Source organism: Ixodes scapularis, unplaced genomic scaffold (genome assembly GCF_016920785.2).
Source record: "Ixodes scapularis isolate PalLabHiFi unplaced genomic scaffold, ASM1692078v2 PGA_scaffold2__306_contigs__length_199485367, whole genome shotgun sequence".
NCBI lineage: Eukaryota > Metazoa > Arthropoda > Arachnida > Ixodida > Ixodidae > Ixodes > Ixodes scapularis.
The window spans coordinates 105,965,473-106,109,651 of NW_024609857.1; the positions used below are offsets into that span (position 1 = coordinate 105,965,473).

General features: G+C 45.9%; 1 protein-coding gene across 1 annotated transcript; it reads left to right on the top strand.

The window, feature by feature from the left end:
• The first annotated feature begins 15,346 nt into the window (after positions 1-15,346).
• LOC8041186 (nuclear migration protein nudC) lies at positions 15,347-70,985 on the top strand. Its single transcript, XM_029974823.4, has 10 exons — positions 15,347-15,547; positions 16,017-16,094; positions 17,780-17,968; positions 20,182-20,244; positions 31,585-31,695; positions 38,088-38,156; positions 50,716-50,841; positions 50,963-51,046; positions 65,159-65,277; positions 70,869-70,985. Exons 1-10 carry the CDS (start codon positions 15,470-15,472, stop codon positions 70,918-70,920), a joined length of 969 nt encoding a protein of 322 aa, XP_029830683.1. The 5' UTR covers positions 15,347-15,469; the 3' UTR covers positions 70,921-70,985.
• The last annotated feature ends 73,194 nt before the right edge of the window (positions 70,986-144,179 follow it).

The window sequence follows — 144,179 nt, forward strand, 5'->3', positions numbered from 1 at the left end:
CTTCGCGCTTTTTTCGGCGACGTCCAATCGGCGCGCTCCGCGAACTTTCTGTTCTAACTTTCTGTTTGACGAGTTTGAGGCAGTGACCCAGCGCCCGGTGTGCAACCACTATTGGCCCTCTCCTCCCCCCCCCCCCCCCCCCCCCCACCATCTTTCACAACGCTTAGAAGAGAAGAAGAAGTTTGACGAGTTTAGGGCTCAGGCATTTAGCATTGAGGTCTACCCACTATCCTTTCAATCAAAGTCAATCAGAACTCGGCGTCGTTCTGACGTCACCCGCTGCAAGAAGCAGACGACTTGCTCCCCGCATTGCTCCGGGACGGTTCACCGATCCGAAGAGGCCTTCCTCTGACACTTGGGCGACTTTTTTCTCTAGCCCGCGGCGCAAACGCGTAAACGTGAAGCCGGTGTATACGCGTCCTTTCTCAATTGGGAAGTGTGCGTACGAGCACATACCAGCCGTCGTGGCCGCGAAAGCTTATCGGGCTTCGATGCGGGAATCGAGGCGGCGATGTTCACGAAGGCTCGCAACGGCATCGCGACCGCACGAGCGTGTCCTCCATCGTCGCCATCGTCTCCTTCGTCTGCGCCTCTGGCGTTCGAGCGATCGGTTTCCTAACTTCGTATCGAGCAAATAGAAGTTTGCGATAGGAGGCCATACACGTTCAGGCTTGAAGAGTTGGGTGGTCGGCAGAAAGGAGGAGTTCCCATCCAGGAAGATCATACTCTCCGCTCATGTCGAAGACGGATGTTTATAAATAATTGAACACAATTATACGTCGTTAGCTGAGTTCCGTCGTTTTCGTTATTTTTTTTTTCAGGTCCAGGAACGTTAGAAAGAAAAATGCGTACTAATGAACAGACAGGAACAAGAAAACTCGAGAACGATTATTGCGGCTCATTACAACAATAAAGATTAATCGCTGCATTTTTAAAACCGATAATATCAGCAATTCCATGCACTGCAGCGTATGAATAGAATTCTAATTGAAAGATGCGTGGTGAATAAAATAATGACAATGTATCACTGCTACGCGACAAAGGGCAATCTTTTGCCTTTGCAATCTTTGCCCGAGAAATAAATTGCATATCAGCCTTTCGTGAAACAAGCAAGCGCAGGATAGTTTTCTTCGCTGGTAGAGGTCAAGTAATGACCGGCAGGTTGTTTTCCATTGCTGATACGCTGACGGTGCGGGGTTAATTTTAAGGAATGTACAGGGTGTCACAAAATAAAATTTACAGTTTTTTTTTTCTTTTTTTTACCGCAAAAATAAACTAGGTATCGCCGAACGCTCATTCTCCGCCCGAGGGTAGCTCTAGAGGCCACAACCAGATGCCAAAGTTTCAGCGCGATTCGATAACTTAATCAAAAGTTATAAGATCTTTTCTGAAAATTTCAATGGGAAAATGGAGTCCATTTTCGGTTTCTGGTGCCATAGAGCCCCATGTATTTGAAAACACCGTCGGCCGCCATTTTCCCATTGAAATTTTCAGAAAATCACGCATAACTTTTGAATAAGGTATCGATCGGGCTGAAACTTTGGCATCTGGTTGTGACCTCTAGCGCTACCTTTGGGCGGAGAATGAGCGTTCGGCGACGCCTAGTTTATTTTTGCGGTAAAAAAAAAAAACACAAAAAAAACCTGTAAATTTGCTTTTGTGGCACCCTGTATAAAGCGTGGTGAACGATTACGAACAACTTCTAATTGTGCAATGAGTGGTTTAAGACCGGGTTACCCAGCTAGATGACGCATATTGCAGTCTTTGCTGCGAACTAAGGATTTTGTAAAGGGGTGATTTCAATGACGAGGAACCGAAAATACATTTCTTTTGAGGTAACCAAGCATTCGGTAAGAATTGTTAGCAGTTCTTAAGTTTTCGAAAGAGTTACTGGTTTCATCGAAACCCAGACATCAATGCAAAAAGAAAACTTCAAGGAAATGTTCGCTTTTTGTTGTTGTTTTTGTTGTTGTTGTTTAGTTTGAGATAACGGACTAAAAATGAGTTGTCTTATCACTTACAAATCACCTGTACGCACGGTTCAGCTATAGTCAGCAAGTTTGACATTACCCGCACGAGAGGGATTTCTTTTATAACTATTCTTTCTGTGTACTTAAATTCTTTTACTTGAAGAAGCAAACTTATCTTGCAACCTCGGCTAAACCAAAGCTGCAGTAATGCATCACCATACAAACAAAGGACTCGTCCCCGCACTAGCTGCAAGCCCGTTCCGTAAAATGGGTACTACAAAGCGCCATCAAGTTTTTACATTGTTGCTATATCGTATATTGCCATCTCCTGAAGTCGCCTGCCGTTTACCACACAAAGTTACAGGTTGTGAGGCCGCAAAGTAAACCCGTAGAGATCGTGAGATCAAATTTTCCGAGTCGTTGACTTAGTAACGCCATTCACGACAAAGCAGCGAAACAAATCTCCCGCGTCGTCGGCATAGTAACGCCACTCAGGACAGAGAAACCCGGAACAAATTGTCCGAAGAAGGATTCTGCACGGTCGCCTCTCAGACCTACGGCTAGCGAACGAACTTTTAAAGCATTCTAAGGCACTGCACACTCACTCAATCTTACACTTACACAAGATAGTTTGGCGTCAACCGCTCCACACGCGCTGTATATAAGTTGCAGTCCAGCGCGCCTTGGAGAGCGCCGTTCGTCGGCTTAATTCTGCAAGGCTGGCATACATTTGCGTTTGAATATGTTTGAGTGAGCGGCGTGGCACTCGTAACCGTTGAACACACTAGCGGCATCTATTGTGTATCCCTGGAACACTTCTGATTTGCGTATGTTTTGTTTCTATAAATTTTACGAGTCCATTTTTTTTTTTTTTACTGTAGATTTGAAATAATTTTTACAATGATATAAGCGACTATCTGTCATAGATATAGCCTGCGGATTTGATCCCGCAAATACTGGAAAGGCAGTATAGTTATACACAGGTTGGGAGCGTTTCAGGTCTCTACCCGACAGGTGGTGCCAGTGTGCAAATGTATATCAAGCGGTTACGAGGCAGTCGAGTGTGCAGTCAAGCGCGAATGTGTAAACGCAGCCTTGAGACGTTTCCAGAGGCCTGAAATCAGTGTGAGGGGTGTGGCCTTATCTTGAAACCCCACCCCTTACTTTACGTCGCCGCACGCAGGTACAAAAAAAAAATAACTAGGTAAAAAAAAAAAATTACTGGAATCACCGATACAAAGCATCCGACAATAAATCCCCGAACAACTACCCCCAGTACAAAAAAGAACACACACTCACACAAGAGAAAAATGTGCACTATCTCCAGGTGCAGTCGACGCTACAAGGTAATGGAGCCAACTAGGGTGATTTTAAGACCAGCCAAGCAGCGTTAAAAGTGCAGTTCAATATACCTTTTCCGGTCATAATTGGGTAAGCGATGATAAAACACGTAAACAGAAACATGAGGAACACCATGATGGTGCGCTTTGGACGCTGTCTGATTGGTCCCACCAGCTTGTAGCGTCACGCACGCCATCCGTGGCTCCAGTTTTTTACATTGAGTAATTTTTTTTCAATTCGCTATTAAACACCATTCAATGGAGGGGTAGTTCATAAAAATGTTCCACGCGTCCAATTTTGAAATGAGGGGTTAAGATAAACGTGAAGATTTCCCTTTTTTTATATGATCTTTTGGGCTAGTTGTGACTTCGTGATCCACATTCATTCATACCAGTGCAGCATGTAGGGTTTCCGCTGACGTATAAAGTTCCAAACGCATTTAAAGTGATAAATATTGCCAAAAGTGTGAGCGTAGAATTTGCCAAGTATGAGTCAAAATATAAAAATTGAAATTAAAATTGCAATTTAAGATTTCTATGCGCAAGGAATCGCTGAGTGGATATGACACATGAGGAAGTCAGCTATATATGAAGCTGAGTGCTTAAAACCATTCCCATAATACTTGTACCTCAATGTACGCATTTGCTTGGCATATTGCTCGCGCAAAAAAATTAATTGTACGCTTGTATTAGTTAGAATGTATGTTACAATAAGAGACCGATGCTTCCAGTTATAAAACTAGGAGACTATAGCTGGACCCCCTAACCAGACATCAAAAGCATCACCTGGTGGATGTTATATCGCCGAGACAGTCTTCATCAAAGTACGGATAATCTCAACGTATGCAATAACTTCCTTCAGAGTTCATAATTCTCAAAATTACACCAACAGCGCTTCATTCCGGCGCCCCCAAGATTCCAGGTATGGATGTCGCGAACCTTTGGCGAACCTCGATGTTCGACTGGCTGGGCGAAGCTTCAAACTTTTGGCAGAAGTTTTGACTAAGTTCGACTTCTGAACAGAGTTGCCCAACTTCTACATAAAAATTGCGACTACTAGTAGTCGCAATTTTTATTGGTTAGTTTATAATTCACACAATATAAAGCTACCACACACATTTTTAAATATTTAGTTAGTTAACTAATACTTAAAAACAGCACGCCATAAACATTGCACCTCTGCTCCGCTAGGTGCCGACAGCCCGTTTTCAATTTTCGCGCATGTACATAGTACTTGAACTTCAGTCGAAATTGTGTCGAAATTCGATTCGAAATTACGAAAAAGTTTAACCTGGTTGAACTGGATCTCCGATAGGATCGACATCCTTAATTCCAGAAATCTACGAGATTCGCAACACTCTTCATGCTGGGATCCTTTAATGTCCAATGCCATATGAATATATAGCTCTTATGCATCTGCAATTTACGAGTTCACTCATGGTTTCACATTTGAACTCTTGGCCGCACTTAGTACCGAAAAAAGAAATTAAGCACATACTTAATCGCATAACACTCTCTAGTGCGCCTGGATTAATTACCACACAGGAAGAGGTAAAGAAAACTTTTTCAATCGTGGTCATTACTCAAGGGTTCATCAGACTACGAAATATAAATCTGCTACGAACTTTGGCTTTTGAGTTGTTGCATGGGAAAATAAATCCAGCTTGCCGCTATACCTGCCTTTAATGTCACTGTTAAACTCCTGGTAACAAAGCAGCATATCTGTCATTAAAAAATTGACCAATCAAAATAAAATTATATTTAAAAATGACCGCATCTCCACGTGGTGAATGATGTTGATTGGGGCGAAGCTCTGGTGGTGCTGATGATACTGATTTTATTGTACATAGGTAGTGCTAATGATGCTGATTTTTTTTTTATTGCTCATAGATAGTGCTGAGTTCCGGGTTGCGTTTCGACTTCATTATTACTGCTTTATGGTCGGTGAAATGCAGAGCCAGTGGTTCTTCTAGCGGATCAGCTTGGATCCGCTAGAAGCCGTGGGAACGCATCTCCACCGCTTAAGTCAACGGTCCATGTCAGAAAGAGAATGTGTGGTATGGGACGTGGGTATATACGCATTTGAGCATTTGACCGCAGCGCCCTCTCGTCTATAAACTTTGAGCCAATGCATGCAAAGTTTAAGGCGATTATATACGTATTTGACCGCAGCGCCCTCTCCTGTATAGACGTTGAGTGGACATGCAACGTTTCATCTACGACAGAAACCCCAGCTCTTCAGTTACTACCACATCTCAGAACCCCCTACTCGTCCCGCAGTCATGGCCGAGCGGTTAAGGCGATGGACTAGAAATTCATTAGGGCCTCTTCGCACAGGTTCGAATCCTGTCGACTGCGCAAAATTGTTTTTTTCTTATGTGAGCACGGACGTCGGCCAGCCAGACGGACGGACAAGGCTATGCCCTAAGGAGCTTCGACCCTAATAAACATTTTCCGAAAAAAGAAATAGTGCGGTGTTTACATTGCGAGACTTATATTAAATTAGTATAGACTCCGAAAAACGCTTCTTTTTGGGGTCGACGTCTGGAAACAAAAGAAAATTGTCATAATCGTTTCTAACCCATAATCTGTCTCGCAATTTTAATAACGCGCGCCAAAAAAAGTTCTTTTTTTTTTTTTCAAAAAAAAAAAAAAAAAAGGGGGGGGGGGAGGGGAGGGGGCAAGGCTCATTTTGTGAAACATGCCTTCCAAATGCAATTATTATTTTTTTTTTTTTTTATGGTACTCGGTTAGTATTATCTCGCTAAGACAACATCATCCTGGCACCATTTGCTCATTTGCTTTCATGCGTTAGCGTTAGAACTCTCGTTTTGACAAAAACACGGTGTCTTTCTCTTGTCAGCGCCGGGGAAAGAGGGAGGAGGAGGGGAAGAGGGTGACGCGTGCGACGCTTCCATGGGTCTGAAACGCTGACCTCAGTACGCGGCAACCTCTCCCTCTCTCCCCGGCGCTGGCAAACTGACAGACACCACCGGGTTTTCGTACACACACACACGCATATATATATACAGGGTGTCACAAAAGAACATTTACACGGTCTTCTTTACCGCAGAAACAAACTAGGCATCGCGAAACGCTCTTTCCGCCCAAAGGTAGAGCTAGAGGTCACAACCAGATGCCAAAATTTCAGCCTGATCCGATAACTTAATCAGAAGTAATAAGTGATTTTCTGAAAATTTCAATGGGAAAACGAAGCCCACTTTTGGCCGTTTTCGGTTTCTGGTGCCATAGAGCCCCATGTGTTTGAAAACTCCGTCGGCCGCCATTTTCCCATTGAAATTTTTAGGAAATCACTTATAACTTTTGATTACGTTATCGGATCGGGCTGAAACTTTGGCATCTGGTTGTGACCTCTAGCTCTACCTTTGGGCGGAGAATGAGCGTTCGGCGATGCCTACTTTATTTTTGCGGTGAAAAAGACTGTGTAAATTTTCTTTTGTGACACCCTGTATATATACATATATACACCAACTCATGTTTACAAACAAACCGGAGCGCCCGGAGCGCCCCTAGCGGACGCCACCGACGCCGCGCATGCGCGATGGGGGTGTGGGCAAAAAGCTCGCCGTCGCCCATAAACAAACCATTGAAATGCGATGTTGTCGGCCTCGGTGTGAGTCCCCGCGCTCTTTTTCGCGTTGGAATTGTTGATTCTACGTCCTCTTAACGATGTCTGACTACTTGAGCGGCGTCAGCGAAATTAACGAGGCTCGTTACACCGCAAAACTTCGCTTGAATAATCTGACTTGCGGCGATTCATTCCGCGTGGACGCCGCAGAATGTACGCTAAACCCTGATTCACATGATGAGATTTCGCTCGCAATTTTCAGTAGCGACGTCGCTCGGACTGCAAAAGCGCGAACCGTAGCTGAGATGGTCGACGTCGATACTGAAAATCGCAAGCAGAATCTAACCAAGTGAATCAGGCATGATGGCCACTGGTAACAATGATCAACATCTCCTTGTATCTACTGTTTACGTCGAGCCAAGTCTTTTGAGGCCTGCACTTACTTCTTATCGCAAGTGCCGGGCCCACGCTTGGTCTGCGGGCCGGTGTCCTCTAAAAGAGCAGACGACAAGCAGAAACGTTTGAAAGAGCAGACGACAGTTCGAACGATCAGGCGACCGTTTGAACTTCAAGACGCACTGAACGTAGCCCGCAGGTGGTCCGTACAACTTGAAGGTTTTCCGGCGTTCATTTTGGAACAAAACAAATATATCTGATGGCCAGAAGTATCCGTGAATTCAACCCAAAATGCTTCCCGTCCAAGCAATCGTGGTCCGATGGCGTCTGGTTTTCCCTTTTCACGGCACATATCCACGTTCTCGGACGAACCGAGCGCATGAAAACTTACCTTCAAACCTTTCTCAACCCTTTTGGTACAGCCCCAGTCGCAGCATTTTGACAAGAAGGCAGGTTTTTGTCTGGTTCCTTTCAAAACAACGCCAGGTGGGCACTTCCGCCCACAGCCCCGGACCGGAAGTGCGTCCGACGCGCCACCACCGCACCGTGACGTAACCATAGAGTTATTATAATGTACGCTAGAGGTTCAACTGGCGCTAGTGTCTATGCGACTTCCGGGAGGCAAATTGAAGCAGACAGCAACCAGTCTACTTTTGCGGTGCTCCCGTGCATTCCTATGGGAAAACGCGCGTGAAATTTGTCTCTTCGCCGGAAAATAACATGAATAACTTTTATTATTTCGGTTGTACTGGATAGTATGCACATTTATTAATAATGTAAAAGTATAATTGCTTTAATTACAGCATTTTTCTTTACCACTGAGCGATGTTAAGCTTCGCTATATTTCAGGCCCAAACCTATGTTCCATGGCAGGTATGTAAAAACGAGCGACGATTTTAAGCAAACTAACGATCGAAAAGAATGTAGAGTGTGTTCAAGGTTCGCTAGCATTGCGGTGGCGCTTATATATATTGCTAATATGCCCGTTCTGTCATTCTATGAAAATGACTCCGTCGTGCATCTTTGCGATCGTTTAAAAAACATTTGAATGTAAGAAATAAAGTGCGTAGACTACGAAAGGTGCGCCTTTTTATTATTTCCTATGTCGGGCAGTTCTTATCGGGCACCTGTTCTCTGACTTCTCCCTATTTGAAAAGATTTGGAGCGTGCGGTTGATGATTTGAACCGAGAACATGCATCTTAGCACATATTCATGAGCAGAAAGAATAAAGCAGTACTTATTTATTGCAGATCGGATTATATTACGTGGCTTTCAATTTATTTTGATCGCCTGCATGCACAAGGAGTTACTTATCCAGTGTTAATGCGTAGTTTTTGCCGTCTCTCTTGGTTTTCCACATCTCCTTCGTTCGCTTGACACGTATATCCCCCATCGTGGAAAGCGCCGATGCCGTGTTCGCGCTAACAGTGTCCGACAGTGCACATAAATACATGTACGAAGCGGTTTTAGCACCGTTTTTCATGCTACGAATTTCAAAGAAAAACGCCGTAACTGACCAATTATTTCGTCTGAGTGACTGAGAAATGTTCCAATGTGCCAGTACGTACGAAATATTCGTGATATTTGCTCTTATAATCGAGCGCAGCGAGAAAATGTACTCGCTTTTCCCCATAGAAATGCATTACCGGAAGTCAATTTCCGACTGGTTGCTGTCTGCTTCAATTTGCAGCAGCACACTAGCGCCACTTGAACCTCTAGCGTACATTATAATAACTCTATGGACGTAACAGAGATGAGTTAATGTATATATACAATTTGGCCATCAATTGTCTATCAAAGGAAGCAGAATAATGAGCGGAAGCTGTTTCCATGAACTCTTCGCATAGACTATAATTTCAAAATGGCATTTGTTTCGATTTGCTGAAGTAGTACAGCAATAGACCTTTTAAAATCAGGCTGTATTTGTTCTAGTGTAGCGTGGTTTAAATCAAGAACAAAAAGTTCTGAAATAAACTGTACTTTACGATGTTAACTGGCCAGCCAATTTCTGCTCCGCGTTCAACGAGGTTGTCCGCGCTGCTCTCAGTCATTGGGTAGATTGAAGAATCAATCTGCCGGCCATGTTTAAAGGGGTAGTGAAACGAAATTTTAGCGCCGATCTTGTTGCATAAATATGGGCTAGGGACAGGCACCACCTCGGAAATATAAATATTGCGCTGTAAAACACAGGAGAACTAATTTTAAACATAATTAAACGATTTCAAATTCTCATCTGGTGGATGGGGGGAAGTTCTCGTGACATCACTTGTGCCAAAATAGCAGCGCCGTTCTGCGGCAATACGGCGTGCCGGCAGAATTCGCCTAGGCCTGAACGCGTTTGCAAAGCCTTGGCGGAGAAAGCCAAAGCGTAGTTGGCCACAGTGAGCTCGTTCTCGTTGCGGCTCTTTGCACGACACGGCCCGAGCATGCTTCTGGCACGGCCGGTATTAGTTGCTGCGAGTCGCGAGCTGCAAGCCGACGTTAAAAAGGATATGTTTGAACTACGAGGGTGTCAGCAAGAGCCACGCAAATGCCAAATACCTGTTCACACTCGGAGCGGACACGCGCGTTTGATCGAAGTGCTGGATTCGCTCTGTTAGACCGCGTTTCGGTAAGCGCTTCTGGACCGATCTTTTACGATTGCAACTCGATACTGACATGACACTCGGCAAAGAAAGGTTAGACCGACATCGCGTAGCTCCCACGAACTGCTATAGCTCGACACTGACGTAGCGTCGAGTCAGAATAAAAATGGCATACTAATAACAGAGTGTACATGCCGAGTTGCCAAGGTAATCCGTATGGCGTTTATTTGAGTTCTATATCACACAAAAGGGGTTTACTACGGTTGATAGAACGCCATTTCGTCGAAGCACGTTTTAGAGAATGGGCACGTTTTATCGAAGCACAGTTTAGAGAAAGGAGAGCCTCAGTTTAGAGAATTTCCGTTTATCGAAAAAGGGACTCTATCTAAAGAAAGGTTTTCTACTTCGCGCGTGTATCACTGGTGCGCGTGTTGACCCAAGCCCCCCGCTGCGCTCCCGCCGCTTCGCGGCGGCAGTCTGCGGCGGCTCATTACAAAAAAATTAACCCATCTGACTTATCCTCACACGCCGCTTCGCGGCGGCCGAATTCGCTAAAAGGAGGCTCATCGCCATTTTCTCTAAACTGGGTTTCTCTATAAAGGAATTCGATAAACTGGGGTCGGTAAAACGGCTTTCGCTAAAACGAGCTTCTCTAAACCGCATGACTCCGACACAAAAGAAGGAGATAGAATCAATGAGAGTCCCTTTTCGACGACAGCGTTCGTCACCGCTGTCTCGGAAAACAAGGAGATCGAGATGACAAGGGGAAAATATTGACCTCTGAAATTTAGTTCAGGGATCAAACTACTCATCCGGTAAGGGTCCACAAGGGTCGCGCGGGCATATTCCATTCAGCAGGCCAGCCGGTCATGGACAGACGGTCTTGGCCAAGGACCGCCGGTGCAACGGTGCGCCGAGTTGATGTTGCTGGTAGGCCTACTATATTCTGCCGAGCTCGCTCGGTCGGCAGAATCGTGGCTGTTGTAGCTCTTCTCGTGTGTTTGTGGATCCTGCGTTCTTGATCGTCGTGGTCTGTTTTAAGTACTCCTTCCTTTTTTCTTGCTGGTTGAAGTCGGGACGCACGAGAAGAGCACGAAGAAAAATAAATGTCCGTTGGTGGCCGATACCAAGTAACTGAGCGACGCTGTCGGCCTTGTTGATTTGATCGTAAAAAGTGCGTAAGACAGCTTCGGAGCTGTCGTAGGATTCTGTCGTAACCTGCGCAAAGGTTACGACAATTTCGTTTCGAGAGCACGGGTTTTCACTCAAATTTGTCGTACGCACTTTTTTCGTCGTGAATTCGCTTTGAGAATTCGGCCTCAGAGCTGGTTTTGTCAGTGCTGCCGTGGTCCCGTGGTGCAGCGTGCGTGCAGCCCTTGCACATCTCAAACGGCCACGTTGTCACAGGTCGTAAATCGTCGACGCGCCACCAAGTGGCAACGCTCGTAACCACAACATTCACGCCGTAGCCTTTCCCGACCGGCACAAGTGACGTCACGAATGCGCCCAATATCCCAAGACGCATCGCGCTCTCCGATGGCCGATTTTTGAGCGCGCGCCCAATCGGGCCCATCAGAGTGAAAAATATAGCCATCCGTTCAAAATACAAACGCGCGATTATGATTTATGAATATCATTGATCATATTGAACCTATTTCTGACCATAATAGGTGTATTTCAAGTTTCGCTTCAGTATCCCTTTAAAAAATGTGGTGAGAAAAGAAAAACACTTTCATAGTCAGGGGGATTTAAATCATCTAATAAATCTTATTTAAATAAAATAAATGCGATTTATATCTTTCTTTTTTTTTTAAATCGTGATGTTTATTCACTTTAGTTTAACGAAGATAGCAAGTGCCTTCATCTCGCTGAAAATGTTTTGGGTTAGCCACAGGATATCCTTTTGAACTAAAAAATCGTACTGCCGAGGTTAATGTCATATCCAATATCCGCATTTCATTGGGTGAAATAATAGTGAATGAATGTCAGTGATGTTAACCTGGACGCATCAACGCGCTACTCTGCATGAAAAGAAAGGAGTAAACAAATAAAAGCTTAAGTTCAAAGGTTGAGACTATAAGCATTCGAAGAAGAAAAAAGGAAAATCCATAGGTGGATTTTTTTTAGGGAATGCGTTAGCAAGACCCTTGAGAAACGCCACGCACGTCCCCCTTCGGGGAACGCTAACGCTGACCTTTTCACGTTTCTGTTTTGGCTTTCACTTTTGCTTCCTCTGTTTTTTCCTACCTTTTTGGCCTCGTGACAGGGTCAGCGTTAGCGTTTCCCAAAGGGGGACGCGTGTGGCGTTTTTCAAGGGTCATGATAACGTATTTCCTTAAAAATCGAGTGGCGTACAAACTTGATTTTTAAGGGGGGGGGGGGGGCAAACCAGACCCCCCCAGTGTTGGGGGCGGTGCCCTTGGTATCCCTTGGGCGTCGCTGGCCAGTGTTTTCCCTGCCCAGGGGCGGCTGTTTCAGACTGGGAGGGGGTAGGTACGCCCATGTAAGAATCCACCAATCGATCTTCCTGTAACTTTTTCCACACGTTTTCTATAGGAAGCGAGCAATTAAGCCGGCCGTGTCGCGGCGGTCGCCTATTGTTCGCCGCGACCTGGCGGTAGCCGCCGCAGGAGCGTCGGGCAGCAATGGCGACGAACAGCACGGCGGACAGTGTCCCCGTCGTGATTACGACGGAATTTAAGGCAGTTACGAGTTCGGAAAGTTCCTTCGGAAGCCGGTGCCGCCGGCTCAGAATCATCGCGAAGTAATAGCAACGAACAGCACAGAGGACAGTGGGCGACTAAGAATCCGGAATGCTTCTTCGGTAGCCGGTGCAGAATCATCGGGGGGAAGCAGTGACGATTAGCAGAACAGCGGACAGTGTTCCCGGGGTGATTACGACGGGGTTTAAGGCGGTTACGAATCCAGAAAGCTTCTTCCGTGGTGGCAATATGACGAAGAGAAAACTCTTTCATGAATCTGGCCGCGTGTGCGACGTGAAGGAGGTCCGTTTCGACGGATAAGTGGATGTTACGGAGCGCCGTACTCTGCAAACAAAATTAAGCGCGCCCGCATAAAAAAAAATTGTTGGCGTTGAGTGGACTGCGGCAATTATGTACGTTTATTTCTGAATCAGCTTGACAATAACTGGGCGATTTCTTTTCGCGCCGTTCCGCGATTCTCTTTACTATCTTCCTGTCGGCTGATGGAAACATCCAACGGTAGGCTTGGGAGGGCGACCGCATTCCGCTTCTGATTCCGGTGAAGTATTTGCTGCATACTTTAGAGTTTGCCGTCGGTGTCGATGCTGTTCCATCGTCGCTAGAAGAGAAAAAAAGTTAATTGTATTATTCATCAGCAGCTTAAACAAAGCGCGAACTGGAAGGTAAGAAACACCACTAACCTGTATGGACGCACAAGTCGTACCCAGGTCGCGCAGCACTCCGCCTCGTACGGCTTCGAAGGAACGATGTAATACTTCGTGCCGTGCGCGATCTTGCCGACCACGCAGCAATTGTTGCGGCTTTCTTGGTGCGGAATAGCCATCTCAGAAATTACAGCGCTAACCCACTACAACGCACAACCAACGCAGCGACGGGCAGAAGATGCCCGATGCAACGGACCCGTTTGCCGCTAGGGGCGCCCTGGTCGGGGCTTGAATTAGATCCGCACGGTTCCTATACTCCGTGTGGCAGAGGAAGTCGACGCCCTTGGATACGGTCACCCATATCACTCGTGGGAACAACCACATCCTTACCACTCATGGAAGGAGCCGCATCCATATCACTCGTGGAGGGAACTGCATTCATATTTTAACTACACACACACATCACAGCCCACGCACCGCTACTATGGAAACCAACAGGGAAGTACAACCGGCGACGGCAGAGCGGTAACTGAGCACGTTCGCATTCCACCGCGCCGCAGCGCCTTCTCCTCTCCCGATCCGCGCCAGCTGTGCGGCACTTTTTTGACAAAAACGAAAGGGCTCCGTTTGACGAAAACCCGGCGGTGTCTCTCAGTTTGCCAGCACCCGGGAGAGAGGGAGAGGTTGACGCGGGATGACGTCAGCGTTTCAGACCAGTGGCGTAGCCAGACATTTTTTTCGGGCGGGGGGGGGGGGGGGGGGGGGAGGGGAGCTGAGGGTGTTGGCTGAGGTGGCTGAGATGTCCATGACTTGGGATGCGGAGAGGGGGAGGGGTGGTCAAAATGCATGTGTATATTATAGGGTCGGCTGGATTTCGGAGGAGGGGGGGGGGGGGGGGCTGAAGCACCTTAAGCAACTCCCCTGGCTACGCCCCTGTTTCAGACTAATGGGAACGTCACACGCGTCACCCTCTCCCCCTCCTCCTCCCTCTTTCCCCGGCATTGAAAAGAGAAAAACACCGTGTTTTCGTCAAAACGAGAGTTCTAATGGCCGTGTCCAGTGGCGTACCAACTTCTTTTTGAGTGGGGGGGGGGGGAAACGAGAACCCCCCCCCCCCACCCCCCCCATGGCCGGGGCGGTCCCCTGGTATGCCTGTGGCACCGCCGGCTAGTGTTTGCCGTGCCCAGTGGCAGCTTTTTGAGGGGGGCAAAACGCATGCCTTGCCCCCCCCCCCCCCCCCACACACACACACACACACTCTGAGAACTGGGGGGCAAGCGCCCCCCTTGCTCCCCCCCGTCCCCCGGTTGGCACGCCCATGCCCGTGTCCCACACTAGAGCGACAGACAGAAACAAAAGACAGCGACAAGCCGCGAACCCATGCAGCATGCTCGCTATGGTACCTTTGGCAGGCGTTTAGTCGTTCGGTGCTCGCAAGGTAAGCACGAGCAATTGCAAGCCTGCCAAAGTTACGCTCGCGTGCATGATACTCATGTTTGAGCATAGCCTCCTTTATTCTACAAAATCTGTCAAAACGCGAAAGACTCTGGTTTGAGGCTTGTCGCTGTCATTTGTTTGTGTCTGTCGCTCTAGTGGGACACGGGCATTATGCTAACACAAGAAAACAAATGAGTAGATGGTGCCAGGGCGATGTTGTCTTAGCGATATAATATTAACCGAGTACCATTGAACAACACTGAAATTAAAATTAAAAAAATTAACCGCCTTGGGAGGCATGTTTCACAAACCCCCTTTTAATTAAAAAAAAAATGAATTTTTTTTGCGCGCGTTATTTAACTTATAAGACACATTATGGGTTAGAAACGATTCTGAAAATTTGCTTTTATTTCGAGACGTCGACCCCTAACTAATTTTCGCCCGAGTTTGCCGACTCGTTTGCAAAATGATTTTTCAAAAAGCCCGCTGCAACACGAAAGAACCATAGTGCTCAACAAAACCCGAAATTTAAACTTCGCAATTTTTATTGTTCATATTGACAAATAAAATACATATTATTACCAAAATATATATGAAAAATATAGAAACATATTTGTATAAGTTCCAGAAAGCGATGCGCAGGATGCATGCCTTCAAGCCCAGTAAAACCTGGTGATCCTGCAGAAACACGCGCATCGCTTGGCAACGCCGGCGTCGCCTACGCGCAGCACCGGGAGCACGTTGGTTTTCCTTCTGTTTGTTGTCGAAACAGAAAATTAATATCATGCCAGAGTCTGACGTCGACAAGTTCGACGGAATGCTACTTGCCTTAGCTCAACAGCACGAAGGCGGAGTTCAGCAAGTAAGTAGTCACAATCTTCATTTTCCTTGCAGCCTCGCGAGACACGAACCTCCTAAGCCTAGCCAAGCGATCGCACCGTCGCACCGATTTCCTAACGCAAACGTTGCCCTTTTGGGAGCAGATTTTCACGGCTCGTCTACAATTATTGAGGATAAGGGCAGGTTTCTTCTGCATATCCACAAAACTGGCCCGGTCTCCCGGTTTACAAAACGCTAACCTTATCACTACACGAAGCATCGAGAATGTTCTCTCGCTAAAGTAAGCAACTGAAACTCTAATCGTTGATTTATCGCGTGTAACGTGCGGCTCTGGGGCTTTGAAGCCGCGTAAAATCGCCTAGATCTTTTTGAAACGCCTAACAGACAATTGTTTTTACGAAGAGCGTGAGTGTAATTATCCACAATTCAAATACAGTGACGGCGCAGGTGAGCTGGTGGAAGTTTACCATTCTTTCTGCGCGATATTGCAGTTACTGGACACCTTCTTCAGTTTCCTCGCAAGAAAAACAGATTTCTACACGGGGGGTGGACCCGGCTCCGCTAAAAAGGTACGTACAGGTTGGTGTTGACATAATCGATGGTGTGGCATTGCATTCCACAGAACAGGACTGGTACAGATCATGAATAAATAGAGCACCACCGAGATATTAGATCAGAGAAATAGCAGGATAAACAAGCAGCCAAAATCACAGTACCCAGCTGAAGATTAGTCTCTGCTATGGACGAGATAAACGTTTCAAGTGTTGTTGATAGAGGATGGCATGTAAGATGTAGTTGCACGCATGTGGCAGTTTTTTTAAGTGTGATCTGGTGTACATTTCGGCAAAATGTATGCATGTGTAGGGATAGCAGGGGATTTGAAGAGGGGCCGACATTGCACAATGTGATCATGAATCTCTTGAGTACTGTTTAATTTTTTCTCGCGATGATGTTCAAGATTTGTTTTAGTCACATGTCGGCAAAGCAACGTTGGCCCAAGCTTACTCTTGGTAGTGTGGACCAGGCACGTAGCCAGGATTTTGTTTCGGGGGGGGGGGGGGGGGCCCGCCCATGACAAAATGCTGTATGAGGGGGAGGGGGGAGAGGAGGCCCCAGTAAAATGGAAGATTTTTTTTGGGGGGGGGGGGGGGGGGGGGGGCCGGGCCCCATGGGCCTCCCCCCTGGCTACATGCCTAGTGTGGACCTTGTGGCGGCTTTCATGCCCAAGTGTAAATATGCATCTTTTCATCTAGAGATACTGTTCCACACAATTTCCTTGCTTAATTTCCTTCCCAAGCTTGAATTGGGGAGACAGAGCGATCATTGTGAAACAACTGCAGCAGAGCCATGAAGGTTATTTCCGACCTCGTCGCCAATGGTAGATTCGAGTCGATGTCCACACTGTTCCAGAGCTTTATTTCGTCTGCTCATGGTGTGCTGACGAACACCACAGTAGTGCTATTTTCGCTTGTTGAATTGTTTCTGCACAATAGGACGGAAATGGTTAGACACCAGAGAACTGTCATTTTATAAATGATAGTTTAACTCACCATCTTCTGTGTTATGAAATGTCGTTGGTTTAGAGCCAACGACAAGAGGCCAACCGGAATGGTTGGCCTCTTGGGTATAGTAGTACCATTAACAGTATGAGAGGGAATGCCTAAAGATGTGCTGCCACCTACGCTAAATATTGCACAGTGTGCTAAAAGTCTCCACTGCTGTTATGAATCTGGCTGCCATGCACTACATCTGACGCCTGTCATCTACTAGAGAAGGTGATGGCCAGTTGTGACGAAACTTGCCATTAAAACATTGTATGTGTTCCTCAACGGAACTTCCCAGATGGTAATTCAATTTTATTTATCGTTCTAGATCAACAAAAATATGTTTGACTGCTTACCATGTGATTGAGGCAGGCATTGAATTGTCCAGAAAAAGAAAGCCTAGATTGCACTTCTTGGCTTGGGAGTGTTGATTAGGATGGTGAAACACCAATGAATTCAAATTTTTCTCTTGGCATGCAGGGCAGAGTGTACTTTAATTGCCAACTAGCTGCCATAAAGTTTTATTTGAAGACAAATTATGAAAAGGGCCATATATATCATGCAAAATAGTTGCTCCGAGCTAAATACGAGCTACGAGGTAATGTTCTCCTGTTCCAAAATGTTAGTCTGGCATGGGAAATTTTGCTTTCGTCCTCGTGTGGTTGCGTTACTTGCCGCTAATGAGCCCGCTGTCCCTACCGTTGTTGCAGCTGATTCTGGAGAAGTTCTCCAAGCACGAGGGACTGGCCCTGTCAGAGAAAGCCGCCAAGGAACAGAAGTCGAAGGAGGCCGAGGAGCGGCGCAAGGCCAAGAAAGCGGAGAGCAAGGAGAAGGAGGAGTGCACCGTGCAGGAGCTTACCGAGGAAGAGGCAGCGGCTCTGCAGAGGGAGTTGGACAGGGTAATGCTGGCCACTTCTTTCTTAAGCACAGTTTCTGAATGAACGGTGTGGCTCGTGCACTTGACAAGTTGTACTCTGCTATTGCATTCAGCACTCGAGAAACGTAAACCTTTTTTGTGTGTACGTGTTTGATCCACCAGGTAATGTCCAACATACCTTACTTATTCAAAGTAAGTCAACCTCTTTTTTTTAAAGCCTGCACATCTACTTTCGTGTAGTGTACAGACAGCGTCAAAAAGAGGAACTGAAATTTAGGATGTTGAGACTGCAAGAGGTCGGTTGGCCTTTTCGTTATGGTGACGTTGGTTTGCAGTGTCATTGAGAAATTGAGCCTGTGCAGTATTGCCACTAACCTGGGAGCTTTCAGTGTGCATCATGCTGTAGTAATTATGCAATGATACGTCGGCACGATGCTCATCTAGATCGGAAAAGGTAGGGGTGGGGAGTGAACCCACAAACAATCACCGGGGTCTGCAACGCGAGCTCTTGTCTCATGAGCTCCGAGCTGCGATGCACTGCACGCACTTGGCTGGCCTATCTTCCTGCAATTGGCCTGAGCAGTCCAAAGGAACTCCGAGCTCTTGATGGGAAGGGGATAACATTGCACCCTTAAGCGTGATCTGCACTGGGACACTAAGCACATTAGAATCCTATCCTAGATTGTATTTTACAATTTCCAGCCGTTAAGGGTAGGTCGACACGACAAACTGATTCGCGGACGGATTCATCAGATGGCGACAAGTCCACATGTTATCTGTCCCTCAAGAGCATTCGCACGGAGGAAGAGATGAGCAGACGACGGCAAGGATGGTCGAACCAATTTGTGGCCCCACGGAGGAAGAGATGAGCAGACGACAGTAAAGATGGGCTGAACCAATTTTCAACCCCACAGTGCGGCAAAATACCAACAGCATGCCTAATCACTATTGTCCAACCACCAAGCTTTTGAGCTTTAATATGCTAAGGCGTCTCATGAGCTTCGAGTGCGCATGCGCAGGCAAAGTACAGTGGAAAGCAACAAGCGCGTGCTAGGGGCCGTGCTTACGAAAAAGATTCCTCCTTCCAGTGGCTATACCACATTTTCTCTTGTATTACTGCCTCAAAATTTGGATTAATTCATGAGCAAAGTAGTGTTGCGGGTTACTTGTGAATTTCGGCTGGGCAGTTCGGTTTCATGGGAGTGCATGCAAAACCCTAGGGATAGATTTGAGGGTGTTTCTTCTCCTCCTTTTTTTGGGCAACCATTTTTACATTGTTTCTGGGCTGAGCCTAGCCGTCAGCTGCCGATCCATGCTGACCTTAGCAGATCCACTCGGATCATGCCGACCTCGCCACCTTGCCTGCCTGTGTTTGTTTGCCACAAGCTGCCCTTGGTGGCGGCCATCGGAAACTGAAAGGCAGGCCGAAACTATGACGTTAAGGAGTCGTGCGTGCTAGAATGGAGGAAGGGAGAGCCTGCAAACTGCTGCCGTAGATCATTCCGCGGTCCGAAGACTTCTGCATACTCCGAGCATGACGAAGTGATTGCAGAGTTCATCGAGGCGAGAAGAGCCTGTGATCACGCCTTATTGACAAGAGGTTTAGGGTGACCGCGACCTTTACGGGCGAGATAATGCGGAATAGTTTTAAAAAGTACAGCGTCGACGATCGCTTTGATGGCATGATTGATGACTATCTTTGACAGTGGGGGTGCTTCTGATGAGAACTTAAGTGGCTCCCGCGATGAGTGAATAGTGTTCAAAAGTAAAGGTATGGTTTCTAGCAAAATCTGGACATCGCTTTGAGTAACTAATGCAAAAAATGTGCAAGGATTTTTTTTTTTTTTTAGTGTAGTAATTTGCGGTGTGGGTTATAAAATGGTAGGTATCTTGAGTGACAGCCATAGAAACCATGTTCTTTGTTGACACCTTAAGGTAAAATAGTGGAGAGGCATGCAAATTTCAGTGAATAATAAAACACTCAAAGGAAAAATGTGGGACCGTTTGGCTCATGGTCAGTTATCGAAGAAAGACTAAACTAGGCCTAAATGTCAATTGACCCAAAAATACACATTATTAAGGGGTTGAGAAGGATTAGAGAATTTAGGGATTCCAAGAGAATTTTGGCAATTCAAAAACCCTTGAAGGCACGACACTTTGGAAAACTTTCTGTTCCTGAGGAATTCAGCTTGAGAACCCATGCATGACAAAATATTGTGCTGGTTTTCTTTTCAGGAAAAGGAGAAGGCAAATAAATCTACCTCACAAGAAAAAGAGGAAAGCTCAGAGAAAAGCAAGGTATGTTCTACTTTGGATCTTTTATCAACCGGCGGACTCTTCCTATAGACCCTTTCAGGCAACATTTCATGGGCGCCGCCATCTTGACGTCACGTGACCCCGCCGCCATAGCCGCCCTTCAGTTTCTCGCCGTTCCTCCGCGTTGTGTGCTGCACCGGCCACTACCGGAGCTTTGTTTTCGCGTTCTTTTACGTTCCGCGTTGAAATCGTGTGGTTTTTTTAGGTCTTTTCGATATTTCGGGCTTTCATTTAATCATTTGATATCTATATTTGAACAAAGCTCTTGTATTTTATTATTTATGAAATGGAATCGGACAGCGAATGGATCGACGATACAAGATTATGGTTTCAGAGACCATGTAAGTTCCTCCCATTCTAACGTTTTTCTCGCTAATAAAGGGCAGTCAACGACATTGCGACATATGCAAATTTCAACTGACGCAGTAAGGCTATCCAGTCGTGCTTCTCGCTGCGTGTGCGTGCTCGTTTCCGTAAAGCCGACCCGCATGTAAGCGACTTAGCGCGCGGCGAGACGAGCGACGGCGACAATGACGAGAGTCAGCGACGAAGATTTCTCACTGTCGCCTTTTGCATCACTCGGTTTTTTTGGGATTTCTAGAAAACGTCGCTCACCGCCTTGGTCGCTTGCTCCCGTCGCTTCCATGCGGTTTGCCTCGTCGTGCGACTGCCCGAGCGACAGCGAAGCTGGTCACCGTCGCTTGTCTCGTTGCTGGCCGATTCGCTTGCATGCGGTTTATACTTAATATCGAGGCGCCAATGGTTCAATTCTGTGTGCATGGAAATTAATTGAGTATAAACCGCATGTAAGCGATTTGGCGAGCGACCAGATAAGCGACGGCGACCCGCTTTGCTGTCGCTCAGTCAGTCGCGTGACGAGGCAAACCGCATGGAAGCGACGAAGCAAGCGACCAAGACGGTGAGCGACATTTTCCAGAATAAAAAAAACCGAACGATGCGACGGGCGACAGTGAGAAATCTCCGTCGCTCGTCTCGTCGCATGCTAAATAGCTTACACGCGGGTCGGCTTTACGGAAACGAGCGCGCATATGCAGCGAGAAGCACGAGCTGTGATAGCCTTACTGCGTCAGTTGCAATTTACATATGCCGCAATAGTGTTGACTGGCTTTATTAGCGACAAAAACGTAAGAATGGGATGAACTTACATGGACATTGAAGCCTCATAATCTTGTGTCGTCGACCCATTCGCTGTCCGATTCCATAAATAAGAAAATACAAGAGCTATATCGAAATATAAATTTCAAATGATTAAATGAAAATCCTAAATATCGAAAAGACCTAAGGGAAATACAAGATATCAACGCGGAACGTAAAAGAACACGAAAACGAAGCTCCGATAGTGGCCTGTGCAGCACACAACGCGTAGCAACGGCGGGGAACTGAAGGTCGGCTATGGCGGCCCGGAAAGCGCGCGAAGGGCGCGCCGACTGGTGGCAACTCGAGTAACTGACTCGCTGAAAGCGTCTATACCTCCCATTGGGACTCCAATTGCAGACAGCAGCGCGAAATCTCCCCTAACGGGCATTGGGTTTCTCCAAAAGCAATAAGAAACAGACAAAACAATATGTGCCGTCGTCATGGCAACCGCTTGGTTATGAGAGAGGGTGTGAGAAGTGTGGTCCCTCTTCTCCCTCTCTCTCACCCTTGGCAACAAAAGGATGCGAGTTTGTTCGGAGTTCGGAGCAGCCTCCGAACTCCGAACGAATTTGCTTCCTATTGTCGCTGATGTTGAGAGAAGAGGGAACTGCTCCGATTGCCGCCGTCTCGTTCTTCTACAATACAATGTAATCTTTTTGAGAAAAAAAAAAGTGTGTTTACCTTTTTTTGCGAATGTCCGACGCTTCCGAAACGATTGCACTTGACTTTGCGTCGTTCGATTGAGATCAGCTTGGCAACAGTGCATGTTCAGTGACAGCCAGTTCTCATAAAATCGTCAATCAATGAATGCAAAGTACGCCCAGCCGCTGCTGTTTAGTGGCTTAAGATGGGCGCACATCGCCTGTCTGAGCACAAGTCCAAACTTCTTTTGCAAGTTCTCTTTTTATTAGGCACGCTCTTTATACAAAGAAAAAAAAAAAAAAATGTTCACTGCACGGCACAACAAAGTAACAAAGTCTACACAAAACTACTATTCAAATATTCACAGACCTGCAATCACACATTTAATTTTGCGGTAGTTAGCGACAGTGATTCGATCGCCACGGTCTCTCGCAGGTTCCTTCTGCAGCGAGCTGCTCCACGCATGAGCTACCGAGCTGCGGTGGTCTAACACCGATACCGCCCACACTGCTCATTTTAAAATACATGCGCTGTCCCTTGTGAGTTTCTACAATAACTCTACCATAAAGAAACATGCACCAGCAAGTTTTCGGCAATCCGAAACTGTAGAACCAAAAGTATAGCAGCCCGTCTTTACCTTTCGTCACTTGATCGGGAACCCAAAGAACTTAGCAGAGCTGTTGCCACTGGAATTGGAGCACCACTGAGTCGAGCAATAGACAAGGTTTCGTTTGCTCCGTGCAGTGGTAGAAGAAATAGACCGATAACCAATAGGTCAACGCCACTGCCCGCTGCTGCAAGCGAAAACCACCACCGCACCGCTGGCACAGGCGCCGTCGAGCAGCCGACGCATCCGTGAGCGCAGCAGCTGACGCGCAACTGTTCTCAACGGTCAAAATACAAAAAACAACCAGCCAATGAGAGCAAAGTATGAGGGCGAAACTTTAGCTCACCAAAAGATTTCTTTCATCTTACCAGGATAATTTTTGAAATCTGTAAGCAGCAACAATAATATGTATCTCATTCTATTAAATAAACTTTCCGGCGTAAATCGGAAAGACCTAATAGAATACCAACAAATAAGAGATGGCGCTCGAATTGCTAACCGGAAGTCACTCTAAGTGTCCGCCGGTTGCTTTTATGGCAGAGCTTAGCGTATGTTTGTAAACTTGGTGTGGTTTTTATTTAGGCATCTTTTCTTGCGTAAAAACCCAATTTTAGAACAGATATGAATATGCCTAGTGGCCGTCGTTGCTGTAAACTTTTGCTCTGAACTGTTTAGACTCAATAAACTATGTGTACTTTGTAACTTTCTTGTGGCTGCCACTATTTGATATCCCAAAGAGAAATCTGAAAACTTCCAGATCTACGAAGAAAGATCTAGAGGTTGAACTTCTTAATTTCTGAGCACTTTCCTTGAGACCCCCAAACTCTTTTTTCCTTTCCAATTTTTTTTTATGGCAGTGCTGCAGTTGAAGAAGCTTTGCTTACTCCAAGCATGAACGTTTATGTTGAGAGAAAAAACTCAATGGGCGCGTTAAGTTAACGTGCTCGAACGCGCTCCAGCGGTCAGAGTGCACTCGAGCTAAACTAAACGACATCGTCTCACTTCCGGTACACGGTGGCGGAGCAAGCTCCGTCGTCGGGGATGGTGCGCGAGAGCTCGAACAGGTCGCTTTCCGGTGAGATGACGGCGTTTCCGCTCTCGCGGCCATTCTCGCGGTTACTCGCGGTGGTTTCACACGGTGGTCGGTGGTCTCGCACGAGACGGAAGAAACATCAAAACCCAAGCGTTTTGGGCTCCCGGCCAGGCCGCCGGGCCACTCTGGACCAGAGGCGTCGGGTGTGCGCAATCCCTGACGAGCGAGTTCGTTTCCGAACGCTCCGAGGATGCGCTCGCCTCGCCAAACCTCGCTGACCGCGACCGCACCAACCGAACCCCGCGGCCGAAAGGCTCCGGCCTAGCCGGGAACGGCACCCAGGTAGGCCGGTCGTGGGTAGGAGCTGCTTGTTCTGCGCTACCATGCAGTGCTCGGAGCTCTTGACGTCGTTTGTGCTTGCGCCGAAGCCTTTAGGGACTTCCTGGGACGCGCAAGTCGCGCCTGCTTGGATGCGTGGATACTTCGACGGCGATCGCTTGGCAGCTCGTGCAATTGTTCCGTCATCGTGGAAAATAAAAAACTAAAAAAGCATGGTGCTGGTGTAGAAAGGTATGCATACATTCTTCAAATGCTTGTCGAAGTTCTTCATGTACCTTACGGCAATTTCAGGATCAGGCGAGCCAATAAATTCGGCCATTCAGCCGTCATTCTTTAAGGCTTTTGGGAATTCAGAAGGCGTTCGGCGTACCTTTAATCGCCGCACCAACAGCGTGCAGCAAAAATACAAGCTCTTGTTGTTGGCGCCGTGCAATTATTTTATCGAAGTCATCGTCGAACAAACACTTTTTGGACGTTTCGACGAGACGAGAACCATATTTAATTAAGAGCGCGGCAAAAAGCCGGAACGGGAAACATTAAAAAAAATAGGCGTCAGTTGGCGCTTCGGTACCAAAGTGTGCCGTTAAGCTACGCTCCGAACCCGCGCGCTCGAGTGCAGATGTCCGGAGTCTGGAGGTCACTAACTTAAAGGAGCTGTGCAACGATTTTAACGTTGAAAGAATTGGCATTTTCTGCTTTTGATATTGTTCACTGTGTCACAAATGGCAGAAAACACACCTCCTTTCATCGAAATGTTGCGATTCCGCCGCGTAATAGCGAGGCAAAACTTAGAATATTTCCCGACCTGTAGCCACGAGCGGCGGCCATGAGAAACAAGCGGCGTGACGTCGCTTGGGTAGTTTTAAAAAAGATAGCAAGTTGTGTGAATACCTGCTCGATAAAAGGTAACTTTTCTATAAATCTCGTCGTTCCAACATATATATAAATGCGTCAAAACCCTGGTATCATCGACAAAACTTATATTATACGGAGTTTTAGTGGCGCCATCTATCCTAACCACAAAACCGCGAATAGCCGCCAGAAGCCGGAGGGGGAGGGGGACAGCGCCGGACGGGCAAGGACGGGTATGGCCGGACCCGGATGAGACTTTCCTCCTTTCACCGTATATTTCGCGGGGTGCCCGCTGGCACGTGCTCACGCGGTCGCGAGCGGATGAGTTCTCGCTGCTCGCTGATGGCTCTAAAGAGAGAACTTTTCCGGAACCCCGCGCCTTCTCAAGTGACGTCACTGCGCACGGGACCCGGAAGACGATGTACGAGTTGAGAGGCGACAAAAACCTGGATCTTTTTAATTTTTTAAAATAAAAACTAGGGTATCCAGGCAAAATCTGTTTTCTGTAGTACACTACAGAAGTGTCAGGCATCAACTTCCACAATTATTTAAGCAAAGCCCTGAAATTGTTGCACAGCTCCTTTAACGCGCCCATTGTTAGTACTATAACTAGGGTATTTATTTTTGACTACAGTTTTCTCATGTCTCTCTTTTACTTATTTACTGAAACAACCAGCACTTAGAGGGACACTGTACTGTTTCCAAATATTTTTTTTAAGTGCCTCAGCAGGACTCGTATGTCACAATAAAACTTCTCCGGAAATAACATATATATCTAGCGCAGTATTTATGTTGTGAAACTCACTTGAGTGATTGTGAAACATGGTTCTATTTTGGAGTCGACCGACCTCTAGAGGTTTCGTAACTGTTCCGAACCTCAAAGTCTTGCAACAAAAATATTCTGCAAAACTCTCTTTTAAGTGTATTTTTTAAATTTTTTAGTGTATTGGATGGAGGTTGACCAACTAATCCAACTATTAATCAAAGTGGTACTTCATTGATGCCAGTCCCAATAATGCCGATGGGGTGTTCAGTGGGACCAATCTTTGTGTTGATTTTCCGTTTGTTGCATTTGCCTTGCTGGCTGTTGCCTCCAAAAACAGCGGTCTGACATGGCCGGCAGCTTTCACCTTTTCACCGTTGCACTGCTTTTCTTTAGCTTTCTTGTCTGGGCAAGCATGATCTTAGAACTAGACTAGGCAGAGACTCTTAACCGTCATCTTTGTTTCTTTTCCTGTGTGTGTGCATGCTTCTGCCATGCTTTGTGGCTTGGCTTCCTTTGGTTTCATTAGTCTCACTTTGCGTGAAGTTCAAAGTTCATGAGCGTGCACCATGCACGCATCAAGCTTCATGGTTTCACACCGGCTTGTGCTTCGAGCTTCTCCACTTTTTAAAGGCTCGGTGCGTTTTTGCTCGCTCTTTAGCTGGGCTTCCTTTGGTTGTGAATATAGATCGACCCCTAATTTTAAGTAACATTTAAGAAAGAAAAAAATTCCACCTATATATGAATAAATATTGTAGTACCCCATGGCCATGAAAGTTCACATAAAATAAATTGCTGCATGAGAGTTGCGTTTTAATGCGCTAGCATTAGAACACTCATTTTGACGAAAACCAGGTGGTGTCTTTCGTTTGTCAGCGCCGAGGAGAGGATGACACATGTGACGCTTCCATTGGTCCGAAGCGCTGACGTCAGCACACACCTCTCTCGCTCTCTGGTGCTGACAAACTGACAGACACTGCCGAGTTTTCGTCAAAACGAGCCCTTTTGTTTTCGTCAATGTAACGCGCATAGCTGGTGCGGAGCCAGGGAGGAGGACGTGCTGTGGTACAATTGAATGCGGGCGTGCTCAGTTGCCACTTTGCCGTCGCCGGTTGTTCTTCGCTCTGGGTTTCCTTAGTAGCGGTGCCTGGGCTGTGATGTGTGTAGCAGTGATGTGATTGCTGTGCCAATTGTGCCAAACTGTGCCAAGGGGCTAACCCTGCTACATCCTGCTATATTTTGCCATAATAGGGGTAATCTGCGCCAAGCCTGCGCCAAAGGATCAATTTTGGTCACCTTTTGAAACTAAACGAGACTAAACTGAGTACTGTACACGTTAGCTAGGTGGCGCAAGCGGCCGCCCGACAAAAAGTACTCTGCATTGTTCATCTGGTCTTGCATGGTTTTTCCCGCCGTCTCTTGTCTCGCACTCTCGTTGTCTCGCATCCTTTTAAAAAGTTTTCAACGATAAACACGGGCGTGTGCAGACGCTCCGACGCTATTGTGCTGGGTGCCAGCCATGCCGTCATGCTGTGAAACGAAACCTCGTTTTTGCGTGGCGGGAGTTACTTTGTAAGCTGAAGCACTCGCTCCTGAAAGGAACGGCTGTGGGCAAACTCTATTTGGTCACTGCCTGTCAGTCACCGTGGTCGTGCGACATCGGGTGTTGCAGTCCCCACGTCGCTGCAGATATGGTGCTTCCTAAACTGATATGTAAGGACCGCCGCATGTGCATCAACATTCCTGTTCTTGTTTAATACGCTGCTACAAAAATCCCTCTAGCTCAAAGCTGTGTCGAAGTATTGATTACCTTGGTTTCTCTCGGTAGGCTTTCTTTCGAGAGGGACCCCGGTACGTGAAAAATCTGCCGCGAAAGAAAGTTTGTGAAGAGAAGTGAGCTATAGCAAAGGCAATGTCTGCACGCTGAACCCGCACAGTGCGCTTGGATCTTTTTCATTTTTTTAAATAAAAACTAGGGTATCCAGACAAAATCTGTATTCTGTAGTTCACTTCAGAAGTGTCAGGCATCAACTTCAACAATTATTTAAGCAAAGCTCTGAAATTGTTGCACAGCTCCTTAAGGACGTCTTTGTCATTATGGGCTAACCACCTCCATGGTGTTAAGGCTCTGCAGCCTCTACAATGCAAGGTGTCGATTTTGAACCAAGAATCTTGTGCGTCGCTGATGGCCTCTGCCCTGCGATGTCGGTCCCCAATATGTGTTCCGTGCCAGTCTGTACTCGGCACTCATATTTTTATTGCTATTTTAGTATGTAAGCTGCATGTCTGAAATGGAATACAATGGAGAACCTTTAGACACCTTGTTTCTGAAAAAATGCATGTCTTACATCTGGAATTTTGCAATGGAGGTTTGCTGCTGTGCACTTGAATTATTTGCAAGATTACGACAATAAAATGTGGCAGTTTACTGAGGGAATAATTTTAAGCTTTCGTTGATTTAGGAACTATACAAGTCGGCCTCTTTAACTTGTGCATCGTAATTCTCTATGAACTCGCGCGGCTATGTGGTTGATGGAGTTCTGTTTACCATGTAGTTGAAAATAAAATGAGCCAGATTTCTGTGTAGTGAGAGTTGAGAAGACAGTGCAGGGGTCTGCTGCGTTATTTATATTTTGACGAAACAAGAGTAATGGTCCTAATTCAATCGGTCTTTGAACTGGCTGGTGGTTCTTGGTAAAATGAGGATGTTTACGTTTTCCTTTAATTTCCAGAATACCATTGACTTGGCAAAACTCTCAAAATACTAATGGTTTTATTTTAACCATGTACTTGGACAACGACACATGGAAAACTTCTAAGAATATGTCCACAAAACCATTAATTGTCATTGCCAAAAAAAAAAAAAAATTGCTTAATATAATTTTTATGCGTTCTACCTCTTAAAATTCTAAGCTATGTCCACTCGTATGTGCATTAACTTGTAGTCTTGCTAGTGTTGAACCACAAATTTTTCACCTACATGGGTGTCATATGTGAGTGAGCATATTTCACTTCACTAGTATCTTAGAACAGCCTTCAAAACATTGGAAAAATCTGGAGATGCTAGGCATTGCAGGCTACTAATTATGCTATAGTTATAGACGTTTTTCGTTTCTTTTCGTTGTCAGTCACGTGGGTTTCGTACCTAAGATGCCAGCCAAAAAAAAGGAAAAATTCTATTTGAATTATGTGACAAAATTATAGGTGAGGCAAAACAAGAATGTGTGACAATCGGACACTTTTCGTGAGCACCTAGCAACGTGGAGAGATCAAAACAATGTTTTAACGCATATGTACCAGAAGTGACGGCGTTCCAGAAGGCTGGGCCCTTGTGGGAAAAGGTGTATACACCTCTCCAAGAAATGCTCCTAGGCCGCCGCCTGTTGCTGATGATGATGCAGCTGGTGCGACTCTCGTGCCCCTTGTCAGCCAGAAATTTTCTGCTACTTTCCTAGACTGTTGCGATGTGCTTAGTGCAGTTCTACACCTATGTTTTGTGGTTTTGCATTCTCAGTTTTCCGGCCTCTCTTGAAAGTGTCCACTTTATTTTTCTTACGCTTGCTGCATACATTTTTTGTGTTATCTTCCACTGTGAGAAATGGGGCTGGTAAGTGCATGGGGCTATTCGAGCATTTCTGCTCATCATTCACAAGAAACGAAGGAGGGGAAGAACATTGAATGGCCCTTGACACGATTTTGCTAACAATGACAACTATTCTCCACATTCTCAGGAATCATCCACATAGAGTCCTTCTCAGTCATTGCCAAAAATAGTTGTTCGGGTTGGAGCCAGGAACTGATCAGTCATGCCTGTTCCTTTGCCTTGGTGCTGGTATTGTGAAAAAGGAAGTTCTCCCCAAAGCATGCCCCTCTTGTTTCCTGTCCGATTGTCGAGATCGGACAGGATACAAGAGGGGCATGTCGTTGACACTGTAGTGCTGCGTTGTTTGAGATCTTCCTCTAATAAATTATTTTCAGATAACACTGCACCGTGTGGTACATACAACGTATTGTTCTAATGTTAACACTTGCTAAACTTTATGTCAGAGTCCTGTCGTGCACATCGGTGAACACATTATTTGTGCCAGTGAAATACAGTGCAATCCACATATAATGATGTACCACATATAAGCCATGTTGAAATAACCTGAGACTGGGGTAGAGAAGAAGCATCAAATCGTAGAAGGGACAGAAAATAGACAGGACGACGTCTCAAATATAAGGTCATATAAGGACATATAAGGTCAGTTTATAGAGGACCATGCGTTTTTTGCGTGGGTTATCCATTCCCGGTGTGTCTAGCGACCGGGAATTGTCAGGGAAATTTTATTTACCTAGAAAAATCAGGGAATTGTCAGGGATATTGTCAAAAAGCGAGCCCAGTCAGGGAAAACGAGCTGGAAACGCCATTGAGTGCCCTGAGCAGAGACTTGAGGACTTGGGGGCAGAATAATAGGCAATAAATTCTGCTTAGAGCGGAGCGCGGGCTCTGCTCACCCGATGTAGAGTGCTACCCGACGCAAAGAGAACAGCCGACAAATCCAGTCCAAGCCTTCGATTGGATTGGGAGCGTGACACTAGTTAGAGCTAGTAGATCTAGTATCAAATGGGGAAAGCCGCAGACCTCAATCCAGTCCAAGCCTTAAGCCGAAAGTATTCGAAAGTGTGTACCTGGCGGCCGTGTGGCCATGTTGCCATTCAGTTCTTGGCGTGTGTGGGTGAGTGTCGTGTTTCCATCGTGTTTCCGGAAGTTGCCTCTTCACTGACAATGTCGGCGGCAAAAAAGTGCTCGTTTAATCCGGACTGGACAAACCCGAATATTTCGGAATATGCAAGTTGGATTAAGCCCATGCAAAATGATGCTTGAGTGCTCAATGCTCAATGCCTTGTTAATGATCTTTTATATTTAACCTCATCTACAGTGGTCAGGGAATTTCACCTGAAATTGTCAGGGAAGACCGGGAAAAGTCAGGGAATTTCAAAATAATAATTTGCTAGACACCCTGATTCCAGATACAATGTTAATCGGTTATAACAATTGCATTTTTAGGTTTCCTCGTTATTGTTATAGTTGGATTGCACTGTATGCATACCTTTTGGCTATCTTCTGTTGTAAATTATTTTCAACAGCTAAGCGCTTTGTCGATTGACATGGCTGAGCGGGCGGCGCCGTCAAAACTTGCTGTATAATAAAACAAACTTTCCAGTCGCATTCATTCTGTCGTGAGCATACCCAACAACTACAGTTCACGGTATGTTTGCTTTTTGTTTCAAATGTAGTACAATGCTTTCTCAATGTCCTAAGGAAAATACATACACTATGAAAAGCAAAAGAACAGTCGGAAAAACCGAGAATTTAGCCACCGACAGGCTGCTCCTGTCGCAAGTAATATTGCACTGGCTGCGCCTATCGAAATCAAGTCCACTCGGTTAGGTTAGAAGGGAGCCAATGAGAAACTAGCTCCAAACCCAATGAGATGGCTCAAAAAAGGTTCTCTCATCCCTGGGGGCCAAGTGTTTCTTGCAAAGGTGTATAGTATGCAGAGATATTGAACTGCAGACATCAAAAAAAAAAAAAAAAAAAAGAAACGGCACAACAATTCATTGGAGTGAGGCACACTTTTTTTAGTCCCATTTCTTAGCATTGTTTTTTTATAAAAAATGTTTACCAAATTGTCTAATATAACAGCTTATTGCAGCCTCCATCGTTTCGTCAGATGCAACTCCTGCGGATGTTTATTTTCCCGGCATCTCTATGCAACCACATACATGAATTTCGCTTTCGCCCCTTCCCTTTCTCTGCATTCATATTACTTTCCTTTTATTGTTATTTGTTAAAAGCGTTTTTACAAACGTTGCTGATCTGCTGCAGGAATGAGTTCTTCGTTCCACGATTACTAACTTGGCTTGTTTTGTGTCTTATGACAGGAGGACTCGGATGACGAAGACGAAAAGAACAAGGGAAAACTAAAGCCAAATGCGGGAAATGGTTGTGACCTGGAGAACTACAGGTGGACCCAGACTCTCTCCGAGATTGAGGTAGGTCATCCCGCTGCTCTTTAGCAAAACGTGTGGGGGGGGAATTGTTTTTGCATTCTGCAACTGCTCTGGGGAAGATTCTATAGATCAGCGGTCTCAAACTGATTTGAATGGGGGGGCCAAATAGCCCACACTGGAAAGTTTGAGGGCCAATGTCAGGGGGAAGGGGGTGGGGCTCAAATGACTTTAAAAAGAATGGACCTCGTGCTCTATGCTGTCTGTAAACTCTCAGTTTTGCCAGTGACATCTTTAGATTTGATTTGTTTATATGACTACTTTGGGCCCTCACCTGATGTGAAAACAAAAACTTAAATGACACCGCACCGCCGCCATGCTGGCATTTTTAATAAAACAAGAGAGCAAGTTCACTGTTGTTCCCGTTGGCCAATTCACGCAGGAATTAACCATGCTCAAGATGTCTCTCAAAACAGTCAGTTAATTTGACAGCTGTTGCTTTCCTGAAGATTTTTATTACGACACTTAGAACAAATACTTGTATTTTAATGGGGATTTTTTTTTAAGGTGATAATCCCGAGCTCGTAGCTTTATCTTTGGCAGTTGCTCCTGCTGATCGAGAGTTTGCGCAGTTGAGATGCACCCATCAACAAATAGCACACGCTTGCAGCCTAGTAGCAGAGTCGTACATTACAAAAAAAAGCTGGGAAGCAAAAAAATAAAGCGAAACAAAGGGCAAATGAACACATATAAGTATAAAATATGTGAATACGTTAAAAGAGCACAGCTACTTTTTGAGCGAAAATGAATCGGCGAGATGAGATCACTATGGCGCACACTATTTCTAGCACTCGAGACATGGGAACCTTGACTCGTAGCCGGTTGGTTGCCTGCGGGCCGCGTCCCAGTGAGTTGCGGGCCGCGCGTTTGAGACCCCTGCTATACAGTAAAACCTCGTTATAACGAAGTTAAAGGAGCGGTCGTAATTATTTTGTTATAACCATTAGTTTGTTATAGCCAATGTCCATTTCTTCCCACTATTAGCAAGCAAGGGGAATTATGATTGCTTTGTTATATCCATTAGTTTGTTATATCCCATTTTGTTATAACGAAGTTTTACTGTAGATGGTGTCCGCTATGCCATGAGCAATTGAGTGCCCTCTGGAGCCACAACTGTGGGGTGAAAAGGGGAAGCACAGACATCGCCTCTTAAAGCTAAGGGGGAGAGGACTCTATTTTTCATTTTCTTATGCTTGTACTGAAGAGCGGCAGTGTATAGACGTTTGTAAGTACGGCCTCTGAACGCTAGCATCTTTGCTGCTAGTGTGGTTAGATTGTCTGATAGTCGAGCATTGCTGAGGCGTGACACGGTTTCCAGACTGGCACCAAAACAAAGCATTTTCCATCCACGGTGGCCAGGCTAGCCCTCAAAGCATGGCTGCTTTGAGGGCTAGCCTGTTTATGTGTAGCAGATTTGCAATGAACCTCTGAATGGGAACTTTATCTTAAATCACATCCCTGCTCAGTCCTGGGCTAACTGCTGAGTGAATATAAATGGTGACACAGAGGGTTTGAAGCATTTGTGACCTAGGCAAGACGCAGATAAAATGACGATTTTTTAAGACAGGTTGGACCAGGGTCATTTGACTAAACTCGTCGAAAGTCTTTTGTAATTGAAGCAAAAACAGTAGCAGCGGGTGCCTCTTCGAGGCGGACAAGGCAATAGCGGAAGAGGCCCATGCGAGTAGTACCTAGACTACCTTCTTGCTTCCACGGGCAATTTAGCCCTGAACGACCCACTTAGATTGGTCCAGCAGCTCATCATTCCTAGTGCAGCTTCAAGGGACACGGTTGAAGCCAATGCTCTTAGTGCAAGGATCTGGACGAGTCCTCATGAAACCAGGAAACAGTCTTTTTTTACGTTTGCTAGCTAGTGTTGGGAATAACCACTTCATGTTAATGGAGCATGGAATAGGAACCACTTTTTGTTCTGTTCCTAGCAAAAAAGTGCATTTATGAGGCTCACATTCCTTTTCTTGCTGAACTCGTTGTCTTTCTTCGAGCAGAGTGGCCCACCCGTAGGAAACATACACCAGGGGAGAACTTTTTTTTAATATTTCCGATAGCTGAATTAAATTTTTAGTTCATAGTGCTTGATCTCCTTTTTATAAATCTGGTGTTAGTTTTGATATACTAGCTTGTTTTTTTATGTTCTGGATGCAATGCACATGCAAAAAACAACGAACTCTTGCACACATGTGGGGCATCGTGACTCACTTAAAAGACACATGCAATGGAAAAAAACATTTTTTTTTAAACAGCCTGGTTGGGAAAACGAAATCATAAAATGAATTTACAATGAAAAAGAAAAATTTTGAGAGCTATATTTATGGCGCGATACAAATATTTAGTTGGCGCCCGTGGGCGCCGCAAAAAAGTGGCTGCTATTTGTCACTTGACTGGCCTCTTACTTGTCACATGGCTCTTGCGGAGGGCTGCCAACCTGAGGGAAATTTCCCAAATTAAGGTAACATTCAGGTCTATGGGGTAATAAGAGAAATCTTGCTTGTTTGAGGGAAATTTTGGGCATTGTATATACTGTAAACGATTTAATTTTCGTGAATCGGGCCAAAGCTGAAAATTTGAAATTATTTGCGGGTTCTAATTTTCGCAAATCAAGTGTAGCTTTTGTTGCGTTCACATATTGCCCAAATTGTTTGCGGTACATATTTTTCGCAAATTGTAGGCGATTCGAGAAAATTAGGTCCTCGCGAAAATTAAGTCGTTTACGGTATCTGGAAGTTTTTAGGTCAATTATAATTTTATTTCAAAATACCATCGAATTTTAGCAGCTTTTGCTACATTTAGGCTATTTTTTCCAGCTGTTTGGCGGTTTGTTGTGCAACCATCTGGAAACACCGCACTCAACCGTCGGCAAAATTAATTTTCATTCGTTTTCATCGCCCCCGTGAAAGCTATGGAGGAAGAGATCAACCAAGTAGAAGCTTCTGAGAGCGCCGTTATGGCTTGTCAAAAAAGAAGGCCTGAGTACAGGAAGAAATACTGCGATATCTGGAGATATACAGACCTACCATGACTAATAATATTTCGTGAAGTGCCATGCACGAAATTGTAGTTACTGTGTGTTGTGTTTTCTGTGTTCAAGAACTCTTGCTTGTTTTGCTTGCTTGCTTTGCTTGCTTTTGTTTTGGACTGACTATTATAAAAAGCGCTATTGGCGTTATGAAGCAGTACAATGTTCTAATGGCGTGCATGACATCTAAGGTGAAGATAGGTTGTCGCCACAGTGTGACAGGGCGTTTAGAACAGAGGCTCTTCAACGTCCGGGTCGAAGCTAGACCTCAGACTTTTTCGGTCAATCTTGACGGTGTTGTTTGCTAGCAGTCTTCAATCTTCTTCCTTGCACTCAAAATGGTAGATATCGTGCTTGGTTCAAGCTCGAAATCCACAGTGATGTCTTTTTTCTTCCGGCTGCTGTCCACCGCCCTCAAAAACCTCCCTTTTTGTCTCAGAGAGCTTTCCGCTTCATCGCCATTTGTAGCTCCGCTATGAGTGGCGTGGTTGGCGGTTGGCTTTAGTCGGCACTGTTTCTTGATGCCTCGCATAGAGGCCAGCGACGATGCCCCCGCCGTTATCCGCTCGGTTCATAGGTGGCGCTACCTCCCAAAACGTCCATTTTTGCATATCAGACGATCTAAACTTTCAGAATTTTCCATTTTAAAATTAGTTTTTGTATTTTTTCTACTTAATAACTTTCATAGTTTTTTTGTGATGCAAAAAAAGTAGGAACTGCTTCACTATAACCGGTAGCGCGTCAGATTTCACGGTTATGGTTTCGTTATATAACTAGAACTCTCATCCAAATAAAGCATGACCAACCAAATTTCTTGATTAGTTTGGTATATCCGATAATACGCTATATCAGTGTTCATTTTAAAGAGGTTCAACTGTACTTAGCCGTGACGGGAGATAAGCAAACATTGCTGACAGGGATGGGCAGTAGTCTTTGGTTCCATCGTCCCTTCCTGCACAAAATTCCAAAACTACCATTGATTTATCATTTTTGGATTGTACATCAAAAGATAACCCACCCTTATTTTTACCTGATTTGCTTTCGTTCTTGAGTGAGCTCTCTCTCAGGATGTTACGTTAAGCTACGGAAGATTGTGATGGGTAGGAAATTGCTAGGCTCACCTTTCAACGTAATTGTGATGGCGAGTGACGTCCCAATTTAAAGAACTGTGCCCACAAGCATGGCTCTTATTTATAAAGGCGAAAGCCTTGTATGGCCCATTGTCAGTCCACCCTCAAAGTCCTTGAGCAAAGGAAAGGTACAAAAATGTTTACATGACCACTCAGGAAGGCGATTGATGACTAAGCGAATTAAGATGATGACTCGGCACATTGAGAAGGGTGACTTAGCACTGGGAGAAGGATGACTCAGCACATTAAGAGGGGTGTCTGTTTTTAATGCATGGTGGGGTGCGTGGGCTTTCTCAAGTCCTCTTAGGGATAACATAAGAGACCCTGTGTTTTTCCTTTCTGGTTTCCCTGGAGGTCTTCAAATGCGAATTTGACTAATTTTGCAACCATATTCGTTCCCTATTTTTTTATACATAAAATATCAAGAGATAAAGATAATAAAATAAATCCCGAAATCACATTTTTTGCTAAATATTGCTGTTTTTCAACCTGCATCTCCCCTTAATGAAAGAATGGGTAGGCTGTGTATACGACAAGGCCGAAACTTTAGGCATGACAACGTTTATGTGCCGAGTCCAGTGAATTGAAACGCATGTATGCAATGTAACAAATTTATTTGTAAGTACATGAGAACAATTGCTTTCTGGTTTATAGTCACAGAGCAGTAGGCTGTTATAGTGAGTTCTGTTTTTGATGCACATTGTTTCTATATACGTTGGATATAAAAATGACCTCAGGAATGCATCATATGTGATAAATGATGTTATCCTGATAAGGTAATTGCTTATGGGAAAATTTTATAATGCTGCCCCCCACCAGCTGGTTCAGTTTCATGCCACTTCAACCTTTAAAGGGCAACTCCGCTTAATTTCAAAAATTTTGAGATAGTGGCCGATTTTGCTTTTTGAAGCACTCAAAAACAATCCCCGATCCTTTGTTTCGCGAAAAATAAAATATTTTTGTGTAATTTTACTGCAGCCATGATCACAAACCGAAACCGAAACGGTGGCAAAGCCGGACAACATTGTATATTCTGCATCACTAAGCATGTACACCCACGTGATATACAATGGGAAGAAGGAGCTCCCCTCTTATCAGGATCCTCCTTTGTGCCTCCTGGATTAGCAGAGGCGTCGCTATTTTCCCCCCAGAAGATTATAGAAGATTAACCTGTCACTCAAAATTCTTACAAAAGCAGCTTCCCTCTCCGGGGAGAGCACGGCGCTGGCGCCACCCGTGCTCTCCCCGGGAAAGAAAACAAAATTGAAAAAAAAAAAGAAACTGTACATGCTTGATGACGTCACGGACGTGCCGGTAGAAGGAATTTGGAGGAAGCGGAAATGCAGCCGGGCAGTGTTGTCTGGCCCACACGTCTCATCCAAAACCAGTGGATTCGTGCTTGTCAAACTTTGACAGCGATTTTAATGAACTTCTAGGCGGAATTCCGTCGTAATATTTGCCATGGGGGTTTTGTAGATGATAACAAAGAGAACTGTATAGTTTTTCACTACTGAAAAAGAAGCGGAGTTGCCCTTTAAGGCTTGTGCATGGTTGAGCTACATGCCAGTTTCATCTAAGGTTCTTTCTGTTTTCTGCCTTACGGTGTAAAGACCCCAGCATAGGTGTTGTAACAAAACAGTGAAGCAAGACTATAAACAAATGTTAAACATGGAAGCACAGCTATGCCCTTACACTAAATAATGTGTACTTTGCAAAGATTAAGAAACAACGGCGGGCAAAGAGGCCCAAAGCATCAGCACCCCACCTGGGGTTCATGCGTGGCAATGTATCCTTGCCGTGTTCTGCACCTAACATTACAAATAAAAGAAGTTGAGGCATCTGTTTTAGCTTGCAGAAAAAACAATTCACTTGCTGATGTCTTTTGGTGGGTCTGTTTATTACTGAAGGCTTTGAGGCCTCTGCAGACCTTTTGACTTACATCAGATGAAAAAGATTAGCTATAAATACTGTATGGCCACTGTTGGTTCCAGCTGGTTGCATCATTCAACGAGAGTATTAGGATAATGAAAGACCTGATATTCCGTCATGTCATAGATGTTTGCAGCTTCATCTTTCTGCTGCATTTCCACCATTTAAAATTGCAATACCATGTGCTTGTTCAGCGTGATATCATGTTGAACTTTGATAGTTTGTGTTTGTTGTGCTTCTATCTATATCCTGTGTTAAGTTGCTATTCCTGGTTTTTTCTGCAGCTCAGAGTACCCATTCCAAGGAATTTGAAGATCAAGGCACGAGATGTTGTCATCGATTTTGAAAAGAAGGTAATCTCTCTTGTGTAATAGCCTTATCATTGAAGAGGTTTGCTGCATCAAAAATCTGTGAAGTGTGTGTGTTTAGTTATCTCTCTGTGTATGGTTTGAGGTAAAAGTGGTGAGATCGGCAAGAAAACCATGGCAAAGGAAATCATAGGACTGACGGAAGTTCTGTTCACTTTGACGACAAGGTTTGACATTACCCAAACAATGCATGATGCAAGCTGACAAGTCAAGGAGTCTGCGCCATCCGCTTGGTCTTTTCTAAGCACTGCGGCACAGGCGATGATGATGATAATAGCTGGAGAAGCGTTCCCTGTGGTTTGCACACACTGCCAATATAGTTTGTCTCACTTATAACTAGAACTCCGTGTTTTCGGATAAATCCGAAAAACTCAGAAAAATACCTGCCGGGTAAAATTTTGGCCAATTCGGATTTATCCAATAAACTCAGATTATTTATGTGTCATGCCACCCCCCCTCCCCCCCCGGCAAAAAAAAAAATAAAGTAAAAGACTTTTTTTTTTTTATAGTTTGATCAGCACAGAGCCAATAGTCGTGGGAAAATTCCAGCATAATTATCTTTCAAATCTGGGACGGTTGTCAAAAGGGGTCTTGCCGCTTGTCTCTTCGAGGTTGATTCGGGGCAACAGGTCGTTCGTTGTACATTTGGGTCACGACAAAAGCCACTCTTTTGGTTTCCAGTTTGGGCCATGCGATTTGTGATTTAGAGAAAGGAAAGGGTATGTTTTAGTAACAATGAAAGCTATGGACCATAGGGATTGTATAAACTTGGGGAGAGGCGCAGTCCACACTCTCTATTACCTCCTTAACCACTCCTCGTCGCGCGGCCTCGGGCTAGATTGACGTAATAGGATGAGATGACTACGAGCTGGCTAGCGACTACCTCCGGGAGTTTATTGATTTTAAGGTATCGGCGTTTATCGAAGCGCCACTTGTGTGTAACTTTTGTCGTGGATAAATTAGTAGTGCCAATGGCAATGACACCGACGCCAAATTTGACTGCAGATATTTCAATTGATACAAGCGCGTTTTATTTTTTATCTGGCATACGTTTACATCCGGTTATTATTTATTTATTTATTTTTGATAGGAAACACAGCAAAATTAGACTCCGAATTTCGAGAATTGGGATTGAAAAAGATAGAAACTCCGATAAACTCAGAATCTTCGGCAAAAATTGAACTTCGAAAAACACTCCGATAAACTCCGAATCTTCGGCGAAAAATAAACTCCGAAAACACGGAGCCCTACTTATAACAAACCCAGCAATATTGAAATCTACGATATAATGAACTAATCGTGGCTTCCTGCTTCTTGTTCTATGTTTGCAATGTGCTTTGAACTCACTTTTAATGGTAAAGCTAGAACTAGGGCCTTGGATATAGAAAAGCATTTTGTAAAGGTCCGGAAAGCTTTTGCTGGAAATAGTTGAGAATAGAAGTGCCAGAATTTTAGCAAAAAAGATATGCTGTTGTTGCCTGATAGTGCAACTACGGGTTGCACCATGCATCTGTCTCCAGGAAAATTCCTGATCTTCTGTGCCTAACTGGTTGGGCTTTATCGCATCTCACGTGGACCTAGTTGAAGGGGGACATGGGCCTAAGTTTCAAAACTTTTTTACAAAATTAATTTTTCAATTTTGAGGTTTTCGGTTTTAGAAACTAATTATACACCCTTAAGCTAAATTTCATAACCATGCGCCAAATAGTTACGTTGATATAAAATATTTTCAACACATTGTGAGGCACTAACAAAGTAAAAGAGTTCAATGTTTGAAAGCATTTTTCTCAGTTCCACTTTTTGCTGCAAATTTTATACGAAGGAATCTTTTATTTGAGGGTAAAATTATTCTGATACAGTTGAACCTCGATGTAACGAAGTCGGTAAAATTCGCAATTTACTTCGTTACATTGAAATTTCGCTAAATCGAAATTTGGGTTTAGCATGCGCTAAAAAAAAATTCCGAAACATTTTACGGGTATGAAAACTCACCGAAAATGACATTTATTTAGGGGCAAAGTAGTCCGCGAGTTTTGCTTGCGCCTTGTCCGACAGTAGCAGCGGCGTCGGCGGCGTCATACGGCGTTCGAGCGCCCAGAGCGCTTGCACGGCATCTTGCTGCCCACGCGACGCCGTGTACCTCCTCAGTACGTCCATTGCGTCGAGCACTTCCCGAGTGCTCGTGATCTCGGCAGTTTCTTCAGGATGGCGTCCAAAACGTTTGCTTTCTCATCCAAAGAGAGAACTTTACGTTTCCTTATGGCAGCAAGCACGTAAGTGAACCGCCCGGTTAAAAAATAAAGCTGTTTAGTTTAGGCGGTGCCAATGTTTCCAACCTACACAGCACTCTTGACCGCACAGTTTACTTGCCCCCTTGCGCCCACAGTGTGCTTGCGCCTTTGCTTTACATCACGCTCGCAAGACGATAATCGGTCTTTTCGGTCTTCTCCTAGATGGCACTGCCCGTGCGGTCGCGCGGTAGGGAGGCTCAAGTGAGGGTGGGTGCAACTGCTAGATCGGCGATCACGGGACATGGACGCCATTTAGTTGCTAAATTTTGCTGGGAGTCTATGGGGCAAAGGGTCGTTTTCTTTCCTAACTCGGGCCATAAAAGCCCATTAAGGTGCTTGAATAATTTACACAAGGTATAAATGATTACTTTTCCATAGCCACCAGTTTTGTTGCGATAGGTTAAGTATTTTTTTAACGCGAAAAATGGTAAATTCCGCCATCTTGGACGTTGCTGCTTGTCTGGCAACTTTGCTTTCTCCGCTCGACGTTTGCAATTCTCGGAGCGAGAAGGAAGCGAGAGAGGCTGCGCCAAGGCGCTCGTTGCTTGCTATGGGAGGCGAGAGGAGGAAAGGCGCATGGAGCAACAGAGTTGCAACAGAGCGGGCGCCTGCTCTCGTGCAGGCAACACTGGCGCATATCCTTTCCCGAATCCTCTCCCTCTGGCGCCGCCATTAAATTGCAAACGCTCTCCAGGTTTTGAGTTGCGCCCACCCTCACTACAGCCTTCCTACAGTGTTGCCAATTTAGCGGTTTTTCCGCTAAACTTAGCGGTTTTTGGTTCTGTTTAGCGGGATAAATTATTGTTTTGCGGGCGGCGGGATTTTTAGCGGGTTTTATGTAATCTTGACGGTTTTTTAGGGATATATAAGTTTTATATAGATTTACTGTCGACTATCGTCTTCACTAACTCTCAGTGATGTTCTGGTTTGTGAGAGTAACGCATGTGACGAAATTAAAACATTAAGACGTCGAATATCGGAACAAGCCTCCCCGTTTTCTGCGCGCACGTTTGAACAGCATGAATATCCTAATTTTCCTTTGACGTTTTTGTCACTGTTTCGTGAAATGGTCGCAGTGACGTACGCTCAAAACTTTAGAAAAGACTGGCTATAAGACCCCAAACTTAAAGACTAACTACTGGAGGTTCCTGGTGATAGCAGACGAGCCAGGTGCCGCTACTTCAAAACGGAACTATCTGCGAAGAATGTGGATTTGGTCATGCACGCTGCAACGAAGAAGCATGTTTCGGCCGCTGCACCTTTCTCCTCTGGTAGCAGACGACTCTACAAGTTGAACGGGTCTGACTAATCACGCTCTGCTGAAGTGTCCCTTGCATGTTCGTATGCGCTCACTCTGCAATTTTGGCTTCGGATCACCTGGGTGAACTGTGGCGTGGCGTGAGAGATTTCTAGTCACACCAAAAAGGAAAGCTTCCTTTCAGATGGCATATATATGATCTATACTGTTATTATACCTTTGTCAAGAAATAAAGCAAAAAAATAAAAAGTTGTTTTTCGCTGTGTTTTGGATTTAGCGGTTTTTTAGCGGCTTTTGGGATTCCGAATGCGGGTTTTCAATTTTTTAGTTGGCAACACTGCCTTCCTATCGCGCGGTCGCGCCATCACGTCGCTCCCCCGCTGAAGTTGGCTCCCGCGGTAGAGTGGACTATGATGATCAGTGAATGTCAGTGGTGATGCTGTTATGCCGTGTTAACTTTTTGCTCGGCATTTTCTGGCCAGCCTCGCGGAATCCGCTTTGCCGCATGCCTCGCCGGCGCTACCGGCGCCGCATCCTCGGGCAGCCTAGGAACGTTGGAAGGCCTGTCCCCGCGAAGTAACCTATCAAGCGCTCGCGTTTGCGCATAATTTTTTTTTTTTTAACCACAATTTTTTTTGCAAAGTTGTTTTTTAGAGTTGATTTATTTATTGCCTTCTATGGCAATGGCGCTTCGTTATATTGAAATAGCAGCAATATAGACTTCGTTATATAGGGACTAAAAATACATGGGGTCTATGGGCAAGAAATTATGAAAAATAAAATACTTCGTTAAATCGAGGATTTCGTTACATTGAAGTTCGTTATATCGAGGTTCGACTGTACCACAATCAAGATGTTTCTGAACTGAAATTTACTGGGAAATCGGGCTATCTACTTTATTTTGTTTTAAGTTAAAGTTCTCATTGAGAAAAAGCTATATTTTCAAAAATTGACTTAAAACAGTTATGCGTCTCATATTCTGAGGTAGTCACTCTTCCTAAAATATCTACATTTGAGTTCTAAAAACTAGATAGCCCGAAGTCCCACATCCCCCACTTTATATTCAAGCAGTTAAAATGATGCTTAATAGCTTCATTTGCATATCATAGATTTCTTAATAAAGAGTGACACATCTTATGCAGGTATGTAAAGTTGTCCTAGAGAGCTGAAAGTTCGCATAGTACCCCTTCATTTGAAGTTAAATCTCCCCTGCAAATTTCATTCCGATCACTTGAGTAGTTCAGAAGTTCAACCTCTAGCCAGTGTCCCCCCTTAACAGCTGTCTCGTTTTCCTCTGCTATATATCTCTGCAAGTTTCTCAACCAGTACAATGAACCATTTTCGAGTAATGAGTGCCGTCTAAAAGGGGGGGCTTGTCTGCAAACTACGAACAAAGGGGAAGCCAACGTGCCTCCGCCTGTCAAAACAGATTGGAGTGATGCTGTTCTATCGGTTTTCATTGTTTTTTTATGCCCCATACTACCAACACACAAAAAAGAATCGTCAAAAAAGACAAAATATGCGCTAAGATCGGGGCTGACAGTGTTCGTGGTGTGGGACAATGCCCTTTGCAAATAGCGAAAGCGGGAAGCAAGGCCAGGGGAAAGGGTAGGGTGAAAGCTTACTAAAAAATGGTCCATTTGGGTCCTGGAATTTTATAATCGACCTTCTCCTTGACGTGCATCATGACCAACAGCGATGACCATGCCCAGTCTTCATCTCGGCCCTCCTTCGTCATGGTCCTGGCCCTGAAACTAGCACCATATTGGCTTCTAGCCTGGCACTGCGTTTAGCACAAATTGAGGCCCAATCCACCACCTGGCTGATTACGGCACAGGTTACGAAGTTTCACCACGTCATGGCTGTGCCGTCACCTACAGAACCAGCCATTTGGCAAACACAAACTCGAACCGCTACAGTGGGCTTTGGCATTGGAACAAAAGTGTTCGTAACGACCTCTGGTGGCAGAAGATCTGGGAGACTGGAAGCCATTGCAGATGCTTCAACGCACAACACAGGTGCTGGCGAAACTAGGCAGGCAACATGAGCGACGACTCTCCTGCATCAACTGTTCCTGCAGCAGCTCTCCACCAATGTGCACATGGTTTTGGTAGCGGCTGGCAACATGCCACCTCGCAGCTCTTGCGGGCAAGGTGCTCAAGGTGGCATTGCTAACTGTTTCTAGCATTGAGGTTTCTCTCCAGGAACAGCGGGCAATGGCCGTGGCTGCGCTCAAAACCAAGGGCGCTATACCCTGCACACTTGTTTCCACTTCTGCAGTCAATCCCGCTCCAGGTGATCTGCCAACAACACCTTCTGGTAGGATCATGCCTTCGGTGACCAAACCAAAAAGTGCTGACCACCCTGCACGGCTGTGACGGGAAATGTGACGCCCCAGCACTGAAGTCGGCAAGCAGTGTGCAACAGATGAAGTGTCTGCTTGTGCTTGTGTGAGACTAGCCTCCAGCTGCTGGTCGACGCCGGGGGTGAAGTGAGCATTCTTCCTGCACCCCCCTGTTGGGACCGGGTTCTCCAGGCAGCATCAGGCAGGTCCAGGCCAGGAAAGGAACCGCAGGACGACTTTAGGCAGGAACATCAGGAGATGGAAAGGTCTCTCACGATAAACTCTGTTTAATACATATTTACAGAGGTATATGCAGTAATCCCTCGTTATAACGAAGTCAATGGGATAGCGAAAAAATTCAATAAAAGCGTTAATTCGATAAAAACGCGGGAGCCATAAAAAGACTAACAGTAACCTTGAAAGTACACAGGAACAGTGTGGAAGGCTTTCACAAATATATATTCATGAAACAAACCTTGCTTATTATCCAGGCTTACTGAACATGAAAAAAGACGGGCGATCAGTTTGCCGGGCGTTTTTGCCAGGCATTAAAAAAACCTCCTCCAACTGCCTCAAGCACCGCATGAGGCTGTCATCGCCGCTGCCGCACTTTACCATGTTGCGAAGAAGACGAAGCATGTTTCGTGTTTCTCCAGTCGTGGGTACCTCTCGGAGTTCCTCATCCAACGGCTCTTCGTCTTTGCCCTGACCACACACGAGGCCCACGATCTCGGCATCCGTGACGGGAACGACAACCAAGATGTCTGCATCCACAAGCGCAAACAAGTCGAAGTCGTGTTAGGGAGTTGCTTTGAAGATCTCGTGCACGGTTCTGTAAAGGTCGTCGCAGATCTCGGTGTCATCCGCTGGCGCACCAAGCACGTGCGTGCGGGAAAAGCTGTCGACAGCGTCGATGCCGGGATGTTGAATTCTTTCGCAATTTCTAACTTCTTCAGTTGACCACCTTTCTCCAGTTCTTCTGTTCCAGGGTCAAACACTTCCGCGCAGGCTTCAGTGAAGCAGGTTGCACGCAGCTACTGTACACGCGGCAGATGGGCTGAGGTGCCTTCGCAACGCAGAACACGATACCAAAGACGCTGCCTCGACGCGCACGCGACCTGTAAATGCAGCGTCGACAAGCTGGCAAACGCGTGCATCGCGACGACCAAGTACAGCCAAAGCTACAGAGGAGAAAAGAGCATACGCTCTCCCCTGCACCTTTGGCCGTACTAAACTGTTTTAGTGAGACGGAGTTTTTCTTTTTTATTTCTATAGATAACTTGGGACGGTGCTTCTAAAGAGGTGGGCGCCGGCAGTGGATGCGCTACCCTGACTTGATTCCGACGAGCGCCGGGCCGCGGGCACCACGGGCACCCTGTGAAGTGTCGGAACTGTCGCTCAACACGCTGCCGACGCTTCCTCATTCCTCTGCGTGCACAGAGCTCCCGAAGTGACGATCTCCCACCTTCTTTGCTCCCTTGACTTGACAAGTCGGAGTCAAGGGGCAGGTGCGTCGGGGCTCCAAAGAGGTGGGCGCGACAGACACTTTGCAAGCAAGGCACGTGCTCCACTCCCCTCGCGCATCTATAGCGGCAAAAGACAATATACATTTCGCAGCTAATGGCTTTTTGCGCACATCTTGGAAGGCTGGCAACAAAAAGAATAAAACAAACTGCGGACAAGGGACAACAAACATTTCTTTTTCTTGCGTTGGCTTACATACTGTACTTTCGGAGGATCATCCTTCGTATCAAGCATGTCCAGCCGTCGATACACTTTGAATAATCCGGTTCAAAAACTATGTGTTGCGATCGGGACCGCGTCAAACTTTGAAATATGCGATAATTCGTAAGAAGCGATTTCGTTATAACGAGGGATTACTGCACATCGTCTGAAAGCACGTTCATAACCTGTGGTTCGCTTCTTTTATAAGGTCGCTGTTCTGTACTCCAGCGGTTGGCAGCCAATGGTGGCCGAGCTGCCAACGAACGTCACACGTCCTGGCTCCGCCCTATTCATCCCTTTGAGTTGCACAGCCACCCACACAATGTCGCGGAAGACTAATTTCTCATTGTGGCGCCGAGGCACCCTCGCACTTGCGAAGCCAAGGCGAGGAGGCGACGATAATGGGTCTGTTGTCAGCCCGTGAGACATTCATTGTGATGGCTCCCCTCCATTAGGCGGCGTCATGGCTCAGGAAGGGGATTGGCCAGATAATCTGCGGGTGGTGTGAGATGATAAACTGAACTGAAGGCCCCTGTTAGAGGAAAGGTTGACCTTCACGGAAGTCCACATCGGGAGCTTGCCCCGTCCATTGTGACTCAGGTCTGATCTCAGCAATCGGCGCTGTCGCTTGGAATCCTCACCCGGTAAACTGCCGTGGTGGTCTCCGCTCACCCTCCTGTGAATAGGCGGCTTAACTTCTCGCCCAGGTATTGTGACGTCAACATGGCACCGGGCGAGGTAGCCAGTATTCGACGGCCCAGGACGGCACACCGCTGCTGGGGGGCAAGAAGTGGGGGACGAAGAAGAAGGTGTGACCTTGATGAAGGCCCATCGCAACACCCCCCTGCGAGTGTCGCCAAACACCTCGCGGAATTTTGCGAGCAGCAAACTGTACCCTTCTCCCAGTTTTCTGAGAATGGTTCCTGACCTTCAACCTTGAACTCCAACATAGCGTTCGTTGGATTGCCTTGGTCGCTGGAATGCAGTACGCCATCCTCGGCACCAATTTTCTCTAGAGCTTTAGATTATTGGTGGATGTTTTGCACAAATGCTTTTAGGATGCAACAGTGCATCTCTCAGTTTAGGGGACAGCATTCAGAATGCCGTCACTCTGCCTCGTGCATGTTTTAGAGAATGATACCTACTGTTTTTCTAGCATTCCCAAGGTGGTCCTTGACCTTGCTCACCCTTTCAACACCAAGGCTCGTGTGACACCTTGTTGCACATCACATGAAAACCTCGGGACCTGCTGTGCACGCATGATGACGACTCTCCCCGGACAAACTGTAGATCGCTCGCCAACAGTTCTAGCATATGCTTAACCTCAGAATCATCTGTCCATCTGAGTGTGCATGGTCATCGATGTTGTGCATGGTTCTGAAAGCAATCCCTGGGGAATGGCAATTATGTGAGGACCGCCAAGCTTTGAATTGGATCGCGACAGCCGATCACTGTCTGGTGCCTCGCATCTGTGGCTTCACAGCTTCTCTCAATGGCACCACTATATGTTTGAAGAGTGATTTGTTTGGCCAAATTCCAGTTGAACCAGCTGACATTGTAGAGACCTTAATCGCTACACTATTTGGCCTCTTTAGATTTGTCAGAATGGAATTTGGAGTCTAAAAGACTGCACAAACATTTCAGCCTTTCATTGATCAGGTGCTGCGCAGTCTGCCATTCTGTTGTGCCTACCTTGACAACATCCTCGTGCAAGTGGTTCTGCCGAAGATCACGCATAACGTCCATGTATGCTTTTCGCTTCCCTCGCGTACCATGGGATCATTGTCATTGCAGGCAAGTGTGTGTCACCAGGGATGAATTGGAGTTCCTTGGACACAAAATCAGCACACTGGGCATTCCTTCCCTTGAAACCAAATTCCAAGTTATCCAGGAGTTCCCCTAGCCAATTCACAGAAAGCGGCTACTTGAGTTTTGTGTACGATCAGTTTCTACGGTGGCTTTCTGTCTAACTGCGCCAAGGAATTTAAACCACTCACCAGCAAGTTGAGAAAAGCGGAATCCAGCGACAAAACTTCAGGGGGACGATCGTTTCAGCCAGGCATTTCACCGCGCAAGGGGGCTCCGACCATGATGGTGGTCTCCCCTCGGGAAAAACACGTCGCTTGCCTAGGGGATCGACGCCACTGCAGTGTGGCTGCAGGCGGTGAACAAATACCCTCAGCTTTTGTTGTTTTTCTCTCACAAACTCAGTTGGGAATCGCTGGTAGTGTATTTGATGGTAAGGTATTTCTGCCATTTTGTAGTAGGTTGTAACTTCGCTGCAGTGATTGATCACAAACCACTTGTGCATGCCTTCCGTAGCTTACCAACGGATTTTGGACCTCATTCTCAACGGGAGCTGCAACAAAAAAATGTTCCACATTGTTGAATTTACACCTAATATTTGCCACATTCAAGCTTGCAACAATGTCACCACCGACGTGCTCTCCAAAGCAAACATTTGCAAGCTGGGATCCTCTGGAATTGAATTTCGTTGCTATGGCACATGCTCAGCAAACGGGCAGCGAGCTGCTGTACCTGCGTGATGTACCAGATGTGCTAGAGTTCTGAATGATCGAACTACCAGTGTGTAATTCGGAGCTTCTTTGCACCTCCCTACATGCTTGAACCTTATTTGCCACTCCAACTAATTATAGGTGGCGCCACTCATTTTCCAAAGTGGCGGTTATAGTGAGGGTAGGAGATGCGTGCCGCTGTTAAGCCTGTCTAGTGTGCTGGCTTCACTGAGCGACACAAATTATTTCTGGTAGTACGAGGGTGTTAGCAGCGCATGTCACCTCTTTATCCTGAAAACAAAAGCGGTGTTTAGCATAATATTTACGCAAGGATGAACATTTTAATTCTGGAGCGAAACCGAAACTAACCTGTATTTCGGATTTAATTTCTTGGTATAGGTCTTAATTTCGGATTCTTTCATAACTCAAGATGTGTCTCACATCGTAATTATTTAGTTAGAGAAGTTTCGTGGAAACTTTATTTTGTGACATACATGTTTGATCCAGGCTGATATTTGTATTGACTGATACTTCTTCAGCTGAATTGGGCATTTGCACCCTTGTCTTTGGTAATGCTACCTATTCGACAACAAAACTTTCAAACAAATGTTGCTTTAATGAATGTTGATACTTCAAAATCACTGAAATCATCGATCCTTACCCCTCCCCACCCCATCCTGCACCTGCGCAGGGTGAGGTGTAGAGAGAGAACCTTTAGCTGCCCCTCCCTTCCTCTTGTGATCATAGCTTTTCTTATAAAAACACAACCTTGCCCTCCTCTAAGAACTGAAAACTTGAACAGTGGCTTTTGTCGTAATTCAAAATTACAATGGCCCGTTGTCCTGCACAAAACTTGACAAGATAAACAGTGTATCCCCCTTTGTCAGTAGACTGAAATTTAAAAAGAAACTGGAGATGCCTCGCCTCAGGACCTCTGACCCTGTGCTCTGGCCAAGCTTATTTGTAAAGTACCATGGTTTTTTTGTTTTTTTTTTATGCCTTTGTGACATCGAAATTTTTAAGTTTTTTGATAAATCCGAATAGACGAAAATTGTACAGGCAAGTGCTTTTCAGATTTTATCAGATTTTTCCGACAACATGAAATCCTAGGCATAACTTATGAATGGGGTAATTTGATATTTTGTTTATACTGATTTTGTTACAAATGGGTTAGACCGCATTTAAAAGATACAAAGATCCTTGAGTAGTAGTTTAGTTGTGTGCTTTAAGGGAACACACCCCCTAGAAGGGTCAACTTTTGGACCCGTGGCTTAACATTAATGACATTTACAGGGTAGGCTGGTGGTCATGCTAGAGGGTGCATAACAAAATTTCATGTCTGTCAGTTCAGTGGGAAGGAAATTAGGGCAGCTTTTATCAGCGACACGCCTACATTGTTTAGTTAATCTATCGTCAGAAAACTATCACGATATTCAAGATTTTCATTCGCTAGATATGTAGCAGAATGCCTAGAAGGTGCGGCTATGGAAAGCTTTTTGTAAAAAGTCTTTTATTTCTTTCAATTTTTTGTTCTGCAAAATTGGTCAACTTTTTGGTGTTCTGTGTCTTTAACAAACTGTCAACATTTTTTTATAAAAGACATCTGTAAAGTGACAAAAGCATTCCATATTAATTTTCAGTCAGGAAAAGTGACGAACGAGCCTTCCCTGTATTGCCATTATCAAACGATAGATTGACTAAAATGGAATTTATACCAAAAAGTGGAAGGGGGAAAAATGTGTTTAAAGTGCTCCAAACCCTACCTTTTCTTTAGCTTCGATGCACAGAAAATAATTTATAACAAATTAACTATGCAGTGTAAACTAGTGAAAATTTCTGGGAATACTCTCTGGATGTAGATGGATGTAAATATGTAATTTTTCAAAGTCAATGTTTTTTGCTGAATGTTTTTTTTCTGGGTAGTGTCCCCCCTTAAACCTGTTGGCTCCTAAAATAGCACAAATCTCCACTAGCAAAGGAATGCTTTTATGGCAAGCCAGATTGGAAAAGCAGTTTTTGGCTATTGCTTTTCCCACAAATGAAGATCAAAATCTTGCTGTAAATGGCGGTATATTTCCTTTACTTGTCAAAGAGTCACTTTTTCGAGTGTTTCCTGAGCTACGATATGAGCTAAACTGCTTCATAGACTACAGATATTACTTAATATTAGGAATATGCCTCTGCAGTAAATATTTCATAATTACTTTCTTAGTCGTGAAATTCGCACAAATTAAGTCGCAGTAATAAGTAGTATTCTTTAAAGATTACTGCATGTATACCACTTTACCCTTGCAGTTGCCATACCACCATTGTTTTCTCGGTAGATTCAGCAAGTGTTGTGGCACTCTGAACACTCTCCACTCGAGCTGCACAGAAGGTTGCCTTTGCAAGTCTCTCGTCTTTCACGCAGCACCTGAAATTGGGCCTGAAAGGCTTCCCGCTGATCATCGACGGCGAGCTCTACAACAACATCAAGGTGGAAGAGAGCTGTTGGATCCTGGAAGACACAAAAACCATCCTAGTCACAATGGAAAAGGTAATTCGAGCTGGCCCCTGGTTTTTGATAGCTTTCTTTTGTCTAGCCCTGTAAACAGAGGGCTCCCTGCATGAATGGACATACCACCTCACATTCGCATATCGTTGTCTTGTTTTTGCAGGTCAACAAGATGGAGTGGTGGAACCGTCTGGTCATGACAGACCCCGAGCTGAACACCCAGAAAGTGAATCCTGAGCCCTCAAAGGTATGAATTTGATTCCTGTTATATACTAGTTCGAATAAACCTGTATTATATGACTTAGAAAAGCCCTTCACAGTTTTAACTGAAGTGTTCAAGCTCCAGTACTTGCGAAGCACAAAAAAAAACAAAAAAACACACATTTCTTTTGCAGCAGTGATGAGGCTGGCTGTTGCAATTTTGCGAAAGATGAGTGCGAGTAGAGATCCTGAGCATTGTACAGATGAGTCAGCCATAGATGAGACAAAATAGGAAAAGGGATCACATTCAAAGAATAGTGATCTTGCGACAATGGAAAGACAGTGCCTTGTCATTCCTGTCACTCGAACATAGTTGCAGGTATGAGGCTCAAAAGGAGGCATTATTTTGGGGCACGCAAAGGTGTGGCTAAATGCTCTGGTTCCTACAGAATATATAGAAAACATAATTGTTTGACCCTTAATTAGCATGTTTTATTTGTCACAAGCTTTTAACATTAGCTGATGGGATGAAAGCATGGTGTGTCCTGCTCTTCGATTTCCTACGTTAGCAGGTGAAAGGAATTCCACACTTGCCTTGATTACTTCGCATTATTTTTGCATTGGTGAGTGCAACAAAAATGCTTGCTTCGACAGATTTGAGCAAGCCCTTTGGCTGTGGACTTGGGGGGGGGGGGGGGGGGGGTGATGCACGAAGAGTGCCGTTAGCAGAGAAACATCTGTTAGCTTGTGCATCTGTGGTATGAGCATGTACAGTCGCCAACTGATTTTTGCGGATGCCGATAATTCAATCTTGTTTGTTTTTTCACACCTAAGGGTGGAACCGTAGCCTACCTAATAGAAATAGCGCATATTGTCACGAATGACAATTGGTGAGGCGACGAAGACTAAAGCAAACTAAATGTTTAATGGGGCAAACTTGGGCCCAAAACAAACTAAAACAAGGTTAGCATTGCAGTCATCGATGGTGGCAAAACAGCAGGATCGAATGCTGGGGCGTGACTGACTCCGGCCCGCCATATGGAGCCCCTTTTGTACAGCTGTGGGCTTCTGGAACAATCGGCGTAGAAGATTCATTGCATAGAACAATCTGTCCTCGAACAGAAGACAAGGTTCTCGAACTTATGAGAATGCTAAATTGAAAAAATAAATAAAAGACGCACCATTTCCAGGAATCAAACCCGGGGCCTCCGCACGAAAGCCAAGCACTGTAACCACTTGGCGACGCACGCACCCGCTCGCTCGGCGAGGCGCGTGACATTACTTCCTCTTTAAACTCGTTACCGCGGAAAAATGACTGATTTTCAGTGCTTCCAGTAAATATATTTTTCTCTAGAATTACTAGCTGCATTAAGCATTGCTATTTATCAAACTGTAGGTTATTAGCTGGGCATCATATTCAAACAAACGGCACTGTTATGAATGCAAACAGTTTCGAGAATTTATTTGTCAAATGAACAAGAAGTTGACAAAAACAACACAAACAGAAAACAAATGAGTGGCTGTACTGAGCCAGGAAATTGTTTTCGAAATTCTGAAATATACAAACTGTTGCAAGTGGCCCTAGCTATCATTTTAATATCTTTCAGTCCTGTACGCCATGTTTTGTATTTTTCGTGGCCAGCCAAGTTAGTGGCCTTGACGGTGTGCCACTAGAAAAGCAGTCACGCGAAGGCAGGAAGCAAAGATAATCTTTGCATGTGGCGCAGAAGACGTTTGTTCTGGACTGTGATTTTGTCTTTTGATAGCAGAGCTTGCAGTTTCTTCTCTTCTCCATTCTTTTTGGTTGGCGGCGAGCAGGGACCTGGGCTTCATCATACTCGAAGATCTGCTAAATTAGCTCTTTTCTAAATGCCAGCTGGTCAAAGTAGGCACTTCAGGAGAGTTCTAGGACGTTTGGGTTCTCTTTCTGGTGTTCTTGGAAGTGTATGAAACTTTTTAGCCATTCAGTGTCCACACAATGAAAAAACAATGTCTTCCTCCAACGCACTCGTCTCCTCAGGAGGTTGTATGTTCCAATAATTTGGTCTGACTTGTTGACTCCCAACATTCCAGTGTTGTATTCAGTGACCAGGAGTGGCTTTTTGATAGTCCTCAAAGTCCACTTGTCCCCTCTTTTCTCCCTTCATTGGGCTGGAACATGCTCGTTTGCTGTATGCATCGTGCTCATTAGGTTTACCGCACGCCTGTCTTTCCACTGCATGTAGAGGATGTTCCCTTCAAGAATCCATCTAACGTCTCCAAGCTGAGCCCTACTTTCCCATTTAGCATCTTTCAACTCGACTGGAAAACACCGACGATCTTTGGGAGTTGTGCCGCATGCAAATGTCTTGCGTGGAAGGAGGGGGTCTAAAAGTTTCGTTGATGTATAGAAGTTGTCCAAGTAAATCTTGTACCCCTGATCAAGGTACTCCGTGCAGAGCCTGGTGACTACGTCAAAAGCTAGACCGTGGGGTCCTGGTGTCTCACGCTTGCCTGTGCACACAAGGAATTAAGAGTGTACCCTGTTCTTGAATCTGCCACCACTTTGTCACTTTGTCTCGAATGTATTGCATTATTCCTTATCGGGCTTTAAATTTTACCATGTGTTCATCAACGGAGAGATCACGCCGTGGTTGGAAAAATTTTGCTGATCTTTGATTGATGTGCTTCAAAAGCCAGTATACCTTCCAGGTTTTGCCAGCAGATGCTGCAGCTCCGAAGTCCTCCGGGTCTGATACGTGTGAGAACGCCAGCAGTGCAGAGAAGCGCTTTCTTGGCATAATATTTGGTGGGAGAAGGCCTCTGAATATTCAGTGAAGGTTCGTTTTCTTCTTAGGATTGCGTCAGGGACCCGATGACTGGGAACGCCGATGGTGTGCGGACGTTTATGGTCTAAAAAAATGACTGAAAGGACTCCATCAGTGAGAGAGAAATAAAAAGAAACGTCTATTTACAGTACAGATTGAAAGGTGGCCCGACCGACGTTCTTCCCGGCCCTCGCGCGTCTGTCTTCTTCTTCCTTCTCTTCGAGCCACAGCCGCGCCGCTCACTTTAAAGTCATTACTCAGAGAAAAGAAAGACGAAACCGAAACTACAGCCACTGTACCGAAACCCTGCGCACGTCGCGCCTCTGGATTTGTGGCCGTCATTTACGTTGACCTTCACACCTCCCCAACAAGTATAATTTTGGGGCCTCAATGTCACAAAATTATCACACACAAAAACAAAATGTCCGCCCGTCATACACTGGTCGCTCCTGTAAGGTGATTTTGAATGTGCCCGCCAAGGCTCTAAACACCCCGTTACTACCATAAGTGCCTTAAGGCTTGCATAATATGAACTAAAACCTGCATCTAAAAAATCTGCAAAGGCGTATGCGGAAAATATGCTCTCTCTAAACCAGGCTATTTTCCCGAAACCCGCAACTGCCCGTTCAGTCACACCAACAACAAAAATATCTCACCAACTTAAAGTATACAATCCATTTAAAAAGACACCCCAAAACTTCGGTTCGCGCATGCGCCGAACCAAAAACCATTGCTTGACAAAGCAGTCGCTCCTTCTCTATGCGGTCCGTGTGGACCATGTGGACCTCGTACTCCACCAGCTGGTCCATCTCGAAGGCTCTCAGCTGCGGCCCCCCGCCCCCAACCGGGAGCTCTGTGGCCTTGGCTTGTTTCTCTTTTGGGCTGGGCCAATCCTCCTCCTTGACAGGTTAGCCCTCGTCCACTTTGTCGGGGTCTCCACCCTGGGTCGGGGGTGCCTCTTCGCCAGTAGCCGCCCCAGCCACCGCTAGGTAGCCATCGTTTGCACGCCCAGCACTTGCCTGTCGACCGTCGGGCTTGCGGTCCACGGCCGAGGCGGACACCACCGAGAACGTGCCCCGCAGGTTTTGACGCACTTTCTCCTTGATCCCGAACGCCTCGCCCCCGGCCGCGGAGACAACCTTGTTCACCGTGAAGCTGCCCGGCTGCAGGTGCGCGTGGGGCACCGCCGCCTCCTGCAGGTACTTGGCCTCGAGGTTGAAAGGCTTGTTCCGGTAGAAGGTGAGCATCCTGCCGAGGGGCAGCTGGTGCCAACGGTGAAACACCTCTGCCCGGTTGTCCTATCCCTTGCCCGGGTCGTGGCACAGCTCGATGGAGTAAAGCTGGGCGTCCACCACCGCAAAGTCTCGCATCTTGAAGATGGGTGACAGCAAGACACACTGCAGGGCGCAGCCCCGGGCCATAACCTCGTCCTGGTGCGGTGTCGTCGAGGGCTTCCGTAGGAACACCTTGCAAACCAGCTGCTTGACCGCCGGCACCCAGGTACCGCCCCCGACTAGCTCCACCGACTCCACGTTTGTCGGCCGCAGCCCGGCCACCATCAGCGCCCACGCCATGGTACGCTCGGCACGCGCTAGCAGCTCGGTGGACATGGTCTCGAAGGTCTCCCGTTTCAGCTTGCCCGCAACGTCCCAGTCGTTCTTGTAGCACTCGATGTTGAGCGTCAAGTCGTGAGGGTTGGCACTCATCTGCTCCGGAATCGATAATCGCCTGCACCATCCTCGGGCCGCATTTCATCTCCGCTCTCCGCAAATCAGCGCGCGTACCATTCTGATTGACATTTATGTCCTGGGATATACTCTGCTGGGATGGTGTTAAATTTGTTGAGGTGTAACCCACCATGGAGTTATTCTTCAAGTCTCGGTCCCGCGCTTGTTTACTAGGACAGTCGCGGGAAAAATGTCCCATACCCTTGCAATTGAAACATTTCACCCTGGATCGGTTCGAAATTGAGCCCGGCCCTATCTTATCATGCTTTTTCCCGACAGGACTGGACCCTCTTTTCTTTTCAGACTCGCGGTTTTTCGCATATGCAGAGTTGTTGCGTTGTTTGCATCGTTCTCCCTCTTCAAAACGGTCAGCCAGCGCAGCCACCTCTGCTGGTTTAAGCCATTTTCCGGTCTCATTTAGCGTTACATAGGTCTGCATGTCGACAGGCAAGGAATCTCTAATGCGGTCAGAAACCATTAATGCTAGCAAGTCCTCAAGAGAGTCGATCGAGCGACTTCGAGCATAATACTCAAAGCAGCTCTCAACCCGTGTCGCAAACTGAGTCCAGGATTCTTTTTCCATTCTAGTGGCTTTGAGAAAAAGCCTCCTGTACTCAGCCGGCGACAGTTTGAGTTCCAAGAGAACTCGCTCCTTAACCGCACCGTAATCACTCGCTTCGCCGACAGGCAGCCTATTCACCAGCGCCCGCATGCCCTCCGTAAAATAAGGTCGCACGAGCGAACCCCTCAGGCGCTCAGGCACCTCATATGTCGCAAAGACATTTTCGACACCGTCGAACCAGCTTGGTACGAGCAGTTCGGACGACGGCATTTGTGTCAACACACCCTTCATGAGCCTGGAAAAGCTAAGCACCTCTTCCCTCAGGTTGAGTTCTGCGCCGCCTCCACTGGTTCTGGGTCTGTTTTCCGCACGAACTCGCTCTAGTTCAAGCTCTAGACGCACTAGCCGTTCTTCTTCTCTTACTAGCTCAATCTTTCTTTCAATTAGTGAGCTACTCGATCGGCCACCACGGTCCCCGTCCTCGTGCGTCCCCACGGTCGCCGCTGGTCTACTCTGAGGTGACGGTTCACCTCGCTCGTCGACATCGTTATCATTAGCTCCCTCCCGATCCAACGAGGTAACCGGCCTAAGCCATTCCCCACTACGTAGCTCCATGGCGGGCACTAGTCAAAATAATCACCTTACCCTTAAAGGTTGACAAGTCCCTATGGCAAGCACACGCAATCTGTCGATCGGAACAGTCCGGCCCGATAACGGTGTCCGAGTCGTGTAGACACTTCGCAGGGCTGTGGGTCTGCAGCACTTCTCGAAGCCGCGTCGAAGCGAAGTCTCGGCGATCCAAGTCTTCTTCGTTAAACACGGCTGCTGAGGCCCAGGAACTTGCCGCCTCTCTTCTTGTTGAATGGAGTCGCTGTCCGCTGAACCTGCTGAGTCGTTCCAGCCGGCGGGGCCCGCTGACGCAATCCTGTCGACTGCGCCAGTGAAGGTTCGTTTTCTTCTTAGGATTGCGTCAGGGACCCGATGACTGGGAACGCCGATGGTGTGCGGACGTTTATGGTCTAAAAAAATGACTGAAAGGACTCCATCAGTGAGAGAGAAATAAAAAGAAACGTCTATTTACAGTACAGATTGAAAGGTGGCCCGACCGACGTTCTTCCTGGCCCTCGCGCGTCTGTCTTCTTCTTCCTTCTCTTCGAGCCACAGCCGCGCCGCTCACTTTAAAGTCATTACTCAGAGAAAAGAAAGACGAAACCGAAACTACAGCCACTGTACCGAAACCCTGCGCACGTCGCGCCTCTGGATTTGTGGCCGTCATTTACGTTGACCTTCACATATTCCTGTTGTTTTCCAGTATAAGTGCAGTCGCGGAACTTCAACCATCCCCATGCAGATAATAATCCCAATAAATTGCAGCATCTCTAGCAGAGTGACTTTCTCCCAGGAACCGTCGCGCCAAGTGTACGTCTGCCGGTCCAAAATGTGCATCCAAGCATATTTGTTTGTGTTCTCACACAAAGTTCTTACCACCTGGGCAGTGAAAAACAAAAGAAAAAAATCCAGTGCTCTTGAGAATCACTGTGAGTCGCTCCGCAGTGTTGCGCCGACATGGACACCGGGCTGTCTCTTGGGTGAAAACTGGATATGGCGCGATGCAGTCAGAAATATATCCTTGCCGTTTGTTGTGGAGAGTCTAAGCATGCAAGAAACAGTGTTGTCAAATATGAAGTGTGTGTTTGTTTAAATACAACATGCAAGCTAAAACAAAACGTCTGCAAGCTCCTTTTGACATTCCAAGACCTTGGGCTGGAGTGTCGATGTCAGAATCATAATCTGACGGCCCCGCATCGTTACTCGAGTCATCAGTACTACTTGAGTCGTAAAAATCAGCAGCAGAAGTGGCCGAAGTGCTTGCTACAGCCTTCCGCTTTTGCAGTGCACGCGGTGAACTTGATGCCATGGCTCCCGACTATGTGGTTACTTTCAGTTAAAGTTCCGTTCTTCACAGCGCCGTCTCACGTCAGAAGATGAAAAACTAAACCAAAACTGAAAGAGGAGATTTCTATAAGCAAACTAGGTGGCGCTGCCCGCCTTGACTCGCCAATTGTGATTTTTCAAGACGCTTTGGAAGTCATTGTAACTCCGTGTCCGATTTCCTATGACGCGGTACTGAAAAAGTTAAAAGGGGCATCGTCTCGATGCAACTTGCTGGGAAATGAAGCAGCAAAACAAAGATAATGGCAAACTATGGAGACTTGTAAAACACAGTCCTATCAAGCGTTGTACAAAAATGTAGTTCGCAGTCCTATTAGTGGTAGTACGGTTTAATGCGCACAATGTGGACGACTTCTGGTCGTGGAAGGCAGCACGATGAAGTCAGTGTTCCGTCGGGCATTACCTTGTAGTTCCCGAGTCTACTAAGCACTCCGTAGGGTCCGAAGTAGCGCTTCTGGAGTTTCTCGCTTAGACGGCGTCACCATACCGGGGTCCAGGCCCAAACACTGTCTCTGGGCTTGAAGCGAACGTCGATCTGACGAAGGTTGTACCGGGTGGTGTCGAGACGTTGTTGATCTTCAATCCGGAGTCGGGCAAGCTGGCGAACTTCCTCAGCTCATTGAGCCACCACCTGGGCGTCGTGGTTGCCGTCGTCAGCTGGTTTGTGGGGCAGCATCGTGTCGAGAATGGGGGTTACTTTTCGGCCATGCGCCAGCTGAAACGGTGTTATCCTGTGGTGTCTTCCGCCACCTTGTTGTAAGCTAATGTGACGTAGAGTAACAACTCGTCCCACATCTTGTGCTCTATGTTGACATATATGGAGATCATGTCGGCAATTGTTTTGTTTAGTCTTTCCGTTAGTCCATTTGTCTGCGGATGCCGTATTTATGCGTGTAATGGCCGCACTGGTGTAATAGCCGCACCCCTAACTTTAAACAAATATTTGAAGGAGGAGTGCAACGACTTCCGGACTTGGGTAAAAAATTTGTGGAAGTTGCCCTCTGACACTTCTGAAGTAAAGAACAGACAACCGATTCCAGTCTTTGGGTCACACCTGGTCGCACTCCTGGTTACGTAACTTGTGGTGCCGTTTAGGTCCCCGTGTACTCTCTCGGAAGACGCTTCCTCTCCCCCTCTCTGCTGACATTAGCGGGCGTTATGCTGCAGCTTAGAGTCGAGCGAGGTAACATGAGCTTCTCGCCGTAGTTCCTTCGGCTGCCACTCGTGGCTGCAGGGGGGGGAAAAAGCTAGACTTTTGCTTTGCGACTATGCAACGAATTGCATAATTTTTTAATGAAGGAGATGTTTTCTCTATCCTCCGGGACACGATGAACAACATAAAAATGACGAGATGCAAATTCTTTTTATCTTAAAATCGTTGTACCCCCCTTTAAAAATGACCAGTGTATGGCCGCACCTACGATTTTAGAATGGCGCCCACCTGGCTGCGGCAGCAAACAACATTGAGGCACTATCCTGTCTTGTTTGTGCCTTGCTTTATTTCGAACCAGACTCAGTGCGTCTCTTTGTGTTTGCGAGTACCCTCGGTTTCCTGCGGTCATCCACTTCAGGCTTTTGGATGGGCAATTACGCGAGTTACGCGGCTGGCTTTAAACTCAAAGTTGTTGCTTTTGCTCAAGACAACAGCAGATGAGCGGCCGGGTGAAAGTTCTGCCGCTCTTTTGCCAACGACCATCCACCAGAAAACACCGACTGGTCGGCTGAAGAGGGCGTCCCTTGTAGAGGCGTGTGACTAGATTCTCGAAGCATGGGCTGCGGTTTCCTTCAATATCGTGGAGAAAAAGCTTCAAAGTAACTGGAATTTTCAACGAGCTGGATGGCACGGAAGATGACCTCATCTGGGACTGAGACGTTGAGACGAGTTCTGAAGATGAGTGTTCTACTACGGACAAGTGAAAAGGACTTCGCATGCCAGTCTGTGCAATACCGATAAATATATTCTTGTTCTACCAAGACGTGCGAGTACTTCCATCTCATGAAGACAAGTAGGGAAATTTTAACAAACAAGAAGGAATTCCAAAAAAACAATTTTGTGTTTCTCCGTGTATTGGTTGCACCCCTAGTTCTTGCCCGAAATTATAAAAAAAATACCTGCGGCCATTAGATGCATATATACGGTAATACACAGTGGCTTGACGGTGGCTGGTGCTGCCGAGACAAAGGTTTTTGCGTCAGCTGAGCCTGAACAATGATCCACGTACCGTAATAAGGACTTCGTGGGGGCCGTGCCGGAGAACAATGGACTCAATGAAAAAAAACTTGGCGACTTCAGCAGCCATACCTGATGGAAGGGCTTTCATCTGGGCGTACTGTGTGAGATAATCAGTCGCGACGATTATCCATCTGCTTACTTGCAGTGGGGGAGGGAAACGGTCAATGTAAATTCATTCCATTGCAATAGGCTGAAGAAGTCCTGCTTTTCTCGTTAGTGGTTTCTTCCGTCGTTGACACTCGTGGCAAGATCGGATGCAGTAATGGACTCTTTTTGCAAGTTTGGGCCAGTAGTACTTTTCGCACATCCTGGCAAAAGTCCTGGTGTAGCCAAGGTGTCACGCCAAGCCACGCCACGCCATGCCACGTGGCAGGCCTGAAATATTTCTTCTTGAAGATTGGAAGCTATCACGAACAGCCATGCCGTGTTGTTGCTGAAGCTCTCGTTGTAGAGCACACCTTGTCAGATTGAAAAGTTTGGCAGTGTTCGTATGAAAACAATTGAGAACAGCGTTTCCTTGTCCTTCTAGGTGCTCGATGAGTGCTCGCAGTTCAGGGTCGCCTCGGAGTGCTGCCATGTCGCTTACATCCAGAGCTCCGAGGAAACATGCATCGTCGTCGTCTTCGGGGTAGGCAGGACCAGACTCGAGAGGGGCTTTTGACAGGCAGTCGGCGTCATTGTGCTTCTGGCCAGACTTGTATACCACAGACGTGTCGAACTCCTGCAGTCGTAGGCTCCACTGGGCAAGGTGTCCGGAGGACTCCTTCAGATTTGTGAGCCAGCAGAGCGAGTGGTTGTCTGTGACCACGCGAAAGGGACTTCCATACAAATATGGGTGGAACTTTGTCATTGCCCAGACAATAGATTGCAAGGCACTCCTTTTCAGTCGTTGGGTTTGCTCTCTGCATTAGACAGCGTCCGACTTGCGTATGCGATGACGCGCTCTGCCCTGTCCTGCATTTGAACTAGTACCACGCCCCGTTCGGTGTTACTGGCGTCAGTGTGGATCTGTTTCAGTGAACTGGTCGAAATTGTCAAGGAATCGGGGGCGTCTGGAGTCTTTGTTCGAGCTCGTAGAATAACCGCTGGTGTTCTTCTCTCCACTCTAACTTTACGGCGTCCTTCGTGAGGTGCATTAGCGGTGTGGACAGTTTGGCGAAGTCTCAAACAAAGCGCCTGTAGTAGGCATAGTCCTAGAAATCTTCTCACGGCTTTCTTGTCAGATGGCAGCGTAAATGTAGATACGGCGCAGGTCTTCTCGGGGTCAGAAAGAACACCTTTGTTGTTCACAAAGTGGCCAAGGAACTTAGTTCTCCATAGGCGAACTGACACTTGGTTGGCTTGAGTGACAGGCCGGCGGTCTTAATGGCTTGAAGAACGGCTCGAAGTCGTCTCAAGTGTTTGTTGAAGTTCCGTGAAAAGACTGCGACATCGTCCAAGTAGATGAGGAAGCTCTGCCATTTCAGACCTGCCTGCACGGTGTCCATGACACGCTGAAAGGTGGCTGGAGCTCTACAAAGTCCGAACGGCATCACTTTGAACTCGTACAGTCTGTCGGGAGTGACGAAAGCCGTTTTCTTGCGGTCGCATTTTTCAACTTCGATCTGCCAGTAGCCACTCATCAGGTCCATCGACGAAAAATATCGGGAGTGGTGCAGTCCGTCTAACGTAAAGTCGATGCGAGGGAGCAGATGGACATCCTTCTTAGTCACAGCAATCAGTCGACGATAGTCTACGTAGAAACTCAGGGTTCCGTCCTTCTTTACAAGGACGACTGGGGACGCCCACAAACTTCTTGAGGGTTGAACAATGTCGTCGTCGTCGTCGAGCATCTCCTGGACTTGCTCTTAAATCACCTTCTTTCCTTTCCCCGAAAAAACAATTTCTGCAAACAAATTTGATTTTGAAAAATGTCATATTTACATCCACCAACATCTTGAGAGTAACCCCAGAAAGTTTCGTTACTTTCACTTTATAATTCATTTTTATAAATTATTTTCGGTCCACCGATGTTAAATAAAAGGTAGAGGTTGGTGCATTTTGAATGCATTTTTCTCCATTACACTTTTTGGCATAAATTTCACTTTAGGAAAACTATCGTTTTGATCTTGCGTAACTTGGATTCACTTTAGCTATGAGCTTGTATTTTTATTTTTGTAATTTTTCATGCTCAAGAACTAACATTTTGGACAAAGGATGCAAATCTGAAAAAACAGGATTTGTATTTATGTGGCTTTTTTGTCATGAAAGATGGTATAATATTGAAATAAAGCACCATAGCTATCTGTTCTGAACTGTCCTAAAGCAATATAACACACAAAAACGACAAATTTGTAAGTAATTTCAAAACAATAGTTTTCCTACGCAGACATGCCCACTTTCATCTTTGAACATTTACGATTTTTTTTGTACTTCACCTAGGTTAACAAAAACTGGCAGAAATGTTCTCAACATTAACAGAAACAAGCCTTGTAAATGTCATTTAAATCAGACACGTGGTTCAGATATTCACTTTTGTGGGTAGTGTCTCCCCTTAGGGAGAGTCTGTATGGTGACTAGTGGACAGGTAGTGCGTCATCGTCATTAATGATGCAGTGCTTCGCTACCGTGGTTTGTCGGACCCTTGATGTTGTGGCGAAACATTTGCCAATTTTGCTCAAAAGGTCAAGCAGACGTCCTCGTTCAGTAGCTGGAAGCTTCGGGTCAATGTCAAGTTCTGGGGGCGGCGTTCTCTTGTGCTGCGATAAAGTCGGATCTTCCAGAAGTACAGTGATTGCGGTTGAGTTCTGGAGCTCATCGATGTGGCCCACAGCAATTACCTTTTGTAATGTGCTGTGGCTTTTCTTGGAAATTTGTATCCAGGACTATTGCACGCCCGTTTTGAAGTTCTGTTTCTTGTACGATACCGATTCCTCTTTCTGAAAGCAACTGGAGGCTTCCCTCGAGCAGAACTTCGCCGCAGAAAGCTTCAGTGATCCCAACGGGTACAAAAGCGCTTGACCGCGGTGGTAATTTCACCTAGCTTGCGAGGACTCGGACCGCGGTTGACGTCGTTTTGGGTTTCTCCGGTGGTGGAACAGGTTTTTGTAGCATTAGCCGGTTTGCTCTGAGGTCGATGACGGCGTCATACTCGCAAAGAAAGTTCATTCCAAGGATAACGTCCCTCGCACAGTCTTGCAGAACAACGAACTTCACAGGGCACATCTTACCGTGGATCTCGACGTGAGCAGTGCATCTTCCGATGGGTGCGATGAGGTGCCCACCGGCGGTTCATATCTGCGGCCCATCCCACGGCGTTGTCACATTTCGCAGGCGGCGAGAGAGCTTCCCACTCAAGACTGAGTAGTCTGCTCCGGTGTCCACGAGCGCCGATGCGTCGTGGCCGTTGATAACAACATTTACCGTAGAGTACCGCGGATCCGCCCATTCCAGATTAAGAGCCCATTACCAAATTTGTAAGACCTGAGACAATATGCACGGTAGATTTATGTGTAAAATTCATGACTGGACAAGTGCCCATCCCCTATTTTTTCGCGATTATCTCCAAAGTTTGAGGGGGCGCTCGCCCAGTATTTTACGGTAGGTTGTTGGGCGCCATTGCAGGGGTGTCGTTGTGATGCGGGAGAGTGGAGCACTCCTCCGTTCTTGAAGGCTCTTTACCTCTGTCGTCTTCGGCAACGTCACCTCCAGGCATTGCTGCACTCAGTTTTCCCTCCGAGATAGGGGGGGCAGGCTTTCCCGCCGGTAGCTGCGGAAGGCTGAAAGCGCACGTCGAGGCGAAGGCGAACGGGAATCTTGTGGTAAGATCGGCACAGTGGGCAGAGGTCGTTGGAGAAACTCCTTAATGTCCCTTGGTCGCTCCCCAAAACAGTGTTGCGGGTCGCTTGGTGCAAAACCTCGCAGGCCCATTTGTCGGTATGGGCACCTCCGGTAGATATGGTCGACCTCTCCGCAGTGATAACACAGCGGTCGTCGATCGGCCGGGCACCACACATCTGTCTTCCTAGGTGCTAGTTGTTCGATGCGGATGAGCTGGGGTTGCCCTTCGCGACGTCAGAAAGTCTGCGGCGCTGGTAGGTCACGTTGAGGCGACGTCGAATACTGTTGGGCAGCTGGCGCTGGTCTCCAGGCTACTGCTACGTAGGTAGGAGAGGGCTCCTCGGGTGCTGCTATGCTGGCAGGAGCCTCTGGTTGGAATGCCTGCTGAACTTTGTCGCGGACAACTTCAGCTATCGCCAGCGAAGCAGGCTGGTTGGCATTGGGCAGGAGCTTCTTGATTTCCTCCCGTACGACATCCTAGATGATCTCGTGGATGTCTGGGGTGTTGCTGCTGTATGGTGAGAGGGCAGCGAAGCCGGGAAGTCTCTGGTAGTGGGAGGCCCGTGCTTAAAGGGCATGTTTGATGTTTTGTTGCCTCAGTGATGAAGCCTTTGACGGTGGTAGGCGGGCTCTGCACGAGGCCTCCGAGGATGTTTTCTTTCACTCCCCGCATCAGGACCCGCAGCTTTTTCTCTTCGGGAGTGTTTGGGTTGGCGCGGTTCATGAGGCAAAGAATGTCTTCGACGAAACTTGTGACACTCTCATTTGGAGCTTGACTTCTTGCTTGGAGAAGTTCTTCGGCCCGATGATGTCGCTGCTGGCTGGCAAAGGTGCTTCAATGCTCTGCCTAGAAGTCTTCCCACCATGAAATCGACGCTTCATAGTTTTGGTGGCTCTGCAGAAGCTGACATTATAGAGATTTTTCGTATTTTATTTGACTCCTGCTTTGGGAGTGTTGCAGCAAGAAATCAAATTCAACTGTGACGTTTTGTGACCCTTAGGCTATCTGATGCATTGGGTGTCCATAGCTGTATCATGCAAACTGTCTTTTCCGCAGTTGTCTGATCTTGACGGAGAGACAAGAGGCATGGTGGAGAAGATGATGTATGACCAAAGGCAACGAGAGATGGGCCTACCTACTTCTGAGGAGCAGAAGAAGCAAGATGTCCTCAAGAAGTGAGTATCTAAACCAATTCAGCTTGGCCGGTAGGCTCTGTAAGTGTGGTAAGGTTGGATAATATTGGGATATGTTAACTGTTACGAACTCAATGTATCTCTAGCCATGTAAAGTGGATATACCGTATTTACTCGCATAATCCTCGCACTATTTTTTGCGGAAAATCAATGGAAAGTTGGGGGTGCGAGAATTACGCGGGGAAAATTTTCCGTAAAAACAAAGAGCTCTAATAAAAAAAAAAAAAAAAAAGAAACGAGGCGGTTGCAAATTGAGGTTCTCGCGCTGGCAGCTACCTACAAAGTTTGAGAACTAGGTACCAATACAGGACTTACCTTTAGAATAAAACCACAGGTTCAACACAAAGCAAGATTTATTTACAAACGCAGTCTGAGTTAAGGCTGACCTACGTTGCCGATAACGACCTCAGTTCGAATTAGTCCTAGCATCGCTGGTCGTTGCCTCGTCGTCACCTCCCGATTCCTCGACGACCGCGGGCTGCGCGAACGCCGTCTAGTTGCGCGCCCGCAAAACCGGCTCAACTTTTGCCGCTGCAATACTGGGGGTGCAAGGATTACGCGAGGAAAAGGAAAATCCAATTTTAGGTGGCTCACATTAGGGGTGCGAGGATTACGCGAGTGCGAGGATTACGCGAGTGCGAGGATTACGCAAGTAAATACGGTATATTTGAAGAAAGTTACTTGAATTGTCTTCCTTTGGCTTCCACAATTCTTAAAAACAAAAATATATTTTAAGTTGATGTTTAGGGTAGTTATAAAAGTACTTTCAAAATCACTTTCAAAACTCCTGCCTGGTGCAGTCGGTGCTAGGGGAGAAGGAGTATGAGGTCTGTGAACGTCTTCTCCAGAATTCTGCGAGGCTTCCCAGGGTTTCTCCAAACCACCATCGGGCGATTGGTGACTTCGCAGCACATTTCCGTATCACTTCATGCGACTGTTGTTACTTGCCTGTTGGTCTACTTTTTTCGTTTTTGCAGTTTGTTTGTTTACATGTATATGGCATTTATGGCCTTGCATGCTTCTCATTGTGCTTGGTGGTGCTATTTCAGAGTGTGATGTGGCCGGCAACTGTTCAAAACATGTCTCATAGTGGTTTATTAATAAATATGTTTAATTCAGGGACTAATTATCCCCTTAACACAAAATTTTAGTTTCGACAAACGGTAAACCTGCATTAAACGAAAGTCAACAAGACAGCAAAAGAATTAGACGAAAGTGAGAGTACCATTAAAATGGTGACAGTAGCAGACTAGAGGTGCACAGGGACATGGTGGAAGCCTTAAAACATATTTATAATCAAAGAAACCTTGGTGGCGAGCAACTTGATAGCATATTTATTGAGATGCAGACAAGGAAGTGAGTCAAGCTTGCCGAGCGTTTTTTGCCAGGCTTCAGCTGTGGCTTTTGTGCAAGAGCCAGTAGATGAATGTCACCTCACTGAGGTTATTAATTTTCTCGATAAAGTTCACTAGCCCCTGCCTTCGCCATATTACTACGACACCCTGTTCTACAGCCCCACTTTCAGCCATGGCCATCTTAAAGGGACACTGACAGGGTATTTATGCTCGCCGAAGTTTTTAGTTGTACATGACATATGAGAGCCCAACTACCCAGAACACAATTTGCGGCTCGAAATTCGGTTTCTTTCCGCCCGAAAACCGCCGATCAAGAACTGGCCGGTTCAAGTCTCGCTCACTCTTTTTTGCGTGGTCACGGGCCATTTTCTAAGGTTTCGACATGACCACCAAATTTAATCAAAGTCGTTGGTCACTGAAGGGACACAATCAATATTAAAAGTAGAAAAAAAAAATACGAAAACAATTTTTTGTGGCTTCTATAAAGCTGCAAATATGTTGATTGAAAAAAAAAAAAAAAAAAAAATGTTGCACAGAGAACCGGAAGTATTCTGTGCATGCGTCGTTTCGCGCATTGTGGGACTCGGGGGGACGGCGATGGCAGCGGACAACGAGCGTGGGACCTCTTCTTCAGAACTGTCGTTCGCGGTACCGGCGAATCGTGTCTGCCTTTAAAAGAGAAATTTGGGACTGATCAAAAGAATTGGTATTCATCCCGTACGACTCGCCCGACCACCAAGCCGATTTGCACAAAGACGTCGCCGAGCCGTCGCTCCCCTCTCGTGGCTGAAGACATCGCTCGCGCAAACGTCAAGCACCGCACGAAGTGTGTACTTCGAGTTGAATATGCACGTGTACGATTTCTTCACTAGGTGCGAATGTCGCCAATGCGTGGTGCTTCGACTTCGACCCAGGAGTGCTTGTGCTGGAGGAAAACCGACAATAAACTTTCTAATTTACAGTTTATCGGCTGTATTATAACTCGGGGGGGAGTTCCCCCAGTGGCTCAGTGGAAAGACGTCCGCTTCACACACGGCAGGACCGGGTTAGATCCGCAGTGAAACCGTGTTGTTTTTTTTTTAGACATTTTGCGATGTTTACTTTTCTTTTTTTTACAATTATCATTGAAGAAAGAAACAAAAAAAATAACAAACAAATGCTGTGGACGAAACGTCTCTGAATTAAATGGTATGGGATTTCCTTTTTGACACCTCCAAACTCGATGTAATCCCTTTCCACAAAATGCAAGGAGCATATAAATCAGGTAGCGTCCGCTTCCCGAGGTGCCCGTAAATGTTCTACAGGAATTGCAGCCAGCCATTGGTCCCGATCCCGTTGATCTTTCGGAAACTCTGTCGCAGAATGCCACTTTTTGGATGCAGGGCATGTGAGCCAGCTATTCAAGCAACATCTTGGGTGTGTTATTTTCGGAGTCAATCACGGAAATTCACCACGGGCACTGACTACTCATCTTCTACTCCTGAATATACAAAACAACTCACTCTTGAAGTACAGAACAGCGAGCGGAACAAACATAACTGCAAAAGAATCGCACGGCAAATAGTTCCCGCTATGCCGCCTCGCATGTCGTCTTGTAAACAAAGGGAAAAAAAAAAAAGTGCACGGTTGGGTGTAGTTATTTGTCTCCACCACTCACTCTCTCCGCTCCACTTCTCCGACCTCTGTGCGCAGGTTTCAGTTTCGTTTTCGAGCAGTTGCATCTTTCAGCTTTATTAAAAATATACACTACTCTGCTGCCAAATATTAATTGGATAGTTCTCCGACAACTATAATGAAGCGCCTGGCACAAAATTAGAAACATTTTTTGGGGGGTGTCAGTGTCCCTTTAAAAGGCATGCCATGCCTCTTACTAAATTGCTCAAGCCGACTGTTGCCACTCTTGAACTCTGGCTTGTTTATTTGCAAGGCCAATGCCTCTGCTTTAGCAATCTATGCAGGTTTATGGGCAGGCAGTTCAGAAGCTGCGGCATTCGTCAACAACTTGAGACCTGCAGCTCGGGGTGCTTTGAATCACAAAAGCAAAATTTTCTTGCCTGAGAAAATTCTCAAACCCACCCAGCACATCGCTTATTCTTCACGGAGATCAGCAGTGCCGACAACACGATGGCAATCGATTTGGGCCTCCCACCTTTTTCTGCCTCTTGGATTATGACGGGCTTCTGCGCGAGCATCAAACACTTCTGCCTGGAACTTGGCAGTACCATCACTTTAGACCGATACACTGTTTACAAACAAGCCCGCATTTGCCCACACCAGGTGTGGGCACTGCGCGAGCGCTGAAACCAGGTTCGCTTGAGGTCAAGCTTCTGCGCATGTGCCGTGGCGACAACAGCGCCACCGGAGAGGCGTGATGTCAGAGCTGCGTGTTGGTCTGCAACCAGGTACAGGCTATGTGTGGTTCGCTACACTTATGTGGAGAAGCGCATGTCGGGGATGGTTTTCTCAGTATACCCCTCGGTCGCCGAATCCAACGGGAGAAAGCCGTGGCCCCAAACATGGCGTCGGAATGTGGACGTTGCTTCGACTCTTGTCACGTCGGTGGAAGAAGGCGGTGGCGCACTCCGTCACTCCGTTTGCCTTTTGGGATAAAAGGATTGCGAGAACAGATCGCCGTCATACCAAATATCATGCAATCTCCGAAAAAGATTTCGCTCACTCCCATTGGTTGTACCGTTTCTGCATCTTGGTCCATAGGTGGCAGGCCACAAAATAATAATGCAGCTGTGCAGACCGAGATGCCACCACCACTTCCAGTAGGAGTTCTAACATTTGTCTATTACTGCAGACTCTGGCTGACAGCTGCACTTTTAGGCTGAGCACAGCTGAGAGCAGGCCGTCTGCAGTCTTTTTAAAGAGGAGCTCCAGCGAAGTATCGGTGGCCATAGATTTCTATAACACTTTGTGCTCTAAATGTCCATCCACGATGAATCTATGAAGTATTTCTGCTTCAAAGCTGCTCTTAAGGAGCATCTTTGCTGCTTGTTCTTCCTGGTATCTTGTGAGCGTGTTTGGTGCGTGTCCTGGCGCCGTTTCTTCACACGTCCTTATTTTTGTTTTGGCGGCAAGAGGCCTGCTAGAAGCAGGCCGCGGGCTAAGTCTTTGACTTGGATAATTGGCAGAGAAGTTGTCGAGATCGCCGACTGCCACGATTGGCCAGTGCTGCGCTTGACCTTGGTGCTGGCCAGTGGCGGATGTCGGCCATCTTGCCGAGGTGGTCGGCCATCTTGCCGAGGTGGTCGGCCATCTTGTTGACTTTCTCGCCAAATGTCGTACTTAGAGGCTCAAGGCATCACTGGAACAAACGCGGCCGGATCCAGCCTGCGGGCCTTGGTTTGGAGACCCCTGCTTTATAGCCACTAATGGGTTGAGAATCCCAGGGAGGAGCTTCAGTGATCTTACCTTCAGTGCAAACCTCCTACCTTTGACAATGTCCGGCAGCTCGTGCACCTCCAGCTCAGGCTGGAGGCCGGGCGTCTGGAAGACACGCCTGGCCGTTCCCGTTCCGTCAATGACTACAGTCTTGTATGATTGCCTTGGGGAAACCCACCCCACCCGATGCATCTGTCAGATATTCCTTTGAGGCGATCGAATGAAATTAAATGGAATGTATGGCCCTGTCCTTTGCTTCATGTGGCATGGCAAAGCCGTATCTTACTATCATACTGTCTATCGCTTAATTAAGAGCCCTTCTTTCACGGACTGTGTAAAAGGGCCGAGATCCTCGTTACAAAACGTATACCACCACGTGCAGTACTTCAGAGGATGATCTGTACAAAAAAAAAAAAAAAAATTAAATTAAGAACAAAAAACAAAACTCTGAACACTTTGGTAAGAATCAAACTCACGCCCCTGATTCTGAGCTGGACGTTCTACCACCATGCCACTTAACGGGTGGCCGCACACTAACTGGTTTCATACCACGGTAGTCTTCACTAACTGTCTGAAAGCAAACGCCGATTTCCTGCTTTACGGCATTCACATTCAAACAATTTATGGGAAAAGAAACAAGAAATTCAACACATGCCATTGATCGCATAAAAATGGACAGAGTTTGAAATCTAATAACATGCTATAATCACGGTGAAAAAAACCGCAATGTCTACCACAATCCCCAAAGAGTGGCATGGAAAAACATTCCAAATATACACCGACTTTCTCCGGACGGTCAAGATAAATGGAGCATTTTTTTTCTTTCAGGTTTATGGAGCAGCACCCCGAGATGGACTTCTCCAAGTGCAAGTTCACATGATCGAGCTCTGTTCCCGCCAGCTGTAATAGTGATGCTTGTTTCTTATAAAACTTTTCAGTGGCAAAGCGTGCTGTTCCCTTTTGTCGATTGAGCAATCATGCTTTTATTTCATGAAACTGCACTTGGGCAGTCTGAGTATTAAACCGATTAAATGTTTTATTCTCTATTTTTTCTCTGCTTTTCTTTTGTAAGCCCGTTGCTGCGAGTAGTACAGTGAGAACAGTGATGTGATTGCTGCACCAATTGCGCCAAACTGCACCAAGGGGCTAACCCTGCTACATCCGGCTACATTTCGCCAAAATATGGCTAATATGTGCCAAGCCTGCGCCAAAGAACCAATTTTGGTCGCCTTTCAAAAACGAAACTAAACTAAGAACCGTATAATTGAGCATGCGTGAGCTAGGTGGCACAAGACGCTGCCCGATACAAAGTACCCTGCATCAATTGTCTATTCGGTCTTGCATGATTTTTCTCGTCTTCCGTTTCGCGCTCTCGTCGTCTCGAGATCTTATCTCGTCTCCAGGGTTTTGGGACAGATGTAACAGTAAGAAAGCACAAAACAAACAGAGGGACGCTTGTACATGTCTGTTTTCGTCCCTCTGTTTGTTTTGTGCTTTCTTACTGTTATATAGATATAGCTCAGCATTATATAAATAAGCGAAAATAAAATCTTGAGACAAACATGCAGCTCTCCTCTTTCTACATGTGCATCGAAAGACACTGACTGGCAAACAAATGATCAGTGGAATTGTATAAATTACTCAAAATTGTACCTAGGAGGGAGTTGCTAAGGCAAAAATGTACTCTGTATATATGGGTGCACTTAAAACTTAAATTATATTTTCACTCCTGCAAATTGTTTTTAACAATAAATAATAAATGTCGGGTGTGTCAGGTTGTCAGGTTCTAACAATATTCTTATTATAACTGGTAGCAGTGTGCAAAAACACAAGAACAAAGGGAGGAGTCCACGAGACGAGTGCTCGTCTTGTGCATTCCTCCCTTTGTTTTTGTGCGCTGCTACAAGTTGTAATCATGAACCAACTCACCTGCATCACCACATTGATTCAATATTTTAGCTGAGAAGAATTACCAGAAACGCTCAAATATCTTTTTTTGGCCGATTCATTTGGAGAATATAAGTCTGTGATTTCATCTCAACTCGGGCACGAATTTGGGTTGAATTTTTAAATTTTGTCAGAAAAATATGTGTTCTCAGGCAATTCCTATAATAAAAGAAGACTCAAATGGCAAGTTCGTCGGATTTTTTGTTCTCAAATTATGTACCGTTGAAGCGGCCAAGGTGGAAACACGTTTTTCCAGCTTATTGGGGATGCCATATTTCACTCCATCCCTTTTCCTTACTTTTTATGCTACATCAATACAGCTTTTTGGGAACACGTTCGAGGTATGCTTTTTTTCTAATTAAGCATCTAGGTCATAAGATCCTTAATGTTTGTTCCTTTAATTATCAAGCCGCCTCTCTGCGATGATGTTTCACGAAGTTCAGCAAGCTGTGCTGTGTGACCTAATCATATTTTTAGGATCTTTACATCACCGTAAAGCTCTAATTAAGCTTTTTCTTTTGAGTATAATTTTAATGTTTTGTGCCAAATATTTGATGCATGACATGTGCCTGAAAATATAATATTTCGGAAAACTGGCAAGTTTGGAGCCGATTTTTTTAAAAATCTCACCTCTTATTTCTTGTATTTTTTTATTCACAGTTAGGTAATATAGCAGTCTATCAGGAACTACCAACAGAAATTGTAATATATTGTTTGTATGGCCGCTATTTAGACTCGAATGTCGTGCTATGAGCGTTTTGAACGGGACTGCACACAGGCGCTCTGCTGAGCAGAATTTTGGCCTATGTAAGGTTTTCTATTTATCGTTAGCAGTGACCTCAATATCCAATCATAGACATTAATGAAATTTGGAGGAGTGCACTTAAATGCCGACGTACACTTTGCGCTTTCCACTTTTGCCCGCTCCCTCCTCTCCTATATCCTCTCCACTTTTTACCTTGCCCCAACTTGGCTCCCCTCGCAGCTTAGGAAAAGGGAGCGCTAAGAGGATTATCTTCCCTGCAGAAAACCCAGGTTGTACGTCGGTCTTTAAGAAAAAGTTACAAGTCCGTATCCACAAGTGCGGGCTTAGCGCTTGCTTCCTCTCAGTACGAGGGAATGCAGATAGAGAATAGACCCTTCCCGAAATTCAGTCTGGCCACTTTGATCACTATCATTATCAGTGGAACGGCATCTGTGCCATACCAATGGCGGCCTTCTAGTGACTGATAAAAGAAGACATTGAAGATGCTCCTAAGCGGATCTTGCGTGGCCTGTACATTCGGGGGGTCAGTACGACGCGACGTAGGAATGGAACACAAGAGCTACGTAAGCGTTTATTTCTAATAACTCAAATTCAGTCAATCTGTGCAGCACACAATCTGCTTTAAAGCACTTTGGTGCATAGAATTTTCTCGAGGCATCTGAGTGGGTTGGAGCTTTGTTCCGAATGCAGGTTCTTGGTCACCGTCGAACGGAAAGTGATCGAGAAAGAACACACTGAACAATTACTCGCGTGCTGTTGACTTGCGAAAGTGACAGTGCCGATACAAGTTCATGTCCGCCATTGATATGGCAAAACCTAAACTGCTTTACAAGCCACCAGATGGCACTGAATTTCGGAAAGGGTCTATTCCGCTGGGGCCTTTTGCTTTCGGCTTTGAGTTTGAAATACTGAACTTGGTATGTAATAGTCATATTTTCTTATGTCAAACAGATATGCAGTGCACATGCATATGCATATGTCTGATTTAGTATCTGATGGTTAGGAAGTGTGGTTTATTTTGTGCACATACGTACTCTGTAAGATAATGAGCATTTCGTAGCGTGTAAGGCTTCAAATATGTTAGTCATGTGTTTAGGTTTTAAATGTGTTAGTCATGTGTTTAGGTTTCAAATGTGTTAGTCATGTGTTCAGGTTTTATTTCTATTGTCAGTGATTCATGCCTGGTTACTTAGACTTTTTCCTCTTGGCTTAAGTTTGTCCGGGAGTCTAAGATGTTACCTATCTTCTCCGTCAATACATAGGGTGAAGCTCACACACCTTGCAAACCAGTGCCAAGTAAATAAATATTGTTAGGATAAATATTGTTGCTTCACTGGCTTTTGCGCTCAGATATTGAGGTAAGTACTATCATTAAATAGAAAACCTTCCATAGGTAAAAATTCTACTCAGCTGAGCATCTATGCGAGGTCCCGTTCAAAACTCTCACAGCACGAGACTCCACTCCTAATAGTGGCCATACAAACAATATATTACATTGTCTGTTGGTAGTTCCTGACAGAGTACTATATTACCTAGCTGAGAATAAAAAATGGAAGAAATAAAAGGTGTTTTGTTTCTAGAAAATCGACTTCAAACTTGCAAGTTTTCCTAAATATTCGTTTTTCAGGCAAATGTTCCGCGTTACATGTGTAGCGCAAAAGATTCAACTTATACTCAAAAGAAATCTTATTTGGAGCTTTACGGGGATCAAACAAAAATATATTGATTAGGTCAGACAGCACAGCTTGCTAAACTTCGTCAAATATTGTTGCAGAGGCATTTTGACAATTAAAAAAAATCAGTAAAGATATTATGAACTAGACGCTTTATTAGCATAATTCGCCTTTTGCATATTCTTTTAATAAAGGAATTTACAGGTAGCTACTAAAATTTTGAGAGGCATTAATTATGAGTTAGTGTATTTTTGTGAGTCACTTTTATTACTGGGCGACAAGTGAACAAAAACCATAATGTAAGCTTTTATAATCGCCATACAAACAGAATATGACATTTCCTGTTTGTTTTACTTTATAAAACACTGCAAAAGGTGGCTGGAGAAAACTAATTAGCCAAATAAAAGGTAGGCTTTTTAGATAACCGACCTCGAATTTGCAAAATTTTTGAAATAGTCCTTGATTTACGAAACAGTACTCCCCTTTCTCTTTTACACACAATATCAAAATTGTTATCATTAGAAGGAGTATACTCTAAGCTTTTGATAATACTAAATATGTTAAGACACCTCATATAGGTCACACGGAAAAGCTGGTAAACTTTGATAAAATATTGTTCAAAAACTTCTTTTTGGCAAATTTCCTCAAATATATTTCTACAATAATCGCATTAAATTATTTATCAGAGAATAAGTGTGTTGACAGGTATCTTAAAAAAATAGGAGGCAACCATTTTGAATTAGTGTATTTTTTGCGAGTAAGTTGATTTACTGACAAAACAGTCAAGCAAAATCAGATTTCAAGCTTTTATAGCTGCCATACAAACAAAATATTACATTTTCTGTTGTATTACCTTGTAAAGCACTGCAATAGCTAGAGAAAAAAAATCAGCTAAATAAAAGGTGGTTTTATTTTAGAAATTCGACCTCCAATTCGCAAAATTTTTTAAATAGTCCTTGCTTTACGAGAATACACTGCCCTTTCTCTTTTACATACATTAAATCTGTTATCAATAGAAATAGTATACTCTTAGCTTTCTGAAAATACTAAATGTGTTACAATATCTCAAATAGGTCACGCGGAAGAGCTGGTCAAACTTTGACAAATATTGTCAAAGGGACACACTGACAATAATTAAAACAAAAGTGAAGGTAAATAATCACAATAAAATTGACCATAAAGGTCAGTTTACGCCTCGGCTGCTTAAAATGTCCATAACTCGAGAACGAAAAATCGCCCGAGCTTACGGTTTGCACTCCCTCGCACAGGAGGGTTCTCCCCAAAACATATTTTTTTCGACAAAATTAAACATTCGAACCCAAATTCGTGCCTGAGTTGAAATGAACCACCCAAGTATATAATTCGACGAGTCCAAACATGAAAGTCGATTACTGTGAATATAATATATTATTAAAATCAAGGACGATATAAGTCAGTTACATAGGAAAGATTTTACCTCGTGTAAAATAATTCAATAACTCTGCAGAAGCCACAAAAGTGGCCGCACAAACGCCCCTGTAAATTGCAGTGGTTGGCAGTGGTGTTTGGGGTGCCCACTGGTCTCTCCCTAAGGCTAAGATGCTTAATTTTTATTGTTGGTGTTTATGCTTCGGATGAAATATGAGGACACTGCGTCCTTGCTGGTTGCCATTTCGAGCCATACTACGCTGATATGAGCACTTGTGGAATTTTTTAGGGGTAAATTTGCCAGTAAATTGTGACGTTATTAAGGGCTTAATATCTATTGTTTTAAGTCAAATATGCTCAACATTTGTGAAATTAAAGAAGATAAATACGCATCTTTTAAAATGGTAGAATTTGCCCGCTGCTCTATTGTGCTCTAAATCGCTTTGCTAACACCATCTGTGCACAAAAGTACAATTGTCAAAACTCCAGGCTTTCTAGTTTTAGAATATTTGTCATTGCAGGATATGTGTGCCAAGCCCTACGATACGACAACCACTGCACCATAAAACCATAAAAAAAACTAAAAAAAACATCTTATTTTAAGTTTACTGCACCTTGAGGTTCTAAAAAAATATAAGAAGTTCCTCAAGTTGGGATATCCTGCAGAAATGAATATTCGCCACTCCATCCCGCCGCTCGCCCTCTCGTGGACGATTGAAGAACCAGATGAGTGGGGACGGCGGCGGGGACTCCGCCTTGGTGCTGCTGTTCTGGTCAGCGTGTTCATGCATCATGTAGTTTTTTTTTTTTATTTATTGATACTGTTGGCCTATGGCCAATGCAGGGGCAGATTTTCAAGAAGTGTACAAGGAAAAACCGAGTGCATTAAAATAGGAATTGTCGTCTGCTTCGTAGCAGCGTCGCACGGAGGACCGCGGTTGTCTGATTTCACAGGACTTTTCGTAGATCGCGTATGCTGCGAATTTCGGGTTCTGTGGGTGCCAGCACAATCTTCTCAACGTGATGGCAAGAACTCCCACAAGTAGTATAATGCTCTTGCACACAATTTACGAAAAAGTATATACGACAAAGAGAGAACTGCTCGCGCAACGGTTTATCAAGGGATGACATCGGTAATGGGTTTGCATTTTTTGCTCTGAAAGGCCGTGAAAAGGAACACGACACTTCGCTCCATGCACTTCTTGAATTCGACTATGTGTACCTACTTTCAGTTAATTACAAAGGCAAATAAAAAAATGCAGCATTTCTAAGTTGCTTCTATGAATCGATCGTGAGGTGTGCTTTGAACGGGCAATTTGGCGAGGCGGGTCGTGTCTACAGATAACAGTTCACAAGTGTATAGTTGAATATTCTGACAGATCAATAAATAAACCCCTAGACACGCCGATGGCGTTATCATGCAGTTGTGCAGCATTGCCGCAGGCTATACCATAGGCACTTCAACGGAGCTTGGCGACACTAAAAAATAAATTTCCTGTCTTAAAATACGCAAGAAAAGGAATATAGTAAACAGGGAAAAAGAAAATCGTGATTTTTTTTAAATAAAATCAATCAGATTTATTTGATTTAAATCACTAGCTAGAAAATAGTGACTTTATTACTACAAGTATTTTTAAACATGATAGACATCAATCCACCCGATCACTGATTACAATGCAGAAGAAAACGTTATTGTCAATTTAAAGCACAGCTTTACTGCTTTTTATTCATGACATACTAGAACAAAAACAGTTTGATGTTTTCAGTTAGCTTTTTCTGCGCTCTGATGTGCTTGCATGAGACATTTTTATGGTTTTCGTTTCACGTTTTGATTTGCTTGCAATAGGGCGTTATGTAACTGACGAAGGAAGTGTAAGGTAGAAAGAAAGCTCGCTTTGTTCATTTGCAATACAATTATTATTATTAATCATCCGATTTGCTCGGAAGAGCGATGCTTTTTGCTCGTGTTTTGCCTGGTATAAATTTTGCTTGATTTATTTTTCAGTGCAAAACAAATGAACATAGAAAACATTAAATGATAGACGAACAGTAAATAAAATCAATTTCTGAATTATGTTTGCGGGAAAGGTTTGGTTTAAATTATCATAGTAAAACTGGTCTGATTTATATCATGGTTTAAATCATCTTGATTTTTATTCTCCACACTGGTTTTACGAGATCTGTGGAGAGAAGCGTAATCGATAAGTTGATTGCATGCACAGTGCCAAAGACGCCTATATGGACAAGGAACGTTTTCAATACGATGGCGGTCCATAGCGATCTTGGCGCGGCCGGTTCAGAACTACCTTTTTTAAGCTTCTAGGATCTGGAATAAACCCAATAGGTGATTGGTAAAAAAAAAAAAAAAAAAAGGAACCGAAGTTTTGTTTGTCTGTATGTTAGTATCGGTCAGTATCCTGCTAGCAGGCAGGGAAGAAAATGTCGCTACTTTCATGAAATCCTGTGACTTTAGCGTAACTAAAGTGCGGGGCCAGGGTTTCGCTTTCCGTGTCCTTTCGCCGCTATTTCCACTGATGAAGAAGGGGTCACATGGGCCAAATATGCCAAAGCGCTCGCGGGGAGGTGACCTTGCAATGCGGAGCGCCGGGACTGGGGCTTGGGCGGGACACATTTTTAGCCTTGCGTTCACGAAATGTAGATCTTGCACCCAAGTATGACGAGCGGGAAACTTTTTGAGCCTTCGGACATTGTGTGTGCCACTTAGATATGTGTAGTTTCGTTATTTTTATTATGCAAGTAGTTTCAAAGCGGGCGTAAACAAGCAAACGATGCAGCGCGAGGGAGCGCTCGCTTCCGAGGGATCCGGGAGACGCACGTCGGCGCATGCGCGGTGAATCGTCGCGTCATGTGGCACCTGTCGCGTCTCCTGCAAGAGCGACGGTCGTTTCCCGCAATACTCGGAGTCCAATGTTTGATACCGTTGCAACATACTCTGCTGTTGAAGCAGAGTATATACGGTTAATCTATAATTTCGCCTTTCCTATCCTGTCATCTGTCCCTCCGATTTAGGTGCGATTCCTCCAGGTTAGGTAGATTTGAGCAACAGCTGGCTTTGATGCCGCAAAAAAGTAGCTTTTTCGCCGTCCCGCAAAGCTCTCCGCAACACGCCACGCTACCCGGGACTCTACAGTCAAGGCCATGGGCGCGCAGGCGCATTAGCGGCTTCTTCGTTGCGGAGGGCTTAGCGGGGTGGGAAACGCGGTCTACGAAAACTCCCTATTATCGGAGGAGAATGGTGTCACCATTCTGGCGTTACAGGAGGGGGAACTGCGAAACACCTTTCGGTGGCATCATGAGATTCATGACCAAGAGTAGCTTCCATGTTTGGGATCTCGGCTACTTTTCGTCACCTGAAAAGTTGGATGGTGCGTGTTGATAGGGAAGTTTGGAGTCATGACGAAAATGGAGAGGTCCCGGGTTCGATACCTGGACGAAGCTGATCTTTTCGGTCGTGCACCAGTCACCTATCTGTGTTTAGATATTTGTGTTTGTCCTTTGTCCCCCTTGTTCTCCCTCTCCAGGGATTATTTTTGTCATTCTTGTCCAGCTCGCTCGCACCTTCGCACTTAATTGCATTATTGAAGTCATCTCGTTCTTATTCATCAAAGTTTACGTTCTTACTCTTATTTCACTCTACGAAAGCAGAATAATCCTACGAAAAACGCCATTCTAAGCTCTTGGTCAAACCTGAAAGGCCGATCCAGACTTGTACACGTTACTGAAAAATAGTAAGGAATTACATTTACAATTACTCAAGGCTAAATTGTAATTTATTACAATTACAATTACCGTCCCGTGAAAGTAACTGACCGTTACCCCAAAAACTAATCCGTTACTTTCGTGGCGTTACTTTTAACATGATTGTAATCAAGTAAGAAACAAAGGAAAGAGGGGTATTCAAGTTCTTGTTCAAGTTCAAGTAAGAAACAAAGGGAAGAGGGTTATTCAAGTTCTTATTCTTGCCACCTGTTCCATTTAATGACCTTGAGTATTTTGAGCAACAGCTGGCTCTCGAAAGTCTCGTCAGACATTTTGCGTTATTTCTTACTCCATATGTCGACTGGTACGCTGAACACCATTTGAGCTGAGGCACTGGATGGGAGTGCCATATTGCTCCTCGCGAATGCTTCATGGTCTGCAGTGAGCTTTTTCAGCGAAGCAATGGAAGTACTTTTTACCGCGAATGTAGAGCAAAGCTTCGTCGTTGCAGCCGTTGCCTGCTATTCGAGAGATTTAGTAGATCCTTCCGATACCTCCGATACCCGCGATAACGGTAGCCGATAACGATATGGTGCATACGCAAAGACGGCGGCGAAGTATCGAATATCGTTATAGAAGTCATTGGACCGATCTACTAAAATTCTCCGTTCTCTAAATCGCGAAGCTGTAGAAGTCATCAATAGCAAAACATAGTTGTAACAGTAAGGTGATAATTAAATAATGAATAAGGTTTGGCTCGATATTCTTCTTCCATTGGTTCTGAACAGTTCGAGCCTCACTTGAGACGTTGGTCTCAAGTGAGGCTCGCCTCACGTTGGTGAATAAAAAAAAAGTTTCCAGTATATAAATACAAGAAACAAAAAAATGACACTCATAACAACAATTAATTATAACGTCGGTTAAAACAGGGAAATGTAAACGCACGTTCGCTGTGTGTACCTTTCTTGGTGCCGTTAAAAAACTCACGGAGCACGAACCGACTGCAGTTCGCTCCGGTGTTCACCCAACAGACGTCCACTGATGCCACGGGCAGCGAAGTGCAGAGTACTATATAAGTAAGCCGTGCTATGGCCCCACTCACGAATTTCACTCTTCTCAAGCCCAGAATATCAAGTCTACGTCAGCCACCATTATGTTTTATTTGTAAAAATATCTGCTTGAGATGAGATGCGTCCTGCTGGGGCAAAACAGGAAGAAGAAAGGAAGACCATTACCGTTTTTGAAATGCGCGCAAAAAGCTGACTCACAAAAAGGGTTGGATAGACGGAGCGCTGTCTCCTGTTGGGAAATTATGAGAATGGTCGTAGTCACTATATCCGAGAAGGACATTGTTAATTCTTTTCAGTGCACTTACCGCCTCGCGCTTCTCGAAGAGGTGCACAATGACTTGGTGTTTTCCACTCCCCGCCTTCAATCGCAAGGAAAAACCAAAGGACAGAAAAAGCGAAATAACTTGCCCCTCCCCCCTTTTTTTTTCGTGAATTGTTCATTTGAATTTTTTTTACATTGATGTTAGGGTTTAAAAAAATGATAGATTCAGGGGCTTGGTGTAGCAAAATAAAGGCTTTGCGGAACTGAAGAGTGACAAGCCTCCCTTTGCGCTGGTCGATTCGCGTGACAGTGTCACTGAGCTCGACTTAACAAAAATTAAAAAAAAAAAAAAAACTTTATTTAGAATGGGGGCGGGGGGAAGGGGGGGGTGGTTCTGAAAAAAAAAATGTAACAGATTACAAGGAATCCGTTACGTCAAAAATGTAAGGGAATTACTTTAAAATTACTCTAGAAAATATGTAATTATTCCGTTACTAAATTACTGATAAATGTAAGGGATTACAAGTAATTTCGTTACTTGTCACGGATTACGTACAAGTCTGGGCCGATCGCACCAACGCTTCTGCTCGCGCTCGTTGCCACACATGCTGTTACCTGGAATGATGCCTTGCGCCTGCCAATTTGCAGTATGTCACCAGCAGATGGTAACTGACACAGCAACCCCCTTCTCTGTGGGCGAAGCTTTACCTTTTGTGAGCAGTCTCCGGTCTCCCCTGCGGAGCTCATGCCCTGTGGGCTGGTTAGTACATTTGTCCCGTCAACTCTAAGCGCAAAGCGAGTGCCTTTTAGGGCCGCTGGATCACTGCATGCGCCTCAGCATAGCCACCAAAATTGCCTATAGTACTTTTTTTTTTTTTGGGGGGGGGGGGGGGGGGGGGGTTCGTATTAGTGGGAGGTTGCAGAAATTAATTAGAAGAACGACGTGGAAAAAAAAACTGCGGATTTGTGAGGGAGGGACTGAACCGGCCTGAGGAATGGAGCTACCGGAGGAGGCAATCATGCACGACCTGTCTCGGAGGTCATATGGCCTCAGCATCTAATACACAGCTTGCACTGACGTCGCATAATCTGCCATTGTGGTGGCTTTGCTCCTAAGCGTACTGATACCTTCTGCAAACCACATTTTGCACCTCAAATTTGTTTTTCTCGGTAAGAACAATAAGAATGACCACCAGCGGGTGGCAATCACGTCACGGGCAGGGACTCCGGAACCGGGGGGGCAGAGTCCCCCCAAGATTTTTCAGGATGGGGCTGAGCCCCCCCCCCCCCCCCCCCCCCCCCCCCCCAACACTCTGACTGTCTCCCCAGCCCCCATTTCCCGTCTCCAATATTAAAATTGCTGGGCTGACAGATCAAAAGTCAGTGTCAGTCGCTGAATCTCTCACTGCAGACCCAAAAAACAAAACTAGTAGGTCGTGTGGTTCGAAAGATTCCCTGGCTTTCTGGCGACAGCAAGAGCGATGCGGTGTTGTGCCATGAGGGCAGCTTTTTTTTCAAGGAAAGGGAATGTAAACATGGTGCAGTGGAGCTAGCCTTTGTTAAGACTGGCTTTAACAACTGGACAAAAGCAACAGAAAAGTTTAGACGCTTTGAAAAGAGCCAGTTTAACTTAGAATCTCTTAACCAGAGCCTGTCGAGGTGGAGGAGTATTCGCATCGCGCAGCTCTTTACAAAGCAGTACAGCAAGCAACAGGAAGAAGCCAGGGCGGCACTACGGGTCATAGTGAGCTCTCTTCGCTACCTTTGCCTCACGGGCCAAGTTCTAATGGGATGCACAAAAGATGATGGAAACTTGCTTGATTTGCTTCATGAAAGATCGGGGGATATGTTCCCGCCCTGAAAACGGTGATGACGAAAAGGGACAAGTGGGCAAGCGGTGATGTGCAGAACGAGCTGGTTGAGGTCATGGCCCACGCAATACACGGGGGTCTAGCCCGTTCTATGGCATCATTGCTGACGGCACAACTGACGTAGCTGTCGAGGAACAGTTTACCCTCTGAATATGGTGGCTTGACAGCAACACGCTCGACGTCTGAGAAGACTTCATTGTCCTGTACAACATCCCAGACAGCAAGGCTGAGACGCTGTACACGACCATCAGAGACATGATTTTGCGCCTTGGCCTTGATTTTCATAGCCTGCGTGGCCATAGAATTAAACTGGAGAGTTCTGTTTAGAGCTACACGTTTATTGATTGATCTAAATAATATTGCTTTAGTTTTTGTTTCATTAATATTAAGCCCATTTGACTTTGACCTCCTTACGAATTTGGAGAGCATGACATTTCCTTTGATTATTAAGTTATCCGCGTCAGAGAGGAACAGACTGGTGTCGTCTGCATACAATATGAAATGAGCGTCCTCGTCAGTATTCATAATATCATTTATATAAATATTAAAGAGTGAGAGCCCCAATATGCTACCTTGTGGGACGCCATATCCGATCGGCATAAAAGATGATAAATGTCCATCAATGCACACACAGTGCATATGATCTTCTAAATATGAACATAAAAGTGAAAGTGAGGGACCAGGTATAATTGGTCAACAAATACTTTATGATTAATACAATCAAAGGCTTTGCTAAAGTCTATAAATATACCTAATGTCAAAAGTTTGTTTTCGATGTTATGTAGAATGATTTCCTTTTGTAAATGGAGTGCGGATTCTGTCGACTTCCCCTTTCTAAAACCGAACTGAGACACAAAAAATACTGAGTGTTTGACAAAAAAAAAAAAAGAAAGAAAATAACAGTCTAAACGACACAAAATAACCTTTTCGAGCCCTCTAGAAAAAAAAAGAAAAAGAAAGAAAAAGGTAGGACTGATATAGGTCTATAATTAGACAAATAATTCTTTTCACCGCCCTTATACAGCACTGACACTTTTGCACGTTTAATTTTCCTAGGGAAATCTCCGCACGACAAGCACAAATTGAAGATGTGTACAAGATATGGCGCAACAATGTCAAGAATATATTTAATGGGTTTAATTTGGAGATCATCAATATCACATGTTTTACTATTTCTTTAGGTCCATGAATGTTTTAAACACTTTATCATAAGTAGTAGTAGGATCAAGAAAAATAGATTCAGTGATTCCTCGTGAAATGCAGTCTACGGCTGCTTCGCAGTATGAGCTGGACCCTAGATTTACGAAATAGAAATCAAGAACATTCAGCCAGCGTGGCCTCAGACACCAATCTGCCATCCATGCTAAGTTCTCCCATTGAACTGTGTGATCTACCGCGTTGTAAGATTTCATTTATTGATTTCCAAACGATTTCTGGACGTTTCCTCGAAGCCTCACAGAACAGTTTATTATAATATTCACGCTTTGTTCTCCTTAGATCTGCTGTTAAGGTATTACGATATTTCTTGAAGATAACTTATTTATTTAGGTCTTTCGTAGTGATATAATCTCTGTACAACCAAGTTTTGTGCCTTATCATTTTAATGCGAACAGGCGTAAGACAAGGCTTACGCGTTTTCTTGATGAGGTAATTGCCTGATATGGAAAACATTTCTCATAAGCAGTTTTTAATCTATCAAGAAAGTTTTCATACGCATCGTTGATGTTTATGTGGGACAGTATCGGCGTCCAATCTATAGATGAAATTTCATTTCTAAAATACAATAGGTTTGGATCTGATATATACTGGTAAGAAAAAGGCTGTCTTTTAACCTTAGTTATAAGATCTGTACAATGAAAGGAAACAAACCCCCCCCCCCCCCCCCTCCCCCTCTCCGCAGCCCCGAGGCATGAACATCCCAGCCACATCAACCTCCCCCCCCCCCCCCCTCTTTCCACCAGAAAGAATCCTGATTACGTTATTTCATGGGCGCATTGGGGGCTGTATAGTGTAGTGGCGCTGGCACAAATATGCTGGCTGATTAGCATATTGAAAGTTTGCGCAGCGTGGAAATTGGGTGATTTTTAGGAACTTTGTAAAATGGCGCACTTGCCTGTTTATTTCGATAACAACGGCGGCTCTGACAGGAGAGAGCGTCAAAAAAGAAAAATAAAGAATAATAAGCACGCAGAACATCTGAAGTGTTTCTTGAGTACCGGTAAATGTCGCCTAACACTGAATAATCATGTTATCAAGAGTAAAAGCCTACCCCCCCCCCCCCCCCCCCCTTCGCCATAAAATTCCCAAAAGCCACTTTCTGAAAGAAAAAAAAAAGAAACTATGTACCTTAGCTTCTTTTAGGAAAAAGTGTTTATCATTTGGTGAGATGGAAATTATTAGGTCAACAAAATGAATCTGGGCAACGCTTCGCCCCTGACGTCACCATTCGTCCGTGACGTGAGATCTCATCTCAGATGACGCGATGATGAGGCCCAGCAAGTTCCTCATTGAAACTAGACTTACTTTCATGAACTAAAAAGTTAGTTACGGAAAAACTAAATAATTATAAAGGTATAATGATAAAAGTATGAAGCGCAATTGTACCTGACTAAATTAAACCATTAGCAATACTAAATACAGCATCAGTCGTTTTTCCTTGAGACGCTATAGTTTTCGAAGGAATTTTCGGCCTGTGTTCGTTGAAGCACCCCGTATACGCCCGGTGTCACAGAGCTTGTTGATACGTACTTTCATAGAATAAGCGAATGTTCAGAATGTCCTAAGAAATGTTGATCTAGAAAGCATAAGTTCGAAACTCGTTTTCGTTTCGTTCCTGGCTAGTACTAAACTGGAAGAAAGAGTTGACCGCAAAACTCTAACAACATATAAACCGCAAAATGCAAGAGAAAAAAAAGTTAAAAACATTTATCTTTCGATAGGACTGTGAAGAGATTTTGAGTTCTGACGCGAAACACACCTCCGTTCATTGCACTCCGAACCTATTCTGAAACCAGGGGAAACGCGATTCGCTTGAAGTACCGGCTGAAAGTTGTGATATTGGACAGGCGTACACGGCACTTCACGTCGGCCATGCATTGACGGCGTGTCTTTCCTACGGCCTTTGCTTGACCACTCCTGACTCCGCCATGCTCCCGGCCTCTTCAAGTTTAAGAACATGCGTGTTGACGCTTCGCCGTTTGGGAAAGCTCTCAAGTGGATAAGAACTTCCTTCCTTCCGATGCTGGGCACCTCGAGAGCTTCCGTTCCAAAAGGTGTGAACACTTCCCGCTCTGGAGACCAGCCGGCCAGTTCCTTGACTGCCCGTTTCTGATGGCTCTGAACGAGAGTCCTGTCAAGCTTTGAATGCCCCTCAGCGTGGCATCGGGGTGCCCCTTTCTCATTGGATTCCACTCTCAGATGGACGGAATATTTTGTGCCTTTATCGCAAGAGTGTTCAATATTTTTGTCCCTAATGCAGTCTGCAATTTTACTTCGATAACAGCCAGCGCACGTTTCACTGAAGTTCACGACAAAATAGCAGCACCTTACATCCAGGAAAGGAGGGGGGGGGGGGGGGGGGGGTCGGTGGGTTATACCTTTGTCAGACGGGCACTTAAAAGGACCTTTACTCCAAAGGCCTTTAGTATTTTCAAATGACCTTTAAGTTCCTCTTTGCCAGACAGCGCACGTAAATGTCATTTAGACGATGTTTACCGCGATTGAATTCTCGTAGGTCGTCCAAACGCATAAATCACGTTCACGCCAGAAAAATAATAATTTGGCGATATAAATAATTTTCCAAGTTTTTCTTAAGCAAACAAAATATTAAAAAATAAAAAATGACCAGTTCAGTTCATCGCCGTCGTTCGACATATCGCACGACGCGAGAGTGAGATACAGAAATATATATGTACAAAAAGAAATGAAATATATACAGTACAGATAGCAATACAACATTAAAGGATGATAACATATAAAGTAGAGAAATAAAAGTTAGATAACTATGGTTGTAAGGAAAATTGAGAGGAGGAAAAGAGAAGTGCCGAAGAGGACGATGCGAGTAGCGGGACGACAAGGCCTACTAGATACCTGAGGCCGGGAGTACAGAAACCTATTAGTAGAACGAGGTCTGTACAGAATATACGTGAAACACTCTCTTTTTCAATAATAAAAAATACCAAAAAAAAATGATCTTAGATATCAGTACGATCTTTTATTTCAATTCGCTTCTCTTAGGCCGCTGCTGATGAGAGTAGGCCTTTAGCAGCCGTAAAGGAGTTGCGGGAACTTAGGTTCACGAAAAGGACCTTTACGCTAAATGTCATTTGAGTTGCCGTGTGGCACTGCTTAAATGACTTTAGGCTATAGGTCTTTTGGCGTAAAGGTCCTTTTAGGTGCCCGTCTGAGGGGGGTATAAGTGTGTTAGCGCATTGCTCGGAGCGCGTGGAGTGAGGGCTCGCCCTGCAGAACCCAGGGATCCAGGGTTAAAATCCCCACCCCTGCCCGTCTCGATCTGGGTAGACATCGTACCGTCGCGCAGTCGTGTATCGCTACTGCGTGATTCACGTGAAAGGCAGTTGTACTGCACTGGCTGAATTTCTCATCTACAGCGAAGACACCATACGCCGACATGGGCTGCTCACTAACTTCCCACTGTCTACAGAAACACACCAACACAGTCACTATTACCTCCATGGAAGTCGTTAGCTCGAGAGCAAATATATGCGTGGGTAAAGGTACAAACATCTTACTACTCAAGTGCCAAAATATGTGAGCACTATATTTTTATGAGCACGTTCGTTGTAGCCAAAACGATCATGGCTCCCATTTTTAGATCAGCAGCAACCATATACTGGTAGCCACAAACGTTTTCGCTAACTCGCTCACATCCGGCTCGTCCTCGGCTTCCGCATAACCCACGGCGATGCATTCCTCTCCAACCGAACGAGGAAGGAAGGAAAGAAAGGTGCCCGCAAACATCGTAAGAGATATAAATCACACGCTGTCGGGGGGGTCTATCTGTCGAAGGAGTGATCGAAAGCGTTCGCGCTCAATTGTACGCATCTCCGAAGTACCGTCACTCAACTCTGACCATAACGAGCCGGCGGCGCCAGCTTGCAATCGGAACTCGAAAGATCACCTCCGACGGCCTTTGCGGTGCGATTGACGTCTCGCATAACCTAACGGTGCGTGTCTCCCGCAAAGACAAACCTGAAGAGGCAGATGGCTCGGAACGAAGAAGGAAGAGGCACACGCGTCAAGGAGGAAGGCAGGGCTTCACTCGGAACCACGGCGGCAAGGTCAGAGCCGGTCGTTGCCCCGCGAACCCGGTGCCCGAGTGCGGTGCGCGCACCCTCGGTCTTCGAGTAAGACCCCGGCGGGAGGCACGAGCTGCTCGCTCCTCCTCGGAAGCGTGCAGCGGCGCCGTTCAGTTCCGGAGACGTTCCCCCGGTGACCCGGAAGCGCGTTTAAGGGCAAGGTCTCGTGCGCGTGAAAGAAGGAGCACGCGTATACTCCGAGTTTGCTTTCTTGCTGCTCTTCCCATCTGCTCTTTACTCAACTGTGCCGGGAGGAACTGCACAGAGCGAGCGAGGGGCCACCGCGCAACGCCAACTACTTTTATCCCGGAGGCATCGGAGTTGCATGGCCCCGGGAGGTGCCTCTTGGCTTCGAGGCTGCGCGTGCTGAGTCGCGTGCTCGTTTCTTTTCTGCCTCTCTGCCCCTCCTTTCCTGCTCTTTACATTATCCTTTCGAAGTTGTTAGGCTCAAAGGGCCCCGCGGAGGTGCGGGGACTCGGGAAGGGGAGGTGCTGTTGCTTTATATGGCGCGATATTAGGTCACACCGTTAGGATTTAGCATCACAATGGAAGGCTTTGAATGAGCGTGGCGGCTAAGCAGCTCTACTCGTCCGAGGTGTAGCGACGGGGGAGTGTCGCGCCCGTAGGATTTTTTTTTCTTTCTTTTTTGTCCGTCTAGGCGCGTGTCACAAAAGGGGCGACTGCAACGGCAGGGTTTCGTCAAGGCTCAGAAGGACAGACGCGCTTTTGACAGCTTTGGGACACCGGTTCGTAGACCTGTAAGCCAGAGGTGCTCCAGAGTTGCACGTAACTCACAGTTCGACTGGTTTGACTATCTCGGTGCTTAAAATCATAGCTGCCACTTATCTAAAGGTTTATTGAAATCGCAAGAAACTCGTTTTATATCCTCCGAGAAATGTGGACAAAAAAGAGGGGGAAAATCGTTCTGCGACAGCGCAAACCGGTATAGCCTGCAGCTTCCACACAGGCACACAGTCCATCTATCTAAGGCTCAGGACATCGCATCTTCGAATCGCAGTTATATAGCATTGACACCTTAAGAAATGCTGGGCGTGGAAAGTCCCTGTCATCTTATGATTTCTCCACAGCCAATGGGATTTCGGCATTAGCCGATAGGAACGCCGTGAACATAGACCTGTATACCTCTCGAGTTTTGAGCAGCGCCCCTGGCGAGGAAAATCGGATATTTTTTCGTCGCGTTTCCGCTGTGCGTCGCATTGCGTCCTTTCAAACGCCCTGTTAGCGCCCGTGAGGGGACGCTGAGGGACGCTGACCAGACGCTTCTATACGCAGGTGGATCGTCCACGATGGGGACGCTAGGACGCAGCTTCACGACAGCATTGCGTCCTTTCAAACGCCCTGTTAGCGCCCGTGAGGGGACGCTGACCAGAGGCTTCTATACGCAGGTGGATCGTCCACGATGGGGACGCTAGGACGCAGCTTCACGACAGCATTGCGTCCTTTCAAACGCCCTGTTAGCGCCCGTGAGGGGACGCTGACCAGACGCTTCTATACGCAGGTGGATCGTCCACGATGGGGACGCTAGGACGCAGCTTCACGACAGCATTGCGTCCTTTCAAACGCCCTTTTAGCGCCCGTGAGGGGACGCTGACCAGACGCTTCTATACGCAGGTGGATCGTCCACGATGGGGACGCTAGGACGCAGCTTCACGACAGCATTGCGTCCTTTCAAACGCCCTTTTAGCGCCCGTGAGGGGACGCTGACCAGACGCTTCTATACGCAGGTGGATCGTCCACGATGGGGACGCTAGGACGCAGCTTCACGACAGCATTGCGTCCTTTCAAACGCCCTGTTAGCGCCCGTGAGGGGACGCTGACCAGACGCTTCTATACGCAGGTGGATCGTCCACGATGGGGACGCTAGGACGCAGCTTCACGACAGCATTGCGTCCTTTCAAACGCCCTGTTAGCGCCCGTGAGGGGACGCTGACCAGAGGCTTCTATACGCAGGTGGATCGTCCACGATGGGGACGCTAGGACGCAGCTTCACGACAGCATTGCGTCCTTTCAAACGCCCTGTTAGCGCCCGTGAGGGGACGCTGACCAGACGCTTCTATACGCAGGTGGATCGTCCACGATGGGGACGCTAGGACGCAGCTTCACGACAGCATTGCGTCCTTTCAAACGCCCTTTTAGCGCCCGTGAGGGGACGCTGACCAGACGCTTCTATACGCAGGTGGATCGTCCACGATGGGGACGCTAGGACGCAGCTTCACGACAGCATTGCGTCCTTTCAAACGCCCTTTTAGCGCCCGTGAGGGGACGCTGACCAGACGCTTCTATACGCAGGTGGATCGTCCACGATGGGGACGCTAGGACGCAGCTTCACGACAGCATTGCGTCCTTTCAAACGCCCTGTTAGCGCCCGTGAGGGGACGCTGACCAGAGGCTTCTATACGCAGGTGGATCGTCCACGATGGGGACGCTAGGACGCAGCTTCACGACAGCATTGCGTCCTTTCAAACGCCCTGTTAGCGCCCGTGAGGGGACGCTGACCAGAGGCTTCTATACGCAGGTGGATCGTCCACGATGGGGACGCTAGGACGCAGCTTCACGACAGCATTGCGTCCTTTCAAACGCCCTGTTAGCGCCCGTGAGGGGACGCTGACCAGACGCTTCTATACGCAGGTGGATCGTCCACGATGGGGACGCTAGGACGCAGCTTCACGACAGCATTGCGTCCTTTCAAACGCCCTTTTAGCGCCCGTGAGGGGACGCTGACCAGACGCTTCTATACGCAGGTGGATCGTCCACGATGGGGACGCTAGGACGCAGCTTCACGACAGCATTGCGTCCTTTCAAACGCCCTGTTAGCGCCCGTGAGGGGACGCTGACCAGACGCTTCTATACGCAGGTGGATCGTCCACGATGGGGACGCTAGGACGCAGCTTCACGACAGCATTGCGTCCTTTCAAACGCCCTTTTAGCGCCCGTGAGGGGACGCTGACCAGACGCTTCTATACGCAGGTGGATCGTCCACGATGGGGACGCTAGGACGCAGCTTCACGACAGCATTGCGTCCTTTCAAACGCCCTGTTAGCGCCCGTGAGGGGACGCTGACCAGACGCTTCTATACGCAGGTGGATCGTCCACGATGGGGACGCTAGGACGCAGCTTCACGACAGCATTGCGTCCTTTCAAACGCCCTTTTAGCGCCCGTGAGGGGACGCTGACCAGACGCTTCTATACGCAGGTGGATCGTCCACGATGGGGACGCTAGGACGCAGCTTCACGACAGCATTGCGTCCTTTCAAACGCCCTGTTAGCGCCCGTGAGGGGACGCTGACCAGACGCTTCTATACGCAGGTGGATCGTCCACGATGGGGACGCTAGGACGCAGCTTCACGACAGCATTGCGTCCTTTCAAACGCCCTTTTAGCGCCCGTGAGGGGACGCTGACCAGACGCTTCTATACGCAGGTGGATCGTCCACGATGGGGACGCTAGGACGCAGCTTCACGACAGCATTGCGTCCTTTCAAACGCCCTTTTAGCGCCCGTGAGGGGACGCTGACCAGACGCTTCTATACGCAGGTGGATCGTCCACGATGGGGACGCTAGGACGCAGCTTCACGACAGCATTGCGTCCTTTCAAACGCCCTGTTAGCGCCCGTGAGGGGACGCTGACCAGACGCTTCTATACGCAGGTGGATCGTCCACGATGGGGACGCTAGGACGCAGCTTCACGACAGCATTGCGTCCTTTCAAACGCCCTGTTAGCGCCCGTGAGGGGACGCTGACCAGACGCTTCTATACGCAGGTGGATCGTCCACGATGGGGACGCTAGGACGCAGCTTCACGACAGCATTGCGTCCTTTCAAACGCCCTTTTAGCGCCCGTGAGGGGACGCTGACCAGACGCTTCTATACGCAGGTGGATCGTCCACGATGGGGACGCTAGGACGCAGCTTCACGACAGCATTGCGTCCTTTCAAACGCCCTGTTAGCGCCCGTGAGGGGACGCTGACCAGACGCTTCTATACGCAGGTGGATCGTCCACGATGGGGACGCTAGGACGCAGCTTCACGACAGCATTGCGTCCTTTCAAACGCCCTTTTAGCGCCCGTGAGGGGACGCTGACCAGACGCTTCTATACGCAGGTGGATCGTCCACGATGGGGACGCTAGGACGCAGCTTCACGACAGCATTGCGTCCTTTCAAACGCCCTGTTAGCGCCCGTGAGGGGACGCTGACCAGACGCTTCTATACGCAGGTGGATCGTCCACGATGGGGACGCTAGGACGCAGCTTCACGACAGCATTGCGTCCTTTCAAACGCCCTGTTAGCGCCCGTGAGGGGACGCTGACCAGACGCTTCTATACGCAGGTGGATCGTCCACGATGGGGACGCTAGGACGCAGCTTCACGACAGCATTGCGTCCTTTCAAACGCCCTTTTAGCGCCCGTGAGGGGACGCTGACCAGACGCTTCTATACGCAGGTGGATCGTCCACGATGGGGACGCTAGGACGCAGCTTCACGACAGCATTGCGTCCTTTCAAACGCCCTTTTAGCGCCCGTGAGGGGACGCTGACCAGACGCTTCTATACGCAGGTGGATCGTCCACGATGGGGACGCTAGAACGCAGCTTCACGACATCATTAAATGGTCGCGTCTCGTGGACGCTACAGCGCCCCCTGGCCGAGAGAAACAAGCCTATAGTGGGCCCCGCCCATCGTTTCTCAGGCTGTCAACGACTCCATCGCCATTGGGGGCCCCTGTGCACTAAGAAACAAAGTGGCGGCGCCCTTACAACGACGGGGGATGAAGTGCCGGCACTCTAAGCGTCGGTTATCGAAAAGCTAAAGGCACACTCTACTTTGTTTCGCCTCAAGTCGAGACGCAGCTGAGGCTACGAGCTGATGGGAACTATCAGACAGCGTCAAAAATGACACCATCATATATGGTGTTTGTCGTGTTTCTTTACGTGTTCTATCAACGTTGAACGAGTCAGAAACAGAAAAGGCATACTGACTTGCGCTTTTAACGCTGTTTGATTGGTCTCATTAGCTCGTAGCATCGGCTGCGCCTGGACTTAAGCTGAAACCAGGTATAGGGCTTCCTGTGCCGCGCTCAATGCATGTCTCCTTTTGACTTCATTTCACCTTTTAGGCGAGCAACACGTTTCCATTGAATTTGCGAATGGAAAGGCATTGTGCAATTTGTTTTTTTCCTCTCTAACTGTGTAATATTTCTTTAATACAGCCCGTTAATTCGTGTTTAAATATTTTTGTTACGCTTTCTGCCTGCCAAGCAGGCAAAGGGGGGGGGGGGGGGGGGGGGGGGCAGGGGCCCTGCGCACTCTAAAAAAAGCCCGTGCGTCTACCTTTCCGGATAACACGCGGAGAGTCAATCACCCTACACTTAAGGCCCGTTAACACTCTTGCAACCAAGTGCGATCGAGAGAAACCAGACCGGTTTTTAATCCTCTTGCGACGTCTTAGGACCACCTCCGCTGCAGCGCATCCGGTCCTAACACGTCGCAAAATGATTAAAAAACGGTCTGGTCTCTCTCGGTCGTACTCGGTTGCAAGAGTGTGAACGAGCCTTTATTTATTTATTTATTTATTTACAATACCCTCAGGGCCATAAGGCGTTAGAGAGGGGAGTGGGCGCTAAGTACAATGGTTGATAGTGCTTCTCGGAATCTGATGGGATCCTGAATGGTGACGATGTCTTCGGGAAGGTCATTCCAGTCCATAATTGCATCAGGAAGAGGGGCGTGCTGATGTGCTCTGGAAAAACACTTTGGCCGGGCTATTTTATTGCAATGATCGAGTCTGGAGGAAAGGTAAGCCGGTGGGGAAAGAAGGGACTGATTTAAAAGTGGTGAATAAAAAACTTTATGCAGAAGGCAGAGACGGGATATTTTTCGTCGGGGGAAAAGCAATGGGAGAGAGAGTTTTGATTTATTGAGGGAAACACTAGAAAAACTGGAGTAATCAGACTGAATAAAACGCGCAGCACGGTTTTGGACAGATTCAATGTAGTCTGTGAATAGGGAGTTTTAGAATAGCGCACGCTAAAGCTTTGCGCACGCAAAGAATAGCGTCGTCGCGACTGCGCATGCTCCGAACGCAAACCAGGTTTTGCGCTTTGCGTGCGCAATTTTAGCGTGCGCTATTTCTCGGAAATAGCGTGCGTACGCAAAGAGTATTTGCGCTTCTCTAAGGAGGATTCATGATGAGAAGTTGGCTAAAGCCAAGACGAGCAGAGTTAAGCAAAAATGGCCGCTTCCAGGATTGTGTCGGCGGCTGCTTTAGCGGTGTCGTGAGTGCGACGTCGGCGGCATCCTCGCGACTGCGATTTTCAATACGAGATGAAATTGTACTCGGTTTGGCAACGATCACCGGCAACATGATGCTTGCGACGCGCGAACACTTCTCGGCGAAGGTACGATGTGCGAAGGTCAGTACACAAGACCTCTCTTGCCGAGGCGACGCAAGCGGGCACGACCGGTCAACCGCTCGCGTCGCATTCTCGTGTTTAAACAAATCTAAAATGGTACTCTGGACCAAAAAACTTGTTTCTTTCTAAAGTTACAGCATTTCGTGTGTGAAATAAAAATTGCGACTGTATCTTGGTGGCGTCGTAAGCGCAAGATGCATGGGCTTTTGCGTCGCGACAGAGAAACGCTATTCTAAAACTCGCTTGCGTCGCGGGCGCTAATACAAGCGCTAAATTTAGCGCTAGCGTGAGCTAAAATTGCGTACGTTATTCTAAAACTCTCTTATGTAGCTTGATGAGGGTGCCAGATTGAAGATGCGTATTCTAATTTAGACCGGACTAGGGCAAGATAGAGGAGCCGTTTTAGTTGAGAAGGGGCGAATCTGAAATTGCGACGAAGGAAACCCAAGCTTTTGTTAGCGGAACTCACAACTGGATTAATATGGTTTTCCCAGGAGAGGTTTGAAGTTAGAAGAACGCCGAGGGTATTTATACATATCCGTGGGTTGAAGAGGGATGCCATTGAGAAAATGAACAGGAGAGGTTTGAAAAGAGGAACAAGAGAAGCGCATGCATTTACATTTGCTGACGTTAAGCGTCATCTGCCAGTTAGTACACCAGCTCTGAACTAGGTCGAGGTCATTTTTTAGGGTTAAAGAGTCATGAGGGGATGTTATTTGTTAGGGGCAGCTCAGCGAATTTATAGGGGCAGCTCAGCGAATAACGATGCCAAAACATATGCTTAGATCAAGAAACGAAGTCTGAGTTGTGACATTAAGCAACTGTGACGACGTCTTTTGTTCTAAACATATGTTTCGGCATCGTCCTTCGCTGAGCTGCCTCTGTAAGTTTAGGGCGATATAGGCTCTCCGAGTATCGTCCGGGAAAGTAGACGCACTGGCTTTTTTTAAAGTGCGTCAAGCTGCAATATTGTCGCTTTCTCTCCTGTCCCCTTACCCCTAATTTGTGCGGTGTATGTAAAATAAATTGAATCGAATCGAAAAATTCTGCTGCATGCGGGACGAAAAAGGTCAAGACATCGTATACGAATTCGGGTACGCGGAGTTTTAAGTGGGATCATGGCTTCCAAGCTTCCAGGTGCGCAATTTACGCACCGGCAATCTCGGACCTTCCGACGCGTCGTGTGCGATGCCTCGGTCGTTTCGTCACGCGTATGTTCCAAGCAGCAGCATATGCGTGACAGAGAGTCAGATGGATCGTGCAACACGCCGCGAAATTGACTGAATCTGACAGACAACAAAGTACGCGCACGAATCAGCCCGCATACATAAACCGCAGATCAAAATCAGCCTCGCTGATATTTTGCTTTAGATGTACAACAATAACAATATTGCTATTATTGCGAGTCACACACGGCTACAAGTTCACGTGGAGGCCCAATTGAATGCGGCCGCCTTCGCCGCGCCGCAGCGTATGTGCCGGTGCAATAACCTCGGCAGGTGTTCAAGCGGCATTGGGCGTGTACCCGTCTTCAGTGTCAGCGCATCAACGAAGCGCGCAGTGGGTGGCATGTTCAGAGAAATTCTCGCTTTCTCGACTCCCTTACAAGTATACGTATATATAGTTTATGGGCTTCTGATCCGCGGCGATATGCATAGCTGCGGACATACGCTATAGCCACTCTCGCTCATCTTATACGTATATTATTTATTTTTCCCCGAGATGTTTCTTTGTAGACCCTGGAAACAAATTGCCAGCCATATGCTCGTCCTTTAGCTTCTCGCGCATCACTTGTTGGCGGCTCTTCGTGCCAGCTGCTCTCGCTGAGTGGACGAAGTACTTTTTTACGGCATTCTTCGGGGAGTTTCCACACTCCGTTCGCCGCTAAGCTGACAGTGCGGTGGGAGCTACGCGCTTGCAGGACCAATCAGCTGCCTTCTTTTCATCAGCTGACCCCCGCTCTCTGCGCGCGGGTATGGGCGAGGGCGGGATCGCGCGGTGGGTGAAAGACGTATGGGTGGTTCAACGAGCACGATAGCTTCTTCCAGCGGACCGACAGCTTAGGGGTGAACGGAATAAAGCGCTGCTTGCGGACGCGTGGGGAGGTAGAAAAAAGCGCGACAACGATCTCAACCCTTTCGTTCCGTACAACAAGGTGTATACCCTAGGGACCGTTCGCGCACAAAGCCAGGCCCACCAAAAGCGGCCGTGTTTTCGCGGCGAGTTTGCTTTCTCTCGGTGCGTTCTTTAACGGCAGCGGGAGAAGAAAAAACTCCCGGGATGAAAAGCGCCTTTCTTTGCGGGTTTTTAAGCCTTTTGACCCCCGAGCCGGGCTAGAAGGGTTGGTGGAGAAAGAAAGAAGAGGGGCGAAAAAAAAGAACAAAGAAAAAGGAAATGAATAAAAACGAAAATTGAGGAGGAAGGGCAAGAGAATGAGCAAATAGCATCGCTTTGCACCTCAAAACGGAGGAGAGAGAGAAAAAAAAAAAGGGTTTTGGTATTACCGTTTTGTTTATTTATGGAAAATATTTGATTTTTCAGACCCTCTTTTCTCCTCCCTTTCCTCCTTTCTATTGGGATTTTTTTTTATCCACCCTATATATTTTTTTCTTTGGCAAAAGGGTTGAAAGTATATTTCATATCCGATGTATGCGGTCGTTCGTTCCCGCATGTGGCATGTGTAGCATTTTATTCGAGCTAGCGTGTAATTTCGCACGAACGAACGTAACATCGAAATAGTTCAGGGAATTACCGCACGAGTCGACAGCGAAGAGCGAGCACTGGTATGTCGTCTTGTTCACACTATATACGTTTCAGTTTTACGATAATCGCTTCCATCTTTAATGTTGTGTACTGGTGGACGTGCAGTCGTATCAGCTATTCCGCCTGTCTGTTTTCTACATTCGCACTTCCTGTGATGCCAATATAGCGGATTTTCTGCTAAACCTGGCGAATTTTTTAATTATATTTTTACGGGGAAAATACAGGTCTATTGCATGGATATTTTGACCTGCCATTTTCATACATCGCGGATATCTAGCGGATGCCTCACGCAGTGCACCAACTCAAAAGCGCCCTTCAAAACAGAATTTTCGTGTCCTCTAAAAACACGAAAATTGAGACTGGCACAAGTGTCTCTCGAAACGGCTGCATAAAGAATCCTAGACCAGTGGACTGAACTGAATGCGCACTTCAAGATGGTGAGGCGCAGTGCAATGTGTTATGCGACAGAGAGGCTGTGTGGTATGCACGAAGACTATATACCTGTCTGAGGTACTTGCTTCTTCTGAGACACATCCAGACAAATGTACAGAAGGTTAACAAGACATTCGAGGCAAAATAATGGATCAAACAAAGCTGCTGAAAGACCTGATGACTTTGCTTTCATGCTTGATTTTAAAAGTCATAATTCCGCCAGAGCAGATGGACGTTCTGACGTCCAGACTTGAGGAAAACTTGGACCCCAAGTCATATCTAAGCTACCTGTTTGAAACGTCTCCCTCTCTCTCTCTCTGATAAAAGGTGCACAAGATTTATTAGCACACTAGTAGGTCAGATCAGACAGCGACTTCCTAACAACGTCGCAGTTTTCCAGAATACATCACTTCTATCGGTTCAGAACACTTTGTGCGTCCTGAAGGAGCCATTTATTCCTCTCGTGCAAGCGATGGCAGTTCCCCCTAAAGAAATCGAGAAATATAAGTAAAAACCTGTGGAGCAGAATTATTCTCATAAACTGGGAGCGAATATCGTCAACGCAGTCGTTCTTGGATGAAGCTCACTCCTACAAAAACGCCGGTGGCGAAAACCCGTTCGCCGAGTTGGCCGGATTTGCCTTGTCGATGCTTGTGTTGCCCTACTCGAATACTGAAGTAGAGAGGACGATTATTCAGCTTGGCTTAGTAAAATCCAAACTGAGGAACAAGGTGAAGCCTGAAACAACAAACGCCATCCTCGTCGTAAGACCGGGGCTAAAGCGACACAGAGAAGTTGTTTTGGTTTTGAACTTACTATGGCGTTTGTAAGTGCAGTCGAGACAACATCTGCAACATTTATGCTACCAAGTCACCTTCCTGGTGCCTCAACAAGTACCTGCGGTTCTGTGGAGATGTTGTCAGACGACGACAGCTGTGACGAAGAAATCATCGATGTGTCTTTCTGTGACCTGTGAGTGTTATTGTCTTTTTTTTTTTTTCCATCAGTGTGAACATTTATAGTGTTTAGCCTCATCTGTAATGAGGTTGACGACAACCGGAGCACAGAAGCCTCTAGAATTATAGTTGCCCCTTTCGAAGACACTTTTATATTTTATTTCAGCTCTCAGGGTTTTTGAAGCTTTTAAGAATAATAAAGGTTTATATCATACAAAATTTCAGTGTTTATTTTTTTATAAAATAGGTCTTAATGGGAAATTTTGCGGATATGTTTTAGAATTTAGCGGAATCTGACGGATCTTTTTTATTGACTTTTATAGGATTTTGATGCCCAGCGATGGCAACACTGATCACTTCACCCCTCCCCAATATTTTAGTCCCGTTTTGATCGGCTCCTTCAAATACGATTCCTACTCAATTTATTTCGATTTCTTCAATTCGACACGTCGCGGCCAGTACTGCGTTGCTCAGAGAAACGAGCGGTTAAGCAAACCGGGGCATAAAAGTGAAGGAGGAAGCCGTGATTCAGACTAACACACAAAATAAACTGTCACACGCCTACGCCCTAAAAAAAAGTTGTGAGTTAATTGTTTTGCATAACACGGGAAAGGCAATCACTGCGGACAACAGGAAACACTATATTTCTGGAGGAGGTGGGGGGGGACGCAATTTATTTGTGGACGGGAGCAACCCTGGAATTGCGGGACAAAAGCGTCGTTGTGGAAACTCACGACTGGCCAAACGAGCACTATTGGCGACGTGAGCGATCGAAAGCGTCGCTGTGGTCGGCCCACCACAATTGGCCGAGTGCTGACTATGACGTCAGCAAAGGATGTCTCATCGACGGAAATAAGAGGAATGTAAGAACTTCAATTTTGATGGTGTTTGCAGTGTTGCTTTGAGAGCGCTATGATTTCAGGCTTCCACCATGCCATTACAAACGCCATCGAACTTGCTGTTCACGAGGTAATGACGTCACGAAAGGTAACCGAACGAGGGCGCCACCGAAACCGCCAATAATGTTTTATTAAAATCAAAATTTTTCTTTTTTTGTGTTACTGATTTGCTTTGATCGACGGAAATAAGGGTAACGTCAGACTCTCAACTTTGACGGTGTTGATTTTACGAGTAGGGAGTATTCACTGGACGCCATATTTGTGGGTGCTGTTTAAAGCGCATGCTCAGAACGAGCTCACATCAATAGGCTGCTAAGACCGGCACTCTCGATGGTGCGGAATGCACGTTGCAAAATAACTGTGGGAGCTCGCCATCAGCACGCACTCAGAATTCGCGCACACAGATATGGCCGCCAGTGAATACTCCCTATACGATATGGCTTCAAGCTTCCGCCGTGTTCGTTACAAATACCATCGAGCTTCTCTTTCACACTTGATAATCCTAGTGACGCCGTCACGAGTAGGAACCATAAAGCCGCAGCCACACCGACCGTATACATCATTCAAAAGACACGGTGTTCTTTGCAGACATAGTAGGGAGTTTTCGTAGACCGCGTTGCCCCCTCCGCTAAGCGTTCCGCAACGAAGAAGTTGCTACTGCGCCTGCGCGCCGATAGCCTTGACTGTGGAGTTCCCGCTATCGTAGCGGATTGCGGAGGGCCTTGCGGGACGGCGAAAACGATCTACGAAAACTCCCTAATAGGGAGTTTTAGGGAACCGTTTTCGCGCATCCGATACGGTACGATAGTCCCTCCGGTTGGAATTGCGCATGCGCTACCAGAGAAGACTCCCGTATGCGCAATTCGTAGCGGAGGGCCAATCGCACCGTATCGGATGTGCGAACACGGTTCCATAAAACTCTCTAGTATTGGGTGTACAAACACGGTTCCCGAAAACTCCCTAATTAGATAAGTATCTGCGGACGCGCCTCGAACGAAGCATGTTTGTTTACGAAGCATGTTTGTTTCATACATACACTTATGCTTCGCAGAAGTCGGCCGACAGTCTTTTTCTTTTTATGACCAATCTGACAGGACTGTTATACAGGGTGTCACAAAAGAAAATTTACACGGTCTTTTTTACCGCAAAAATAAACTAGGCATCGCCGAACGCTCATTCTCTGCCCAAAGGTAGCGCTAGAGGTCACAACCAGATGCCAAAGTTTCAGCCCGATCCGATTGCTTAATCAAAAGTTATAAGTGATTTTCTGAAAATATCAATGGGAAAATGGCGGCCGACCGAGTTTTCAAACACATGGGGCTCTATGGCACCAGAAACCGAAAACGGGCAAAAATGGGCTTCATTTTCCCATTGAAATTTTCAGAAAATTACTAATAACTTTTGATTAGCTTATCGGATCGGGCTGAAACTTTGGCATCTGGTTGTGACCTCTAGCTCTACCTTTGGGCGGAGAATGAGCGTTCGGCGATGCCTAGTTTATTTTTGCGGTAAAAAAGACCGTGTAAATTTTCTTTTGTGACACCCTGTACAAGGAAGAAACACGCCTCAGACCGTCTCTGCAGGTTGTCTTTTGAACTCTGTATTAGCAGTGTGAGCTCGGTCTAAGACTGCGCCAACGAAACATCTCGTCGTCAATATCACCGGAATCCCTGAGGTGGGGGGCAGTGTCCCCACGGGCGTCCCTCCGGACGCCCGTGGTAGGGACGCTGAGCGACAAACGTCATGCACTTTGTTCCTGCGCACCTCGCAATCTTCGGATCTACACTTCGTCTCACCTTAGCGTGGACTCTTGTTAGCCGCGCATGCTAAAAAGCGCGAGCTAGTTGCTTTGGTTGAAAAGCCTCGGCGGCCGCACGAACGCTCTTACAGCGAGTGCTGCGGTCGAGGCACTCGAGGCTAGCCGCTCGCGCTTGCGCAGCCTTCGCTGTTAGTCCAATGCTAGTGTGAGACGAAGTAGAGCCGTATTGTAAGCTTCGTCATTCGGTAGGATACTTCTATTGTTTCCCTTGATTGGCGGTTCCCATCTTGTGCCGGAAAGTGAACTCGCAGACTTTTCTTAAATTGTACTCGTTTTCTTTTTTTCGCTGAAAGTGCAGTAAAGTGCGCGGGGAACGGAGTATAGCGGCTAGATTTCAAAGCGGTTTATTGTTCAGCTGCTTGCACGAGTGGATCAGATATATTGACAGTCTCTGGTGCTCTAAACACAAAACTATTTAAGTATAGGTTAGAAAACACGTGCTGTGGTGATCGCGAATAGATTGAGTGATAGCTTAACCGCGTCGCCCGTTCCAACATGCCGTCTCGGCTTCTTTTCGTGATATTTTTAGCGCGTAAGCTTACATCGTGTACATGCATCTAAAGTGCCGCCGGGTGTCGCGCTGGCATATGGGAGAGACGGGCTATCGTTAATCATGATCCCTGATAGCCGCCATTCGAGACGTTGGTGTTTGCCGTTTGGCACACGCTTCCGTCTGCCAGGGTGCACATGTCAAGCTCACGCGCGGTCAAACTTTTTGCATAGCGCTATAGACGCTTTCAGCGCGCGCCAGATTGAGCAGCGTATTCACTGGTGGCCATATCTCTGTGCGCTAAAGCTGAGCACGTGCTGATGGCGAGCTTTTACAGTTATTTTGCAACGTGCACACCGCACCATCAAGATTGTCGGTCTTGGCAGCCTATTAATGCGAGTTCGTTCTGAGCATGCGCTCTAAACAGTGACCTCAAATATGGCGGCCAGTGAATGCCCCCTATTGTCTTACCGAGATTCCGAGGCACTGAAGCCGGCGTTGCAAGCCTCCACAAAGGCCTATCCGGGGGAGAAGGACGCAGTAACACTTAAAATGGAAATAACCTGTCCTGCTGTGGTAATGATGAAGTGGAGCGAACGGAATAAGAGGAAACAAAAACTGAAGGTCGGTTATGGCGGCGCCCATGCACAGCCGCCTGAAAGCGTCTATAGGCTGCTTAATAGCATATTAAGCATAAATTATTTCTTGTAGGAGCATTCGCGCAGCCCTGCAGAAACCTGTTGAGATGAACCAGGAGAGTTAGATGTTTCCGCGTGAAACCCGATTTCCCGCGAGTTTCACGACAATCTTCCGGACGCCGATATTCGCATCTACTGCTGCAGCTCATTCTTCCAGAGCATATCGATTTTTTGCAAAGGTAATACATGCTGTGTAACCGTGTTCAAACTGGTGAGAATTGCTTTTCGAAGCAGGCAGAACGGGGTCCATATCATATGAGCGAATGACATTTTAGCGAAAAGCGACATTTGAGCGAATCGACGTTTTAGCGAATAACCGGGGCGCGCGTTAACCCACCCGCTGCGCTGCGCTTACGCCGCTTCGCGGCGACAGTTTGCGGCGGCTCATTACAAAAATGTGAACCCATTTGGCCCACCCGAAAACGCCGCTTCGCGGCGTCCGACTATTCGCTAAAGTCTCATTCGGTGAAACGTGGGCGTTCGCTAAAACGTCATTCGATCAAGTAAGTGCCTCCCGGCAGAACGTTGTCCAAGTTCTGTAGATCCCAAGTTGATCACAAGTTGTCTTCAGCGCTTACAAAGACAGAGATGCGAGCGCGTGGTTTTTGGAGAGCCTTTTCTTTTTATACCCGAGTGCTTCTGCCAAAAACCAACCACCAAGTGAAGCCCCGACAAAGCGTTCTGCAGTGCCACCTTCTCACACCTGTATTCTTCGCCAGAGTACAAAATACAACTTGTGAGATAGAGTATATTGGCGGGGAGATCGAACTACAGGAGAGCGCCGTGTTCGGCGGTTTGTTCTTCAGGGAGCTCGGTGCTTACCCAACAGAGGGCCCGCGTACTGGACTCCTTACGTCATCTACCTCGATCGAGCGCGAGGCCCAGATTGGGCAGGTGTGATGCGTGAGCCACCGACTGGGACACGTGCTCAATTGGTGCTTCTCTGATTGAACACGAGCCCCAACCGAAAGCCGACGCAAAGTTCGGCAATGTTAGCCCAGCGCTGCGTCAGAAACACACACAAAAATAATATATGTTGTCGTTGTCCTCTTGGGTTTAGTTTTCAACTTGGCCGCTAGGCATGCGACGGTTGGATGTTTCCTCCCATATGGTACACGATCTGCGAGCCATAACTTGCCCGCAACACTTTATTTCTTGCTGCAGGCTGATTGGCGAACTCGGAGGAAGGGCGCGAGTCAGCTTCCGACCGCCGCTCTTGCCAGCAGCAGCGGCCGCCGTCCCAGTAGTAGGCTAACCTACTTCTCGGCAGTTCCTTTCTACGGCCGGCCGGTCGGAGAGGCGAGGGAGGGGGAGGGGGGCCGGAAAGAGCCAACAAGCGAAAGAGTGGGGAGAGAGAGCCGTCCCCGACCCGTCCCGCGTCGTGCGGCCGCGGCGGCGTCCCATTCACTGCCAAGGGCAAGTACGGTTACCTGAGGTCATTCGCCCTCGCAGCCCGGGCTGACGTCGACCGACGCCGCGCTCGCTCCCCTGTGCGGCATCGCCGTCTCGTGGCGGAAGGAAGCAGAACGCGTCCGTCCTCTTCGTTCTCCGTCGGCTTGCGAAACCGTATATGCGAAACGTGACGTGAAGCGCCAGTTTTTTTGTTTCTGTTTTTGGTTCTCAAAGCCGCTGCTTTAACGATCCGACGTTTTCCACCTTCCTTTATTATATGTTGCTTCCTTTCTTGTTTTGTTGTTGCTTTTTTAATGCTGCGCCATCGCGGCAGGGAACGAAGGGGTCCCAGGAGTTGAGCTAGCTTGGCCTGTCTTGCTCATCTGACAGGTGACTCGGCGGATGCGGGAAGGAAAAGTGAGGTAATAGGAAGTGATGGCCGATGATTGCTCGAGCAGACTCGTTCCGGCAGGCCAGCATGCATGCCTGCCTGCCATCTTGCTCTGGCCGCCGCTGAACGAGGCGTTTTTTTTTTTTTTATTTTTTTTTTACTTGCACGGCGTACGCCGCAGCTCATGCTGCTGCGGTGCGCCGGGATTCTGTCAAGTACGCGTTGTGACTGGCAGATGGCGCCCACGAAGAAGCTGAACCGTTATATGTTGCGGCGTTCTTCAGCTCCTACGGTTATAACACGAAAGAAGTTTGAAATATTTTGCGTTTTCGTGAACTGGCCTGTGGGTTAAGTGCTAGGGGTTAAGTGGTAGTGTGGCTGGCTATGGGGAGATGGAACGATATTTGGGGAACATGAGAGCCGATGAAGAAACAAAATGTAGTGTGAGTGAACATAGCGAAGCGTCACTGTAACAAACAGATGCTTCTGCTTCGAGCAACCGATTACTCCAACCTCTAGGCATTTCAATCCGTTCGACACGCTTTGAAGAACAAAGTGATCGGCCCTTCTTGCACGCATTGAGAAATATGGCGCGTGGACATTTCTTGGGGAAATCTGTTTCACTCGTAGGGTAGCAAATAACATGTATTCTCACTTATTACGCTGTAATTTATGGGCCAACAAAACCGACCGATGTGAATAATTCTGAACCCTGGAGGATGTACAGGACGTTTAAACCACGATCACGGCGGCTACAGGTCACCCCTTTCGTCGGACTTGTTCTGTACGAGCTTGCCAACTTTCACTGTTCACTATACACTATAGGAGGTATTCACTGGACGCCATATTTGAGGGCGATGTTTAGAGCGCATGCTCAGAACGAGCTCATATTAATAGCCCGCTTAGACCGGCACCCTTGATGGTGCCAAATGCACGCTCCAAAAGGACTGCGGAAGCTCGCCGTCAGCACGCGGTCAGCAGCAGCACACACGGATATGGCCGCCAGTGAATACTCCCTATTCCAATGTTTACAGGTCCTCAGCCCCGCGTGCGATCTCCTCAGCCCAGCACGCGCATGTTCGTCGCTTCGCAAAGCGAGCCAATTACGCGCCATACGCACGAACACTGAAAATGGAACCGGCCAGGAGCCTGTTTATGGAAAAGTCTATACACGATTGCAAGCAAGTTGACTGATCGCCACCATGTCTCTGCTCGGGCGGACAAACCCGTGCAGTCGCAAGCTTGCCTAAGCTAAGTTCATGCGCGATCTTCATGTGCTTGTACGCATTGGGTACCAGTCGGGGCGCCATGCTTGCAATTGTCTATGATTGATGGCAGCTTAGGGTAGATGCTGGCGTGCTCGAGTGTCAGCTTTCTGCCTTTTATAACACGTGGTCTCACGCGAAGTTAGAGCCAGGCGGGATGCAATGAGCGCTCGCTGAAAGCGGAGCTTCTACGGGGTTCCTAACAAAAGCCCCTTCATGTTTCAGAGGTAGCGCAAGGCAACGGCGCAAGGTGCGTCGATGCACGTGCAACGTGCAGCCCTTGGGAACATCACTGCGGCACAATGCAGCACTGAGCTACATTTCAGACGCCATGTTCTTCCCAGAAATGGCACGCGCCACGTGTCAAGAGCATTTCCACAACAATGAATGGCGCCACTTTTCCCAGGATAGAGGGGCTTTAGTTCCTAACCTGTTGCCGACCGCTGGCAATCAGTTCATCGAACGACGTTTCATCGACACGCCATGTTTCATCGACAAATGGTTTCATCGACATATCAGATTAGCTTTTTTCTGTAATAAGCTGCATGAGATCGTCGCCGCGAAGCGGCGTGTACGGGTCGCTGAGGTGGGTTAACATTTTTGTTATGAGCAGCCGCAGACTGTTGTCGCGAAGCGGCGTGAACGGAGGCGGGGAAGGTGGGTTAACGTGCACCCTATACACGAACTCAACTCTGTCACGTCACGGCGCGGTGGTGGCGCGTCGGTCGCACTTCCGGTTTGGGGCTGTGGGCAGAAGTCCCCATGCCAGACGTGTATTCCTGCGTTGTTTTGAAAGGAACCAGACAAAAACCTGCCTTCTCGTGAAAACGCCGCGACTGGGGCCGTACCAAAAGTGTCGAGAAAGATTTGATGGTCGGTTTCCACGTGCTCGGTTCGTCCGAGCATCTGGATATGTGCCGTGAAAAGAGAAAAGCAGACGCCGTCGGACAACGATTGCTAAGGCGGGAAGCACTTTGGGTTGAATTCATGGATACTTGTGGTCATCAGATTTATTTTTTTTTGTTCCAACATAAACGCCAGCAAATCATCAAGTTGTGCGGACCACCTGCGGACTACGTTCAGTGTGTCTTCAAGTTCAAAAGGCCGCCTGATCGTTCGATCTGTCGTCTGCTCTTTCAAACGTTTCTGCTTGTCGTCTGCTCTCTTAGTCGACGCCGGCCCGTAGACCAAATGTCGGCCCGCTACTTGCGATACGAAGTAAGTGCAGGTCTCAAAAGACTTAAATTTGAAGGTTGGTAAGCAGGCTCGATGTAAACAGTAGATACAAGGAGATGTTGATCATTGTTACCAGTGACCATCACCGACTTGTTATCCCTAATTCACTTGGTCCGATTCTGCTTGCGATTTTCAGTATCGACGTCGACCATCTCAGCTACGGTTCACGCTTTTGCAGCCCGAGCGGCGTCGCGACTGAAAATTGTGAGCGAAATCGCGTCATGCGAATCAGGCTTTAGCGTACATACTGCGGCATCCACGCGGAATGATTCGCCACATGTCACATTATTACCGAGCCTCGGTAATTTTGCTGACGCTGCTCAAGTAGTCAGACATCGCCAGGAAGACGTAGAATCAACAATGCGAACGCGAAAAAGGGCAGGGGGACTCACACCGACGCCGACAACATCGCACATGGCCAGAAATGTGTGACAAGCTGTTCTAGTTCACTTATTTACCGACACGTGGCGTATTCACCTTTAACTTTTACGTCGTGTGCAAATTCCCGCCAAATCGAAATGCGTTCCGCTTGCAATGAATAAAATTGTGAAAAATAGAAAATAGAGCTACGTTATCAGAGCTTCTCAAACAGTACTACAGAAAGGGGGAAGATCAATTGATGGACAGCACAAAGAACACGCAGAGAGCGTGCTGACGCGGCAGTAAAACCCGCGCCAGTGTTGGTGGTTAATTCGACGAGACGGGTTGTTTGTGTGTGTCAGTGTGTGCGTGCGTCCGTGCGTGCGCGTGTGCGTGTGAACGCGCGCGCGTGTGTGTGTGCGTGTGGTGGGGGAGAGTGTAAAAGCAGCCTGTGAGCGCATTTTGAGGCAAACAAACGCAAGACGGGCGCAAAGAGCGGACGAGCACGCCGTATCAGCGCCTCCCGGTTGCAAGAAGTCGAGAACACTATTATTCCGCGTTTTCATATCTAGCGATATGGAAGCAAAAAAGTCAGATCTGCGGAAGAATTCCGAACAAGTATTCGAAAAACTACCCGACAATACATATGCGATATTTTTGGAAAGTTGTTTGCAGATTGGCGAGTGTGTCGAGTAAACTACAACAAAAAGGATCCATATTTTCTGTTCCCTAAATTAGGCTTTCATGAACTCCACAACCATCGTATCGCTACACTGCCTCCGCTGAAGTCATCAGGAGCGAAATATTCTCTTTGGTATGACCACTCGCTGTGCTGATGTCTGGCTTCCTTTTTTCTCGGGAATTTTCTTGAAATTGGTAAAACTGAAAAACTCCGAACTGAAATTTTTGAATTAAATGAAACCCAAGGTTAACTGGAAAAATTGCTTTATTTCTGTTGACCCCGAAAACAAACCGCCCTTTTCCGTGAGGCTGCTTCCTTCTGCTGCAATTATTGTTTCTGCATGGGCCACTTAGTGATAACTGGCGCGAATAGCATTGTGTGTTGTAAAAACGCGATAGATCTGCAATAGCTTTTACGACGTAAGCCCTGATAAACCCTGATTCCTGGTCGACACCAGAAGTCGATACCGAAAACAGAGAACTTTGAAAAAATGAACACCCAAAGACACCCTTAAATTTAAAAAAGAATACACAAAAATACGGAACCCTACCTATAAGTTATAACGAAATCTAAAAGCTGCACCAACATATACGAAATCCAGCTTATAATTAGGATTCTGCGTTTTCGGAGTTTATTTCTGCTTAAAAACGTGGAATGTTGTTTAGTGCTTATTTTTTACCATAAATTCGGAGTTCTTTGGAGCTTTCTTTCATCGTACAGAGTTTTTTTCTTTCCGACAATAATTGACACCATATCAGATCGCAAAAAGTTGCGCGGTGCACTGGTTAACAGTTTCTTTCCACCAGGCTGGCACTCAACAAACTGAGTTTTTTCTTCTGTTGTTGAGCTATTGTAACCCTTACATTGTGTTCTTGCTCCCAAGGGCTTACTTATCAAAGCACGTTTATTCCGATTATCACAAAACGTTCGTCTGCCGTCGAAGGAATATTCTAAACTGTATCTTTGTTTTTTGCGTCTCACTATTGGGCTTATTCACATGTCATCACTTTTTACATTAGTGCTACATACCTCTTCCGCGGCAGACGTTTTCAGCGCTCAAGAATAAATAAAGTTGTGGCTACGCTTTCCGTGAGAAAGTCAGGAAATGCATGAAATACATTTGTTTATTGTTCATTCTTGTTTATTTATTACCTACAGTTCGCCCTTGGGGCATTATTATTTTTGTTTATTTATTACCTACAGTTCGCCTTGGGGTATTAATATTTAAATGGCGGGGAGAAGTTCGCACAAATATGTGGCCGAGGACTCGAGATTGCCTTTTCGAGTAACCAGACACTTCGTTTGTTTTGACGTTCGCTCGCTCTGTAATACCTCACCTCAGCTTTCAGGCCCACGTGACAAACTCCCACAATTCAGCTCAAAACGGCGTTATGACCATATCAGGAGTTCTTAGTACTTATCAGAAATTTGCACACGCCACCATGTTTTTGGAGCATGACAAAAGAGCAGTAGTGAGGACTGCTGCACCGAGATTGTGAAGATTATTCACATTTCAAGAAACAGGCTGCTGCGCATGTGCGTTGTATATAATCAAAAACACGTAAGTGTGGAAAAATACAAATGTTGTTCTGTCAACAACATGAATGATATTGCCTTTTTCACTTCCGCATAATTCCAGCGTAACTTTCTGATACTCCTATCAGAAAGGTAGTTCCAAAAGTGCAATGCAACGCCGTTCTTATTCCAATGCGTGAGTACTACTCCGCTGACACAGCGGCCACCGAGCGAGATTGGTTCCTGCTAGTAAGAAGAGGAAATCGGAGGATTTAGGAACGACTTTATAACTCCACAGTAAATTCAGCTGAAACGAGCGGAACTCCCGAATCTTTGATTTTGTCCAAACGCCGAGGTCTAGTATAAAAACTAATTCGAGTAAATATGCGATATATTCCTGAAGTATGCAATTCTTTGGTCCTATTCCGTTAATTGCTTTAAACAGACACAGTCGTTAAAATTTGATCATATAGCATGACCTCACTACAATGATTAGAGCCTGTGTTCCTCAAGGCCTTCAAATACTCTAACAAAAACGTCGTGAGCTTATGTTAATGTCTGCCCTCACACATCATAAAGTTAAAAAACCTTTCTCAGTTTTCACGTCGGTCGGTCTGTCGAGGGGGTGGTGGACGCAACCACATAAGATATCGCACCTTGGGTGGTCGCACGGACACGTGATCATGATCATAAGGGATCACCTGTCCATCGTCACTGAGGTCACGTGACCATAGTCCGTGGGGTCCCGTCCACCACGTGACCACATAAGAAATAGCGCACCTTTGATGGCCACACATGGTCGCGTGACTGAGTCGGAAGCAACCTGACAATACTGATAATAGCGCACTTTTGCTGGCCACATGTTCATGCGTAAGCGTCGTTTGTTTGTGGGTGGGGGTCACGTGACCATGGCCCATCGGTTTCCGTCCACCCCGTAGCCACACTAGAAATAACGAACCTGCTGGTCGCACGGTCAAGTGCCCATGATCCGTGGGGTCACGCGTGACCGTCGACCACTACGTGATCCCCCCGCAGTACCCTTCCGGAGCATCTTCAGAATTCCAAAAAAGCACTCACGGAAGAAGCCATATAAAGGACCTCACGGAAGTCGACAAAGATTCATGGAGGTTCCATAACAGTTCCAGACCCCTTTAACGAAGAAGCGTTTACGCCATAAAAGACGGTGCAAAATGCTGCGAGTTCCATGAGAATCTCCTACACGATTTGGTTTATAATTTCTTATTTATAGCTATATCTAATTTTTCTCTTCAATGAACCGCAGCAAACGTTACGATTCATCCCAGCCAACCCAGCCCGGTGAGCGTGCCACATGACTTTACATTTTTCGCACTGCTGCGCAATACCGTATGATCACGTGGCGCACTCTCTGTGTTGGTTTGGTTCCGAGGTTCGTGAAGTACATTTCTGTTCATTTGTGACTGAGACAGAGTAATACCCGTTTCTTTCTCAATGCTCTTTATTCCAGGGCTAACATAATTTTCTACAGCGGTACGCTTCCGGCCACCGTTTTATTGAACAAAGACTGAGGGTCTGGCTACTTTGTTAGGAAAGGGGAGATCAAAGTTAGTGTTAAAGAAAAAACATAGCTTAGCTTATCACTTCGCGTCCGCATACACGATGCACGCACGCGCGCACGTTGCGCTTTTAGAATTGCTTTGAAGGCTCGTTGGGCGTTGTCGTGTTGTCCACGGGCCAAGCAGTTTGGCGAGTCTGAAAGGTTTCAGTGTTCATCCGCTCAGATGTTGTTTCTATGATATCTCCTCGAACCTTGGTCTCTCTATACTCAAGTGGTAGACGACGCGAAATATATAATTTTCATCCCTCTACTACATGCTGGTATCACGGCAAATACTTGAAAATAACTCTATTTTGAAAAAAAAAAAAACCGCTTCAAAGTGGACCTGGTTTTTCAGTACTGACGGTTTCGCCCTACTTTTCAAATTTGAGCACACGCGCCTTCACAGGGAACTTTTGGAGCACGGCTCATGCACCCATTCTGGGCGCAATATATAATTTTCATCCCTCTACTACATGCTAGTGCCATGGCAAATACTTGGAAATAAATCTGTCTTGAGAAAAACCGCTCCGAAGTGGACCTGGCTTTTCCGTTTCGACGGTTTCGTCCCATTTTTAAAGTTTGAGCACCCGCGCCTTCACAGGGAACTTTTGGAGCACGGCTCATGCACCCATTCTGGGCGAAATATATAATTTTCATCCCTCTACTACATGCTAGTGCCATGGCAAATACTTGGAAATAAATCTGTCTTGAGAAAAACCGCTCCGAAGTGGACCGGGTTTTTCCGTTTCAACGGTTTCGTCCCATTTTTAAAGTTTGAGCACCCGCGCCATCACAGGGAACTTTTGGAGCAAGGCTCATGCACCCATTCTGGGCGAAATATATAATTTTCATCCCTCTACTACATGCTAGTCCCTTGGCAAATACTTGGAAATAAATCTGTCTTGAGAAAAACCGCTCCGAAGTGGACCTGGCTTTTCCGTTTCGACGGTTTCGTCCCATTTTTAAAGTTTGAGCACCCGCGCCTTCACAGGGAACTTTTGGAGCACGGCTCATGCACCCATTCTGGGCGAAATATATAATTTTCATCCCTCTACTACATGCTAGTGCCATGGCAAATACTTGGAAATAAATCTGTCTTGAGAAAAACCGCTCCGAAGTGGACCGGGTTTTTCCGTTTCGACGGTTTCGTCCCATTTTTAAAGTTTGAGCACCCGCGCCTTCACAGGGAACTTTTGGAGCACGGCTCATGCACCCATTCTGGGCGAAATATATAATTTTCATCCCTCTACTACATGCTAGTCCCTTGGCAAATACTTGGAAATAAATCTGTCTTGAGAAAAACCGCTCCGAAGTGGACCTGGCTTTTCCGTTTTGACGGTTTCGTCCCATTTTTAAAGGTTGAGCACCCGCGCCTTCACAGGGAACTTTTGGAGCACGGCTCATGCACCCATTCTGGGCGAAATATATAATTTTCATCCCTCTACTACATGCTAGTGCCATGGCAAATACTTGGAAATAAATCTGTCTTGAGAAAAACCGCTCCGAAGTGGACCGGGTTTTTCCGTTTCGACGGTTTCGTCCCAGTTTTAAAGTTTGAGCACCCGCGCCTTCACAGGGAACTTTTGGAGCACGGCTCATGCACCCATTCTGGGCGAAATATATAATTTTCATCCCTCTACTACATGCTAGTCCCTTGGCAAATACTTGGAAATAAATCTGTCTTGAGAAAAACCGCTCCGAAGTGGACCTGGCTTTTCCGTTTTGACGGTTTCGTCCCATTTTTAAAGGTTGAGCACCCGCGCCTTCACAGGGAACTTTTGGAGCACGGCTCATGCACCCATTCTGGGCGAAATATATAATTTTCATCCCTCTACTACATGCTAGTGCCATGGCAAATACTTGGAAATAAATCTGTCTTGAGAAAAACCGCTCCGAAGTGGACCGGGTTTTTCCGTTTCGACGGTTTCGTCCCATTTTTAAAGTTTGAGCACCCGCGCCTTCACAGGGAACTTTTGGAGCACGGCTCATGCACCCATTCTGGGCGAAATATATAATTTTCATCCCTCTACTACATGCTAGTCCCTTGGCAAATACTTGGAAATAAATCTGTCTTGAGAAAAACCGCTCCGAAGTTGACCTGGCTTTTCCGTTTTGACGGTTTCGTCCCATTTTTAAAGGTTGAGCACCCGCGCCTTCACAGGGAACTTTTGGAGCACGGCTCATGCACCCATTCTGGGCGAAATATATAATTTTCATCCCTCTACTACATGCTAGTGCCATGGCAAATACTTGGAAATAAATCTGTCTTGAGAAAAACCGCTCCGAAGTGGACCGGGTTTTTCCGTTTCGACGGTTTCGTCCCATTTTTAAAGTTTGAGCACCCGCGCCTTCACAGGGAACTTTTGGAGCACGGCTCATGCACCCATTCTGGGCGAAATATATAAGTTTCATCCCTCTACTACATGCTAGTGCCATGGCAAATACTTGGAAATAAATCTGTCTTGAGAAAAACCGCTCCGAAGTGGACCGGGTTTTTCCGTTTCAACGGTTTCGTCCCATTTTTCAAGTTTGAGCACCCGCGCCATCACAGGGAACTTTTGGAGCACGGCTCATGCACCCATTCTGGGCGAAATATATAATTTTCATCCCTCTACTACATGCTAGTCCCTTGGCAAATACTTGGAAATAAATCTGTCTTGAGAAAAACCGCTCCGAAGTGGACCTGGCTTTTCCGTTTCGACGGTTTCGTCCCATTTTTAAAGTTTGAGCACCCGCGCCTTCACAGGGAACTTTTGGAGCACGGCTCATGCACCCATTCTGGGCGAAATATATAATTTTCATCCCTCTACTACATGCTAGTGCCATGGCAAATACTTGGAAATAAATCTGTCTTGAGAAAAACCGCTCCGAAGTGGACCGGGTTTTTCCGTTTCGACGGTTTCGTCCCATTTTTAAAGTTTGAGCACCCGCGCCTTCACAGGGAACTTTTGGAGCACGGCTCATGCACCCATTCTGGGCGAAATATATAATTTTCATCCCTCTACTACATGCTAGTCCCTTGGCAAATACTTGGAAATAAATCTGTCTTGAGAAAAACCGCTCCGAAGTGGACCTGGCTTTTCCGTTTCGACGGTTTCGTCCCATTTTTAAAGGTTGAGCACCCGCGCCTTCACAGGGAACTTTTGGAGCACGGCTCATGCACCCATTCTGGGCGAAATATATAATTTTCATCCCTCTACTACATGCTAGTGCCATGGCAAATACTTGGAAATAAATCTGTCTTGAGAAAAACCGCTCCGAAGTGGACCGGGTTTTTCCGTTTCGACGGTTTCGTCCCATTTTTAAAGTTTGAGCACCCGCGCCTTCACAGGGAACTTTTGGAGCACGGCTCATGCACCCATTCTGGGCGAAATATATAATTTTCATCCCTCTACTACATGCTAGTCCCTTGGCAAATACTTGGAAATAAATCTGTCTTGAGAAAAACCGCTCCGAAGTGGACCGGGTTTTTCCGTTTCGACGGTTTCGTCCCATTTTTAAAGTTTGAGCACCCGCGCCTTCACAGGGAACTTTTGGAGCACGGCTCATGCACCCATTCTGGGCGAAATATATAATTTTCATCCCTCTACTACATGCTAGTGCCATGGCAAATACTTGGAAATAAATCTGTCTTGAGAAAAACCGCTCCGAAGTGGACCGGGTTTTTCCGTTTTGACGGTTTCGTCCCATTTTTAAAGTTTGAGCACCCGCGCCTTCACAGGGAACTTTTGGAGCACGGCTCATGCACCCATTCTGGGAGAAATATATAATTTTCATCCCTCTACTACATGCTAGTGCCATGGCAAATACTTGGAAATAAATCTGTCTTGAGAAAAACCGCTCCGAAGTGGACCGGGTTTTTCCGTTTCGACGGTTTCGTCCCATTTTTAAAGTTTGAGCACCCGCGCCTTCACAGGGAACTTTTGGAGCACGGCTCATGCACCCATTCTGGGCGAAATATATAATTTTCATCCCTCTACTACATGCTAGTGCCATGGCAAATACTTGGAAATAAATCTGTCTTGAGAAAAACCGCTCCGAAGTGGACCGGGTTTTTCCGTTTTGACGGTTTCGTCCTATTTTTAAAGTTTGAGCACCCGCGCCTTCACAGGGAACTTTTGGAGCACGGCTCATGCACCCATTCTGGGCGAAATATATAATTTTCATCCCTCTACTACATGCTAGTGCCATGGCAAATACTTGGAAATAAATCTGTCTTGAGAAAAACCGCTCCGAAGTGGACCGGGTTTTTCCGTTTTGACGGTTTCGTCCCATTTTTAAAGTTTGAGCACCCGCGCCTTCACAGGGAACTTTTGGAGCACGGCTCATGCACCCATTCTGGGCGAAATATATAATTTTCATCCCTCTACTACATGCTAGTGCCATGGCAAATACTTGGAAATAAATCTGTCTTGAGAAAAACCGCTCCGAAGTGGACCGGGTTTTTCCGTTTTGACGGTTTCGTCCCATTTTTAAAGTTTGAGCACCCGCGCCTTCACAGGGAACTTTTGGAGCACGGCTCATGCACCCATTCTGGGCGAAATATATAATTTTCATCCCTCTACTACATGCTAGTGCCATGGCAAATACTTGGAAATAAATCTGTCTTGAGAAAAACCGCTCCGAAGTGGACCGGGTTTTTCCGTTTCGACGGTTTCGTCCCATTTTTAAAGTTTGAGCACCCGCGCCTTCACAGGGAACTTTTGGAGCACGGCTCATGCACCCATTCTGGGCGAAATATATAATTTTCATCCCTCTACTACATGCTAGTGCCATGGCAAATACTTGGAAATAAATCTGTCTTGAGAAAAACCGCTCCGAAGTGGACCGGGTTTTTCCGTTTTGACGGTTTCGTCCTATTTTTAAAGCTTGAGCACCCGCGCCTTCACAGGGAATTTTTGGAGCACGGCTCATGCACCCATTTCGGGCGAAATATATCATTTTCATCCCTCTACTACATGCTGGTGCCATCGCAAATACTTGGAAATAAATCTGTCTTGAGAAAAACCGCTTCAAACTAGACCTGGTTTTTCCGTTTTGACGGCTTCGTCCAACTTTTCAAATTTGGGCCTCCTCTTATTCACAAGGAACTTGTTTAGAACATTCGGGTCTTTAACTGGGAAAAATGATAAAATTTAAGTCCATCAAATCAATAATGGTACAACTGCATATCCTTGAAAATAAACCTCCTCGATGGGAAAGGCGTTCGAGCGAGGACGTTACGTAGTTCTCATTTTCCAATGTTCTCCTCACTGGATCGACCGACATGTTTTTTACTTGATATTTTGAATTTATGTGCTTGACGTGTCATGAAGAGACCATAAAGTACAGTCAGCTTCCTTGCCAAATAATCACTCAATATTCCCACTTTATTCGCCCTAAATGTAGCTTCGCCAAGGTCAATAATTTCTTAATGATTAATAACAATATTTCTATACCTTTTCTTAGCCATGATAAAATTTCTAAATGAAAAAACAAATAGTTGCTTTCTTTGTTTGGTAGTTTAGTGATCCCAGCAGCAGAATGCAGGAAACGATTCTGAACAGCTGGCTGATCGATTATGCGCCTGGTTCGACAAACTGGTCTCAGGAACCCGAGCAAATAAGTTTGAGAGAAGACAGAGCGTACACTACGCTTCCTGGATGTTTTTGCCTTGTCGCAGTTATATGGCAAATCTCGTATCTTTATGTATTTTTAAATTAGGGAGGTTTGAAAATCACTTTGTGTGGCACGTTTGGGAGAGGTGCCCCAGAAGGATGTTTTTTCTACGCATTACAAAATATCATACAAATCACGAAACTTTGTCATATGATTGCGGGAGGGTTGTATTTATAATATAAAATTAAAATTTATTTCACTCACCTAATAATATATTTTAAAAACCGATCAAACCTGATACCACCCATAGTGGCTATGCATCAAATAATTTACTCGAATGAGGAACCTGCAGTTTATGCGCGGTAATCTTGACTTTTTTGCGGAAGGATTGGATCGTGTCAGAGATTGGACGGGTAGCATGGCAAATCTGAAAAAATTTGATGTTGAGCAAATATTGCCGTATTTCTATATTTAATACATTGCTTCTATGGGAGCGTTGCCATAATCCGCCAAGAGATGGCGCTAGCATGCGATGGCACAGATTTCTGGGGATGTTCCAATGGTTTGTTTATGGGCGACGGCGAGTTTCTTGCCCACACCGCCATCGCGCATGCGCGGCGCCGGTGGCGTCCGCTAGGGGCGCTCCGGTTTGTTTGTAAACATGAGTTGGTGTATACTCCGTTTCACCTTATGTTGTACCGCAGCGAAGGCTAGAAGCGCGAGCTGGTAACGTTGGCAGCTGACCTTAATGCACAAGAGCATGTGCCGCCGAGATGTGCCGTAGAGCAGGCAGCTCGCGCCCGTAGCTTTTCTTCCGGTACATCATAAGGTGAAATAGAGTATAGTGATACACGCGTGACGGAACGTCCCTACAGCCTTGCAAGAGGTGTAACGAGTGTCGGCGAAACGTGTGTTCGTGAAACTTGTGTCCATGAAAAGTTGTCCACGAAACGATAGGGCCCGTAGCTGAACTAAAAGGGAGAGGCGCCCAGCGTTTTTCTTTTTGTTCGCCGATTTTCACCTGCCCTCGTTACACGGGCACGCTTAAGTTCAGTTACGCTAAGCCACAGTTAGCGCACAATACTCGCGGACAACATCCTGTGGCTATGCAGTCGAATCTATATGGGCAAACGTGCGCTTGAGCATCTTGAGCACCCATCAAAGCAGTGCAGGCGCGCTCTTCACTTCTGAAATAGCTTTCTGAGAGTACAGTGCGGTAACTGTGGTGCCGCGTAACAGCAGTTAAAGCTGGGTTAACCGCAGTTAAAGGGGTCCTCCGGAGCGTTCTGCGATGGTCTATTTATGGCGGTAACTCAATCTACCCGCCCTAAGGATCCTAAAAATCATAAAATTACGGTCATGCGCGGCGGATTTCCCTATTAAAATTGTTATCGAAGTCCCCGGCACGCCCTCCTTTCTGAGCTGACCCCGGAAAACGGGAGGGACATCTCTTTACGCGTCAGCCAATAGCAGGTGAAGGATTCCGGCGTCACTGCGCGTCACCAACGCGGCCGACCGCCGACCCGCGGAGGAATCTCTCGAACACGCGCGGACCGTCGTCAAGAAGCCCGGACTTTGTGCTCGGCAGTTGTCGTTCGTCGCACCGCACCGTCGCGCTACGGACCTTTTGGACCTGACGTCTCTGGAGCTTGAAATCCTAAAACGGACAGCGGACATGGGAGCCATTTCGTATGATTCGACCCCGATGCGCGACGTCGGCGAACGCAGCGCAGCGGGCACCGACTGTGGCGACGACGGACGGCCGCGCCGCGGTGAAGCGAGTCCGCAAGAGCTGGAAGGCGCACCCGAAGCTGGCTTCGGAGTAGGAATCCACGGGAAGAAGGAACAGGTGTCCCGCAAACACACGCCTGCACACGCCCCGGGGAGCAGACGCGCCGACGCATCACCCCCTAGCAACAAGCTTGCGGGGAGAAAACGTAGTTCGCTGGTTTTGGCGCGATACTTGCGAACTATGTTTCCCGCACCACAATCAGTTTACGTTTTTTTCAAACTCTAATTTACAACAAGCTTAAAAAGTGTTGCAATAATAACGTTGGCATTCACCGCGAGATGCAGCATTTCCATTGGTCCGGTTTTAGCGATGGGCAGGGAGTGGGGATTGTCTTCCAAAAGAAAATGGTCTCGATATATTTCTACTGCCATCTGCTTAATAAACGGTTTTGTAATCTAAAACTTTGTATGCATATTAGCTTGCACCTACTACGCAATATAACAACATAAACAGACGATCTCAGAAAGCTCCGGAGGGCCCCTTTAAGGGTGCCCGTGTATCGGGGAATATGCCGCAAGGTCTCTTCATGTTGCGCTTGGAGGCAATGCGGCAATGCCCTCTTACGTGGGCGGTTATTTTCGTTGCTTGATAATGTTCCATGCGTTGTTGCTCACGAGCTTCGAACAGATAAAAAAAAAGAAAATAAACTACGACATATACAATATAATAGACGCTTTATTGCCTCAGCTGAGTTTGAGGGTACCATTACGCCGCGGTTGCAGTGCATTCGCTGCAGTCATGACGGAAGTATCTGCGAACACGTACGCCTCGAGCATATTCGACGCATTTTGGCTTCATGCATGCTGCGAACATTTCTGCAGGAAGTTTTTATATGGCCCATAATGACGGGACCATCATACAAGAAAAAAGTACGCCTAAGACAGTGTCTGGACACTGTCTTTTGTATGATGTGTTAGCAGTGGGACCAAGGCTTTAGAAACGTTCATGTATAAAGAGAAAAAAAAAATTAAATAAGTTTCGGTCCAGTAAAACCGGCTTATCGACGATCGAAATTGTTTCTCGGTGTGAGTGAAATACGTGTACTACATTTCTCTCTACGTATATGTAAATTTATAGCAACTTGTGCCGCACACCGATTAATATAAACTATGTAGTTTTCTTTATATGTAAAAATATAAAATTAACTGCAATGGAGTGGGCGGCACCGGGTGGACAGTGCCAATATCTGCAAGAAATACTCGTGCATTAAAGAAGGCGATCGAATTTGTCCTAAAAATTGACAAAGTAGTGCAACAAACGTTTTTTTTTATTATAGTTTTTGTTTAGAAAGATGTGCACGGCGTCAGCAAGTTTTGCAGAAGCACTTCATGAGTGCGACACGGCCTTTGATATAATCGGTCATCTCTCAACACAGCGCACTGGTAACGATAAAGTGCAACAAGTGAGCATTCCCCCCCCCCCCCCAAAAAAAAAAAAAAAGAAAAAGAAAAAAGTGCGTGACTGGCAATGACACCTAGCAACGTTAGTACATAGATTGGTAAACACACGTTGTATTGCCTTCTTCGCATCTGGTTCGAGTTCCTTTATGGTACGTCGGCGCTAGCGTAACCTGCCCGACACAGTGCGAACCCGACCTCGGTGCTTTTTCGGACTTGTATTCGTTAGTTTGCGGAGCGCAAGTTCGTCTGCTTCTTGCGTGGGGGTTGCGGTAACTCCAGAACGCGGAGCTCTGATTGGAAGGATAGTGGGTAGACCTGGTGGCAGCTGGCCATGCAGCTTGCACTGAGGTCTACCCACTATCCTTTCAATCAGAGCCAATCAAAGATCGGCGTTGTGATGTCGCCCCGACCCCCGCTCAGGAAGCAGACGAACTCGCGCTCCGCATATGAATGAGCGCCATATTTTACCGCTCACGTTGGTACTCCAACTTAGTAATTTCTAGCTCACTGGTTGTTCTGATGAAAAACTTTAAATTACAAAAATATTGCGTACGAGGTGTGATTAAAAAGTTCCAGGAGGGATCTTGTAGCGTACAAAGAGAGGGCAGCACTGTGATGCGCGCAACCTCCTTGTCTCATTATACCAAAGGGCATCTCTCTCTGAGTATTCGGAGCTGCGCTAGTCGCGTTGTTGTGACCACGTGCACGGGAACAGTGGCGATTTCACCACAAACTGCAAACCAGAGTGAAAGCGAACATCAATTCTGCGTGAAACTTGGCAAATATAAAACAGAGACCTTCGAAATGATTCAGCGGGCTTGTGTCAAAAAGCAGCGAATTTTGCGAAGTGTTCTAAGTGGCGCTCGCTCTTTAGGAACGTCAGAACATCGTCGCAAGGCGAAGAGCGGTAGGGGTGACCTTATCCGACCTTTCCTTGACTCCAGCGACGTTCTGCCATTCTCGAGGTGCGAGTGCCGGTCAGAACACCTCGCACACCTCGCTGCTCTCTGGCACGAGCCTTCTAAGTCATTTCAGAGGTCTCTGCTTTAGAGTTGCCAAGTTTGACGTGAACTTTAATGTTCCGTCTCGCTTTGCTTCGTAGTTCATGGAGAGAGCGCCATTTTGCGCGCACACGTAATCACAATCATTTTGTGTATGCGATACGCACTTATAAAACTCAAAAGTCAGACTGGTCTTGTCATTCGGTTAGTCGAAAAAACCTGACATGCAGGCCATATATACAGCTGTATGCTGTCATCTGGCACGACTGAGATTACATTCACCAGATGAAGGCTAGAAGCCAAGCGCTGTGTTCGTCGATTTTTTTTCTTTGAAACGTTACTCATTTTAGAAAATTGAAAATGCGTTGGTACTCGTTAAAGACCAAAATATTTATTAGTAAATTTTATTTCGGAGTTCCTTTTCGCTGAGGTATTGGGATTTCTTTTTCGGCAATATTTGTGAGTACTTTTTAATGGCGTTGACATAGTGTATGAATAAAAAGAAAACATCACATATTATTGCAAAGAATACCTAGAAGTCATATCCTCTAGACTTTCAGAAAAAAAAAAAAGTAACTTTCCACGCATCTAATCTTTTAAAAGTAGTCAAGCACCACACCGGAACTATCGAAATACTGCGTCTGACAACGCTGGATGATGCAGTGAAAGACTTGCTCCGCGTACACTGCGACTTTGAGCAACGGTCACGCGATAGAAAGGCAGCAGCACCCCCGCCCTTGTAGTCATCACCGGGAACTCTTCGTCCAACCTGCAGTTTCTGACCGCCAACTTACGGTCACATTCTCGTCAAATAGCTCCTCCGCTGGGTGGATGACTCAAAAGGAAAACTAGACTATTTTTCAGCTTTGCTTCGCTTCCAGAGGACACCACCTTCAGAGGGCCCCACAACGCAACGCTGACAAGAACAAAAGAAAAAAAAAAAAAAGAGAGAAAAAGGTGGAAAAAAAAAGGTAAACTTTCTGTCCCCTTGGTTTCCGCGTTGTATACCGTTGAAGATACGCCCGGTCATATCCTTCGTTCATCCCTAAGCTGAGAGCGCGGTGGGAGCCACCCGCTCGACGCACCAATGGACCGCCATCCTTTCAACGCCTGACCCCACTTTCTGAGCTCGGTTATGGGCGGGAGCACGATCACGCGGCGAAAGATCGACGTAAGACTGGTCCAACGAGCACGTCGCTTGTCAGCTCGGGGGTGAACGGGATACAGTTGCCGTCTTTCGCACAGTTACCGCGCCTCAATCATGCGCACATACGCGAATCCGCACGCACGCACTCGCGTACTACTGTGCGTTCGCGCACAACGCTGCTCAGAAACAAAAGGAGGCAGTCAGGCCACGTAACGCATCATCCAAAGGCGCCGAACAAAAGCTTACGTCAGAAGTGGGGCGTTGGAAGAAAAGAAAACGGAAGAAGAGGGCGATGGAACAAAGGACGGGGAGGGAGAGGCGAGAGAGGGGTGAACTTTCGGGTATCAACACAGAATCCCCGGAACGGCCTGGCACGGAGGCCATTAAAAACGGCGGCGCTGCGTGCCCTCTATTTTGGGCTGCGTCAGCCTCGCCCGACATTTCGGGCCTTCGCTGAAGCACATCGTTCCTTCCTTCTCCCCATCCTTACTCTTTCTCTCTCTCTCTCTAAGGGGCCACCTTTCCCTCGCATTTATCGACGCGTCGAACGTCAAAAACTCGCCTAAAAAAACAGCTACCTGAGTATGCACACGGAAGTTCGGCTGCATGTTTGCGACTGTTCGATTTATTTATTTGTTTATTTATTCGCTCACGGGGCCGTTACGCGTTACAGAAAAAAGTGGATGAAACAAAGTTGAAACAGCGTATTTACAAAGAGTGGTTACAACGGGTGATTACATACTGCATACTTGAAGGGAAAAGGGTTAGTGATGGCGTGTAGGGGCCTCCAGCACTAAAGTTTCATGATGCGAGCTGCGCCGTCCTGCGGCAATTTTGCATGATGATTGAAACCTGAGATTGTGGTTTGAAAAACGGAACACTCGTGAAGGAGGAAGAAAAAGGGACAAACAACGTCTCAAGAGAGGCATGTATAACTTACACCAGCTCGCCTGCACATTTTTGCAATTTTGCTATTGCCTCAGTAGTGCAAAATACTGTCGAAAGATGCCCCTAGCTGGAATGACACGAATGACGGTGTGGCCTGATGCTCCCAGACGTTTTGTTGCGGTACGTTTGTGGCATTGAGTAAGCACTAGCGCCAACGTGCCTCTCTGAACCACCCCGAAAAGTGGCGCGCGATGACTGCCTAAAACCGGTTCGTACAATTTTCACCTGGGCGTTAAAGAAGGCTTTTACGGTGCGTTTCGCTACACTGAGACACAGGTGGGTATCGTTCGGAGCGGTAGCCGTAACGGCTCTCAGCGTTGGCTGTAAAATGCCTCAAGACTCAAGCTGCTTTCGGAGCAAACACAGCATTCTGTCAAACACAGATGAGGGAACGGTGGCCGAGTATGTGATACTCGGGGACAAATTTTTTTTTTTACATTTTCTAGGAGAGAAGGTAATCGCGTGATCAGCACTGATGAGCGTTCAAAAGGGGAGAGGGCACGCGTGCCCGTACCTGTGAACCAACTTGACAAACTTTCCACCTTGCAGCACGCGTGCTCTTACCTAGGATCCTAGGTTCAATACAGGCCTTTCTGATACCTCCTCTCCACATTGGCATGACGTCAACCGATGTGCCCGGCTTCTCCGGTCATCCCGACCGGGCAGGACGAAGACATGTCGAGCCGCCGGGCAAGTTCTAGCCTGCTCGCCCACGCTGTTCGCCCGCAAGAAGATTAGTCATCGAATACGCGGTCGTCAAAGGTATAGGAGGTGTTTAATTATTACACAGAGCTAAGAGCGTCCAGGTCACTGCATGTTTCGCGGAGTTCGTCGTCGTATTTCCTCTAGTGAGCTTTCGTGCTCAGCAGTATTCTAACACTAGATCTGAACCAGTCAACAAATCGATGAAGTATGCGCCTTTTGATTAAACTCTATGAGTTAGGATTACATAAAATACATACAACTACACAGTTGCGTAGTTGTCAAGAAATGTTACCGTCGGCAAGTCCGACAAAACGAGGCCTATTCTAAACTGCTTTCTATTTGTCCCTATCTCAAATTCCTTTCCGTACAGGTATCTAGGGCCCCACGTTCCTTGCACGTTTCGTCCATATCACATTACACATCACAGCACACACTGTCACGTACGGATCATCCCTGGTTTGGTCAGAAATCACTTCAAACAAAAACGAATTCGACGAAATGCTCTACGCCATAGTCTCTGCCGCCATTGTCGAACGTCTGAAAACTAAAGGAAATATCAGGCGGCCGGGCCCATAGCGTGACGTCATAGGAAGAGCGGAGAGGCCTGCCAGTTGAAGTGGTGTTGGTTCAATCCCCAACCCCTGTACGTCTCAATCTGGATGAGAATCATACCGGCGTGCGGTCGTGTATCACTACTACGTGATGCACGTTAAAGACCCCTAGGCTAACAGTGCATGGTACTGCACTCGCTAAATTTCTTATTGACAGCATAAAGCAGTGTCGCCGTTCCTCAAAGGCAGACCGACCTTACGGCTGTGTAAACACGAGCGTCAATACTGGTTTTAGTTTAGTCAAACACCATGCAAAAAAAAAAAAAAAGAAAGGCATTTCTATTTTGATATATTTAACATCCCGCCATATGAAGAATTGCCGCATCTTTTTCAATCGTCGCCTCGTCGTCCTCTCTCGAGCCTTTTAGCGGCGAAACGGAGAAAGCACAGACGGAGACATCCTGTGGCGAGACTCTTAGTAAGTCATAACGCGTTGACATGCGACGCGTGCGGACATGCGCAGTTGGTTGGCCGTTGCAAGTGATTGGCAGCTGGTCGTATTTGCTGCTTTCCGCTAGCTCCGCGCCCCTTCCAAAGGGACGCTTTAGACGCCGCAAAATTTTAGTTGATTTCCGCCAGAAAGCAGTTCGGCATTAATATTCACGTCGACAGCGTTGGATGAATAGTGTGGATGCAATACGGTCATGGCCGTTTAAGTACAGGAGGGAAGTCAATATTGGATAATTTCATATTTTTTCAGGGGTAGTTGTGCGCTCGTTCATTACCGCAACATAATAAAACCGGAGACATGGAACAAGAAGGACACACACAACACCGTCTAAAACGGTGTTGTGTGTGTCCTTGTTCCGTGTCTCCGGTTTTATTATGCTGCTTAATATTCACCAGCCCTCGTCTGTGCCCTAACTCTTCTTTCAGTCTTTAATGCATTAGCATAGGTATATCTGCGTGCTTACAAAGGTAAGACTCAGGGAATTAAATATACTTAGATTTAATTATATGAAATGAATCTTGATGTGTAATATTGCATAACTTGATACGAAACTGTTTATCTCCATTAGCTTAAACAGAATGTTCGGTTGGTGAGCATGTGTTTCTGTATTAAATGTAACCAAGCATTACCGCCTTGTGTTTTATGTATTTTCAAATAATGTTAGCCTTTGTGTGAAGTAATCAGCCAATAATTGTAAGTCGGGTGTAGACCTACAAGGACTAGTGTAAGCTAAATGCTTTGCAACTTTAATAGGGTTACAAAACATAATTGGAGAACGCGACTTCTTTGCGGTGTGTGTTCGATGGTTCCTGCTTTCACGTGGATGATCTCTCGTCATCGCGGGCTGACGATCGGCTGGTGCTTCAACTGCCAACACCAGATCAGTTCTTGTATGGAGGTACTATAGCGCCACCCACATCCGGCAGAGATGCCATGAAGCCATTGATGAACGTGCCGCCTGAATTCTTCTCCTTCACCCTACAGGTGGAATTCGTTTTTTCATATGATACTTATAAGTCTGATGACTGCTGTCATGTGCTTCTACTTGGCTCACTGGTTAGCATTTTTTTCTGCTTTTCTGTCTTGGTATAGAATTTGTGTTTCTATCCTATTGTGTAGTGGCGATGTTGAGTCTAACCCCGGCCCTGATACACAGGTTCTTGTCAATGTCGAGTCTAACCCTGGCTCTGACACAGGTTATTTTTCAGCAAATTATTGCTGGACAAGTGCAAATAGCTGAGGATATTACCCATATAAAAATGGACAAGGGGCCTTAAAGGCTATGTTTGATGGCTACTAAACCCGTCTGGTTCAAATCGAGTCGGATTTATCCCAGATACCTGGTCTTGACTGGCGAGTGCATTTTTAGAAGAAAAAAGTTCCGTTCTCGGGACAGCCGACTTTCAGCTTACAAATAAGACTGGCGATTTAGAAAATCGTTCTTGTAACAAAATAATTTTGTTAAATACGGGCTGTTGGAGCCTACAAAAATATTTTCTGCGTTTTTACTTGATAACATACTGTAAAACACTTTATGTTCGCGGCCCCTATTTTTCGCGAATCGGTCACAGAGGACATAATCGCGGTCACTAAATTTCGTGAATTCCAGACGCCTGCATTGAAACTCTTAAGGACCAAAATGCTCGTGTGCTCTTAATTTTCACGAATTTTTCAATTAATGAAATTCGCGAAAATGAAGGGCTCCCAAACATTGGGTTTGCAGTATCTAATCTGCTGTCTTCGATTTTGTCTGCAACTTGCGATGGCATAGGACACTGTCATCGCGTTTGTTCGTCTGCAGAAGGTAAAATCAGACGTGTAATATTCAAGGTGATTGATTCTCGAGATAAAATTCGCATCCTCAAAAATGCCTATAAATTTAAGGGCACTCGGATCTCACCACTTGTCCGTGATATTCGTAAAGAGCTTTAATTCGGTGCTGCCGAATTTCGAAAAAAGGCACCAAAGTTAGTCTGTGTTACGATCAAATCCATTTTGACAATAATCGTTATTCGTCGGATGCAACAATTCACAAACTTGTAAAAGTTGTTCATTTAGCTCAATCTGGACGTTCAAACTGACACGTAAGAAATAGGTCGTTTTCTGCAATAAACATTAACGCTGAAAGCCTTTTTTCCAAAGCCACTGAGTTTTCTTGCATTGCATCTTCATATTCAACTCCCGTAATATATGTAAAAGAAACCCGGTTACATGATTGCATCCTTAATTGTGAATTCACCCCTCCTAATTTCAACGTAGTACGATGTGACTGATCTTCCACAGTCGGGGGTGTTGTGTTATTTTAAAAGACTTGCCTTAACTTCTCTGTTCTTCCTAATTTGCCTTACACTCAGTCTTTATGGTGCAAGGTGCAGCTCGATATGCTTGTTGCTGTTATCGGCGCTGTTTATAGAGCTCTTGGATCTTCCGTTCTAGTTATTATATATATTTACGATTACATTCAGAAATACATCCTCGCTAATTTTAGGATTGTCTTACTGGGAGATTTTAATGCACCTGATATAAATTGGGAAACACTTTTGATTGATTGCCGGTAGGTCTGGTAGATTTGGCGGTGTCATTTGACTTAGATCAGGTTGTTAGAGTTCACACCAGAGATTATATTCTATTCATGATCTTGTTTTTCTTAGTCACAACATTACAAGCGTAGGTTACGATGGCGAAGTGATTGCAGGAATTTCCGATCATTATGCAGTTTTAGTAACCTTCGAACTTCGTGTTAACCATATAAGCCCCGAAACTGTCACGGTCTTTCATTTCAACAGGGCTGACGATGTAGCTATAATTGATGAACTAAGTTTTTGTTTTGATAACTTTTGTGGTATGAATACAGACGCACATGTCGATGCGCTGCATATTCATTTCAATTTTCTTCCAGATTATTCTTCTTCCAGATATTAATATATCATTTTCTTCCAGATATTAACAATTTTGTACCTGTTACAAAAAAGAAGAAAAATTCTTCGCACCCCTGGATTATAAAAGAAGTCTTGCAGTTGATGCGGAAAACATAAAGCAAACGTTCTACGAAACAAAATGTAGCCTCGGTTTATGATGCTTTGTTTGAGGGTCTAAATACCACTTTGAAATGATGTTAGCAGCTAAAACATGTATTTTAACGTAAATGTGTCTCATATGAAATCAAATCCTGCCAAATTCTGGAGGTCTACCATCCCAAGATGTAATGGGTCGCCAAGTTTTATTAGTCGAGCTGAATGAGTTGATGAACCAGTAAGGATTGCTAACTGTTTTAACGAATAGTTTATATCAGTATTTAGTTGCAATAATGATTACGTTCCAGATTTTGCCTTGGCAGCAGAGACTTGGCTTTATGGGATGTTGACATTGGCGTATTTGGTTTTTTTAATCTACTCTTGAAGCTCGATTGCAAGAAGAGCCCTGGCCTTGATAAATCTACAATTCGTTTCTTCAACGTTATTAACTTTGAACTTCAAAATACTTATTTGTAACTTTTTTTAAAATCTATTTCCTGTGCAACTGTACCTCGACTGGGGAAGTAAGGTAAAATTATCGCGCTATTTAAATCCAGCAGCAAGCAAATCATTACTAACTTTAGACCAATTTCATTTACATCATGTTCTTCCACGCTTCTTGAACATATAGTCCATAAACATATATCTGATTTTCTCGAGGATAATGCGATTCTCTGTCCCCAACAACATGGCTTTCTTTCTACGGTCTTATAATTTGTAGCTTTTTTGCAATGCACTTCACGTAAATTCGTTGCTTATTGACGAAAACAAAATGCTATGCTCGCGAATTTCCGACATTCGACATTCAGTGACGAGCGTGTCCCGTTAGAGAGACTAAAAAAAAAAGATTAAATTTCTTAGCTTGTAAATTAATTTTAATGAAATGTGCTTTATACGGAGCACGACTCCCAAAGTCCCTCTAATCTCAGTTCAAGATGAAGAAATTTTGTGGGCCTATGCACTAGCCACATCCTCGATAAAGACGTCCGCATGAACACCGATCGGTGGTGCGAGACACAAGATTGCGGTGCAAAAAACATGTAAAGAAACAAACCGTCATAATCCGCAGAAAATTAAATTTTCTTTGTTTTTTTAGACGGAAAGCTAAATTCTATAAAAGTGGCATAGAAAACGTGTTACGCAGTGGCCTTTTGAATGAATTCGCGACGTACCCTGTTTTACGAAATGGCGTTCTCGTCACCATCGCCGATGTGGCTATCTTTCTTGGGACACCTTATTCAACCCTTTAAAACAAAACAAAAAAACAAAAAATAAATAAAACAACAGCAACAACAAAAACAACGTAATTTTTACGATGTTTATGAATAATTTTGACGTTAAAGGGATAAGCACAATTCAAAGGTTACTTCTCCGCACCAAACATAGAACTATAATGTTGATATCAGCAATTTAAAGGGATACTACAACGAAATTTCGGCGCTCATTTTTTGGTCTATATGTGTTCAAAGGAGCAGCATCACATCGAACATACCAATATCTTGTTAAAAAAGTCACGAAAAGGAATTTTAAAACGAATTTAACGATTAGCAAAGAGCACCTGGTGGATGTTGCTAACGCCTCGCTTGTAATGCCCGTCTAGGAACCCTGACAGCTAGTGACGGAGGTTGTCTCGCCTCCGGCCACGACGAGAGAAGAGGGGAACGAGGAACTCCCCTCTTCCTGAGAATGCCTTTTGTGTGTCGCAGAAGTCGCTGTTGCCCCCCTACACGATTATAACAGATTAACCCGTCACTCAAAATTCGTACAAAAGCAGCCGCTTCGGTGGCTGGAACGACTAGGCCATCCTCTCGACGTCAGCCTCGCCGTAGCTTTGCTCGTCTTGAGACGACCTACGTCACGATTGCGTTGAATGCCACGTGGTCTCCGCTGGGCCTTCTCCGAGCGCTTGCCAGAGTGGGCCGTTTATAACGAAAAATACAGCCACCAGGCTCAAAATACAAACGTGCGATTGTCATTTACGGATATTGTGGTGCATTCTCAACCTATTTTTGAACACGACGGGAATATTTCAAATATTGTTGAAGTATCCCTTTAATGCAACTTACCTTTTTGTGAGAATTACACAGGGAAATAAAAAATACCATAGTAGATTTAATTCACGGTGAGAGGGGATTCGCTAAAGTTAGCGTTGAAGACATGATAGCTGCGTTTTATTGCGTCTGTTCAATGCAATCACCCATTAGTCTTGAAATATTTCCTCCCTTAATTTTTAGTGCACGGTAGAATTATTCTATTTATTCGATCCCGTAGTTTACCAACACAATTCGGAGTGGGAATGAGTACTTCTCGAGTTCCACACAGTCAACAATCGTTTTTCTTTAGTCGAAACTAGTCAACAATAGGAGCAAAAAACCTCGTAAAACAGATTTGTCATTAAACCATGTCATTGACAGCGTGTCTCCAAGTATTCCTCTATTTCATTTAATTATAAAGGGGGGGGGGATTAGTGGTCAGTTGTGATAGCACACCGCGACTCGAAGGCCATGAAGCAAAAAATTACGCTGCAGAACCATGGACCTTGGAATTATTTTCCGCCCCTCAGATTTTTAATATGTGCCGATATTGTACCTGCGAGTGCGGTCATGTAATAACTACTATGTTATCTGCGTTGAAGGCTCAAGGCCAGTCGTCGCTCTTCGATGGATGAATTGTTTCCCTACAGTTAACCTGCATTGCTAAATATTTAAAGGCAGATTGACCTCTTACTACAGTTTCTCTATAAGCATTCATAAGTGTCCAATTCAGCATATTTTAAATGATCGGTTCGACATATTTTGGTTTCTAAATGATCATATTTGTTCCAAACCGATTATTACATGCCTTGATTACGTATAAGAGCTCTCGTTCGACAAGAGCCTCTAAACCGGAAAGTAAAAATTGTTAATTAGTGCTCATTTCGTGTATTAGGGTTCTTAGCTAAACTTATGTTGCAAAAATGCTGATTATATGTACACGAAAGGCCGGTTGATGAATCTCAGGACCTCAATATGTTTAAAGATTTTGAAACCCGAACATTTGATAAAGACGTGACCATGGACACAAAACATTGAGATTGACCGAGACCGAGTGAAGGGCACGTCTCTTATCTCTCGCCTTTCCCCTTTCCGGTACATATCTTTAAATAATTCCGAGCTGCCTGTTGTTGTTTTTTTCTAGAGAGAATGGGACACAGACCCCACCCAAGTATAATCCGGCTCTGCTGTCACTACTATCACCGGCTTTGTCTGCTAGGTTTATTTCAAAAGGGGTTCAACTTGTGTTACACACAAGTAGTAAGAATTTCTGATGCATTCGTGTCCTAGCGGTTTTGCGTATTAGCGAACATTTCCACTTTTCGGCCTTCCTTTATTTTTGACATGAATTGGCGCAAAACAACGAAGATATTTTACTGCGGTAAAGTCGCATTTATCAATTTGTCAGTGTTTATCAGACTTGTACCGATTACAAGTAATCAAATTACTTGTAATCCATACACTATTTGGGAACAATTGCGTAACTATTTGAGAACATTTATTAGTAAGTAATCGCAAGAGTATACTGATTAATTGTGGAAGTACTAAACTTACTTCTAACCGCTACCATTTTTTCTTCCTCTTTTTATTACTCACCCATTGTTTCTACAATTTTCTTACCAAGGACTCCTGAAACCAAATCTCAGACAGGGGTATATGGTTCAGAAATATTTCTGGATTAAGGAGATGAATATTATATAATATGGTGATCCCAATCCAATGCGGAACGCAAGTTCGTCTGCTTCTTTTGCAGGGGCTGTGATGACGTCAGAACGCCGAGCTCTGATTGGGTCTGATTGAACGATATGTGGGTAGACATTAAGACAGCTTGTTTTGAGGTCTACCCACTATCCTTCAATCTGAACCAATCAGAGGTCGGCGGTCTGAAGTCACCACAACCCATAAAAAAAAAAGAAGAAGCAGACGAACTTGCGCTTCGTATAACGGACAGTACGAAAAACCCGTTTTCAACCCGACAAAAAAAATCTATAGGTTAAAACAAAATTAAAGTAATCGGGACAGTAATGGTTACTTTCCCAAGTGACGGTCAATTAATTTTCTTCTCGGGTAACCAAATAATCTAATTGAATGCTTTTAAAGCGAGAGTAATTGTAATTGTAATCGATTACTTTTTCTTTTCGAGTGACGTGTACGATACGCGACTCCAGCGCACACTGGATGGAGATGACAATTAGGGGCGCCGACAGCTTAAGAAACGCGGGGTGCGGACGCTTATGTTCATGCCTCTTGCTTCGTGGTTGGTCCTTATCGGCTAACACTGCAATCTCATTGGTTGCGTAGCGCTAATGAGATGCTCGGGGCTCGCCACGTCGGGCATTTCTCAAGTTGTCGGTGACTCTTACTGTCGAGGGATCGTAGTGAGCCACATCGAACGTCAAACAGCGTGCCGAGGCACCTGCTCCGCGTGCTGCGACGGATCAGCAACAACTCTGCTAAGTTTCCGCAGGAAACACAACGCGTCCTGCAACCGAAACCGCGCGCGGACGCATACAGTCGAAGCGTGCCACATGAAAAGATAACAAGGACAGCGGCTAGACTGGTCGGCGCAGATTCCTGGAATCGCCGGGGGTGCCGGCGTCATTAATCAACAAAAACAACGCAAGTAATTGTAGAGAGGAGAAGAAGGAAAGTTTGAGTGGAACTCTTCCCCCCCCCCCTCCCCCCCACACACACACTTATTTATTTTTTTGCAGTTGATACTTTGAAGGAAGAGGAAGCAAATCCGAGCTCCCAAAACCATCCTGGCCTTATCCGCTCCACATCTCCTGGTGACCCAATGCCGGACGAGAGAGGAGACTAGCGAACGGGAGAGAGGGAGGGACGAAACAGGTTGCGCAATTGTCGGAATGTGTTTTTCCTAAAATAGCCCTAACCTACTTTTGTGTTTTGCTTTTCTCTCTTCCCGACTTCTTTGTGGTGGGCAGCTTAACGGGAGAGTGGAAAAAAAAAATAATCTCGAGCTTCGGACACGCCGGCGCGAGCGAGGATCCCGTTCCGAGAAAGTTATAGAAACGTCAAAACACGTCATACGGATAGAGGAGGAGGGCGATGCATATTCACGGCTGTGTTAACAGGTACGGCCGGATGACGTCAATGTGTCACAGCTTACGTCATGGTAGTCGGGTGGTGAGAAAGTAGCCCTCGAATTTAGGAATCAGTTGACTCACCGATTGGTACAAGAGAAATATCAGTGATCCCTTTTTGTTACGCAGAGTTCGACAATGTCAATAAGTGATGGGATTGCTTGTCCCGCTGCAACGCCATGTGCGAGTTTTGGGAAGATGTCTCTGGGCAGTGGGTCATGGTGTCAACGAGAATCCGGCTTTCGTTTGGTATTGCAATTCTTATCTAACCGTTTCCGTCTTCGCGACCTAGCATAATCGGTTCGTTTACTTACAAACGTCGCCAGTGCCCTTCTCACTCTAAAGGGTCTGTCAACTTCCTCGGCGGGGCCTCGTCGTTGTGGTGTGGGGGTGGGCGCGTCCTGGTCCGGATGGTGACGACCGATGGTGGTGCCCGCCCGATTACAGCCCGCCGGGAAGTTGATAATAAAAATAATACTAAAAGTTGTTCGATCCCGCTGAACACATTGCGACGTTGGTTGACTTTACGGTGGCCAGTGTGGCCACGTTTATTATGAAACAAAACAACTCAACAGTGAGTTAAAATCCCAAAATTAAACCCCGTACTTTTGTTCCCAGTCTCCCGAAATCGAATCGAAGCCAATCCTCCAGAATCCCTCTCGGGGATCCTTTTGTAGCCTCGTAGGGGCCTCCTTTCCCCTCAGGGTCCAACCAATCCCTTCAAATTTCACCACTCCCACGTGGTACACTGTTCTCCAATGGTCGGCAAGCTGTCAGCCTGGCACTTCCAACCGCCAAATCCAAATTCTTTCTAGAATCAACCCCTGCATTTTACGCAGACGGGCTGGCGCCAACAGCTAAATTATTACATCGGGTAAAAAGCGACAATTTGATACTAAGCGGCAAAACCCTCTATGTACAGGCACATTTGGCTAAAAGCTACAAGCCTCTCCAAGCGCGGGCTGTCCCGCTCCCGGTCCGAGCAGGCTCCCGAAACCCGAGACGCTTCTTAACGACCGCGGGGGGAACCGTTCCCGCAACGCGGCCGCTCTGGCCCCGCCGACACAAACATAGAAAGCTAAAAAAAAAAAACAAAAAAAAAAAACAATGCCGACGCAACTCTGGAAAGATAAACTTTCCTAACAAATATCACCCTAACTAATAAGCAGGATTTCTACAAACTTAACAGGGTCCTTCAGAAGAGGTTCCTACAGATGATCTGGACAGACCCTATCCTTTCGCTTCGGATCCGGACCGAACCTGACCTAACCTAATCTAACCTAACATAATCTAACGCAACAAGGATCTTCAGAAGAAGTCCCTACAGATACTCTCTACCCCATTCTTTGGCTATCAATCCGAATCCGGTTGCTAAAATCAACATCTGAGCTAACAGTAAGACTGTAGAAAGAAAGCATCCCGAAAGCGAAATCGAGTCTCAAGCGGTCGCGCGCCCCAGGTTTGGCAGGATTTTTTTCACACATTCAAAGCTGAGACGCTTATACTAGCAAGCCGGTCAGATCTAACCTAACCTAACCTAACCTAACCTAACCAAACTTAACCAAACCGAACCTAATCCAACTGAGACCTTCAAAAGAAGTCACTGCACGTGATCTGGACCGCATTATTTAGCAATGAATCGAAATGTAACCTAACCTAACCTAACCTAACCTAGCGGGGGCCTTAAGAAGTCTCTACAAATGATCTGGACCCTATTCTTTGGATATGGGTCCAGATCTAACCCAACCTAACCAAACCTATACTTACACTAACCTAACCAAAGCTAACCTAACCTAACCCAACATAGACCTTTAGAAGAAGTTCCTGCTTGTGATCCTAACCATTTCCTTTGTCTAGCCTATTAAAAAATCTTATTTCTATGAAAAATTCCTTGATCTAGTCAACGCATAGGATCATATAAGAACCATACACGAGAATATAAGAAGTTATAAGGAACTTATTAGAAGTCTGTTATAACTTCTTATATAATTTAATATATGTTTATATATGTCATTATATGCTCCATGATCTAATTTGATTATATGCGTTTACTGGACCAAAGCATTTCACATCCAAATAAGATTTTTTATTGGGGAATGGACCCAGATCTTAACTAACCTAACCTATACCTACACTAACCTAACACAACCTATTTATCCTAACCTAACCAAACCCAAACTAACCCAATGGGGACCTTCAGAAGAAGTTCCTACGCAGGCTCTAATTCTGGACCCTTATCTTTAGCTATGGACACAGATCTAACCTAACATAAACTGAGTCAACGGGTACCTTCAGAAGAAGTTCCTGCTCATCATCTGGACCCCATTCTTTGGCTATGGATTGAGATTGAACCTAACCTAACCTACCTAGCATGACCTAACCTAGCCTAGCCATACCTAACCTTACGTAACCCAATGGGGACTTCAAGAAGAAGTCATTGCACACGATCTGGAGCATATTCTTTGGTGATGTATCCAGATCTAACCTAACCGAACGCCTCCTTACCGAACCAAACCTAACCTAACCAACAAGGACATACAGAAGAAGTTACTGAAAATGATCTGAACCCTATTTTTTGGCAATGAATCCAGATGTAACATAACCTATCTAAGCTAGCCGAAAGGGAACCTTTAGAAAACATTTCCTACAGATTATCTAGACCCTATTCTTTGACTATGGATTCAGATCAATCTAATCTAACCTCACCTAACTTAACCAAACCTAGCCTAACCTAACGGCGACCTTCAGAAGAGGTTCCTACACCGGATCTGGACCATATTCTTTTGTTACGGTCCAGATCTAACCTAACCTAACCTATAGCATATACCTAGCCTAGCCTACCTAACCAAACTTAGCCTAACCCAACGGGGACCTTCAGAAGAAGTCCCTAGATATAATCTGGACCGTATTATTTGCCTATGGATTCAGATATAATCCAACCTAACCTAACCTATCCTAACCTAACCAAACCTAACCTAACCCAACGGGGATCTTCAGAAGTCCCTGCACATGATTTGGAACCTCTTTTTTGTCTATGGATCCAGATATAACCTAACCTAACCTAACCCAGCAGGGACGTTCAGAATAGTTCCCTGCATATGATCTGGACCCTATTCTTTGGCTGGGAATCCAGATGTAACCTAACCTAACCTAACTAAAACTAATTTAACCCAGTGGGAACCTTCAGTAGAAGTCCCTACACATGATCTGGACCATATTCTTTGGTTATGGACCCAAATCTAGCCTAACCTATAGCGTAAACCTAACCTAGCCTACCTCATCAAACTTATCCTAATCCAACGGGGGCTTTCAGAAGAAGTCCTTAGACATAATCTGGACCGTATTATTTGGCTGTAGATTCAGATCTAACCCGACGTAACCTATCCTAGTCTAACCAAACCTAAGCTAACCCAAAGGGAATCTTCAGAAGTCCCTGCACATGATTTGGACCCTCTTTTTTGTCTATAGATCCAGATATAACCTAACTTAACCTAACCTAACCCAGTAGGGACCTTTAGAACAGGTCCCTGCATATTATCTGGACTCTATTCTTTGGCTAGGAATCCAGATGTAACCTAACCTCACCTAACCTAACCTCACCTCACCTAACCTAACCTAACCTAACCTAACCTAACCAAAACTAATTTAATCCAGCGGGGACCTTTCGTGAAAGTCCCTGCATATGATCTGGACCATATTCTTTGGCTATGGACCCAGATCTAACCTAACCTTACCTATAACATATACCTAACCTAGCCTACCTAATCAAACTTAGCCTAACCCAACGGGGACCTTCTGAAGAAATCGCTAGACATAATCTGAACCGTATTATTTGTCTATGGATTCAGATGTAACCCAACCTAACCTATCCTAACCTAACCAAACCTAACCTAACCCAAAGGGAATCTTCAGAAGTCCCTGCACATGATTGGAACCTTTTTTTTGTCTATGGATCCAGATATAAGCTAACCTAACTTAACCTTACCTAACCCAGCAGGGACCTTCAGAATGGCTCCCTGCGTATGACCTGGATTCTATTCTTTGGCTAGGAATCCAGATGTAACCCAACCTAACGTAACCTAACCAAAATTAACTTAACCCAGCGGGGACCTTCAGTTGAAGTCCCTACACATGATCTGGTTCCTATTGTTTTGCTATGAACTCATATATAACCTAACTTATACCTAACCAAACCTAACCTAACCAAACCGAAGGGGCCTTCAGAAGAAGACCTTTCTCATGATCTGAACCTTATTTTGGCTATGGATCCATATATAACCTAACCTACCTAACTTAACCTAACCTAACCCGACGGGCATCCAGAATAAGTGTTAGCACATGATCAGACCATATCCCTTTCCTATGGGTGCAGATATAGCCTAAACTAACCTGAGTCTAACCTAACCTGAGCTAACCTAGTCAAACCAAACCTAACGCAGCGGGGACTGTAAAAAAAAGTCCATACAACCCAACCTAATTATTTTGCTATTGTTCTAGATTTAACCTAATGTAACCTAACCTTACTTTACCGTACCTAACCAAACTAAACCAATCCTAACTCATCAGGAACCTCCAGAAGAAGTCTCTGCATATGATCTGTACCGTAATATTTGGCTATGGATTTAAATCTAACCTAACCTAACCTAACCTAATCATACCTAACTTAACCTAACCCAAGGGGACCTTGAGAAGTCCCGGCACATGACCCGGACCATAATCTTTAGCTATGTGGATCCAGATCAAACCTAACCTAACCTAACCTAACCAAACCTAACCGAACCCAACGGGGACCTTCAGAAGAGGTCCCTACATTTGATCAGGACCCTAGCTTTTGGCTATAGATTCAGATTATGCCTATATGACATATACGTTTTGCCGCGTGCATTATCGAGAAGATATGCTCCTCTGTTGACAAAGAAGATTCGCGTACACCCTTACCCCGCGCGTAGAAGAAAAGGAGGCCGGAATTAGAATCCCGAACATTCTAGGTCGTCGCAGGCGGTTTTAATTTTGCTGTAAAAATATATTTTAGTGGGTAAGCCTTAGTATCCTCGTGTGTCTGCAAACTGCTTCAAATAACAAAGAATACAAAGGAAGGATGCTGTTTGCTATTGTTTTCTCATAAATACTGTATTCTCATAGAATTACTGAGCTGTGTTTGGAACCGATTGCTGTTGTTAAGCTTGAAAGTTCTTTGTATGGGATACTTATCTGTTTATATCTTTTCGATGAGAATTTCGGAGAAGCTAGAGGCTTTTTAATATTAATGCTTGATAAACTCTTTTTGTTTTCTCCCCTCCCTCTCGCCCTCTCCCAACGTTCTGATCGACTTCACGGTGCTGTGGCAGGGCTGGGGAAGCACATTGACACCCTTGCCACAGTTAAACAATACAAAGGCGCCTCGACTCCCAGGACAAACACATGGCCCATCTCGAGGAACTAATGACCACGCTGACAGGATAACTCAACACCCTTACACATACATTCACCAAGAATCTCACCGACATCCCTACCCCATGTACGAGCAAACCCAATCCATCAAGCGCAGTCACGAAGCCCCTGCAGCCTTAGACGGCAAATCTCCAAAACTTCGGCTGGCTACCCTCCCCATCTCTCTTCACCCACCTTCCTAATTAGGACCATGGCATATTTGACCCTCAATAAATCATCTCTCTCTCTCTCTCTCTCTGTAAAACTTGAACCTCAGCTGTAGCGACTGAAACATAGGCCAAAAGTCACTGCGACTGATCAGACAGCTGGGACTGCATTACTGTATTTATAAGGCAGAACTAGTATGCTATACCTCTACTGTATGTTCTGCATACACTGAAACTGTAATGTCTTTATTGCCAGTGGCTTTCACTTTAAATTTGATCTGAGCAAAAGTATGATATTTCACAAATATCTAAAAAAAAGCATTAGGAAATTATATATTTGAAAGCTACTTTCTTAGACTTGGATTGAGCGGGTTGGTAATAAATTCAAAAATATACGAAAGAGTCAGACAAAGAGGACGGACAGGACAACCATCTCGCATGTTTGTCCTGTCCGTCCTCTTCGTCTGACTCTTTCGTATATTTTTGTACTTTCTTAGGTTTTTGCACGATTATTGCTGCAATTGTTACTACAAGATACATTCATTTAAGTGTTTGCTAACAGAGAGCACCTGGAAGCTGCGAAACACCAGTCAATTTTTCTAATGCTTCCAGGAGTGCGACATTGTCGCACATCTTCTGGCTGATATTCAATAAACAAATAAGTGGGAATGCACACGAGAGGGCAGATGAAACCAAGCTATTCATGCAATGATGTGTGAGATTAATTCAGGAACTAAATATATATCTTTTATAGTTCTGTGCTCCACAAACGCCCAAAAACTGTCTGTCTGCCCATCTAGAATAGTGTCTGAGACACTGTTGTGGACACTGCATTTGAGACTTGCTAGAAAAATGTGACCAGATTTGTTCACCGCCTCGTTTGTGCCCCTCTCGTACAAAATGTTACGTCCTGTAAAATTAGTTTTTTCATACTTTTATTGCTACATCACGTAAAAACATTAGGGGAGGGTCATATTCAATTTATACTTCGCATTAGAAACATACACTCGACTTTTGACAACAGTGAATGGACTATTAAAGTTGATAGAAGCCGGTACCCTACATTGTGTAGCATTTTATGTCTTGAAACTTGAGAACACTAAAGATGTGACTGCAACGCTGGAGCTCATTCGAAGGTAAAAAAGCAGCTTACTTTGAAGACATGCGTATAGTTCCCTCTCGTGAATGTTTAAGTTGTGTGGACATATTAGGACATCATATTACGTGTACAGCGTGAATGTCAAGGATGTGATAGTTTTATCTTTTTGGTGCTTTCTTTTAGGTCTGTCAAATCAATCCGGTGAAGCTGTTCAAGAAGGCCGAGCCTAAAAAAGGTTCACAAAAATGCATTTGACAATTTTGGAGCATCATAAGGATTGAAGATAGGTACCCATGTTATGTGAAAGTCAAGCAGACTTTGCTGCTTATATTCGTATACATATTCATATGCAATGTAAGAATGGTCTGTTGAACTCTAAAAGGAGCCTCCCTGGAGGTTTCTAATATCTTCCTTAGCCGCCCAGGAGAATTCGTCTCAAGCCCTTCCTCTCAGCTTCCTCTATCTGTGTGCTTTTTTTTGTTGAACTATGGATTATTTCAGTGTAATCCAGATTGAGTGACTTTACATACTTTACTCTATCTCACTGAGATGCGAAGCCACTTATCCTGATTATGATTTATTTGCATAATTGTTGGTGCCAAAATATTGTCATGTTTGGGAATGCAACGAGTCCTCAAATGACTATATTGATCAGTTCAGGCACGTAGCCCGGATTTTGTTTCGAGGGGGCCCGCCCTTGACAAAATGCTGTATAAGGGGAAGGAGGGAGAGGAGGCCCCAGCAAAATGGAAAATTTCGGGGGGGGGGGGGGGGTGGCATGCCCCTCCCCCCTGGTTACGTACCTGGATCAGGTTAAACGACCATATTATAAAGTAATAAGAGGGAAGACCGGCTATGGCTGGGTCTAGGCAGTGCCGACAAAAGTGTGGGTCCTGACTTATTTTCATCTCTGCTTATCTGCATTCGGACATCTATTTCAGGACTGTCAAGGGACACATAGCCCATGTGATATTTGTTATATATTGGGGTATACAGTGGAAGCCTCATTCATACAACCTTTTATTCAAATGTATGAAGAAGTTGACTTCTAGACAGCACTCTCTTTTTATGTATTGGCCATGCAAACACAAAATAATCAGCGATGTATCTCTCTATACTGAAACATTTTGGAACAATGCAGTACACTCAAGAACAAGGCATATGTATGCACCCAGTGAGAGAATCCTCATTACAAGAGTCTGCAGGCATAAGCAGATGACAATTCCAACGATTCTACTAGAAATGTTGTGGCTTACCAAAATAATGAAATGGCATTGTTCTTCGAAATAGAGTGATACCTAATATATTATGAAAAGACATAACTAATGAAGTAAAATTTTGTACCATTGAATAGATGCTATTCGGTAAACAGTCAGCCTGACACTAAGAAACTAATAAAACTATTTACTAAGAGTAGAAAGTCTTTGCCTAGAAAAGCTGTAGATGTTCCTATTTGTATAGTCTACAGCTTCATCTAGCTGTGCACTGTAGGAATGCTTACAGTGGTGCAGAATGATACACCATTGAAGTAGAACTGTTCGTGCTATTCCAGCGCATTTAGTTTCCATTAATTTCCTTTACAGGGAGGAAAAAGACGACGAAGTGTTCCCACGCCGAAGCACATTCTCATCGCTCTTCAATATTTAGTTAGATAGCTATTCTTAAATTGAACCTGCCGGTAGTGAGGTCACCCACCATCGACCTGAACGACGCCATGGCCACGGGGGACGGGGTTCAACCGCCCCCCGATCACCACACGGCATCTGTCAGCGGCTTGGTCCTTTCACCTGCGACACTCCAGCCACCTGCGTTACTGAATGGCAAGTACACAAACGAGGACGGATCTTTGACGCCCGAAACTAAAATGTGTATCGACTCCCTGACCCCCGGACAACAATTTCCTAGTTTTACTGACACAGAAAATGGCTCTACCACAGATGACGAAGGTTTCACTCTTGTGAAGTACAAGAAAGCAAAGAAACGGTGTCATGAGGCCAAGTCACTATCCTCGAGCAGCAGTACGATCATATCTGTGGACTCAAAGAAATCGTCTCTTACTGTCATCTTCATGCCAGTAGACCAAACAAAAGTGATCACCAAATTAAACCAACTAAGACTGTCAGAGCTGCTTGAGTCGAAAGCGCCCGGCTCCATAATTCAGATCAGACCGAACTACAGGCTCAACTTGATATCTGTGGATATACGAAATAATGACGGCCTGTCATCTCTCCTGAAGGTGACCTCTCTGTTGGGTATCTCTGTCAGACCCTTTGAGCCCCGTTCTCAAGCCCAGGCAACTGGAGTCATCAGAGGAGTCGATACCAACATCGACAGTGATGAAATTCTTGCACAGCTAAAGGCCAACAACAACGCATCGGTTACATCAGTTCGTCGAATGGGTACGTCCACCACAGTAGCCATAACTGTCTCGTCGTCAAGACTTCCTGAGTACGTTCTCCTCGGTCTAGTACGCCACAAGGTAGAGCCATTTTTGGAAAAGCCAGTTCAATGCCATCAATGCTGTCATTTTGGACACGTTAGGTCCACTTGCCGTAACTCTCCAACGTGTTCCCGTTGCGCCGGACCACACCAGCGAAATGACTGTGATGCTGATACAGCGACAGTTCGGTGCTGTAACTGTGGTAAAGAACACGAAGCGACATCGCATCAATGTGCAAAATGGAAACATGAGTTGGAAATACGTCACCAAAGACAAGTAGCTGGGAGCACATCACCCGCTAAACCTGCCCAGGACACGGTCAACAGTGCTCTTGAACAAAACATACCTGGCCTACTAGATCCTCAACGCGATGCGCGAATCTTTAAGAATACAAAGCCGAACACCGGCTCCACTGGATACATTGAGCAACAGACGACAAATACTTCTATGAAGGACAAAGCCTCGTCTCAACAAGGACGCTCGACTGATGTTCCTGAGTCCCGAAAGCGTACTCAAGGCCGGTGGCAAATACCTCAAAAACAACCTTACAAAGACGCGCTGGTAGGAACGTTATCAAGAAAACAAGAGTCAAGACCTGAAAAAGACCCTCCTTCTTCGCCAGAAGCAACATCTGGGATCTGGTCAACAATTATCATCATTGCAGAAAGTCGCATACGACAGTATCTCACCCAGTGCACGTCCCCAGTGGCTCACCTTGCTCTGCAAGCATTAGATATTTTTTTCCCAATTTTAATTAATTTAATAAGCTAGAATATGGACATATCAACAACTGCCGCGCACTAAGGTGTGCACTGCCTCCATTGAAGAACTAATTAGTGACTCAACACTATTCCAATGGAATGCAAGAGGACTCCAGTCAAACATGTGAGATTTTCGACAATTCACACATCATCATCACTTCCCTATAATTATAATATGTGAACCAAACCTTCCAAAAGATTTTAGGCTCTCAGGGTACGAGATTTTCACATCCCTGCGGTCAAATGGACCCAGTCGAGTTACACTTGCTATACGCAAAGACCTTACATATGTCAATCATCTCGTTACACCCCATGCTGACAATGAATACGTATCTGCCACAGTAAGAAACGGCAATCGCTCATTTTCAGTTATAGCGGCCTACATATCACCACGTGCAAAATTTGATGGCGCGCACTTTGAAGTTGTAATGAACAACTGCGCTCCCCCTTACATCCTGTCAGGCGATTTCAACGCCCACCATCCCATTTGGGGAGGTACTCATATAAACAATCGAGGCAGAAAAGTTTTAGACTCTTTGAACTTACACAGCCTAAACATATTGAACGATAGTAGTCCCACATACCTACGCGGCACTACATACAGTAGCTGCCTCGACCTAACTTTCGTCTCTCAAGAACTGGTGCCTTATAGCTTGTGGTTTACTGATATCGAAACACGCGGCAGTGACCATATCCCAACTTACACCATCCTGAAGGGATTTTCAAGCCGAAAAATTCGCCACACTATTCGTCGTACAAATTGGCAAGCCTACCAAACATCAATGGAGTCTTTCTACGAGTCTTCTACTAACCTTCAAGACTTCAGTGATGCTGTTGCTGTTGCTGCCAAAAGTGAAACGAGAAGCTATAATCTTCCTGCGACCCGGACTGCAATCGATGGGGAATATGAACATCTACGTGCTAAGCGTCGTCGCTCGGAAAGACGGTACCGAAGGACCAAAGATATGAAGGATCTACGTGAATCTCGCCGCACGCAGAAAAAAATAGGTCGATACCTACAGAAACTAGGAAGGGTCAAATGGAGGACGAATTGCTCAAAGTTAGATCCAAGGAAACCTCTTACGGGAGTCTGGCGTATGGCGCGTGGACAACGGACACCTCAACAGCAACGATATCCGTTCCGTGCTTTATCTCTGCTCCTAAGCGTGACTGAGATGGAGGTCGCCGAGAACTTCTGCAGCCGTCTCACCCAACAGCCGGCGGGTTCTAATTTATCGTTTGGTCCCATGCAAGCAATCGTGCCACCTTCGTCCGACGACAGAATGAATTTTCCCTTTCGGCCAGATGAACTCCAGGCAGCTTTGGCTACAGTGAAGCGGACCTCGACTCCGGGACCCGACGACGTTACGTATAGTGCCCTTGCCAACCTAGGCCCACGAGGTCAGAAACAACTTCTTGATTTGTTCAACAATTCATGGGAAACGGGTCAGGTACCATCAGTATGGAAGAAGGGGCGTATCATACCCATTCTCAAACCAGGAA

Bases quoted from the DNA above. Each gene is read 5' to 3' on its own strand.
- LOC8041186 (XM_029974823.4), top strand. From the start codon at position 15,470: ATGCCAGAGTCTGACGTCGACAAGTTCGACGGAATGCTACTTGCCTTA. The intron at 50,842-50,962 runs GTAATTCGAGCT...TTGTTTTTGCAG, and splicing joins TCCTAGTCACAATGGAAAAG to GTCAACAAGATGGAGTGGTG. The intron at 51,047-65,158 runs GTATGAATTTGA...TCTTTTCCGCAG, and splicing joins TGAATCCTGAGCCCTCAAAG to TTGTCTGATCTTGACGGAGA.